The following is a 144,179-nucleotide window of genomic DNA, read 5'->3' on the forward strand; positions in this document are numbered from 1 at the left end:
GTGTGTGCACACACAAACACCACACACACACACACACACACACACACACACACACACACTCTGACACAGATTAAGAGTCTCAGAGTGCAACAGAAAGGTCAGTAACCTAAGCAAGTAATTATAATACACTCAGACAAATGATACACTAGTGTTTCACATGGAAATGATGTCCACATTATTTCTTAAAAGGTAAATAAATGCATAGTAGCTTCCAGCAAGAACAAGGAGTTTAGACAAGTTGTGGAGCTGGATGAGGCTGGGTGCAAACCTAGTCCTTACGCCACATGAACTGTTATAAGATGCAGGCCTTGTTGCAACTCAGAGCCTCAGCTCCTTCATCTAGGACATGGGGATGATGCATGTCCCATCCTGTTCTAATATCAGAAATCAACGGAAAGAAGTCATGGAAAACGGCTCAGGAGAGCACCTGCCACCCAAAATAATAGAGGGCTGGTGGGTCATGATGGGCAGTAACGGCTGTTGACGCTTCTCTGTGTCAATGTGTGCAATGTTAACCCTGAGGAATCTGCAGAGGGGCTATATCCACAATGGTAAGGATTAGACAAGTAATACTTAAAAAAAATATGCACTGGATCAGGAAGTAGGAGGAGAAAGATGGAAAAGACATGGTCTATGCTTTAGCAGAACTGTTATTGGAGGAGATACCTGGGAGGAGAGATCAACAAAGACTCTACAGTTACTCAAGTTAAAATAGCATTGAACTCCAAAACACGTGTCAAACACACAAGTGCCTTCAGAATGTATTTATGGTAAAGCTGTCCACCTCTAAACGGTGCCCTGAGACCTGAGCAATAAACTAGCCACCTGACAGAACCATAAGGTCTGTCACTTCATTTTGCTCAGCCCTCAAAACACTCCTGGACACACTATCTCCACCTCGCACGTAAGCCTCCGTCTCTGTGCTTCTGAACATTCCCCTTTGCGAGTTAAAAATAGCCTGAATTATTCACAGTCTCCTTTTTGCTGCTGTTGTTTTGACATGTCTTAAAATGCAGCTGCATGCAACAAACAGTTTAATTGTAAGTTTAAAAAACTCTGTGGAAACTGCATTTTGGGTTACTCACATGCAAGATGAAAAAAATGGCCATTAATTTTTGCTTTTATAAGTAGCAAAATGGGCTTTACATTGATTTTGATGTGGGTAACTGAGCTAGCCAATGTCTTCTGATAATGGTGGGGTAGGGAGGGCTAACCTCTTGCTATGGACAACTAGAAAAGGCAGACAAAATATTAAACAACAACAACAACAACAACAACAACAACAACAACAACAACAACAACACATGCTTTAAGTCACCTGGGAGGTCGGATAATGAAGAATTATCAGGTCAAGATGGAAAGTGGGGTGTCGATGATTCAATTTTTAAACTCCCCTAGGAGACTCTACTGGTTTCTGAGGAAACTGTTGGGAGAAAAGCAGTACTTCTGCCAGCCTCATGGTGCTAGGAGGCCAGGCCCAGGCCCAGGGAGATGCCAAGTCAACTTCCCTACTTTAGGCTAAGACTCTAAAGGGTGAGCCATGGGAATGCCACTGAACCAGAAGACAGGCTTTGTAAAGACAGCAAGACAACCTTACTGAATATGAACCCCTGGTAGGGTTATCTATCACCAGCAATAGGCTGTAACACAGCTATTCTTACTATATCCAATGAAATAAAAAGTAGCATTAAAAATGTTGACAGAAGCTGGTGTTGTGGTGCACGCTTTTAATCCCAGCACTCAGGAGGCAGAGGCAGGTGGATCTCTGTGAGTTTGAAGTCGCCTGGTCTACAAAGCAAGTTCCAGAACAGCTAGGGCTGTTACATAGAGAAACCTGTCTCAGGGGGAAAAAAAAAAACCACGTTGACAGGAATCTGGGGACTTTTTAAAGTGATAAATTGTACAAATGACAAATGCTGCAAAATTGCACACAGTTGCAGGCACAGCAAAGGCTCCCTGAATCCTGAAGGAAGATGGAAGGGCGTATTAAAATGGGACAGGCAGGAGTGTAAGAGCTACAGAACGATGGCTGCTAAGAGACCGGGAGACAGGAACACCCAACATGAAGGCACCTGGAACTCTAGGGGGAAATAAAGAAAACCTGGCAGAGAAGGTTCCAAAGTGATTCAAGACACCACAGCACAGATTCAAGTCACCGCTGGATTCCCAGTACCATAGACAAGATGAATCCAGAGTAGTAAACAGATCCTGCCATTCAAGGACAGTAAGTACGCCAATAAACTCAACAGGTGAAGCTGGAATGGACACAACTGATAACCTAAATACATAATTTCCTATCCATTAACAAAGTCAGAAAGACCTTGTTTTTAAAAAAATCCCATAGGGTATGGGTAGGGGAGATCTATTAACCCAAACAGGTTCAAAAGCTTAAAAAAAAAAAATGAAGATACAATGTCAATCTTACACAAGTTGAGAAAATACAGGCAAGAACACATTTAAAAGGACAGTGTGAAAACAAGTGAAACACTTGAAAAAGACATTTTAAAGGGGGGAACTATTTTTTTCTCTTGATCAGCAAATACAAAATCTCTTGACAAAACGTTAACAAATCAAATCCAACAGCATATAAAAGGGGTGATGATCAAACATCTACTTCTAGAAATGTACATTTAATAAACTAAAATAAAGAGAAAAACCACATCAGATTGATATATAGAGGGGAAAAAAAGCCACTGACAAAATTCAACTCCATATCAGTATTAAAACTTTGCAAATGGGGACTGAGAGCACTCTCCTCATGTGATAAAGGGCACTATGGAAGCCCTGCAGGTTATAACCTTAGAGGGAAATACGGGCTTTCCCCTAGTGATGAGACCAAAGCATGGGAGCTTTGGGCCCTTACCACCCTCACTCAGCGATGCACCGAAAGTTCCAGCTAGGGTAACAGGAACAGATGACATGCAGATCAGAAAGAGAGTACAGAAACTGCTCACAGGTGACTGAAGATCTGCTCATTCGGGGCAGGGTTCTTGAGACTGTGTGCCTGTCTTAGGAAGCAGTCTCGTTATGTAGCCTTGGTACGTCCTTAACGAACCAGGCTTGATGCAGACTCTGGATTCCCCTGTTTCAGCCTCTGGAGGCTGAGGATTACAGGTGGGCATGTGCCATCATGCTCAGCTCCTAGAGATGTGCAACTGAGCAGCTTTGGCTACACCAGTGGCCGGGAGCACACAAGGCACACGAGAGCCGCAGAAATAAAGGCTACTCAATGATCAGGCTATGCTGCCTCTCATGTCTTGTCTGTTATCTGCCTACCCAATTCTCAGTTTATATAGAAAAGCAAACGACCAAGACCACCGAACACAATTTTCCCAGGAAAACAGGGGAAGCAGGCTGCATTCTGGTTATCAATCCTTATTTCAGCCTGTAAAACAAAAACAAAAACAACAACAACAACAACAAAACACTGATACTATTATGAGGATGTGAGCTCTAAATACCCAAGTATTTGTCTATCTGCGTTTTCAGTACTACTGTCTACACACAATAATCAGTTATAACCTAGATGAAAACGGCTTCTAGAAGTGAACACAGGATAATCATTCTAATCTTGGCATAGGAAATTCTTAAACAGAACACACACAATGATAAAATGAACTTCCTTAAAATGAGCAACTTTTCCCCAATGGGCACCATTTAAAAAAAAGAGTGGCTGGAATATAGAATAAATAGATGAATGTGGGGGTGGGGAGAGGAAGAGAGGGGAGGGGGAGAGAGAGATCACAAAGGAAGATGATATAGATAGCAGCCACATACAAATATGCTGAGTGTTATCAGAAATCAGAGGAAGTAAAATTAATTAAAACTGCAAGGGCACACTGCCACGTATCTACTCAAATGAATAAAATGAAATATATAATCCCCAAGGCCAAGCAAGGGTGTGAAGACACAGAATTAAGACTGCTCGTAGATTACACATTTATCAGCTGTGTTGGGAAAGAGTTTGGCATTATCTTGTAAGACTAAGGGGTTGAGTGTCCCATGACTCAGTCCCAGACACGAAGTAATCATCAACAGTAGAACAGATAAACTGTGACACTTATGTCACCGCCTATCATAAAACAGACACTTAAAAACACATAAATCTCACAAAATTTAATCATATCTGTGTAATTAAACAAAAGGTTCAGGCCGGGGCGGGGTGGTGGTGGTGGTGGTGGTGGTGGTGGTGGTGCATGCCTTTAATCCCAGCACTCAGGAGGCAGAGACAGGTGGATCTCTGTGAGTTCGAGGTCAGCCTGGTCTACAGAACGAGATCCAGGACAGACACCAAAACTACACAGAGAAACCCCATCTGGGGGCGGGGGAGGTTTATTTATTTATGCATACCCCCAAATTTAGGCAAAATTATATACAACAAAAATTAGATTAAATCTTCCCATTGGGGAAAAGTTACTCATTTCCTTATGCTAAGGTTAGGATGATTGTCCTCCTTGGAGATTAAGGATAACCCTGAAGGTCACTGACCTCCATTTGTTAACAGTTGCATGCCAGCTAAGCCTTTTCATTTTCAAAATCCTCTTCAAGCTGGTGTAGTACCTACCTTTTCAGGAGTGGCTCTGTGCACCATTAGTTCTGCTCCTTGTGAGCTGCCTGTTTTTTTCTTTATGGTTCTTAGTTGTTCTTTTGCAGAGCTGCCTGATTAAGTCATGCTGGGATCAAGAAAAATGGGCCTTGACGATTCGTGTTTCTGGAGTTGTGTCCATGCCAGTGGATGTCCACACACTCAAGAAGAGAATTTGACATTGCTGCTGCCGTTGTTGCTGTTATAGCAGAGGTGGCCACCACTGCTACTGTTTCTGGGATTACCATGTCATAATTGCTTACTACAGTTAACACAGTGGAGACCCTGGCAGCAAAAGTAGCTACCACAGTTAGTTCATCTTTCATTCTATTGGGCATGACAAATTTAATTCTATAGTTATATACATTTCAATTGGCTTTGAAAATTATAAATTTATAAATTCAAGTTCCATTTGTTTTTGGGATACCATCTTATAAGGACTCCAATTTGCAGTAAGGTTCGTTAAGGAAGGGAATGGATCAGTTGCCTTTAGCCTACTGGCTATGGGTGGGTTAGGACTTCTGTTGGTCTTTTCTGTATCGAACACACAGATTGCAAGCCCAGCACCACTTTGAGATCTTAGGCAGCAGTTAACTCTGCAGCTCACACACGATTGAGCCTGTATGATAATGAGTATTCAGAGACAGGTAATGCCTGGGGAGTGCTCACCAACCTAAGACAGGGTACCTGTGTGGCCTGGGCAGGTGTCTCCATGACGGGTAAGGTGACCTGCTGACGTCCCATGCAACCTAAGTCAGAAGCCCATTTATGAGTAAAAGGGGGACCTGTAGGGCCCTGGCCCTTGTTTTGGATAACTGTTGCCTTGCTTGGACCTTGACCTTGATATCCTCCCTATGCTAATTCCCTCCTGGGTTTCACCCTCCTGAATGCTTAAGGGAAGTTCCTTGTCTATGTATCCTGTATAATGGGCATTAACAGCTTAGATGCAAGATTGTAAAACATCTGTAGCAAACTTCTGCCCTCCAGGGTTCTCCCATTGTGCTGTAAGCCTGTATTTAAGACCTCCTCCCTCCTTCAATAAACAGCATTTGGCATTAAAAATGAAAGAAAGAAAGAAAGAAAGAAAGAAAGAAAGAAAGAAAGAAAGAAAGAAAGAAAGAAAGAAAGAAAGAAAGAAAGAAAGAAAGAAAGAAAAAGAAAGAGAGAAAAAGAGAAAGAAAGAGAGAAAGAAAGAAAAGAAAGAAAGAAGAGAAAGAAAGAAAAGAAAGGAGAGAAAGAAAGAAAGAGAAAAAGAGAAAGAAAGAAAGAGAGAAAGAAAGAAAAGAAAGAAAGAAAGAAGAGAAAGAAAGAAAGAAAGAAAGAAGAGAAAGAAAGAAAGGAAGGAAGGAAGGAAGGAAGGAAGGAAGGAAGGAAGGAAGGAAGGAAAAAAGAAAGAATGATTTTCCTATGTTGACTACTAGAGACTGAGGTTTCCATCTTTGACATCCCAATTGTAATCTGAACCTGTGGTTGGAGTTTGGGAAAAAATGGCATTGGGGCATCTGAGAGCCGTCTTTGGAGTAATGACAGCATTCTACTCTGTGATCTGAAAGGGGGACAGCCGACAGATTATGGAGCTGAAAATGTTATATATTTTTCTATATACATTTCTCACAATAAAAATATTTCAGAATGAAAGCCTGGTATCTGGTTAGTCAGCCCTTCACTCAGCACTGTAATGCTAACCAGTTTACAGAGAATTACCCACATTCTCTGTAATGCTAACTAGTTTACAGAGAATTACCCACACTCTCTGCTTTTCTGAAAAGCCTTGCTAACGGTAAAAAGTCTACTGTCAAAGAACTGTGGAAAATCAACCAATCCAATAATTAAAACTTTGGTCTCACCTCAATATGCTCTAAAAGGTAAAATTAATAGGATCACACATAAGTTCTTATCTGACCCCAGGACCATGTCTACAAGAGAAAATGGATTCCTGCTGGCAGATTCAACTGGGCAGACAAGATGGCTCAGACATGGAGGAGGCCGACATCAAATCCTAAAGGGCTTCCCTCTGCTCTTTCTTTGTTCTGAATTACATCACCATCATGACAGTGTCGTCTCTGACAGCACACTCAGAAGGAAGACTTCTGGACTGCAAAGATGACCATGTGAAGGGCAGCTACATCTGTAAATCTGGAAAGAAGAAAAATTCTGCAGGTGAGACAGGAAACGAGGGTCCACATCCGAACCTAAGAGAAGGGAGTCAGGGTGATGCAGATCCTGGGGAGGAACCAAGTCTTACAATGAGAGGGTGATTGACTTGCATGAGCCGACAGCTCAGAAGAGCCTGTGAATGCACTTAATAAAAAGAGGAAATCCAAACAGCAGTGTAGCGAATTGTGGGAAAGCTTCAACATGGAAATATAATCATGGAATTAGGTCAGGCTGCTGGAAAACAAAACCAACAACCAAACCAACTCCTATACAGACTGCACACCGAAGTTCAGGGTCACCAACCTCAACAACTGCTTACTGATGATGGCTCTACAAAGCTCTCACTCCGCTCACCCCCAACCTTAATGAATCCCCTGATCTACCTGAAACTCCAAATAGCACCACACATCCCTCCAAACCTGCTTCTCCCTGGATATTCCCTTATAGCCTGGACACTAGAAGTCATCTTGACTCTCTCCTCTCCAATAACCCAGTGGTTCTCAACCTGTGGGGCGTGAACCCCTTTGAGGGTTTAACAGACCTTTCACAGGGGTCACACCACAGATATCCTGCACATCAGAGAGTTACATTACGATTCATAACTAGCAAAATTACAGTTGTGAAGTAGCAATGAAAATAATTTCATTGTTAGGGGTCACCACAACATGAGGAAGGGTCGCAGTGTTAGGAAGGTTTGAACCATTGAAGTATCCCTAGCTCTCCTGCCAACAGCCCACTGTCTGTCACCTATGCTAACTATGACTGGTTCTAATCACCTGCATACACGCTGCTAATTCATTCCCATCTGCAGTCACCAATTAGGTTTTAAAATTATATTCTCATGTTGCCTCTCTCCAGTTTCACTGCCCATGGAGTGAAATGCAAACTCTTTCGAGAAGTCTTTTTGAAGATGTGCTCATGTTTCATTCCTCCCTACTCTACTTCTGGCCATTGCATCCCATGCGCAATGTGCTCCAAACTTTTCTTGCCTTTCATAAAAACTTGTAACTTTTTTAGAAAAAAATATTTATTATGTATTCAGTGTTCTGCCTGCATGTGTGCCTGCACACCAGAAGAGGGCACCAGATCTCATTATAGATGGCTGTGAACCACCATGGTTGCTGGGAATTGAACTCAAGACCTCTGGAAGAGCAGCCAGTGCTCTTAACCTCTGAGCCATCTCTCCAGCACCTGTCCTGACTTAAGTTTGGTCTCTCTGGTGGTCTGAATGAGAATGGCTCCATAGGCTCATAGATTTGAATACAAAGTCCTCAGTTGGTGGAACTGTTTGGGAAGAATCTCAAAGCCTGGTCTTGTTGGAGGAAGTGTATCACTGATGAGGGCTTTGAGATTTTAAAAGCCTATGCCATTCCCAGCTAGTGCTCTGATTCATGTTGTGGATCCAGATGTGAGCTCTCAGTTACTGCTCCAGCAGTCATGCCTGCCTGCCTCCTGCGATGTCCCCCACCATGATGACCACGGACTCTAACCCTCTGGAACCATGAGCCCATAATTAAATGCTTTCATAAGTTGCTGTGCTGGATGGTTTTGTCAACTTGACACAAGCTAAAGTTATCCAAGTGGACGGAACCTTGATTAAAAAATAAGATCCGGCTGTAGGACATTTCCCCAAATAGTGATCAATGGGGGAGGGCCCAGCCCACTGTGGGTGGTGCCATCCCTGGTTGGCGGTCCAGGGTTCTATAAGAAAGCAGGCTGAGCAAGCCAGGGGAAGCAAGCCAGTCAGCAGCTCCCCTCCATGGCCTCTGCATCAGTTCTTTCCTCCAGGTTCCTGCCCTGTCTTCCTTGGATGATGAACAGTGATGTGGAAGTGGAAGCCAAATAAACCCTTTCCTCCTCAACTTGCTTTTTGCTCGTGGTGTTTGGTTGCAGTAACAGAAACTCTAAGCCAGTTGCCTTCATCATGTTTTGTCGCAGCAACAGAAAAGTAGTGAAGCTATTGCTGTAATGGGCCCGGCCATGTGGCTTTTTAGAAGGTTGTGGGAGACTTTGGGACTTCGTTCTAGGAAAGGGGTTGCATGCTGTAAGCAGAGCTTAAAGTGCCATCCTAGTGAAAGGTTTCTGTACCCCAATATTAAGTCTTTCCGCTGACACAGTAAGTCAAATCGACCTGAATTAATAAAGTAAAGGACCAGGTTTAATCTGAGCAAAGCATCCCTGGGTGACTGAGGAAAGGGAGCAGGAGAGAAATCACATGGCCATTCTAAGGTGGTTTAAATACCCTGTAGTGGCGTGGGGTGACGACGTTCCCAAAGTGGGTTCCTGCTATGGTAAGCTTTTGGTTGTGGTCTTGGGCAGCCTTGGAACTGGGCTTTGTGGGGGAAGCGTTTTTCTGAGAGGGCAGGTTTGGGGTGGCAGGCATGGGGCGTTCTCAGCTGGGGTGAGCTGTCCAGGTGAACACTTAGTAGAAGCTTGGGAGAAAGCAGTGCTAAGATCAATGTGGACTATGGAGGCCCAGCTAAGAGGTTTCAGAGGGGAACAGTACAACTGGGCTACAGACCATTCTTGTGATATTCTGGCAAAGAATGTGGCTGCCTTTTGCCTTTTCCCTAAGAATTTACTCAAGGCTAAACTTTAGAAGAGTTTTGAACTAATTTTGCTGGTAGAAGAGATTTCATGATACCAAATATTGACTCTGTCACTTGATTATTAGTAATGATCCCCAGGCAGGTGACAAAGAGCAAGCAGGGCAACAAAGAAACACAAAATGTAAAGTTTGAGAAAAAGAACACCAGGGACTTGAATGTTGAGCCAAGGTTTGTGCTGAAAGACAAAAGGAGAAATGGAAGTTGGAAACTTGTAAAAAAGAAAGCTTATGCGACAAAGTAAAGAAAGCAAATCGAAGTTTATGCAAATGGAACGCAAGGAGGGAGGGGCAGTGTCCACCCCAAGCCAGCAGCCAAATTTGGCATGTGCCACGTGGTTCTGCCTTTAGACTCATGGTGCAGAGGCAAAGGGGTAATGAACTCTTCCTTTCCGTTGTTAAAGAAAGACTCTGAGGCCAGGCATGTGGCAAGGGAGTCCCTGAGAGGCCGCTGCATAAATCTGAGAGAGTGAATCTCTTGGTGGGAGATTCCAAGATGCTGAAGATGCCAGAGCTGTGGGGGCAGCTGCCAAGAAGAGCCACAGATGGGGTGGAAGCAGCCTGAGGGAGAGATGTGTGTGGCAGTCAGCAAAACCGGAAGGGTGCAACCACCCATACCCTCTGACGTCAGACCCAGAGCCACAGATGGGGTGGAAGCAGCCTGAGGGAGAGATGTGTGTGGCAGTCAGCAAAACTAGAAGGGTGCAACCACCCATACCCTCTGACATCAGACCCAGCTACAGGATCTGGGGTTCGTCCTGCTGGACTTGGGTCTTGCTTTGAAAATCCAGGATTTCCTCACTATGTCCTATTTCCTTCTTTTGGAATGGTAATGTATATCCTGTGCCACACTGGACGTTGGAAGTATGTGATCTGCTTTATTTTACAGGGGGTTATAATTAAGAGACCGCCTTGAGTCTCAGAAGAGACTGGATTTTTAAACTATATTGAGACTGTGAACGTCTATGGGAACTTTTGAAGTTGGACAAAGTGCATTTTGTGTTATTTGGCTACAGGCCTGTAAGTGGCCAAGGAGTGGAATGTGGTGGTTTGAATGAGAATGGCGTCCACAGGCTCATATGTCTGAATACTCAAGTCCTCCCTTGATGAAACTGTTTGGGAAGGATCAGGTGTGGCCTCATTGGAGGAGGTGTGTCGCTGGGGTGGGCTTTGAGGTTTCCAAAGTGCACAGTATTCCCAGTCTTGCTCTCTCTCTCTCTGCCTCATGCTTATATATCAGGATTCAAGCTCCAGCTACTGCCCCAGCACCATGCTTTGCCTTCCAGCGGACACACTCACTGCCAATGGTCATGGTCTCACCCTCTGAGACAGAAGCCCCCAATACACTCTTCTCTAAGTTGGTCATGGTGTTTTGTCACAGCGATTGAAAAGTGACTAACAGTCTCTGTACTGTAAGCTTCCCTAATAGAATGTTCACTGTGCTTTGTGAACTTATCTGTATGCTCAGAAAGGAAGGCTCTGTCTATTCACTGTTGCGGCCCTGGTACCCAGGCATCAACCCCAAAGGCATAAAAATAGAAGTCACTCAATAAATAGAAATAGAATAAAAATAAATAGAAAAATAAAATAAAAACATCTCTCACAGGAAAATGTGCTCCTTTTAGAGTGGTCTAAGTATTTCCTATGTCTTTTCATTCAAGCTAGAAGTATACTTCATGTCCTTCATGAATACTAATAAAATATACACTAAGGAACACTGGAAGATGTTAAAATAGAAAACATACTGTGACTGAGTAAGTCTTGTGTCCTTTCTGTTGTTTCAGGTCAGAGAGGTAGATGGGGAATTTTATTAGTCTTGAAATTATCTGTGTTCCATATCAAAGACAGTATTACAAAAGTTAGCCTAGAGGCAGGATGGATAAATAAGAAAATTATCAGAAAGTCTTTTGAGTATAACACACACACACAGAAGCCCCTAAGGATACACATGCACACACAATAAAATCTTCAAAATCATTGCAGGTTTACAAATAAGAGAGCATACATACCCCCCAAAAACTTCAACACATGCTCAGTTGTGTGTGTGTGTGTGTGTGTGTGTGTGTGTTGTGTGTTTCCCCTTAAAGTAGAAAAAGCCAGAGCAGCTGGCCTTACAATAATGAGAAAAAGGTATTGATAACTAGCCTTTAAAAAAAGTGTATCAAATGCCCATTCAAGGCTGTATTCATTCTTCACTCAGAGCCTGGCTGTCAGGCTTGAAAGGGGGCAGCAATTACTTGCATTCTACAGTCCGGTCATGGAGAACATAAATAAATGTGTTCTTCATACAGCAGTGAATAAATGGGGGTGCATTATATGTATTACAAGGGCCTATGCATTCTGCTTGGTTTCAGTAAGCTGCCTTTAATTAACTACAATTATTTATATCCAACTAAGAAATTCCCTAATTTGCATTTTATTAGTTCAACACAGAAACACTATCTTTCAATCCTGATTTGCACAATGAGTTTCTTTCTTTCTTTCTTTCTTTTTTTTTTTTTTTTTTTTTAAAAACCTGGTATATATGCAGCTCTTATCAAGTGAATTTAACAGAGATGATGGACTAAAAAGTGAATTTCTTTAACTATTTAGAAGCTTGAAATAATTTATCTTATAGTAACTTCACTTTAGGAAGGTTTTTAAAACAGCTGGTATCAAGAGAAAAATGTAGTGGAGGTTGGAGAGATGGCTTAGTAGTTTTAGTTGGAGAGCTAGCACTTGAAGCTCTTACAGAAGATCCAGGTTCAGTTCCCAGCACCCACAGACCAGCTCACAACTGTAACTCTAGTTCCAGGGGATCCAATGACCTCTTCTGGCCTCTGTGGGCACCATGCACACACGCAGTGTACATACAGAGCTACAGGCCAAACACCCATAGACATAAAAGAAAAAAAGGACTGAAAGAAAAAAAAAAGCACCAGTGCCATGTTTACTGAGGGCAAAGTTAAAGTTCCACTTTGAAAGTAACTCATGAGAATTCCCATTAAAACACAATTTTTGCTTTCTACACTAAGGGAAAAAAAAAAGACTTCAGAAATATTAATGGTTGTCAGCTTTTGGCTAGAAGCCACTCCTACACTTTCCATTTACTGGAGTACACACAGAGACACACACAGGCACACACACAAATTGATAGTATCAAGACTAGTTTCCTATCAACTCTTACTGAGATTAACAGAGAAAGAAATTTTCACAGGAGGGAGTATTTTAAGAGTCCTAGGAGACAGAACAAAAAAGAAGGCATTTCTGAAATTGCTTCTAACAATACTTTTGGAGTTGCCTATTAGTGCCCAGCTGTCTTGTGAGTATTTATTTGGCAAGTTCAAAAAGGTAGTAACTGTGATGTGAAGTGGGGTGAGTATTTGTTGAGGAAAGCCTAAAATGAAAGAACCAGAGAAATTAGAAGAGGGATATAGTTTCAGTTGTGGTGTCCAGAGAGACTTCATGAAAATATGATGTGAGATGGATGTGCAAGCAAGGGTAGGACTTTCCAAAAATAAGACCACAGGAGGCACTTTGTAATTCATGCAGCACAACCCAAATCAACATTGTTTTGTCTCTGGGATTCAGCTCATCTGCTCACGTTATTATGAGCTAGGGAGGACCAGGTTGGCAGCTAAACATGCCTTTAAGCCTGAAGCTAGGAACAGCTAGAGAGAAATACTCCTTCCCTCTCAAGGCAGCGGCTGCAATTCATGCCAGCACTACTGCTACACGGGAGCATTTCTTCCCTCCTCTGACTCACCATTCCTGGGAAGAAGAGGAAGGAGAGCTCACAGATGCCAACGGGGAGCTGAAAGTTTCAAGCAGGTTAACCAAAAACTGCTGGCTGGATCTGGTGACACGGCGGAGAATGGGTGCCCACAGCATACACTCATCTCTGTTTGTGGGTAGCCCTGCTGGATACGGAGAACAGTTCAGCCGTAAGAGGGTGGTCATCAGCCAGCAGCTTTCATTCTTCTTATGGAAAGAGAGCTGACCTCAGATAACCTGTTTAAAAGAACTCTCTAGCAAAGTGAGCTGAATACCCTACACTAAAAGGGTATTTTGGCTCTACAATGGAAGCTGTATCTGGCTTCTTCAGTCACGGTATCTCCCAGAAATATTTTCAAAAACAAAAAGAGGCTCTATAAACTATAATAATATATACCTCTAGGCTTTACTGATAAGCACATCTACTTTATTACTAAAATAAATAAATAAATTTTCTTTTGTATTTCCCTTAACTGTTCAAACTCCGCACCATTATGTTTTGGTTATTTAGCGATAGTTAATCTTTTTTTTTTAAAAATAATTTATTTATTCTTATTTTATGTGCATTGATGGTTTGCTGCATGTATATAGACTGTGTGAGGGTGTCAGATCTTGGAGTTACAGACATTTGTGAGCTGCCATGTGGTTGCTGGGACTTGAACCCAGGTCCTCTGGAAGAGCAGTCAGTGCTCTTAACCACTGAGCCATCTCTCCAGCCGGCAATAGTTAATCTTCAGGCAGCGAACCTGGTGCATGGCAAGCAGCAAGAGCCCATCTCCTAAACAAGGTGAAAGATGACTATTGATACCCCAAGTCACTTTTGGCCTCCACATGTATACCGTCACGTGTGCCCCACTCCATATGCATACACACATGTGCAAACACATGTGTAGATGTAACCAACCGTTTTATTAAATAAGAAACACAGAAACAATGTAAAAGAGAAAGCCAAGAGGTCAGAACTCAGAGCTAAAATCTCACCCTTCCTTCTGCTGTCCCAGCTTCCCGAAAGAGAGCTATATCCTGTCTGTACGTATTTTTTATAGTATTATTGTTCTGCCTTCTCATTGGTTGTAAACCCAAACACGTGACTACCTCATCACTGTCTGAATGTACAGCCCCCTAGGTCTTAAAGGCATATGTCTCCAATGCTGGCTATATCCCTGAACACACAGAGATCTATGGGATTAAAGGCGTGTGCCACCACCGCCACACTCTTGCTATGGCTCTAATAGCTCTGACCCCCGGGCAACTTTATTTATTAACATACAATCAAAATCACATTTCAGTACAATTAGAATACCACCACACACATGCAAAGATTTTTTTAAAAAAAACCTCAAGTTGTAACTTTTTAATTATGATCACACTTAAGACAGACTTTAAACTGCCATATTCTAAGTTTTAATTTGATACTGTATTTTCCTAAGGCTGGAAAGGCACCTTGAATGGCTTAAACTCGTTTTAAACTGTGGGTCGCAACCCCTTTAAGGGGAGTGGTCAAACAACCCTCTCACAAGGGTCGCATATCAGATATTCAAATTTTAAATTATGATTCATAACAGTAGCGGTGAAAATACTTTTATGGCTGGAAGGTCACCACAACATGAGGAACTGTATTAAAGGGTCTCAGCACTAGGAAGGTTGAGAACCACTGTTCTAAACTAAGCTATTTAAAAGACTGAATCAAATCTTTTATTTAAACCATTAGGAATTTTTTTATTCACAAATCAAATTGCTACAGCTGAACTTAGTTCATCATTCTATTTTACAAAAATCATAGGTCACTGGTTAGTTGCTTAAATACCTCCCATATTATCATGATAGCAAGTGACTATGAATCAACCACCTATTTCCCCAATAATGCTTCATGAAATAACTCACCTCAAAACTCAGATGCAGGACAATGAGCACTCACCTTTTGTTCACGAGCTCCTGTGTCTGGTCAGGTTTGTCTGCCTGTTTACAACGTGCCTGGAAGCAAGTGAACCTGGGCTGGGCTGCTTTAGCAGCGTCTTTCCCTGTCGTCATTCTCTACACAGGTTCTGATCTGTATGACAGCCCGGAGACCAGGGAGGGGGAGGGGACAGGCATCAGGGAGGAGGCCTAGGTGTGGAACTGGTGTACTTCACATCAGCCACATGCACCTTGTCTGCAAGTCTCGGAGACCCAGAGTCAAGGAATACAAGGCACCTCTTGATGAAGAACTGGAAAGCGGACTGCAAGATGTGCACACAAGCCAGGCTCAAGAGTGAGGCTACCTAAAATAACAACAACGGAACTGACCTGCCCTAATTCCGTTCAGTTTAGCTTGTTTCTTCTGAGCCCAGACCTTCCCACGCAGCCCAGGCTGACCTCAGACTCTTACCCATGTCAGTTCCAAGTGCTGGACTGCACCACAGGCAAGCACGGTCACAGATGCTTCTCTTAGCATCCTTAATGCAAGTAAAGATGTTAACGTGCCTCCTTATCACCTCCAACTGACACAAATAAAAATAACTCATCCCTACACAACCTGTGGGCCTGGTGATAAATTGACAATAAGGCATGCAGAGGGCAAGGAGCAAGGAGGAATGTTAAGTAACAAGGAGCTGAAATGTAATTGTGCAACTTCAGAAAAGCATGGCATAAACATTCCCTTACATAAGAGACAATTTGTATTTTAAAAAACTCAGAGGACTTCCACAGCTGAAGTTGTTGCACTACCTATGCATTCAGAAGCTACCTTATCCACAGATGCATTCAAAGAGCGACACCGGGAACCTTTCAAATGAATCATTTATTACATCAGATTGTTATTCTCACATTATGTAAGTTACACATATGCTTATTCTGAGTATTTCACATGGAAAAAATTTAAACTTCTATAGGCAAGCAAAACTGTACCACACAATATATAAGTGGGAGAGGGGTTCTGCTAAACGTTCAAATAAGGCAAGTATTTAAAACAATAAAATGATAACAAAGAAATTAACCATTCCTTAAGAGAATTCAACACTACGAGCTAAATGTTCTTTCCGAGTGTTTTCATATAATCGAGGCAGTGTTTCTTCATTGAAAACATCAAAAAATGGAATAAGGCTCATTAACAGACACAGCTGCCTTCAAGAGTTCATCCTCAGTTGCTTTCTTTAAATTTAAAAAAAAAAAATCACAAAGTGCACAATTAAGGTATACCAAAAACTGAAGCTGCTACTCTAACAACGGCTGCCCATGCTTAATACTTAGTGGTTTATTGGACCAAATTAGATTTTTCCAGGGGGGAAAAAGATAAGCCACTGTAAAATATTTAGTTTGAAATATATGCTAATACTTTCCATAGAAATCAAAAATTATGGAGGAAAAGGGTTATTCATTATGAGGAATAGGAAGCAAAACACTAGAATGACCAAACATTTTCAAGGAACAAGCGCCACAAAGGACATGTGCATTCAGTCTTGCAATACAGAGCAATGCAACTCCCTTACTCCAGCCAGTCCACTTCATCGAACTCCGAGTCATCTTCCGAATCACTGTACTCCACAGCAATGCGGCGGGACAGGATGGTGGCGACATCGTTTTCAATCCGCTCATGCTTCGCTTCCTGTTCACGCTGCTCTTCTACCTTTCGTAGCTGAATACCTGACAGAGCGAAGCCAAACCAACCATTTAAGATCAGAATGCAAAAACCAGACACAATCCTCATGGATTAAAACTAAAGGCGCATGAGAAATACTAATGGGAAAATAAAAAGCAAGCTCCACTAAAAGAGAATTTGAAGGAACTGTATTTGAGTTTTGAGTCTTTTGCTACATAATCACCTATAAATTAGATCCTGAACCCCCAGCTATTCCTGGGGATATCTGTATTTATCCATCACGCTCTGCTGCACCTCATGCTCATCTGTAACCAGATGACACACTTCTACCACCTCTAGGGACAAATAAGCTGCTGAATGTATCTTCTGTGGCCTTGTTGTCCCTGTCCTTGAAGGAAAGGTACTACCATTCTCTATATTCTTACTTCCGCTTAGGAAATGCTGAAATAAGAAATGAATAAACACATCTTTCTTGTTTCTAAGCGAAGAACTTTAATCCTTTAGAGGCATCTGGAAAAACAAATGTCAATTACACCCCAAATAAACAGCTTCTGCACTAAAAATACTATTTTAAGGAGGTTAAAAATATAGAGGGAGAATTTTTATTAAATCTTCTGTATCACAGAAGTCTAACACTTTAAGTTTCTGCTTTTCTTTTTCAGACAGTCTCATGTAGCCCAGGCTGGCATGGGACTAACCACAGCCAAGAATCACCTAGAACTTCTGATGCCCCTCCTCATGGCTCTATTACAAGTGTAGGCCGCTAGGTTCCGGTATATGTGGCACCTGGAATCAAGCCCAGGGCTCTGTGAACGCTGGGCAAGCACTCTATCAGCTGAACTCCATTCCCAACACCAATGCTTTCGATTTCTCCTTCACTTTAAGAAACCCCACTAAGTATGAAAATAGAATGGTTAAATGTCATATTTTTTCCTGAAAGTCATTTAAAATAGATGTCCTACATAGCTCTGTTCCTTAAATACCATTTGTACAAAACCACAGTCACCTAAAAGTTTATAAGTGAGGAACACAGCATTGCCCTAAGTATTTAGAAGGTTTCCAATGCTTTCCACGGCTCTGAGACAATTACCTTTTCGTATTGCTTCCAGTAGTACACTCCTTGCGTCACTGATGACAGGTAGGGTGGATGGATGACGCTTTGGCTCAGAAGCAGGTATAACTTGTGATGGAGGAGATGGGGGCATTAATGGAACATGGGGACCTGGGGCAGTAGATGGAGCTGGATGGAGCCCAGAGGGAGGGTGAGCAAGAGCTGCAACTGTGACAGGTGATGATGGCCGGATGCCAGGTGGAGGCAGAGGAGGCGGTGGTGGGGGTGGAGGCAGCCCCTGCACTTCCCCTTGTGGGAGTGGATGAACTGGTACAGTCTCACAAACTGGGGCAGCTCTAGCTACTGGTGGAGAAGGCTGGACTAGAGGAGGGGCAATCGGAGGAGGAGCTGGGTGAAGAACACCAGGGGCAATCTGAAGAGGAGCTGGAGGAGGTGGTACTGCGGGAGCCTGCAAGGCAGTGGCTGGAGGCGGAGGTGGGGGAGGTACTGGGGGGGGAGGAGTCGAAGTCATCGAGGCTCTTAATGAAGAAGTTGACAAGGCAGATGGAAGAGGTGGGGGAGGAGGTGGGGGGGTGGGGCTCACAAACACAGGTGTTCTGCCTGCAGCTGGCGACTGGGGGCGATTTTCTATCAAACCTGTAGCAGAGCTGAAATGATAAAGAGAACCTACAAGTTACTGAACGGGAAACCAAGAAGAAAGTGACTGGAGAAACTATCAATAACTACTGGGAGCTACATCAGTAGGCCCATCAACATGTTCCTATAGACATTTTATGTAACAGTATTTCAAAAGAATAAGAACTAAAAGTGTACAAGAAATGAACGGGTGGTGCTTTGGTTTGTAATTATCTCTGGAACTTCAGTCAGTGCTCTGAACCACGGGGCCATCACTCCCCGCGGTGTGTAATAATCTAACAACTTTCTGAACAGTCTGACTTTGTACACAACTTCCACATCCACTTGGGCATTTTCTGCCTACTTAAGTCCATAGTGTTCAATCCTGCATTATGATAGGAATCTGCAGTGAGGCACACTTACCACACCGCAGTCCTGTGCTCACACTCACAGCAGTATCTGGCTCATGTGATGATGGTGCATTCACACTTACCACACCACGGTGGCTGCAGTCACGCTCACAGCAGTATTTGGCTAATGTGATGATGGTGCATTCACACTTACCACACCGCAGTCCTGTGCTCACACTCACAGCAGTATCTGGCTCATGTGATGATGGTGCATTCACACTTACCACACCGCAGTCCTGTGCTCACACTCACAGCAGTATTTGGCTAATGTGATGATGGTGCATTCACACTTACCACACCGCAGTCCTGTGCTCACACTCACAGCAGTATTTGGCTAATGTGATGACGGTGCATTCATACAGAGGCTGTTAAGGCTCATTGTGTCATTTCAGTGAAGCCAATGCCAGCTCATTAAAAACCACAAAAGGAAATTTACAGCCCTTTTTTTCTTCCTAAGTTAGTGATCCGAGGTTTTTGTGGTTTGTTCTATTTTAAACTAAAAATGGTAAAGCTGGGCTGTATTTCTCTGTTAGAAAACCTCTTTAATATGCCTATGTTAAAAATGTCTAATGACCACATTAACATTCAAAATAACTTCACTAAAATATTGCTACAAGAAACTTTCTATTCTCTTTGAAGTTACTAAAATATTTTTCTTAATATCAAACTAATATATTTGGCCTTCATATTTCAGACCCTTACCACACTGTAAAAATTCATTTTTTCTTAATAAACTGTGTAAGATAATGCTAGTTAACAAAGCTGTAATTACATGAAAACACAAATCTTTAAAGCAGTTATCTAAAGGTCTCCAGGAGAATGTGCCTGCTCCAATCAGAGGAAAGCAAACACATTTTATAGGCCAAAGGCTCCTTGCTTCGTGAACCAAGTTTTGTTTTGAACAGTTACTTATGGACACTCTCCGTCTGCTTCCACACAACGAAGGCAGACTAAAGCCCCAGTGAAACTATTTGTCCAGAAAGCCCAAAATGTTTCTATTGATCCTTTAACGAAAAAGGCCACTGGTCCCTAAGATAAAGCGTTATGAGGCTGTCCCCGCATACCTGATACACGTGGGTATGGGCTTTGCATCTCCTGCTCCATGCATTGGTGGAGGTGGAGGTGGCTCGTGAGGTCTGACTAAGACCCTTTCCTCAGCTCTGGTCAGAAGTTCACTCATCTGACTGAAGGGCAAGGCAGAAAGCGAGTAAGAGCCATCCATATGATCCACATATGTCTGTGGCCTTCAAGAAATAGACAAAGAATAGTGTGTCTATTAGAGAAATGAAATGTTACATAAGTGGTTATTCTTTTGAGTGCCAGTAGTTTATTTCTGTGTGAATTATTTTTAACCAATAATTGACAAGTAAAATGTAAAAACTTGAATTTATTACCACTTGGACATTTGTTTTCTTAAACTAATGGCTTCCAAAAGTTTTCTTTTTCTTTTCTTTTCTTCTTTTTTCTCCTAGAGCTGAGGACTGAACCCAGGGCCTTGAGCTTGCTAGGCAAGCGCTCTACCACTGAGCTAAATCCCCAACCCCTTCCAAAAGTTTTCTAACAATAGAAAACTTTCTCTAGTTCTAGGGCCACAGAAAAGAAAAGAAAACTGAGAACAGAGCTAAGTAACATAGCAACGTGAGAGTTAGATAAAATTTTAGCTGAGCATGGGGAGATTAGTATTTACCAACTGCAGTGCACTCTGGGAACAAAGCTGGATTAACAGATGTGCAGAGCATGTCACAAATTACTGTGCTTACACTGGTAAACAGGCCAGACAAACACCTATGTTTAACTGTAACAGAGGCACACAGCTACAGATTTTAGTTTGTTTAATTTCCATTCTTTCAGTTCCTTTAGTTATATAGCTACGCAGAATCTCTCAGATATACATTTCTCTCAAACTGGGCCTCAAAGTTTCAGTTACACCTCCAAAACTTTCTATGTGTTATTCAAAAGAAGACGTGAAGCTTGTTTCCAATAACATGAGTATGATAATACATACATGACTTTTCCCACAGAAACTTGAAAACATGTGTCTGTTATGACAGCATGTTACTCAGCCAGGACCCCTGGCCACTGAGAAAGGAACAGGACCTAGCACACATCTGTAAAAGAAGGTAGGTAATTCTGTCTGAAATTCCCGATGTATCTGAATTTGGGGACAGGGAAAGAACAGAACTGAACCTCTTCTTAGCTCCAGTTTCATGAGATAAATCAATACTTCAAAAATATTCCAGACACACTCTACTATGGCATTCATCACAGTCTACCTGAAATATTGGAGGCAGTTAAATCTTCAGATAAAAGCTGAAACAAATCATTAACATTTCTTTGTACAAACGGCAACACAAAGTCCAAATGTGGAAGTGGCCTGCTGGAGGAGGTTGGATTTTGCAGGTTCAGTGGTCAGAGCTAAAATCTTTTCTATTACAACAGAGCCTTCCAACTCCAGTTTGGGAGCCAAGACTTAGAAGGACAGAGAGACAGTGTACATAAATTCAGTGTTCAGCATTCATTCCAAACAAAATAAAAGAAACCTTGTTTCAAAATGAGAGGCCGGGCCATTGGCAACTTCAATATGCTTGTGTAAGAGGTCAGCATCGTCTTCCGCCAGCTCCGGACCCTGGGCCAGCTTCTGCCATTCTCGCCGCCTGTCATGAGGTGCTCTTGGCACTTTTTCGGGTTCATGAGGACGATCTAGATTTTTCTGCTATAACAGAAGCAGTGACACAAGCCAAGTGGTGACATGCTAAATACTTAAAAAGAGGCTACAATAATCCAAATACAATTCTAAGGTCAATGTTTAAAAAGGCAATGTCATCATGATATAGCCAAACACAGGACCATTTTACAGGGACACTAAAAGTTAAAACTGACCGGGGTTTGCTGTAATCCCAGTTTCTCACCACGGTTCTACAACTCCATTTCAAACCAAGAGAATAGATGCAAAATGGTGTGCCTAGATTTTAGGCAGAAACCCTCTGAATGCAGGAAAGTCACTAATTCTTACTCCCATACCTACTATTATTAGTAAGTCTCAAGGTTTTACCATGGACGGAACTATCTACCCCTGGTCGGTAACCAAGCCACTGAACTGTCTGTATGGGACACGGCCAGAAAGCACAGTCAGGGGAGAGCCTGAAAGGCCTGGAGAAGGTACAACCACGTCCAAAGGGACAAGGCAGGCCACATACATGAACGAAGTCTGTCAGGTGTAAGATGGGCGCGCTGTGAATTGGACAGGCATGGCCAGCGAAGGAATTCTATTCAAACAAAGTTTAAAAAGCCCTGTGCTTGGCAAACAAAACCTGTGTTCAGGAGCACTCGGGCTTGCCAGTCACCAGTCTGCAAACCCCAGCTACAACACCAGGGCACTGTCCAGCACGTAAGAATGTAACAGGAGGGTGTTATGGGGACTGAGGAAAGTAGAGACAGACAAGGGCATGATGAAGACAGCCTGTGCCTCTCCTGTGCCAAAAAACTTGTTCCTTCCTTCTGCATACTTTAAAAATCAGTATGAAATAGAGCAGATTCAGGAAAACTTTACCAGAAAGTGGAAATGGCAGCACAACAGACTGGTAACGGGAACTTGGTGAGGACACAACAACCTGTCGACAAGAGCTGGGACACACGGTGGGGCTCAACTGCGGCCTCCACTCACATCTACACAACACTCCTTTGTGATCTGTGCAGTCAAGGACTTCAATGCATGGACCCCATGAGACGAGACCGTCAGAGTGTAGGTTAATAGTCTCCCGTGTGCAGCAACACATGAATACAGAACTCCAGGCTCTTAAACCTCTTTAATACCTTCTGCTTTCGCTTTTCCTTCCGCTTATCCTCTGTATCTTGCAACATCTTTTCTTTCCACAGATCAAAGAAATACGAAGGATTGGTATAAAACTTCAGCCCTTCCTTCCCATCGTCCCTGAAATACAGTATGCCAACGCCATGTATTAGGTAAGACAGGAACAATCAGAGAAACTTGTCACCCAAATGTGCTTCCCCTCATATCACAGTCCATTACACAGCACTGTGACACATAGCGTGTGTTACAGTATTGTCTCCCAGCCATGATGCATGTCAGTGATCTTGGCACTCAAGGGAAGAGGGTCACGAGTTCAAGCCTATTCTGGACTGCATAAGGAGATCATGTCTCAAAATGAATCAATATTGCCAAAATAAGGCATTGTAGCAATACATTTTTTTTTTAAAAAAAATATAAATCAGAAATGAAACTATGGAAAATGAAAAAGCAGGGCTTTTCAGAGTTGATACTAATAGTGTAAAGCACTTCTGTTCAACATAAAAGCCCACTTTTGCTGAATATGGAATTTTCTAAGTCCTTTGAGGAAAGTCGATAATTTGAAAGAGTTCTGACGAAAACCCAAGTCTGGAAAGCAGGAGTGTCACTTAGAAGAGAGAAGAACCTCTACCATTTCCAGCAGTGTTCTAACGAAGTTAGTATTCTACTAAGTCCAAAAGGTGTCTCTTAATTTTCAGTTCAATGTTAGCATTCACTTACATCTGTCAACCTGCCTACTGAACTACAACTTCAAATAACAATTTCAGTATCATTTTTTTCAGGATATGTGTTGTACATCTCAAATTGCCTATTTAACAAATCCCGTGAAAGAATTCCCAAGAAACACTAATTCGAGACTTCACTGGAGTGAGTGGTGGAAAGTATTAAAAAAACTTCATTTTCATTATTCAGAAAGTGAAGATGCACATATCAAGATCAGATAGCATGCAACAATGATGTCTGTCAGTGTTGTGGAACTGTTAGCTTCATTTCCCTATGACTAAAAATTAAATTAAAAAGACAATGACAACTTTACTGACCCAATTCCATGGTAATCAATCACTTTGCTAGTGGCTCTTCATAATAATTACTTGAACAGGTCTTGTCTTTTGTATGTCAGAGCCTGTGAAGCTCGTCTACTGAATAAATAAAGGTTTTCTGAAAGCAACAGGTAGAGAGGCCATTCTGTGGGCTAGAACCAAGTGAGATTCAAACTGTGTGACTCAAGCATGAGAGAGACAGCAGGGTTTTTAATGTACTACTCTACTGACCTGTAAGGAGTGAGTATATTGAGTGGTGGAGGTTGCTCACACACATCATATGTCTCCTGCAATGGGATAGGCAAAGTCTTGCGGTCGAAAAGCTGCTGATCTTGAATTGTAGAACTTCGGAAAGCTTTTCTCATTGTTATATCTTGCAAAGATACTAAAACAAAAATCACAACTTCATTTTATTTTCCTAAGACAACTCAGCTGAATGACATATCGATACTGCACATTATTTCAAAGCTCGTATGCCACAACAGATTGTGTGCCTTTAGTGACTTCATTAACCAGGAGTCATCCTAAACAGTCTATCATTACATTATCCTGATCATCCTCTGCCTGATCCTCTAGGTGAGTTCTGAACACAGCTTTCGGTTTCTCAAGCCCAAAGGGTCCTAATGGCACATTTCCAGTATTTCTTTTTTCTTTGCTGGCTCTTCCTGCCCACCCCCACCTAACTTAAACTCTTCCCCTTTTTTCTGTCATCTTTTTCCATCTACTTCTATTCCTTATCAGCTGAAGGAACTAAGAATATCTAATGGCATTCTAGGTTAAACAGTGTTGACTTCTTGCTATGTATACTATAAATACGATATGTGGGTGATCTATATTAGTTTTAACTTTACTCCTTTTATCTACCTCACCATAAATTTTTAAAGACTTAGACTTTCTTGTACATTAGTAACCCCAGTTATTGGTACAGCACAATGGCATACATGATGACTTAAGGCTAATTTCATTTACTTTTGTAGTGTCCAGCATATTAAAATAAGAAATGCATTAAAACACTGTAGTTTTGACATCTAGAGTGATTTCTTCACATTAAAAAGCTGGGTAAAGCTGATATGAGGGCTCCCAGCACTTGGGAGGTGAAGGCAGGAAATTTGCCACAAGTTCCAAGACGTAATAGTTTATAGAGGGAGATTCTATCACAAAACAAAACTAGAAACAGAAGAAGAAGGTATCTTACATACTGAGTATGCATGACTTTAAGCATACAAATGCTGTATACCACAGCAATGCCAGTAAGCAATCACAATTTTCCACCATTTCCCCTAAAATACAGGGTCATTTCTTCCAAGTAGAGTTTGTGAACAACTGGATCTGTGTGGCCCAGGCAGAGCAATGGGCCTGGTCTACACCTGGTCACAGTGTAACTGCATCTTCCACACGTCCACAACCCCACCTTGTGATGTAGTTGTAAACATGAGAATACAATTCAGGGGTAGGAAAAGAAAAGGCTTTCCTGCTGTCATCAGAGAGTGGTCAGCAGGTACTTAATGAGTAAACACTGTGTGTGATGCAGGCTTTCACCCTTTTCATTTTTCAGTGAGACCAGAACTGCTTTCCCATCTTTAAATACAAACAGCCAAAGCTAGAAAACACACAACAGGCTCAGCAAACGAGGCAAAGCAGCCCAGCAGAACAGAACCAGATCTGGTCTGGAGGCTGATTCTCCCCACAATCCGCACACTGTCTTCAGGGCAGAACAGAAACAGATCTGGTCTGGAGGCTGATTCTTCCCACAATCCGCACACTGTTTTCAGTATGCGGAGCAACGAACACGGTCAGTTGCTGCTGCTCCCTCACTCAACCCAGCAACTTACCCAGCAACCAAACCAGAGCTGCCCACAGATGCCCAGAGCATCTGGTAAAGGACACCAAAAGCATGCAAACTAGTCAGTCCTTCTGTCTTCACCTCTTCTCTGCACAGCCTACTGAGAAACACCCCACTGCGACAATGACAATGCCCTTCCACTTGACAAGATCTTGTATTACCTCAATAGTATCAGACACACAGTAAGTATGTCAGCTCTATATGCTCATAAACAAAATTGAATTAAATATAATTGTATACATTTTTATAACATTTTTACACACTTTCTTAATTAGTTGGCAGTTTCATGGCTGCTACCACTTAAAGATAATTGAAAATACTTTTATCGTACTCTGTAGTTTAATTATATGTTCACAATGTTATTTTCTTTGAATTCCCACTGAATTTCAAAGCCCAGATTGAATCACAAATCTCCACAAACAATCCCAATTATTCACATTCAAAACAGTTAAGTGTTCAGCTTTTAGATTGAGAATTCTTCTCCATGCTTCACATGTTTTGAAGGAGCTACAGAAAAAATAATTCTGATATACTCACACCTTTAGTCATTTACTGGTATCAGTACTTTTACTTGGTGATGGTATTAAGACATTTATTAGCATTTAACAGTATGAATAACCAGAATGCAGTGTGTACATGCATCACACTGTCAAGGAAGAAAACCAGTAAATGCTGTATTTAAAAAGTAACAGCATTTTGAATTAAATGTTAATTTTTGTTATACATGAAAATGGAATTTATATAGGAATTCTTACATGGCATACATTTGTAACTATTTAAAAAGAAAATGTTGATATAAATTATATTTGAAAGTATATATGGTTATAAGGTATTTCTCAACATTAACAATTAGATATATTTCAAGAATTTCATGAAATGTAATTAATGTACACAACTATATTTCAAAGGAAAGCTCTAAGAAAGACAACCTACATGTAAAACATACACATGACAGAGGATTTGGACCTAGAATCTAGAAACACTCTTACAACTTCACAATAAAAAGATAATTCGATTTTAAAATGAGGTATAGAAGGAAGAACATCTAGGAACAAAGAACTGAATGGATATTTCTCCAAGGAAATATACACAGGGCTCTACGCTCAATACCATTAGTCACCAGAGAAACACACACAGATATTAAAAACAAAGTGGAGGACACTGGTCATGAGACCACTGACTGTCGTTCACTCAAATGACATGTCAGATTAGGAAAGCACACTGATAAGTGGATTAGGATAAGACACAGGCAGGGTGGGAGAAGGAATCTGGAGTGGCCCTTTTGATGGAGTGCTAAAAATATTCTAAAACTGACTGCAGTTATAAAACTGGTTATACGATAAAAAGACCTTGCTGAACTGTATCTCAATTTTAATGAATGATGAATGTTAAGAGTAATAAATCCTTATTACATTATGCCAAAAGGAGTTGTTCAATTAAGATATTCATCCTAACATTCTTTGCTTTAAAAATATTAATGTTTTCATTGTTTAAATTTGGATCTATAACTTGAATTTATACTAAAAGTGTTACTCAGCAAAAAATCTTGATGAGTACAATATCATGAAAAATTCACATGAAACAATTCTCTATAGTATATAAATGAAATTTACATTCTGTTTTATTTCTTTTTATGAATAAAAAAAAAGCAAACAATCCAGCCAATCCCAGCACTCAAGAGGCAGTTATAGGTGCTGCTCCGAGTTCAAGGCCAGCCTTATCTACAGAGCAGATCCAGATAGCCAGGTCTATCTACAGAGAAACCTCTTCTCAAAAACCAAAAAAAAAACCAAAACAAAACAAAACAAAAAAACCCACCTAATAACAAAACGCAAAAGAATTATCAGTGTTTCAAGGCATTAAAAAAGTTAATATGCAAGATATCTATAGAAGCTGGGCGGTTCTACCATTAATAAATAGCAATGTGGTTTTTTAATAAAACCTTGTATCTCCATTTTATTCTTGGCATAGAACAATCTGGGGAACGGTCATTTAGAGCAGACAGTAGCAGCAGTCAATTAAATATCAAAGACATAGGTTAGCAATACATCCACAAAGGCACAGTTAAAGGAGTGACATGAAACCTGAAGATTTCAGACACTTTTCAAATAATTTTAGTTTCTCAGACAAAAAGCACACAAAAAGTAAGGGAGAAAGAACTGAAGAAAGTCTGAAGTCAAGAAATAAATAGTATTCCCCAAAAGGCTTGTTTTTAAAGTAGCAATGGAAGCCAAGCTGACTTGGTATTATCTTAGATAATACACTGATTTATTTTTGCATGGACACAAAAGGCCAAGGGGCGACTGTAATCAATCCACACTTAAAACTGCTCACAAACACACTCATCTCCTGTTTTAATACAACATAAAGAAAATACAGAGTCAACTTACGTTCTTCTTCTTTAGGGTCAAGCTGTGTGACGCTAACAGACAAACGATCCACACGTTCTTGTAACGAGTTAACTCTGAAGGAAAAACTATGTGCTTCATTGAATAATTCTCCAAATATGTCTTCAGCATACTTACCTAAGCAAAAATGAAACACACCACAGTGTAATGCAGCTGTGATCACCCATTCACAAGAAGCAGGTTAACCCTGTCACTTAGGGCACTCATCTGGAACTGCATTCATAAGAAACAGGTCAACTCCTCTTACACAGGGCATTCATTTGGAACTGCCTTACACTTGAAACCCATCCTAATGTTACCCAGAAATATGAGGGTGGTGGAGGCAGGGGTGTGTGTGTGTGTGTGTGTGTGTGTGTGTGTGTGTGTGTGTGTGTGTGTGTGTGTGTGAAAACTGACTAAACCCTACCCTACCACATTCTGCTTGGTGACTTGTGTCTAAAATGGGAAGACTTTAAATGTTTTATACTTAACTTCCAGATGCGGGTCAGGGAAGACTATTATGTAAAAATACATACAAAAAATTTTTTTCACTCTGTAATCAGTGTTTGTACCCAGACTCGGCTAGAGCTGGATTTCAAGCCAGAGAGCAGAATACAAGACTAGTTACTGTCTCAGGAAACAGAACCAACACTTTTGAGAGACATTTGACCTCTTATTATAATTTCTTTTAAAAATCATCAAAAAGCTAAATTCTTCAACTTTTCTAGTCATGTATATCCTTATTACCAAAAATCATACTGTGACACAACCAAGTGGACCCTCACCAGAGGCTGAGCAGAAGGCTGCTCAAACTTAACTTTCAACTTTAAAATGTGTGACCTAAATATCTTTTCTTTGCAGGTATCCAGGTTCAAGTATTTTGTTATAGCAACAGAAAATGGAATAATACACGGTCTGTCAAATTATTTACACGTGAGAGCAAAAACTAGACTTTATTAGTTCAACCTGGCAGTGTAAGCTGACTGTTCACAAGGGAAAAACCACAGGAAGGGCGAGAGCAGAAGATACCTTTGAGGTAATCAGAGCCGCAATGGTTAAGAGAAAACAAAACAGAAGAAATTTATGAAGTGAATTTTAAATTTTCATTAGTTCTCTAGTACAAAGATAGTAGTTATTAATTACTTTCTAACAGGAAAACATAAAATCTTGAAGCCGGGGGGGGGGATGTCCCTAACCACACGAAGCACCGTAGGTTACGTTCACTGCTGTGTTTACAGGCAGTGTTTGCACTACGGGGTAAGACGGAGAACTCAGCCTTGTCAGGAGCTGTTTCACTTGGTTTCTGTTTGTTGCCTGGTGGAAGCCGAGGTCTCTTGCCGTTTCACATCACGGCGTGTTTTAGACTCGGGTCACATATTCTGGCGTCCCTTACACAAGTCACATCACTAGCCTACTGTTATCACTGTCCTCGCTCTCTATACCTTTCATTATATGAAGATATTTCCTTATATTAATACAATATATTTAAAAGGAGATCCTAAAGTCCCAAAATAGGAACGGTCGAACTCTCCAGAAATAGTAAGAAGAAGTAACAACCAAGCAAAGTCCTATCCTGGCTCTATCTTCTGAGATCGAATCACATTTTCCCATCAATCTCAATAATTCTAATCTCCATGTGATACTGATTTGAGAGATTCTGTTAACAGGAATTACCATTCAAACTCACTGATTTTATATAAAGTGACTAAAATTCTCATGGTTAACATTAAAATCTTTCTATGAAACATCCCTCCTAAATCACAAGTACATTTTCTTAACACTCTAAGTCCAAAGCAAATTCTGGTTTTCAATGTTTCAACTGATATAAATGCTTACTTAGGCTACTCAGTTGTCTAATTATATTTGCCAGGGAAATGTTGGTTACACATTCCAGTTCATTCTTAATGCCCCTGGGCAGCGCTGTGTGGCACAAGTGCCTCGGATCAATGTTTCTTTTCACTAGTGGCATCTTGAGATCAACAGCTGTACCAGCTCACCTGTGAGAAACAGAAAGAGAAACCTGTATTATAGCTGTAACACACAATGGCACAAATAAGACTGACGTTATACACTGTATGAAGACAAAATAGAGCCACCTCATCCAAAGCCAAACTTATTTGTTAATTATTTCTTTGCAATTACTAGTACACGTGTACACACACACACACACACACACACACACACACACACACACACACAGCATTCTTGTAAATTTTCAGTATCAACTGCCCCATGGGAATTCATAGCACTGTTATTAGCGCGGGTAGATTTGTACTATGTGACTGGTGTAAGAGATCCTCGCTAAGGAAGTCTAAAAAGCTGAGATGTAGCATCCAGTTTATATCCTACATGCACCAGCTGTGCTCAGCAGATCACCACCTGAAATCTCATCAAATCTACCAAATCTTTAATTATCAAAAAGTCCTGCTTCTTTGAACTGCAGTCTGTCCTCACTTGAAGGATCCCCACGTGCACAAATTCAGCAAGCAAGGGTGAAACAACAAGTCTCCCAACACCGTGGTTCAAATTTCACTGACCAGAAAATATCAACTATGAATGTATAAACTCAAGCATCATTATGCGCAGTGTGGGCTACAAATCAGTCACCATGAGATGCCCCGTGATCAGGGTGACCAACCAAAGTCAGTTTGTTGCACTGTGTGTGTGCTATGCACTCACAGACAGCAAAGCTTTTCACTGTGATGCCTTCTTGCCTGTCATTCTAACCCCCCCCACACACACACTTGTACACAACGGAGATGGCTGGAAAGGGGAGTCGACAGAGACGAAAGAGCAGCCAACACCAACAAAAGACGGTAATGCGAAAACGAAATTCAAATACAATCTAAGTGCACTAAAAGACCAAACAGCCGGCTAGAAATGCCACTAGTGCCAGTGCTGGAAAGACTCGAGCTGTGCAACTGGAAAGACTCAGTAAAGGTCACCTTAGGGCCACAGATGAGAAATGTGCTGGTGACAAAGGGAGTGTGTGCCGCAGACAGTGAACGCTGGAAGAAGAATTTCGCACGCCAGGAAGCCTTGGCGGCGGCGCAGCCGCAGTGCACAGAGGGACCGGAGACTGCATCGGAGGCTGATTCAAATGCAGCAGAGAGAAGCTGAGAGTTTGCCAAGGCACAGGCAGAGACCTCACTCTGCTAACTGCGCTTCTGTATGCTGCACAAGGCAAATGCTGTTCAAAACGCTCTTGGCAAGTTCTTTAGTAAGAAAGAAATTCCTAAGGAATTCTAATGGTTTAAGTTACATTTTACTTATATCCAGTCAATTTTACTTCTTAAAAAAAAGTCCTTGTACATTTTTAAAAGCAAAGGAGTTTTAAGGTTTTCTGGTGGTTTTTAACTATGTGTATGATGTGTATGGGTGCAGACATGCACATGTGGACAGCAGAGAACTTCTTGGCATCTGTTCTCTCCTTCAGGCAAGGGCAATGGGGATCAAACCCCTGTCTTCAGGCTTGTGGCAAAGCACTTCTACCTGCTGAGTCCTCTGGCCCTCAAGACACTGCTTTGGAGAATAAAACAAAAACCAGGGAACATTAAAACATCATAAAGAGAGCCGGGTGTGGTGGCGCACGCCTTTAATCCCAGCACTCGGGAGACAGAGCCAGGCGGATCTCTGTGAGTTCGAGGCCAGCCTGGGCTACCAAGTGAGCTCCAGGAAAGGCGCAAAGCTACACAGAGAAACCCTGTCTCGAAAAAAAACAAAAACAAAAACAAAAACAAACAAACAAAAAAAAACATCATAAAGAAAGAGTATAATTTCTCCCATGGATTAAGATCATTTCCTGTAGTCTCAATGGTGTGTGTGTGTGTGTGTGTGTGTGTGTGTGTGTGTGTGTGTGTGTGTGTGTGTGTATAAGCCAGAGGTCAATGTTGAGTATCTTCCTCAATCACTCTCCACCTTGTTTTTTGAGACAGGGTCTCTCCCTAAACCTAGAGCTTAAAGAATCAAGGCAACCAGGTAGTCTGGCCCCGGGACTCTGGTGTGTGGCTCCCAGCACCGGAACCGCTGGTGTGCACGGCTACACTAATGTTCTACACAGGTGACAGACAGGATGGTGGACATGGGTCCTTGTGCTCACCCAGCAAGAACTTTACTACTGAAACATCTCTCCAGCCCCGTGGTTTATTTTTCAAAATATGAGGGAGGGGGGGAGAGGGAGAGAGGGAGAGAGGGGGGGGAGAGGGGGAGAGAGAGAGAGAGAGAACACGTGTGTTCAGACTCTCCTGCTCCTGGATTCCTCCCCCTCCCTGACTCTGACAGTCCTGTCCTCACACGCTGCTCTGCCTAGAACGCCTCTCCTTTTCTCCTCCTCCCAGGGAACACTAACTGTTGAGACTGTACTAAGCACCTCTCCTCTGAAATCTCACTGAACTCCCCAGGAAGATGTAACTACAACTCTTGGTGTCCTCAACTTTGACCCATATTTACATTTAACAGAATTCTACCAAGTATATGCTACTGTATTGGACTGGGTTATATATTTAGACTTTAGTGAAAAATTTGAGAGAACCAAAATCTTGCCTTATTCAACTTATATTTCTAATATCTAAATAGGTGATGATCAGATGATCAAGAGTTGATCAATATACAAGTGGAAGAAAAAGCAGAGTCACGGCATAGAAGTGCAAGAACACCGAGACTCTCTAGGTCACTGAGAACGCAGACAAGCACACACACCTTTCTAAAGCAACTATTTCATTATCATTTCAAAAGTTGAGAGGTTTTTTTTATTTGCACAAAAAAGGATATATTGAGAAAAATCATGTCCTACAGTTGCACCACGGAATCAACGTTTGCCCGTTTTGTACAGGGATAAAAGAGGGATAGGACTTATTTTTCGGGCACCTGTAGACTCCAGCTCAAAGGCTAAAGGACAGCAAACACATACCTTCTGGTGGAAAAATGTAGAAAGGCTTATGAAGTAGTTTCAAACATTACTGTGATGATAAAAGGAAAATGGCCTTCAGTGTGTTTACAACAGTGTCTTTCCATACAACGAAAAGGTCCCTGAAATAAAGTCTGCCCCTGACCCTCCCTTTACTTCAGTTCACTCCAGACTCATTTCTCATTTCCCTGTCTAAACTGCAATGACCAACTATCTAATCCAGCTACCAAATCTTAGCGATAAAACGTAAACGAAAGCTATGAAAATGTCAGATTCCTAGTTTTAGAGATCCCTTCACCACTTTTAACACTGTACCTTCTGCCAGATTAAAGAGAAAACCAAAATATACAATAAAACATAAATTAATTACCAAGCGAATATAAAATCAAATTTATTTCATTGTTTTTAATATACTAAAAATGACATTTTATTTAAAAGCAATACAAAACTGCACAGTATGAGCCAATTACATATAACTTAACATCTTTTAAACTATCAATGTTTAACTTGATTAAAGGGAAACTTTAATCTAACAAGAAGGCCAAAATATATTGGGCTATAACATAAAACAACTCGTTTCTGAAATTGTTGCTCTGTTCCCCTAGGTCACAGCTGAAGAAGACACTACCATAGCAACCCCTCACTTCCTAACTATTATATAACCCACATGGTTCTAAAAATAATCAGCTGTTGAAGATATAAAAACCTAAAGCAATTCTCAGGTTTTTCAAATGTATATTTTCAATGTTCTTAGCAAATAAATTATCAATTACTGATGCAAACTTAATCACGTGTCACCTAAACAGACCAATTCTTAAATTCTTAAAAATAATTTTTTTTTTCGAGACAGGGTTTCTCTGTGTAGCTTTGCGCCCTTCCTGGAACTCAGTTGGTAGCCCAGGCTGGCCTCAAACTCACAGAGATCCGCCTGCCTCTGCCTCCCGAGTGCTGGGATTAAAGGCATGGGCTACCACTGCCTGGCAAAATAATTTTTAAGATAAAAATTTTAGCAAAAATCTAAGTAATGTTTTTAATTAGGAAAACATACCTTTTATGGGCATATTTCTAAATCCTGAAGCAGGCTGTGATTTAAATTTTTAAATTAGCTGCAATAATGCTGAGGATGACAGGTTTACTAAAGTAATAGACTGCATGGTCCCTTTGAGAGCCAAGAAAACGCACTCAAGCAATTCAACCTCAGCAATCTGACAGCATCTGAAACTGAAGCTGCACTTTGGCGACCACATTAATCATTTTCTAAGTTCTTTTAAGCCTGTTTTCTGCTGATTTTTAATGAGGCACGCCGATGTATAAAAGCATGAAGCAATATGTAAGTGTCAAGATATCCTAAGATCGGATACCATAATGATGCTGAAAGTTTAGAGAGCACAAAAACAAGTTATACAAATTCTCATTTTCAGAACTCAAAAAACTAACCTATGGGGAAGCCAGCCACAGGCCTGCTCCACACAGGGCTGGGCACCACTACGATGAACAGGTATATAGTGGAGAAATGGGAGGAGAAGCCCAGTGGTTTGTGCGCTGTGGAAAGCGGAACTGAAGACACAGGGTGGTGAGGAACAGGCTGCTATGGGTGGGCCGTGTAATGTCCCGGCCTGTGCTGCAGTCAAAGGCCATGTCTGGGTCTGTGGCCCTAATGAAGCCCAGGTCTGTGTTGATATTCATGACCCATGATACCACTGAGAGCTATGAGGATGCCCATAGTCTGGATGCCACCTGAGGCCATGTTTATGTCTGAGGGCCATACTGATCTGAGTGGCCTGAGCTGCTGCTACCTGAGGTCATGCTGACATCCAAGCCTAAGCTGCAGCCGAGAGCCATATGTGGATCCATGGCCCTGCTGCAGCCCGGGTCTGTGTTGAGATCTGTGGTCCCTGTTATTACCAGGGGCCAGAGGAGAGCTGGCCCAGGTGGTCTGGGCACCAGAGAACTGGTATGCCCCTCGCCAGCTGTCTCGGCTGGAGAGCTGGCCCCGCTCTGGGGAGAAATGGCCCCAAGGGCATCAGCATGGGAGAGCTGGCCCTGACCTTGCCTGAGGGGCTGTCCTAGCAGAGGCCTGGGCTGACCAACTCCGCTACCACCCAGGCCCACATCTAGCCCAGGGCTTTGAGTTGGCCCACCCCAACATCTATCTACCCCATCTATGAGCTGCTGCTGCTGGAGTGTGTGAAGGTACCAGTCCTGTGGAACTATAGCTACAGGATCTCCATGACTCAGGGCATGTGTGCCAGACCAATAACTCATTGCAAAAGGGTGTACTGCGGTCATACTGCAGACCCCAAGGCCACTATGACAAATGATTATGTGATGAAGAGGTGGGAAGGATGGAGGAGCTAAGTGTTTCGTTTTGTTAATTTCCTTTTTTGGAGGGAGGCTCCAAGGGTGGAGGGCGGACACAGAAGGACTAGGATATGAGTGGGATTGGGACACAAGATGTGAAATTCACAAAGAATCAATTCAAAAAATTACGAAAAAGGGGGGGGGGGAACTAGCCTATAAAATTACTTCAACTGTTTAAAGGAGCATATGCAAACAATGCAAAAAAAAATCACTGCTTAAAAACTATAATAATTATAACCAATAGCTATTTTTTAGTTTAAATGCAAAATGTTCTTCGCATACTCATATATTTAAAGGGACCCCCCGCTGGTGACAGCTGGAGCCTACAGAACATTCCAGAAGGCCCTGCTGGAGGAGGTGGGTCTAGTAAGTGTGGGATTTGGAGGGTTAGCCTGCCTTATCCCTGCCCTCTCTGCTTCTTAGTCCAGCTGCCATGTGAAGATCTCCACCACATGTTCCTGCAGCCACAGAATTGCTGTCATCCCCAGCAGCCAAAACCAAAACCCAAACAACACATAAAACAACCTTCTGGACGTTACTTCTGTCAATCCTCTGTTAGCGCAACAAGAAAAGTAACTAATACAACCTGCTAAAGCAATTACACATGGAGCATAAGAATTTCTAGTATTTTCCTATGAGATCAGCAGTAAGTCCTAAGTCTTAGGACCCATGTCAGTCTAACAGCCAATGATCATTTCAAGTGGCTTCTTAGTTAAAACAACAACAACAACAAAAATTAGTATTATTTTTTTTTTAAAAAAGACTTCATTCACTTTATTTTTCTTGTGTAAAAACCCTTAGGTGGTGGGCACAGCTGGAGCCTGGGTCCCTGAACAGAGACTCTGGTGTGGGTTTTCATAAGATGGTCAGTGAATTTCTGATAAGGAGACTTGGTGAACAATCTCTTTCCAGAGGTTGGGATCAGGTAGCTGCTGTAAGTCTTGGAGGTGGCATCAAAGGTGGCCTTGGCAAAGTTGCCGGGGTGGCAGTGCGGCCCCTGGGTGAGGTGTAGCAGTCATCAACAGCAGACACTAGCCATCAGCAGCAGCTCCGCAGGCACAGGGGCAGAGATGAAGCCAGAGCCTCTGGGGGCAGGGATGAGACACACCAACACAGCCACAGCGGCCTGCAGGACAGCATGGGGCTTGCCAATCTTGTTCCCCCAGTAGCCTCTGCACAGGGACAATGGACGGCTTGGCCAAGACGATGGCCCCTCGGATGGCAGTGGCTACCTCCTTGGAGCACTTAACACCAAGACCAACACGATCATTGTAGTCCCTGATAGCGACAAAAGCCTTGAACCTGGTCTGCTGGCCAGCCCCGTTTCTGCAGTGGCGTGATCTTCAGAACCTCATCCTTTAGGGATGCGCCCGGGGAACAGTCAATGTTCTCGGATTCCTTAACGGGCAAGGAGAACAGGTAGATCTGCTCCAGGGACTTGATCTTCATGTCCTTGACCAGGTGGCCCAGCTTGGTGATGGGGATCCACTCATCTTCACCTCCACGAGCCTGCTGGCCTCGACCACGGCCATGGCCTTGACCTCGACTGTGGTCTAAGGACTAAGACGATGCCGAATCCTCCGAGGAAGCTGCTGCAGCCTCCTAATCCCGGGCCCCTAGTTCCTCCAGACCCTCCTGCTGTACAGCATCATCCATCAATTGATGTTTTCTCGAAGAAGGAGTACTGAAAATTTTACATCACAGAAACTATTTTCAATTTCCCTAAGACTACTGGATATTTAGTTACTGAATCTAAAGATCTATTATGTGATCAATGGGGACAGACCAGCACGAAAATAATTATTCAAATAAAAGGTTCCCATAGTTTAAATATTTTAAGAAATTTTGACAGAGAAATTTGTGTGTGTGTGTGTGTGTGTGTGTGTGTGTGTGTGTGTGTGTGTGTGTGTGTGTGTAGTATGTATGTTTGTGTACAGGTGAACTGGCCCGTGTGTGTGCACAGATGTCAAGTTTGGGTATATCTCTATATGCTCTTCACCTTACTATTACTATTAGTGATGTTATTTTCTTGTGACAGGGTGGCACACTGAACCTGGAGCTTGCCGGTGCAGCTGGAAGGCTGGCTCATGATCCCCGGTTTCCGCCTGTCTCTGCTCTCAGTGTCTCGGGGCTGAGGTTACAGGTGAGCAGCATCACATCCAGCTCTCTGTCTGCATCTGAACTCACATCCTCACACCTACGCTGCCACCACTTTATCCCGAGCTAAGGATACACTGTTAACAGAAATGTCCTATTCCCTTGAGATTAGAATTGATGTAATTACATGTAATAAACTAATTACATAATTTCAGCATGGGGATGTTTAGAGAAATTCTTCTCGGAAAATTTTCTCTTAAAATACTATACAAGTAACAAGATGCTTCACAGTTTTGAAAGGCAAAACTGATTAAGGTAATATAAAAGTTTTGAAAAAGAATTCATAAGAATTACACTAAAACAAAATATATAAATCTAATTTTGAAACACAAATTCAATCATGTAACATCACAGACCTCTAAACAACGAATTATTATAAACATACTGTTTAAAAGAGTAACAGTACAGGGCTTCATAACTCGCTTCCCATTAAACCTCCAGTGTTCAGACCCCAGACTTTCATTACTGTAAATGTTCATTATTGTGAGTGAAAATCTGAAGGAAACAAACAGAGCTTAGCAGTGTAATAAAAGAAGCTCGTACGAAACCACCTCAGGATTATACACAAATAACACGCTTCCTCTTTGTTGTGAACATTCAACTACTCCCTGTTACTGAATCTGCAGTCAAGATAACAAAATCAATTTATGAGCCTAAAGAACTATGAATCAAACCATGAACCACACTGGAAGACTCCAGGTACTGGGCTGCTTTCAGATGCTCTGGCCTCTGCTTGAAGAATTTATCCTGAGAGCAAGGCTACCTTTACAAAAAATCAGGTAATTATATTTTGTGCTCCATGTGACAATACTAAAATGCTACATTTTGGTAGTCTGAGACTGAAAAGGACAAATCATTAGATGAAATAAAGAAAAAGCAAATGAAATAAGCTACACAGCAATCATAACGCTGACATTATCGGCCATTTCAAGAGTGGAAGGAGACTCTGCACACAAGCAGTAATTAGATCACCAGACCCAAGGTTACTATGTGATTCCATGTTACTCTTCAAGAAAGCATGTATTTCTTAGGTTAATAAACCAGTACCGAAACTTTACAAATCTGTATTATTACAGCGATGTTCTTTTCAGTAGTTACAGAGATGTTACTCTGAAATTTGAGATGTCTACACCACAAATTCAGATTAAGTCACCTGAAAAACAAGATCAAGCACTCTATGCTAAAAAGTGCATCTTTAGGCATTTGAGGCACCTCACATTGTGCCCCTGCACTAAAAAGGGTAAAGCAGGCAGACTATTGTGAGTTCAAGGCCAACCCGAGTGAGAGTGAGTTCTTTGAGGTTCGCCTGGGCCACAGAGTAATGAGCCCTATGTGAAAATCAGTATTTACCTATGGAGTAGTTATGGTGCCGACACAAGGCTATATAACAACTCACAGTTTATTAAACACCAATGAATCTACTACTGTACGGCATGCTGAAGGGGGCAAGAAAAACAGGTTGTCTTTGGATTGCCTAGGATCTAGTGTCTAACTATGTAAGATCTATTTTTTTTAAAAAAGATTTATTTATTCATAATGTATACAGTGCTCTGTTTGCATGCATGCCTGCAAGCCAGAAGAGGGCACCAGATCTCATTACAGATGGTTGTGAGTCACCATGTGGTTGCTGGGAATTAAACTCGGGACCTCTGGAAGAACAGCTAGTGCTCTAACCGCTGAGCCATCTCTCCAGCCAAAGATCGAATTTCTTTAAGAGATGCTTAAATAGAGATCAAAGGGATTATCAAGAGTTAGCAAGTTGAGAGAGCTGAGTTTAGATTTTCACTTGAACTTAAATACCTGAGTTCAAAGACCTCAGACACCTCATATGCAAACAAGTCCCAGAACTGGGAAAGACCAGCATGGGTAGAATGTAAATAAAGAAGACGGGGCAACGAGTAGAAGACTGGATTAAATAGGACCCCGAACACCGTCTGAAGATGTTTGACACTACCCTAACAGAAGCCTCTGAACAAACTGCAAACCAAGATGGGGCTGACTATTCTAATCTCCGTTGATCATCTTTCTTTCTATAAAGACTTGAGCAGAAGGAAACAGCAAAGTGGAGGTGGACCAGCTGGAAGATGAAGGAAGAAGTCTAGGTGATACAGATGGCAGTCACCAGCACTTGGTGACATTCTGGCGTCAATTTAGGGTATATCCTAGAGGTAGAATAAATGAAGGATGATTAGGAGTAAGATCCCAATTTTGGGTGTAAGAAAATTTCTACAGTTAGTTCATACCAAAATTATTTCTGAAGTATAGCAATTATATCAACCTATTATTCTGATCCATAAAATCTGTGTACCATGAAGGGATTTATCAACAACTGGGAAAATAACCTTATGTAGAAAGTAATTAAATGATGTTTGGAGAAGGAACCAATGTAAAAGTGCTAAGTTTTAAGGTGGAAGTCAATTAGGAAGATGAGATATTTAGTGGTTTCATTCATCTTCCATTAGTATTTTTCCTGTGTTTTATTATTCTCCTGTATGACATACACATTTTACCTATTCCAGGCCAAAGGAGAAAGCTTAGATCCATATAACCACTCTGTTCTCCTACATCATTCCCATACTCTACACCTGAAACCTGTGTCTTCCAGACTTGTGGACCACACGGCCAAGGCAAACAATATTCCCAGCACTCCAGCCTGCACTGCTAGCCAACCCACGCACACATGCAGTGATGTCTTCTTTTGCAGAGGACGGCGTGGCAGAAGAGAGGATCTGCATGATGAACGATTCGTTCACTTCTTGACTGTCCTGACCATACTCTCCATATGTCTGAGCAAACTGAATGAATGGTGACCATGTCAACGGCATCATCTGTGCTGTAGTCTGTGAAACTAAACATCCACAATGAGATAAATTTTTTATTTTCCTTTCTAAATGGACTATTCAAAATGGACAGTTCATAGGACTTCAACAATTGCAAGGCTAACTAACAGTACAGTGATGCTGTGGGGTGGTCTGTATGTGTTGTTCTGATTGGTCAATAAATAAAACACTGATTGGCCAGTGGCCAGGCAGGAAGTATAGGTGGGACTAACAGAGAGGAGAATTGAGAGAACAGAAAGGCGGAGGGAGACACTGCCTGCAGTGGCCACCAGGACAAGGAAGATGTAAAGTACCGGTAAGCCACGAGCCACGTGGCAAAGTACAGATTAATAGAAATGGGCTAAATGTAAGAGTAAGAGCTAGACAATGATAGGCCTGAGCTAATGGCCAAGCAGTTTAAATAATGTAAGAGTCTGTGTGTTTATTTTATAAGTGGGCTCTAGGACTGGCAGGACTTGGCGGGAGCTGGAGATAAATTCTCCAGCTACACAGCGACATACAGGATTGGGCATTTTTAAAAACTTAAAAAGCATTTACTGTTATTGTGTGGGCTTTGCAGTGCATGCCACAGGGCATTTGTAGAAGTCAAAGGACAACCCTCTTTCACCTTTATGTGGGTTCTGGGGATCAAACTCTGGTCACCAAGCTTGTGCCCAGGACACAGCATTAATTTTTCCATTTATTAATTTTCAGTGTCACATATGGAGGTCAGAGGACAACTTGGGGACCTCTCTCCTCCTACAAGATGAACTCTGTAATTGAACTCAGGTTGTCAGGTTTGGCAGCAAGTTTCTTTACCCACTGAGCATCTCATCAGCCCCAGGAAAGGAAAGATTTTGTTTACATAACTAAAAAATTGGGTGATGCATTATCACCTTTTGAAGAGGAAAAACACCTTTCAGACTTCGGATACTAACATTTTATGTCACTTAGATATACACAAATATCAAATCCTTGTAACTCTCCTACAACCATGCAGACCACAGATAAAACTACAAAGCCCACAAATCCTAAGTACTATTCAGTATGAGGAGATTCTGGAGCTCACGGTACTGCCTGCTGTAGGAACCGTGTACGAACTGCTTCAGAGTTAGGCTTTACTTTGTTGAGGTTGTACGCTCACAGCCATTTCTCTGAAGAAACTTGACTTTTACAATACCCAGTTGACACTAGTTAGTCTTACAGTGTGAAAACATTTATACAGAAAGCTTGCCTCTATATGAGCATCATTAAAGTGAAAGGTTCAAGTTAGACCATTGACCTTCAAACAATGTTAATATAACCAGAAAGAAACACACTGAAGTTAGCCGACATGCAGCCGTCTAAAAGATCCAGAGTATGCGTTCATCACTCCTTCCCAAGTAAACACTAAAACAAAACAATAAATAAGATAGAAACTCTTGAGCATCTACAAAGATGTCCTGGGTAAGAATCACTGTAGGCCAAGTTGAGCACACATGCTCGAAGGGGGGCACCGACCCTGAGGATGAGGGGCTGGGGGCACAATCTGCTTCTCTGTGCTCTTCTGGCCACGCTCTAGTTCCTCTTTAATAGTAAGATGACTCACACAGTGTGCACTTTACAAAAACGTTTGCATAATTCTTCACTCAGAGAATAAGTAAAATTTCACTAAGGAGAAGCAGCACAATTATTCTCTTTCCCAACCCAAATGGAAGAAGGTGTAATTTTAAGAAGCAGCAAAGTACATCCTTGATATCACAGAACAGGGCAAAGATGGCTTCCAAGCACACGTGTGAGCCGTACATGGGGCATCCTTAGCACTCTCACATAAGAGGGCCTAGATAACATGAATTTCTATTACGGCAAGAAGATGGAAGGTTAAAATTTAGAGAAAAGGCTGAAAATACACGTTAGGGATGTTTGCTGGTCACAGAGGCAGAAAATTCTCAAGAACATAGTAGAGGGGTTTTGGAAGGCTGGGGAAATCGGTCAAATAAGAAGTGCTAAAGGAGGGAGCATTCATGAGTACAAAGATAAAAACAAAGGCTTGTTCTGCTGGCTGACTCAGATAAACAGTAAGATGAGTCACAAAAGAATTATTTCTGGATCTTTTCAAAGCTAAGGGATACTCATGTTTATGTTAGGTCTAAAGGTACAAGTTACAGCACACAGAAACAAACAGCCTTCCTTTCTCACTTTACTGCATATAAACAACATTTAACGACTGGCATAACGGGTAGTGCTCTCTGTCCCAAATTCCAATTCTCTGTTTATTCATTTCATTATAATCATGTGGACTCTCTCCTAGTTCTTATTCCTGGATTTGCTAATTACTAGGAACACATACTCACTTAAATATGGCTTTATTATTCCTTAGTTTTAGTCAGTGCTACAAAGAAACTCCTTTGCTATTTTCCAGCCTATTTTATGTTCCTGACATAATTTTTCATCTTGGCATTTCACTACACAGAACAGTATTTTCTCATACCAAACCTGGGCATTTCAACATGTACTTTCTCTTCCTTGACACTTCCAAAGTACAGAAGAAAAGTACTACCAACTATCATCCTCATTGTTAATAGTTTCAGTTCAGAAAAGCCTGTCTCTTTCAAGACAGGAAGAAACATTAAAAGCTAGGCTAGATTATTATGTCTCATTTCTGGAGACACCTAGACTTACCTGGAAAAGTTAAGAAAACTGTCGAAGTTCATAAAAGGCATAGCAAAGCTGAGATCAGATCTTAGGTTTGCACACTCTGCATATCATCCTACTTATTCTGTTCTTAACTGTTACTGTTTCAGATCCACTCTGTATTTCTGACAAGGCAGCCTCCCAACTCTCACAAAATCCTGAAAGATTCCAGTGGGATTTTGAGGCTGCAAATAATGCTTCCCAATTCTCAGATGACTACTACTTTCAAGAAACAGCTGCAGATTATACAGAAGGATTAACACATAGTGAAGATGCAAAATAATTAAAATGACTTCCCCACCCAGAAGCTTGCACAACAGGAACAAGGATATAAAGACTTCAAGGACAGTCAGTCACAACTAACATTGGCTAGTGCCTAAAGCAGGCCAGACCAAAGCAGTAAAGAAAATGACATCACAGTAAGCAAGAGTCAAGGAAAAGATTGATATACACCAGTGCTATTCAAAATACTAACTTTTAGCCTCATGTGACAAAATTAAGATTTAAAATAAGTTAAAAATCCACTCCACAGTCACACTAATCATGCCAAAAGTGCTTCCGTGGCCACACGTGGCTCTGGCTGCTCCTCGTACTGGGGACTTAGAGAACTGTAGGAAGCTCCATGAGACAGCACTGATGTTTCATGATCGATAAAACGGCAGAGGGGAGGATACTTTAAATCAAGTATAAGAAATGTAAAACACAGAAACTTGTTTGAAAGGAACACAGAAGCAGAAGAAAAAGAAAAGACAAAAATGTACTGAAACTATACACTGTGAACCTTGGTTTTCAATGGAGAACTAATTATAAGAAGAGTAAGGTGACAGACATTTGATTTAAAGAGTGTGCCTTGGGGAATGAACGCAGAATGAGGAGCGACTCACTGAATCACAGGGTCTGTACACACATGCATATGCACACACAGCTTTAGTAAAAACTGCCAGTTTCCCAACGTGCTGGAGGCAGTTTATACCCTACCAGCACCCCAGCAAGAGTCCACGGACACCCCTGCTACCACCTGATGGGCGTTAACAGTCTGACCAGCCAAGCAAGGCCAGCTACACCTTATTACCAAGTTTTACCTAGTCTGTCAAAACCTTTCATTTCAGGCTAGGGAGATGGCTCAGTGACTAAGCAAGTGAGGGAACTGGAACCACCCAAGCATGGGAACTAGTGTTTGGATCCCCAGAACAACCGTAAATACTGAGTGAGCACAGCTACCCACTTGTAATTCCAGCTTCAGAAGGAAGAGACAGGATCTGCTTAGCAAGCACTAGCCATGAGTGAGGTCTCAGTTTGGTTGGTAAGGTAGAAGAGCAATCAAGGTGGCCTGCCTGGGGTGGGGTGGGGTGCGCAGCACAACAGACAGACAGACAGACACATGCATACAGAGTGAATGAGTATGACTGAGTAAGGACGACAGACTAGGCTCCATGTAATCCTGTCTCAGAACTTGGCAGAGCTGCATGATGAAGATGAGAACCACTGGTACTAGGAGAGAGCCCCAGGCACTGCCAGATCCCAAGGAAGGCCTGCATCAGTAAAGTGCAGTCACGTGACAAGATTCTTCCCACGTCTCCGTTCCTTTAGGACTTGATAAGGGTCTTCAAACACTGACTCCTACTGACACCAGATGGTACTGAGTAGAGCCTAGTACTGGGCCGTGGCCAGCAGAGTGAGTAAATATCACGAACAAATAAGAAATAAAAGGCACAGGGTATGGCAGGGAGGAGAAACGGTCTTAAATGGGGTACAGGGAGATTCGAGGGGAGGAGGAGGGATGGGAAGAGTTAACTCGTCCTAACTTAAACCTTCCCATCTCCAATATTTATTTCCTTCCCTATATCACATGTGTTCCATCACCTCCCCCCATTTAAGGCTGCTTTCCCTCCCTGCCATACCCAGTGCCTTTTATTTCTTTCTTTTTTTTTTTTTTTTTGGTTTCTCGAGACAGGGTTTCTCTGTGTAGCTTTGCGCCTTTCCTGGAACTCACTTGGTAGCCCAGGCTGGCCTCGAACTCACAGAGATCTGCCTGCCTCTGCCTCCCAAGTGCTGGGATTAAAGGCGTGCGCCACCACCGCCCGGCTTTATTTCTTATTTATAGCTTTTGTTCATGATATACCAACACAGCTAAATAGTATATTACAGTTTCTATCAACTAACCTCGTTTTACTTACTAATGCCATCTTATAAAACAGGAAAACAAAACAATGAAGTAAGAAAATCCTAAAAGAAAGGTAGTGGTTGTAGCCGAGCAAACCCAGAACCCTACCCATGGTTAGACTGATTTGGCAGCCTGTCTTCCCTTAGATTTTTTTCTTGTCCAGATATTTTTCATAATCAAAATATGTGAGATCATATTCATCTAGACCTATTTTCCTGAAGAGCCTCGACAGCATATTATTGTCTTTTTAAAATTGTCTTTAACTTCCCATTTTGTCAAGAAAGATTAAGGGGAAAAAAGAAGCGGAACAAAGGAGTGGGTTCAGTGTGCAAAGTGCTCGTTGGAAGGCACAAGGCCCCCAGCTTGTGTCTCTAGCATCCACACAAAAAAAACGGTATAATGGCATGTGCCTGTAGCCCAGCGGGGGGGGGGGGGGGCAAAGATAGATGGCTCACTAGTTAACCCCTCTAGCCAAAAAAGCAAGTTTCAGATTCAGTGAGAGAGCCTATCTCAAAAAATAAGGTGGAAAAGCTACAAATTCTTAGCAAACCTTAAAAAATAAGTTTTCACGTGTATTTATTGTACATTAAGCATATTCTGCCCCCATACCCTCTCTCTCAGTCAGTGTTCCACCACTGTGAAGGGACACCATGACCACGGCAACTCTTCCGAAAGAAAGCATTTAATTGGGGCTGGCTTACAGTTCAGAGGTTATTCCATTATCATCATGGTGGGGAGCATGGCAGCGTGCAAGAGTTCTGCATCAGGATCTGCAGATGGCAGCAAAGACACTGGGCCTGGCTTGGACTTTGAAAACCTCAAAGTCCACCCCAGTGACACACTTCCTCCAAGATCACACCTCCTAATTGGTCTGAAGTAGTTCACTCCCCAATGTCTAAGCATCCAAATGGGTAAGCCTGGAAGGGCTGTTCTTACTGAAACCACAGCCGACTCCCACCTCTTCTTACCACCCGTCTCCTCCCAGCAGACTCGCTCTTTGGTTCCTCCAGACAGTTTTGCATCGACGTTCATGTCATGTTTGCATACACGGCTTTGCATATCTTTATAAAATCTAAGAACCACAAACGAGAGAAAATATACAATATTTGTTTTTCTAAGACTAGCTTAATTCATTTGTGATTGTCTCCAAGTGTGCACATTTCCCTACAAATAACATGACTTCATTCTTTATGAATAAAAAAAGTCCAGGCCAGTTTGGGCTTTATGAGGTCTCCTTTTAACAAATATAATGGCAAGTAACAAATACAGCGTTCTAAAACTTCTATTCTTCTAATATTTAATAGTATCCAGTATGGCCCCTGACTTTACTAGTTCTTATTGTTATGCTAAAAAACAGCACCAAAATTAATAGTGTAGAATAACAACTGATTTTATGGGTCAACGATTTAGGCGGAGATCACTTGCGTTTATGGCCAACTGCCAAGTAGTTGGTAACTGGCTCATCTAAAGTGGCCTAGGCAGGATAGCCTCCATCCATTCTCCATGACTGCACATCATCTACTTGGCAAAGACCTGAAACATGTAGAAACATGTAAAGCCCAATCTCAGTCAGAAAACATGAGTTCCACTGAATCTGCTGGCCAAAGCCTATGACAAGGAGGACCAAAACTTACAAGAATGGAGGAGCAGAGTCATCAAGCTGCTTACTATGGTTTACAATCTGTCACAGACTTCTATATCAAGTACTGTGTTAATATGCTAGGAAAATAAAATTCTTATTATAATCCTAGCCAGTCTGCTAAGTATTGTACTATATACATACAGCTGTGTAATCTTATGGATTTAATTATTATATCACATTTAATTGTTACACAAAGCCCTCAGGAAACAAAGACTATTCCTACTTTACATGTAGGGCAATGGAAGTTTCTTTTTCTTTTTTCTTTTTGAGACAGTTTCTCTGTGTAAGAGCCCTGGCTGTCCTGGAACTCTCAGAGATCTGCCTGCCTCTTTCTCTTGAGTGCTAGGATTAAAGATGTGACCCAACCCACCAGGCTAGAAATGGAAGTTTCTAAAGCTAGTAACTAACCCCAAAATAACATTATACACATCAGAGTCAAAACCGAAAATTGTATTTTCGAGGTCTTAGGTCAGTATTTTTCCATGATATCAATTTATTACTGCAAGATCCTGGCAGTCATATACCTTACCTCTGCAATTCAATTCTTTGTAGTAATTCCATAAAGTAGCTTCTCAATGTTAATTTAGGATGTAAGTTTAAACCAATTTGCTTGATTACTTTGGTGTAGCCTACTTGTCTTATAAACCACCCATGGTCAACTTAAATGAGAAGCTGTTTATATGCCACAGGAATCATCTTGCCTAAGTTTGATTATGGAAAATGTACTTTTCTTTCAGTGAGTACAATTCGTTCAACAAATCTTCACTGAATGTCTCTTGTGTTAGTCACTGTGCTACATGCTAAAGATGCAACAAGATAATATTGTCTCATGAAAAATTTTTTCACACAAGATCTCCTCCTTAAATCATAAGGAAATATTAACAAGATAATTACTTCCAGAACAATTTCTGGAATCTAATATTTGAGTTGAAGTATTTTACTTGTGCATTTAAAATCTGTAAATGCGAATAACAATAGCAATTTTAAAACTGATTATTTACTTTTATTTTATAAATGTCTTACCTACATGTATGTTTATGCACCACATTATGTGGTGCCTGTGGAGGCCAGAGAGGGTGCCAGATCCCTGGATACAGAGTTACAGATTAATGTGAGCCACCGGTGGGTGCTGGAAACCAAACCCAGGACCTCTGCAAGCATAGTAAGTGCTCTGAACTTACTGAGCCATAAGAACAGCAATTTTAAAAGATTCAATCATCTGTATATATTAACATCCATTCACAAATGCCAGGATGGACCCTTCCTTCTGCTCATTATGCACATTTCTGATACCATTAGGTTGACTGTATCTTCAAAATAAGTATGAAATTCATCTGGTACTTTCACATCCCCACAACTACCCCAGATCAGGCCACGACAGTTTCTTGCTCAGACTAGAACTGGTGCCCATTTGGTCTACCTGACTCCACTCTTGCCTTCTTAGAGTGGCTAATTCTTTTTTTTTTTTTTTTTTTTTTTTGGTTTTTCGAGACAGGGTTTCTCTGTGTAGCTTTGCGCCTTTCCTGGAGCTCACTTGGTAGCCTAGGCTGGCCTCGAACTCACAGAGATCCACCTGGCTCTGCCTCCCGAGTGCTGGGATTAAAGGCGTGCGCCACCAACGCCCGGCCTAGAGTGGCTAATTCTTAACATGCTAGTTTGATCATGTTGTTTTCCCTTTTGTCCTGGATGGTTTTATGTCAATGGGGCACAAGCCAAAGTCATCTGTGAGGAGGGAAACAAGTGAAAAAAAAAAAAAAAAGCCTACATGAGATCAGGTGCAAGCAAGCAGGTAGAGCATTAATTAATTAGTTAGTGATTGAAGGGGGAGCGCCCAGCTCATTGTGGGTAAAGACACCCTGCTGGAGCCCACTAGGTTTCCTAGTGGCTGTACCCTGCAGGACTGCATAAGAGGTTGACAGGACCACGGGCCTGGGTATCAGGTGACTAGCAAGGGGGAGGTCTTTTGCTCCACCCCTTGGCATTGCTATAAATAGACCTTTGGAATAAAGTTCGGGCCTGTTTGGATAAGGACCCAGTCCCACCCAAGGCAATCCTGTGTTTTCTGTTTCTCTCCCCACTCCTCAGTCTCTTACCCCTCATTCCTCAAAAGTCCTGGGGTAAATAAGCGTGGGGGCTGGTCCCCCACAACACCCCTCAGCTGGTGGTGCTGGACACTATAAGAAAGCAAGTTGCACAAGCAATGGTGAGCCAGCCAGTAAGCAACACCCGTCCATGGCCTTTGCATCAGCTCCTGGCTTCCCTCCATAGACTGTGATTTGGGGTACATAAGGCACAGACAAACCCTCTCCTCCCCAAGCTGCTTTCGGACATGATGTTCCATCACAGCACCAGTAACCCTGAGACCTGTGATTACGGCAGCTTTTGGCGGCATGGTAACACGGACGCAATCCTTTGTAGTTGCTACGTCTTTGCTCTTCTAGCTTCCTCATTAAAGCACAAGTTCTCCCTGGGTAGAAACCATGTTTCCTTCATTACTACCCCAACAGTCCAGCACAGTCTGATTGTATGTGTGTCTCTGTGTGTGTACAACCGATAGTTGTAAAGATAATTCACATCTTTTTTTTTTTTTTGAAGCATCACACAGTTTGTTCTCTAAGAACAGCACACAGAGAAAGAAGAGAAAACTAAATTTACCGCAGGAAGTGCGAAGGAAAGATTCCGGGTCAAATTCCAACCATGAAAATATTCATTACCCAAAAACAAGTACCGGCGACTGTGAGTCTGCGCAGCGGTTTGTTCCTGAGAAGCAAAGGGCTGGCTCCCCATCCCCACCAGGGACTGTTCTCACTCTGCACTTCCCCACAAGACATCAGTGTGTCCCAATACTTAGAAATGCGGTTGATGCGTTCATTTCAAGACACAGAAAGTGAAGGTGCAGAGACACAATTACAGCCTATTTCCAGCACAAAAGCAGTAACTACACTAAAACAAACATTTTAGTAATGGTTGTTTCCAGGCAGTGAAAAGAGAGAATTTCTGAGGTCTATGAAAGAATAGCAAGTCCTTATGACATGAAACTAGTGTAATAAACCAAAATAGCTAATTTTAAAAATTTAACAAAAAGTAGCCAGCACAAAATGAGGCATTTCCCTAACTCCATTCAGAAGCATGCATCTTTTAATCTTTTGATATATTGATTGCTGCTGATTATATATGAATTTTCTTACAAAATAAGGCATTTTCCTAACTTCATTCAGAAGTATGCATCTTTTAATCTTTTGATATATTGTTTGCTGCTGATTATATATGTATTTTCTTTTTTGGAAAATACGTATTTACTTGTAACAAAAGTAAAAATCATCTCATTTTAAGCAACTCAGATTAACAGCTTACATTTTATCCAACAAGTAAGTGTTCTAGCTTGGCTATATGACTATTTAGATATACGTATTTCATAGGAATCTTGGGGTTGTTTTGGAATATTTTAAACTTTGGTAATTTCATACTGGTATATAATAAATATATCTTGATCATAGCCACCCCAAACTTCAACCTCTCACCAATCCCCCACCTCCCCAACACATCCTATAGATATTTCTTTTGTTTTTGTTTTCTTTTGAAGGTATGGTCTCATGTTGCCCGAAACGGCCTAGAGCTCCCCAATTAGATCAGGCTGGGCTTGAAATGCTCCTCCTGCACCCACACCCTCAGACAGACATCCGCTACCACTCCAGGCCAGACAGTGTTAGAGTCCAACTCTCTGGACCCACTCTACACCTGCTGCCAGACCCAGCATCTTGTCCTGGCCAGTCACCCTGCATAGAATGAATCCGACCCCCTTCTGCTTACCCTTAGGACTGTGGGTCATTAGAAGCTAGTCAACCGCTTCACTGTCAGATTTCTGTAGTATGGTGATATTTTATTTGTGCTGAAATGTGATTTTATTTGTATGTTAACAAAGTTGCCTGGAGATCAGAGGTCATAGCCATTAAGTAGAAGTCTGGCAGTGGTAGCACATGCCCTTAATGGAGGTCTAGACAGGCAGTGACGAGGAAGTCATGTGGTTGGGTTTAGAGCCAATGAGCAGGCAGAACACAAAGGCAATAAAGACAGTCACACAGCCTTCTCTGAGGGAAGCGATGGCGGCGAGGTGGTCAGATAAGGTAGTAGTGGCTCTTGCTCTGATCTCTTGACTTTAACTCTGTATTTGGCTGTGTTTCTTATTTAATAAGACCGTTTAGAATTTCATCTACACTGTAGGCATTTACTAAAGCACATTCAAAGCCTAGCATATTCGATGATACATAAAATGGAGTCAAGTCATTGGTTTCTGTTTGCCTGTGTTAGTTAGCATAAGGAGACATCAAAGCATATGTCCAAAAATGTCTGTACAGGAACGCCAAAAGCAAGACATTTTTAAAGTTAAAACCTGCAAATAATCCTAAAAGCCCGTAAGCAAGTAAATGAATAACAGTGGTATCATTCATTATTACATAATGGAAGAGGATTCAGCAATCAATTTAAAGAACTAATGACAGATGTAAGAACATCATTCTTCCAGTCATTACGTTAACTGAAAGAAGCCGAATACAAAATGCATGTATACTATGCATTCCTCTTACATAGAGCTTTTAAAAATGCAAACTAACCTGCAGCAGCAGAAAACAGATGACTATCGCTTAGGGCAGGAGCGGGACTGGTGTGAAGAGCAGAGAGAACACAGACTGCAAAATTTGGACGGGGCCGTAGCCTGTTAGCAGGATGGATTCCTATATGAATCTCTAAGTTAAAATGCAGCCAATTGTACAATTTATGATGTCAATTACATTTCAGTGGAGCGCTCAGAAATCCGTTAATCAAATACAATCATCCCAACTAAAGAAAACATTCGTGTTATGAAACACTACTTTCTATGACCTACAAACAAACAAAAATAAGTGATCTAAGTTTAGTACTACTAAATGTCAAGTTGACAGTGTGTAAGTAGGCACAACAGTTAAAAAAAAAAAAACTTTCTAGAAATATGCAAGCAGAACATCTTGGCCACAGACAGACAAAAGCAGATTCCAACAAGCACAAGCCAGCCGAAGAGCTCTGCTCTCTCCCTTCTGTTAACATATTACAGTCTTAGCCTGACTTGAGCACAAACGTGGCTGCGCAATGGAAACTGGTATAGTGACAGTCAAGTCTACGGCATCGTTACTAAAGATAATCGACATGTGAAACAGTACAAAGTTGCTGGTCTTTCACAATACACTTATTTCAAATGTAAAAAGATTTCTTGTGGTGGCTAAATTTCAGGACAGTTCCCCAAAGGTACCTAAGCAGTAGGGATTAATTACTTTTCCCTCTGCACCGTTTTCCCTTTAGTGAATCACTGCCCTCAGCAGAATGCAAAGTGATAATTTCATCCATCTCGAAAAAGGAAAGTTCTTCTGGTCTCACACTTGTCCCTCTAACCTCCCCTCCCCTCTGTTCTCCTTTCTGGCCAATTCCTTAACAAGTCCTCACTAAATCTGTCCATCCACACCATGATTCCTAGTACTGTACCGAATCACATCACCAGGTCCATTACAACTGAGCTGATTTAGGATTTGAACAGGTGCTCACCTCCTTCAGAACAGGTAATCTGACTTTCAGGACAGTTCAAGTTCATGCTTCCCTCCCACCCCAAGCTCAAGGCTCCACCCCTCACACAGGATCTAGGTAGTTTAGCTCTAGCTGTATCTACGTCACTAGTTTTCTCACAATTACAAACACTTCAACCTGACATTAAAAACCTTCAAGCTTCCCCCCAATCCCCAAATACCAGTTAAATGTAATTTTACTAGTATTTGTAAGTTAGTTGAAAATGAGAATCAGATAACAATAGAAACAGAAAAATCAAAATAAGTGTCTTAATTTTCAATACTATTACCAGCTTTCTTTAAAGTTTTACAAGACTAGTACAGTGCCACGTGAACTTAAAAGACCACAGCTAAGCTAATGAAAAGTAAAGCAAATACTCTTTATTGGATATTTCATAAAAAATATAAATCATAGTCTTGTCTTTGGTCCTAAAAATATAGCAATAATACCTACTATATAATATACTTATCTCAAAAGCCTTTCTGTAATTCTTCCTTTACCCCCAAAGAATTCTAAGGATAGTAAATACTTTTTAAACCAAGTTTCTGGACCTAACAGTCTCTCACAGGCTTCTCATTGCTTCTGTTATTTTCAAACAGCGCCCTCTCACACTGTAGCCCAAGCCGGCGATGGACGTGAGGTGGGATGCCTGACTGAGCCTCCTCAGGGCTGGGATTACATGCAATCACAGGTATGAGACAGCATGCCCAGCCTTCAGCAGGCTTTCGGGGAGTGAATTTAATGAGTGGGCACAGTGGCCCACACTGGCACCTCCTCAGGAGGCTGAGGGAAGAGGAGTGGAGTCCAGTCCAGTGCTAGTCTGGCAGTACAGCAAGGCTGTCTCAAAGTAAATCGGAAGCCTGGGAAGATGGCTCTGTGGGCAAAGTGCGTGGACTGACGGCTCCCCAGGGTCCACATAAAAGCCAAGCATGGCGCTGTGTGTCTGTGACCTAGAACTTCAGGAGGTGATGGTACTAACTAGCCAGGCAGTCTTGCTGAAGTGGCTGGTTCCGGGTTCAATGAGGGACTCTACATCCCCCCCCCCAAGGTTGAGAATGAGAGAGGAAAATGACCAATGGCAACATCTGGTCTCCACAGGAGCACACAAGGGCAAGCAACACCGCCGCATGAGCGCGCGCGCGCGCGCGCGCGCACACACACACACACACACACACACACACACACACGTGCACAGACATATACACACGTGTACATGTACACACACACATGCACGCGCACATGCGTGCGCACACACACATGAACATACGCGCGCGCAGACATACACACACGTACACACACACGCACAGCACACGCACACACACAGACATACACGCACGCACGCACACACACAGACACACACGCGCGCACACACACACACGAGAATTCATAAATCCATCTCTACTATATGAAATATATACTAAATCTCATGTTAAATTTATGAGAGATCGTTAATATCATTTTTCCGTACTTAACAACAAAAACTTCTGTAAAGTATGTGATGTGTAGGAATATGTGCACATGAGCGCAGGCGCCCACAGAGGCTAAAAGGTTTTGGATCCCACTGGATCCATGGATGCTGGGAACTGAACTCATGAACTCAGGTCCTGTACGGAGTCATTTTTCCAGCTTGTACATTTTCTTTTCAATGCTAAGAATGAAACTAAAGTCTTTGTGTAGAAATCTATTAAGAGACACACTATGCTTCATTTCCTTCTGTGACAATAAAATGGTGACTTTTATGGTATTTGATTACTGTATATGAAGCACAGGATGGTTAACTATCATAACCAAAGTCGTATTTTTACAAGCGAAGAGAACATATTTCTAACAGAGCAATCAGTAGTGAGTCATGATGCATGGTGCTTTTCATCCCGCCATGATTCTCATCCTTCAACATGGCTTGTATTATTTGCTGAGCAGAGCACATGTTTGAAGCATGCAGACTAGAACAAGGTTTTTAGACGTGTAACCCTTCTCTCCAGGGCTCTATTACCATTACTTTAGGTTCTAAAGACAGAAGAGTACCTTTCCTTCTAATAAGCATGCCAAGTTCCTGTGTACACTCTGGAACAATTTTACTCCCAAGGTTTCCATGTTAGAACTGGCCCTTTCTTACCTAAAAATTCTACTGTGGTGATGTATGTGTACCCTGACACAGTCTGCCTGAAGATCAGAGACAGAACCAGCCACTAGATTAAACACAGAGGCCGGCAGTGGTGGCACACGGCTTTAATCCCAGTACTTGGGAAGCACACACGCCTTTAATGGCTGGGTGGAGGAAGGTCTATAAGGCTGAGGAGACAGGAACTAAAGCCTGTTGGGCTGAGGAAGCTCTTTCGGCCGAGGCGTTGGTGAGGGAAGAGGTGGCGGCTGGGGCTGCTCTGCTTCTTTGATCTTTCAGCTTTCACCCCAATATCAGGCTCCAGGGTTTTTTTTGTTTTGTTTTTGATTTTATTAAAAGACCATTTTAGAATTCGTGTTACATTCTACACGATCCCTTTGTTTCCTCATCCCTAAACACCTGGCTTTCCTGTTCTCCTTTCTTTCTGTTTTCAAAAACAACAGCACAGAGTTTACTTTGCCTCTCTTCCTATTCACTACTTTTGGGTTTCTCTTCAAAGACAGACTTGACGGCCTTCGCCTGTGTTTATGTGAGTGCAGTCAGATCACAATGTGACACATCATAGCCTCTCCAATCTCTTCAAGATCTTCGCTTCCCACTCTAAACGAACGTCAAGAGGTAAATTTTATTACATGCCAGGTCTTTAAACTCGTCCCTTCTCTCCGTGAACCCATCTACTACCAGATCTTGACTATCAACCCTACATTTGTAGAAACTCAAACATGGAAAAAAGACATGTCACTAATCCAAATCGAACAGATCCCAAATCAAATTCACCATCCATGACTTTCCACTCTCTCCCCCAAAGGAAACTTACTCATGGTTTGGAACTAACTCTTTCTAGTAACAATACCATATCATTTAGGCTTTGATTATCTTTAAACTAAAGCAACTTCAAATTAAGGCAAGTATTAGATTCTCCTAATAATCAATACACTCAAGCTTTCTGTATATGAGGTGTATGTGAGAGAGACAGCACTAATATGTGTGTACAACACATGTGACGATCAGAAAACAACTTTTGGGAGTGGGTTCTCTCCTTCCAGTGGAGTCCATGAATCAAACTCAGGTTGTCAGGCTGCTCACAAGGCAAGTACTTTCGCCTCCTGAACTATCACACAGGCTGTCAGTCAACTCCCAACTGTGTATAAACCACTGGTAAAATGGCTGCCGACTGTTACTGTAAAGATACTTCCTCTGACTGTGACGGGATTATTGCCATCACGAATCAGAGATGCTGAAGATCTACAGAACATCTGGGCCCACGGTCAGGTCAACAAAATAAGGAGAACAACAGAGTGATGGTCCAAGTGTGCTAGGCTACAGTAAAGGGGCTGTTAACATCATCTTGGGTGGGGATGGGGGTGGGATGAGGGAGAAGTTTAGGAGACCCTCACCTGAGAGAGGCCAGTCACCAATTCTTCCTGCCCTAGCTGCAACTGGTCTTGGGGGTGCTAGAGTGTATGAGCAGTGAAAGGCCGACTGGGGGTTGGGACAGTGGTTCAGCTTTTCTGGGTTGCCACCCATTCTCCAGTAAGTAACCCTAGCAGTCACAGAGGGGGAATTTAAGAGGAATCCTTTCTTCGGTCTGTTAGGGTTCTCCCTGGGATGAATAAATGTTTACATTTCTCCAGGAGACGTCATGTGACAGTCTCATTCAAATCTTTAATGGTAAACTGTAGATGTAACCAATCGTCTTTTTAAAATAAGAAACACAGAGCCAATGTAAAAGAGAAAGCCGAGAGGTCAGAGCTCAGAGATAAAATCTTACCTCCTGCAGTGCTCCTAGCTTCCCCGAGAGAGCTACTTCCTGTTTGTCTGTGTTTAAATAGTCTTTCTGTTCTGCCTTCTCATTGGTTGTAAACCCAACCACATGACTGCCTCATCACTGCCTGTAAGTACCGCCCTCCAGGTCTTAAAGGCGTATGTCTCCAATACTGGCTGTATCCCTGAACACACAGAAATCTACCTAGCTCTTCTAACCATCACGCTCTTGCTATGGCTCTAATAGCTCTGACCCCAGGGCAACTTTATTTATTAACATAAAATTAAAATCACATTTCAGTACAAATAAAATATCACCATAGTAAACTGATCTGGTATGCTACATATAACCTGAACTCTAGAACTAATTCCTAACAACCACCTCCAATATTGCAAGTGAGTATGGGAGTTAAAATAATTCTGTTTTCTTCTCTATGTTGACAGAAAGCCTGAGTCAGAACTAGACATAAGGCATTGATGTTTGGCTATCATTATGAAACTTCTGTCATGGTCTATATTCAAAATGTAGTTCTTGCTTTGAAAGGTAAGAACTGTATCTTTTCACAAAGTTGTTTTGAGGAGTACATCAACTGTGTAAGATATGCAGCACATATCAAATCCGAAGTTTTCTAAAACCAGCGACAGAAACCAAACGTTACCCATGAAGAACAGCGGGTAGCAGAAGGTCCACACCCCAGCAGACGGTACTTGACTGCAGAAGACAACGGTAGAACCAGGGTACAGCTCAGTGCTACTGAACTGACCTATCATGGACCCCTAGCATGAGTTCATTAAGTCAAAATCTGAAAGGCATGGGAAAACTCCTGAAGAGGAAAAACTATCCGAATTATAGATGGGCAGGTAACATTTACACTGGACTTGTCTCATTATTAGCCATTAAAGCAAGAGGTAGAATGACATACTTCAAATTTTGAAAGGACAAGGATACCAACTTAAAACTGTCTTCAGTCATTCCACAGTGAACAAATTATTTTCTCAGACAAATAAAAACCAAGGGAATTTGTCACCAGTGAATATGCCTGTCAAGAAATGACAAAGTGGTTGGGCGGTGGTGGCACAGGCCTTTAATTCCAGAACTTGGAAGGCAGAGACAGGTGAATCTCCGTGAGTTTGAGGCCAGCCTGGTCTACAGAGTGAGATCTATACAAAGAAACCCTGTCTCAAAAAACCAAAAGGAAAAAAAAAAAAGGAAATGACAAAGAACTTCTGCAGAGGGAAAGAAAATATTAAAACATAGTCCAGATCTACATAAGGATATGAAGAGTGTAAGAGAATAAATAAAGGAAGGTAAAACAAAATCTTTATAAAAATAGTTATTTATTCAAAATAATACATCAAGGTATTGTGTGATATAATTAGGGAAAATGAATGGCACCTATAAAAGATAGAGAGGAATTGGGAACACTGTTAAAAGGTCTCTAAATTATCTGTTAAGTAGAATAAGCGTATTCATATGGAGACTTAGATTACCTATAAATGGATCCAAAAAACCTGGGCAAACATTAAAAGAAAGTTTAAAAAGATCTAGCAGCTTTGTTAAGAATGGAGAGAAAAATGGAGCCATATTAAAATGTTCAATTAATGTCTAGGAAGATTTTTAAAAAGCAAAGTATAAGAACAATGACTATGTGTTAAAAATATGATAGCCATTAATCCAACTGTCATTAATAACTTTAAGTTAATGTCAATGGTTCAAATACACCAATTAAGAGAGAGATTCGCTGAATAAAAAGATCCAACTACAAACTCTCTACAAGAAATGTATTTTAGATAGAAAGACACAGATTAAGAATAAAAGGATGGAGAAAGTCTTGGAAGAAAAACAAACTTACCAACCTAAAATTCTGTATTCAGTTATTCAAAAGTGAACAAGATTTTTCAGACAAACAGAAACCAGTGGACTCTGTCACCTGTGTACAATGTCAAGAAGGGACAGAACAAGCTCTTCAAGGGAAAACACCAGAGCATGGCCTGGAGCCACATGAGGAAACGCTAACTATGGCAAAAGCAAGCTTGACGTGGCAGGATTTGACAGAGGAAACCTTGGAGTGAGGGGAAGTATCCAGAATTAAAAATATGCTATAGTAAGATAAAGAGGTACCTTTTCTAAAACAATACGCCAATCTTTTTAACATGCATGTCCTTCAGAACAGAACACCAAACTCCATGCAGCAACACTGACAGAATGGCAAGGAGAAATGGCTGGATGTACAGCACAGCATTCCGGAGACTTCAGCATTCCCCTATTAGCAATTAACAGATCAGATCCAACAGGCGGGAAAATAAGTCACGATAACGTTAAACTAAATAACAACATCCACCAACCGATCTAAATGTCGTGTACAAAGTACTTTGATTTCCCAAACAGAATATACATTCTTCTCTAGCTCACATGGTCCATTCACTGAGACAGATGTTTTAGGTCATAAATACACTTGCGAAAACTTAAAATAGAAACTATACAATGTATGCTCTCAGAGGACAACCAGATTAAATTAGAGAGCATAAAGATAAATAGAAAATACCAAAATATTTGGAGATTGAACATCATGGTTCAAGTCTCAGATGAATTCTTCAAATATTCAGAACTAAAGGAAAATACGTTCTCAAAATCTTTGAGAAATCCCAAAACAAAGGTAACCAGGAAATAAAAGAGTCTGCCTTGGGGGCCTCTATCTATAATCCTAACACCTTGGAAGTGGAGACAGAGGCTTGGGAGGTCAGGGTCATCCTTGGCTACAAAAGTAAAGACTGAGGCCATCCTGAAGTACAAGAGTCTATCTCAAAAACCGGGAGACGGAGAGGTGGGAAAAGAGGATCTCAAACTTCCAACCAGGAAACTAAGAGTAAACCGGCCCCGAGTGCAGGGAAAGACACCAGTAAAAGACAGAAGTCAGTACAATCAAAACCGGAAACAAGCGAGAAAGAAATCAGTGAGCTCACAGAAGCAGTCTCTAGAAATACCAACAGACCTTGTAGATTTCTAAGTCTCTCAGAAAGCCTTTATTTTGGTTCCAGGAAATTGTTAGTCTGTTTCTCTACCAGGAAGCAAGTTCTTCACTTCTTGACTTTCTCTGCTCAAATTTTCTGGCATGACCTCTAGTATAAGTATATTATAAAAATTACCCCAAATGGAGAAATATAATAAATGGACAGGAGACATTTCTATTAAGGATTAGAAAACAAAACTGCTTACTTTTGTAGAAAACTCTGAAAACGAACAAGCAAAAAACCCAAGAGCCTTCTTAATCTTTGACAGAGGAACCAAACAAGCTAATCTACATTCTGACACAAAAGCTTTTTCTTTTAAGTTGATTTAATCAATGCAGAAACATTAGCCACTCAAGAAAAAGGACAGCAAGAAGCCAGGCGACTATCTGATACAGTCAGAGCTCTGCTGCCTTCATTATTCACATTCAAGAGAGAGGCATCTGGATCTACTCTGCAGAGTTCCTCTGAGATCCTTAGCCTTAAGAACTGATACTCCTGGCAATCAAGAGCAGCAGGAAAAGAGGAACTGGCAATCACACTGTGGTGAAATCCACCTCCATTTTTATTACTCATGTGACCTTGAACAAACTACCTCATCTAAGACAGAATGCTCTAGGGTAGCTGGCAGCTGTCTAAAATACATGCCCAACCAATTCATGCAACAATAAAGACCTATTACAAAGACATGGAACAGAAATGGCATCTTTGGTGAACTCAATTTCAAGACCGTGGACAAAGACACTTCGTCCTACAGTCAGGAAACTAGCTGCTCCCTGTAAAGCCCTTCTGAGCAGCCATGTATTTACCTAGTCTACATGGCAAGGAAACAATCATCAGAGGTCTCAGAGTTTGTATTTTATAGCCTAGACAACTGGAGAGAAAACAAAGTTGCTCACCCTTTGGGCACTTGGGACCCAGGAAAAAGGTTCTAACTTGGTTCAGTATCTAGAACTGTAACAAACTCAACAGAATTGACTGGTCTTCCTGGGGTCTCCTTCCCAACAGTCAGGTCTGATTTAAACCTTTCCTGGGCTTCCCCACCAGACTTGAAGTCCATTACTTTGTAGAACCAGGCTCTTGCAGACTAGCTCCTATCAAGCAACAATCCTGCCTACTAAGCCTTGGGCTTAGCACTCTGTCGGCCCTTGTTTTATATAAAGGATGAATAACTGGTTTAGCAGAAGGTTGACAGCCACTACCAGACAGGCAGAGCAGCGGTCTAACTGACGTTATTGGGAAACACATTGGGGAGAAGGCAGTTCCCAGACAACCTGGGATTCAGCTTACTTCATTCTTCCCTAAAATCCTCATGAGTGCCAATTTGGTACAATAAATGTAAGAGACTCAATGAAGTGACCTGCACATAAAGCAAGCATGCAATAGGACTTCTTTTCCTCTTCGAAGAACGTGCTATACATTATCTTTGAATATCACTAGTTTCCAAATAGGTTAATTAAAAACCTACAAAATACTTCAACTGAAGTGACAGACAGCTGTTTTCTTTCCACTCTCAAAGCAGAATGACTCGCCTGCTATTCTGTAGCAATGGCATCCACTCAAAATCCACTTAGCTTAAACTACAAAACAGGCACCAGGAACATAAAAATGAAGCGGGGGTGGGGGAGTGGGGACGGACAAACAACAAAAATGTGTCTCTCCTTGACGCATTTATAATTCACTGTTTTTCAGTCTGCCTCCAACCCTCCCATACTGTTATTAAAGCATGCCATGCCATTATAATTCCATTTCATTGTACTGAGAGCTTATTTTAAAAACTGTCAAAATCAGTAACAACGTAAGAACTATTCCTTGCTTCCAGAAGGAGGCATATGAAGAAAAGTTGGGAACTATGTTCTTTCCAGAAGTAGGTCTAGAAGGAAAAAGCCCCTGACAAGGTTATAGGCGGAAATATTAGAAAGGAAAAGCGTCTCACAAGAAAACGGGGTTCCACAGAGACCAGCAGGCGCCCCCGAGAAGTAAAATCACAAGACCCTACACCTCTCCAATTTCTCACACGCCCCAACTTCTTTCCCCATATAAGGTACAGCATTATGAAAATCAAGAAATATCTTCCTTTTCCAGTTCACTGGATGAAAGAAGACAAGTTCCTAAGAATGCTGTCATTGTTAACAAGACGAAAGAATTGTTATTTGGTATTATAAATACTTTAAATACATTATTATTATATTAGTTGTTAGCATGTCTATAATTTTCCAGAAATTTATTAACTACTAGCATAATCCTCTAAGTCCAGTATATTATGTGTTAAATAGGTTGTGTCTGTCTAATCACTGAGCATACTGTTTCTGAGAAACCTAAGTTCTCAGTCTGTGGTGACTAATCCTCCTTGGAAACTTTACTGGATGCAGAATCACCCAGGAAACAAACCTCAGGAGGGTTCCAGAGACGGATAACTGACACCCACCCTCAATGTTGGGGACTCCACTCCATGCACTCAGATCCTGGCTGAACAAAACACAAGAACTAAGTGGAGACCAGCACTCCTCTCCCCCTCATTGCCATGGTCAGCTGCCTCAGTCTGGCCTGCATGCCACCATGCCGCCCCACGCCACCACCTTGAGGGACAGACAGGATCCCTTCAAACTCTAAGCCAAATAAACCCTGGCTCTTTTAAGCTATTTCTGTTAATTTTTTAAATTCTATCACAGCAATGAGAAGAGGGACTACTACAAAGTCCTACAGCATGGTATAATTTTAAAATGTAATAAAAATAAAAAGTTAAGACTACCAACTCACAAAAATTCAAGATTCAAAATTAAGAGCAGGAAGTATACAGCTCAGTAGCTGGGTGCCTGGCACACATGAGACCCTGGATTTTATCCCTAGCACTGAGAAAAAAAGAAAATGAAAAAGGGGAGAAGAGAGAAAATTTAAAAATTATAATCTGCATGGAATAAATAAAAACATATAATCCTTAATTTTATGAAGTCCCATCTTGAGGCCATTTATTTTTAAAACATGTTACATAAACAAGCACTAGACTTCATTTATATGTATCTTTTTTAAATTGAAATTTCACTGGAAAACTGACGTCACAAAGAATGATAATTTCAGAAACAAAAGTGTTAATGTCCATTTTCAGGAAGTGCACTGCAAGAAGACATTAATATCTTTTCATGTAGGATGCCAACATCTACATCATTCACTCTAGTGCTAGCTCAACAGTATGCGGTAAAAGGACTATAAAGGGGGTTACGAAAAACCTCCAAATGTATCTTTCTCTTTACAGATAAAACTGCTTTATTAAATAAAATACTGGCTACATCTTGTATTTGGTGGCCACTCCTGCTTGTTGAACACAGATGAACCCGTGGCTGTATGTTCAACGCGAGGCCACCACCTTTGATTTGTGGCAGTAAGCCCCAGATTATCTTCATCTTCAGAGCTTAAAAAAAACACTCTCTTAAAAAAAAAAAAGCTAAATTTTAGTTCTTTATATTTAAGAAAACATGACAAAATGTAATCAAGTTAATGTAATCAGCTATTCCGTGAATTGTAAACACACTTGCAGAGACTTTTCATCTATATGACTTCCTCCCACAAAGTAACCAAAAGTCTACATTTGAGTAAAGGCTATAAGGCTTTTTTTTTTTTCAACAGTAGTTTTTGCTGTTAAAATGAAGGAGTTAATCTCTCAATAAGGAAACCAAACATACTCTCTACTGTTAAAATGAAGATCAAGCCTTTGGAAAAGATAAATAATTCTTAAAATTAAGCAAAAACTAGAGTATTATACCATAGTAATGTGCTGTCTCTCGATATGTGGACATTTATGAACCCTAGTGATAAAGCTGCCCTACAGTGTACCTTACAAGTGATCACAATTATGAATTGTTAGCCCAAATTTTTAAATTAAAAGACCTTCGACGTTTTCTAGACTCTTCACAAATTTAATTCAATTCTACCAGTTACCAATTAATGTCATCAGTTTATCTATAATTATTATACATAGGCATGAAGTCTAAAATTAAAAACCACTGAGAAATAAGGAATTCTTCAAGTTAAAGCCATCTTGCCAAAGCAAAATCAAATGTAAACCAGCCATTATCAGGTGCCATGGAAAAACACACTGAGGCATTTCCATGATTCAGCAATTAAAATACTTAAAATTAGTGTAAAAGTACTATGAAAATATCTTCTCTGAATTAATGCATAATAATATCCTGTGGAATAAAAAGAGCATTGTTTCCATTTACATGTAAGGAAACCAAGGCAAAAAGATGTCCGTTTTGTAAACTGCAAGGTCTTTTCCAGCCAAGTCAATGATTCTAGACCATCAACTTCTGTATGTCACTCACAAGTGCCATTAATCAATTACTGCGCCTTCCAACTCTTGCGTTGTGGGTAAGCCTGTTTTTATCAAAAGGGTTAACAAAACAAGCTGAAACACAGAAAGATGGGAAGGTGGACAAAAAGGAAAAAAACACGTTTCTGATAGTTAACAATTTGTTTTTAAATAACACCATTTAAATGTAAGTAACTAATGTTTGTTTCATACGTTTTCAAAGACATATTTCATCCTTAAGGTAGACTATGCAAAATGATCTACTCATCCATGACAAAAGTTAGAAAAAAAATAAGGAAAAAATTTTATAACTAGGAATAAAATATACTGTAAAAATAGCTAAGTGTAAAGTAAATACAAGTAAGTTAGGGAGTTAAGATCCCCCTTTTAAATATTAAATCCTTCCTTTCATTCAAATGAAGGCTATGATTAGTAATCAAATATTCTACAAATATGAAATACAAAAACTTTATTATTCAAAACAGAAAATTTTGCAGTAAATACTTTATTAAAAATATTCAAAATAAATAAAAATGCTTTCTAACAGAAACTTGGATCATCAAAAATAAACTGTTCTTCCGAGTTCCAACTGGGATTGCATTTGTAATTGTGTTACGACGCTATCAGCAATCAGAAAAATGAAAGTTTGCCAAATTAAATTTACAAACATCACTGGACTGAACAACTAATAAAAACCAATCACACCGATTACTGAACAGAAACAATACTTCGCTAATATGTGAACATCAAGAAAAAAATGTAAATAGACTCAGGCACATTTTGTATAGTCAATGATAAGGTTAGTTATTCAAGTACTTATTCTAGCTAGGTATTAATCAATTAGTCGGTCACCGGGCAGGTCGTGAATGTTCGGATCGGATGAGCTTTCTTTTCACCATTATTCTAGTTCATCATCCGCAAGTGCAAGAGAAGGTGTCAGAGTACGGAAGCTAGGGGGCATGCTGTAGCTAGGGGAAAAGAAAAATGGGAAAGGTGCAATGGATGCTGCATAGTTGAATAATTATCTGGGTGGCACAATGGGCGAGTCCTGCCGACATCAGAGCCCGGCGAGCGTCTCCCTAACTCTGCCCGAGGAACCTCCCGATTCCCAGGCATCCTTACAAGAGCCGGCAACCGCTTTGCCTCCTCTTCCAAACGGGAAAATAAAGGGATGCCCGCACTCGCTTTACCGTGGTCGTGCACAGGGAGCCGAGGCGCAAAGACGCGCAGCCAAAGCTCGCTTTTCAGAGCGGCTGGCACGCAGGGCGAGCCGGGGCTCCGCGGTGGGCTGCAGCCCTCGCCAGCGCCGAGGCACGAGGGCGGAGCGGCGGGGTCGGAGCCGCGAGCCCCGCACCGCAGGTGAGAGCCGCCGCCGCCGCCGCTGCCCCCGCTGCAGCCCCGGGCTGGTCCCCGCACCGGAGATCCCGCGCCTCGTCCTCCACGCGCAGCCCGGGCAGCTAGCTGGGCGGCGGGCGCGGGGGAGCCCGGGATGGGGGCGGGGGCGGCGCGCCCATCACCGCCACCGCCGCCGCCGCCGCCGCTGCAGACCCGGGCTCCTCCACACGCCCCTCTCGGCCCCGGCCGGTGGAGAACAGTTCCCTTGCCAGGACCCGGGGCAGACAAAAAAAAAAAAAAAAGGACAAAATCCGGACAGACTCGTGCTCACCGTGAAACCGTGGGGGGCTCGCGCCTTACCCCTTCTTCATGCTTCGGCGGCGGCCGCCGGGTCCCGCTCCGCGCTGGGGCTCCACCGAGAGCCCCTCGGGAGCGCCGGGCTGCTGCGGGGTGGAAGCGGCGCCGGGCAGTGGCTGGGGCGCCGGGCCGCCGGGAATGCCACCGGGGGCGCCCACTGCTCGCCCGAGCCGCCGCGGTGCGCGCGACGCGCGAGCGAACAACGCCGCGAGCCGCCGCGGCCCTGCGCCGCCCCCCTCCCCGCGCGACGCTCCACAACCGGGCGCGGGGACCCGCGCCTGCAGCGGGGGGAGCCGCGGGGCGCTCTCCGCCTGGCCTCACAGCCTCTCCCCGGAGCTGCGGCAGGCGGGCCCCGGGGCTCCGAACTTCAGATGGACACTTTCCCCCCCTGGAGCCCGGCACGGCGTGGGGCGGCGCGGCGGGCAGATGCAGCCGCCGCTCACGTACTCGTCCGTGGGCAAGAGGACGGAGCTTCCCCCTGTCCTGGGGCTCCGTGGTATTGCCCAATCCGCACTTTGGGGGAGGGGGCCGGAGAGAACGGTGCTGGGCTCGGGAATGAGGGAAGATGAGATCCAATTGAATGAACCATCCTTTCGGGGGCGGGGTCGAAGGCCGACCCCCCTCTTCATCCCGGCTCCGCCTCCTCTCCCCAAACTACATTTCCCATGGTGCATTCGCGCTCGTCCCGCCGCGCTGCACGCCGGGAGTGGAGGACCTCGCGGCTTCAAAGGTAGCTCAGAACTGGGTCCTTTAATCAGCGAGGTCCTGAAAGTTATAAGCAGTTGTAATTTCCTTGTGCTTTTCTAGACAAATGTTTGCGGATCTCAGGTTCTGGTACAGTTATAGCGATAATTATTACGTCTTTTTTCAATAAGTTTATAAATGATTTTTTTTATCCAAAAAGGTAAATAGCGGGTTCTACGGCAATCTGTCAGGACCTGGGAGTCGCTGCTTCTTCCGCCCTGGCCTGAGCACAGCAGAGGGGATCTGTTGCAGTCATGTCCGCTGCGATTGCAGCTCTCGCTGCCTCGTATGGTTCGGGTTCGGGGTCCGAATCGGACTCGGACAGTGAGGGCAGTCGGTGTCCGCTGCCAGCCGCCGACTCTCTCATGCACTTGACCAAATCGCCTTCAGCCAAGCCCTCTCTGACAGTGGCGGTGGACTCGGCTCCGGAGGTGGCAGTTAAGGTAAGTGTTTTGACCACTGATGGGTGCGGGAATTGGTTTCAGCTCCCAAACCGCCCGTCTCCGGTGGGGTGCTGGTTTAGCTTGGCGCTGAGAAGTAAGTTACTAGCGTTTACACGTCTTCCCGCATCTCCCTCCACTACCCCCCTGCCTCTTGTGCCTCCGTCACATAAAAGTGGTCCAAGAGGGGAAGAAAGTTTGAATTTTAGGCTAGGACGTATCCTTGTTAGAGCAGATGTAAGTTCAGAACATAGCTAAAAGTGGATCAGGACTTCCTAGCTAGGATGTGTGCCCTCACTAGAAGTGAGCTGTGGCCAGGCACTGTTTTGTTTTTGAGAAACTAGTTTCTAATCCTGGCTTCACCACTTGCAAATTACACAACTTCTTTTCTTGTACAATGGAGATAGTTATTTAAAAACTTACTATATTGGGAGGTTATTGTAAAGATTAAGTGAAATTATATGGGCACAGAGCCCAATAATCTAGTGAAAGGGCAACGCATGCTAGCTATTGTGATTATATATGTTAAAACAATGAGTGGGAAATGTGGTGATATTTTGTTGTACTCTAATAAAATTTGCCTGAAGATCAGAGACCAGAACAAGCCACTAGATTAAACATAGAGGCCAGGCAGTGATGGCACACACGTTTAATCCTAGCACTCGGGAGGCAGGGATACGTCTGGATCTCTGTGAGTTCAAAGCCACCCTGGATTACATGAGATTCTGTCTAAGAGAGAAAACAGAGCCAGGCAGTGGTGGCACACACCTTTAATCCCAGTACTTGGGAATCACATGCCTTTAATCCCAGCACTAAGAAGAAAGTAATATGGCTGGACAGAGAAAGGAGAAGGTATGTAAGGCGTGAGGAGAAAGGAACTAAGCCCTTGCTTTTGCGTCTGAAGCCCTTGTGGGCTGGACCCCTTTCTGCTGAGGATTCAGAGACATTCAGTCAGAGAATTAGTGAAGTTGGTAGCTGTGGCTTGTTCCTTTGTCTCTCTGATCTTTAAGCATTTACCCCAATATCTGGCTCTGGGTTTTTTATCAGGGAAAAGGACACACTTGAGGATGTAGCATACATGAACCCAATGAAGGAAGGTGATAAAGAGAAAAACCCAGTTATGTCGTTCTTCATTGAGCATGTATTATTTTCCAGAAACAGCAGGACTGAAAGCCACAAAGGCCAACAAAACAGTACGTCCTGGGATCATGAGTGCATACTGGAATCGTTCTAGTGGGTGCAGCAGCCAATTAAATGTGGACAAATAAAGTACTTATAGATTGGATTGGACACTGGGAGGGGAAAACACATGATAAAGAATAAGGCAGAAGTATGACTTTTTGTGGAATGCTCAGACAAGTCCTCTCTGAGGAGGGGGGGAAAAGGTCACTTCAAAGAAAGAGAAGCCAAGAAGCTAAAGCAAGAGTTTCCAAGCTTAGTTTGCAAACCTGGGAAGGCAGAGACTTGGTGTATATGAGGCTGTGTGGCTTCAACCCAGTGAGAGCGTCCATCAATCAGTAGTAAGCTCCATGTGGATGTTCAAAGTGTAGAAAGGGAAACTACAAAAAGTCCTTCATAAGACGCCCCTAGGTCTTGTTTGTGCCTTAAGTCTTTTACAAGTTTTGATGAGCCATTTATGAAACTTTATTTATTTTTTTTTTAAATAAGGACATCTGGCATGAAAGAATGCTGGGAATTCTATCTTTAGAACAAAACAAAGCTCTCCCAACTGAGAACTTTTCATCAGCCTCCTCAGTCTGTTCCTTAGAAAACTCAACTTTGGGTACTGTGCATCCTTCCCATCTTTGTCATAGCTTCCCCACCCCCACACCACCACCACCCCCAAGCTCAGTGTAGTCTAGCCTTAGCGTCTTGATTAACTGCTTGATGGGAATGATGTCCTAGGCCTTCTTCCATTCATCAGGTCTTGTCATCTGCCTTGAATCTCTGCATCAGATAATTCCTGTTATAATTCCTCTGACTTGATTCATTTTCCTCCTGTGGCTTCCACTGAGCTTTCCTCTGCCTTTAGCTTCCCTGTTCTTCTGCCAACCCCTTCAGCTTCAGTGCTTACTAAGTCTGTGCCCTTAGGTCAAGTTTCATCCCACATATTCTCTCATATTTTTCTTACGGTAATATGCGCTCCCAGTGGCTCATAGGTGACCATTGTGAGGAGGTTAACACAGGCGTGAGATGAATCAAGATTCCAGTATTCATATCTTCCTCCAGCACTTACCCACATGGTGACTTGGATACGTTACTTAAGAACTCTGAGCAAGCAAGGTGGTGGTGGCAGTAGTGGCGCACGCCTTTAATCCCAGCACTTCGGAGACAGAGGCTGGCGGATCTCTGTGAGTTCGAGGCCAGCCTGGTCTACTAAGCGAGATCCAGGACAGGCACCAAAACAACACAGAGAAACCCTGTCTCAGGAAGAAAACAAAAGCACAAAAAACTCTGAGCTATTTCCTACTCACTCATCTGTCAAGTAACTTTAGCTACCAATTTTCAAAAATGTGAAGCAATTTTAACTGTACCAAATACATGCTGATTAAATGCCAATTATCCTGGTAAACAGTCCTAAACTCCTTGCCAGCTTAAGCCCTAATTTAAAAAAAAAAAAAAAAAAAAAAATCCTATCCCAGATGGTTCTCAGGCCCCGTTTGCATGGTGTGCTCAAAACTCCAGTGTCTTTCTCTCAAAGTCCACTTTTGTATTCCCATTTTGTCTGATCCACAGCTCACCCAGTGGCCTAAGCCACCACACAGAAGTCCGTCATTTTCCTTTCCTCAGCCGCCGAAGCCAGTTAGGTGTTCAGCTGGTACTTCTGTTCATTAGGTTTTGGGTTTGTTTTGTTTTTCAAATGGGTTTCTTCCTCTCTATTTCCCTTAGCACAGTCTTCATAGCACCCTATTTCTCCTAGGAATTATTCTTGACTTTTTCAGCCTTTGCTTTTCCCGCCTTAACTGAGTGATGTTTATCAAATTTCTCTTTCTGCTGCTGCTGCCACTGTTTAATTCTGATTCTCATTTCTTCTAAACCAAGAATCACTTTCTGTGTGCTTCTTTCTTTTTGTCCTCTAGCTCCATACCCCCTTCTTTCTTCTGCGGTACATGTAGAATGTTCATTCTAACTTCAGATTTCATCATGTCACATCTCTGTCCAAAAGTATCATGTTGTCTGTTAGATAAATACTGGATTCTTTATACAGCTTGTAAAACCTGCCATCCTCCCATTCTGAATTCTCTGTGAAGCCCCGCAAGTCTAATGTTCTTTTCCAGATTCCCTGACCTCTCTCATATATCCAAAATTGTGGTCCCCCTGCCTCAGTGTACATGTTTCTTCATCTATCTGTCTGTCTATCTATCTGTCTATCTATCTATCTATCTATCTATCTATCTATCTATCTATCTATCTATCTATCTATCTCTATATATCAATATATCCCAGTGACATCACTTACCACATTTCTAAGTTTGTTTCTGGGGCCCAGGGAGTGCTATATCTCCAATGCCTTATACACAAGATTAAGGGAAATTCGATAAGAGACTGGAAAAACTGAAGGAAAAAGTCTTGACGAAGTATGGACATTGAGAATCAGATTTGAAGTTGAGCAGGCGGTGGCAGGGAGGAAGTTGTCTTGAGAGCTTGCTTAGTTCAGTCTCTAAGGAATTGGTTCAGTAAATAAAAGCCAAGTGGAATCAGCCTCAGAGGCACCAGAGGTTCAGTCCGAGCTGGGGTGGATCCCCGGCTCTCTGGGTTCTGATAAGAGATGAGCTTTGTGCACCAGTGCTCATTCGTATGCAGGGAAAAGAGAAGATCCCGTGTAGTAATGTAATTGCAAATGATTAGAAGATGGTCAAGGAAGCAGCTGTGAAGCATGCAAATACATATGTCTGTATTGGACTCGTTTTTCTGGTGGCAGAGAGTATTTGGCCAAAAATAAATGGATGCGCTGTTGTTGTTGTTGTTGTTGTTGTTTTCTCTTTTGGGGGGGCCTGCCACCCAGCTCCCAAATAAGTCACACACAGAGGCTTATTCTTAATTATGAATGCCCAGCCTTCGCCAGCTTTTCTTAAATTATCCTGTCTACCTTTTGCCTCTGGGTTTTTCTTTTTCTATTTCCTATATACCTTTCTTTGTTTCTTACTCCGTGGCTTGCTGCGTAGATGGGTGACTGGCCCCTGGGTCCTCCTCTTTCTCTGGCTATTTCTTCTTTCCCTTCCAGATTTATCCTTCTATATATTCTTTCTGCCTGCCAGCCCCGCCTATCCTTTTTCCTGCCTCACTATTGGCTGTTCAGTTCTTTATTAGACCATTAGGTGTTCTAGACAGGCACAGTAACACAGCTTCACAGAGTTAAACAAATGCAGCATAAACAGAAGTAACACACATTAAAAAATATTTTGCAACACTTGTGTTACCTTTTGGGGGGAGGGGTGAGGAGGGGTATCACCGAACCCGTACAGAGGTCAGAGGACAGTTTGTTCCCTGGCTCCCTAACTCACCAGTGTAGCTGAATGAGTAAGCTCTGGGTTCAACGAGAATCAAGTGAAGCACGATGGAGGAAGACGCTTGACATCAACCTCTGGCTTCCACAGGCACACATGTTCACCTGCAGTGTGTACAAATGTGTACACATGCTTGCCAGCCCCTGTGCTGGACCACACAGCAGTGCTCAGTGACATAGGTCACGTGACACAACAGTCCCTACCCTTATGCATCTTTTAATGCATCTACATTAAAAACTAGGCACAAAGATAAAATTTCCATGTAACTGTGAACTTGCCCTTGAGCCAAAGAAAAACCCTTATAACAAGATATTTGGGGTTGTTTATTTGTAGACAGGACCTCTGGTATCCCAGGCTGACCTTAGACTCACTATGAAGCCAAGGATGACCTTGAACTTCTGATCCCAAGTGCTGAGGTTATAGACTTTGCCACTATTCTGTCCACACTACAATACACACACACACACACACACACACACACACACACACACACACACACTCTAAACTAAAAAATAAAGGTATAAAACCAGAGAGGTGCAGGCATCTCACTTTTTTAAAAGTGTACTTTAGACACAGAAGACTGTAAATGCACTGCTTAGAGAGAGTAGAAGAAAGGCAGAAAGCATGCCAGGCATCCTGGGTGCTTTTTAGTCATTGTGTTCTTTGTCTGGTGTCATTTATAGATCGTGCACCCAGGTTCTATGAAGTGGTTACCCTAGGAACTCCGTGTCTGAGTTACTCAGAGCCTTCGCCTTCTAAGCAGTGGCGCACCTTCAGTTTTACTCACATCCCCTTAATATCCTGTTGGTTGGCATGTGTGCACACACATACACCACGAGACAGCCCGAATGACAGTGATTCTGGCGTCCTGTCAGCAGAGATCCCTGCTTTCTGTCTTCTTTAGACTGTCAATATAATGGCTGGTGGTGGCAAGTGAGTTCATTGTAGTTTGTCTTTACAGTGTTTGTGTTTAATGTTCTTTCTTGGGGGATATTTTACTAGGTTTACTTTACTTAGCTGAGAATTTCTCTCAGTTCACTCACTTAAGGTATTTTATCTTACTCCATTGTTATTGATAACAGACCAAACTGCCTTTTTCTAATGAATCTAGTTTTCTTTGAAAGTGGTTTTCATACTGATTTTTTCTTTTCTTTTAACAGCATATAGAACTCGCCCACCCCCTTTTATCTTATTTAAAGTGTGGTTTCATTTGTTTTCCCTATGGAATAAATTTGTGAATTTCTTTTCATTCTTTTTTCCACTTATAATTCTGTTGAGTCTCTTTAGCAGAAGCTAGATTCCTTTGGACTGTGGATCTTTTAGTATTTTTGGGTAGTTCATGTTATACCCGGATCGTGGGACTCCCCAAAAGACCACCACCCGGAATCCCTTATGTAAAAGCAAAGAGCCTTTATTTCAAGCTCAAGCAGCTGTTTTTTATTAAGCCTGTCATGGCAGCAGTGTGGCCAAGCTGTTCTGGGCCCTACATGTCATGGCAACAGGGTAGCCAAGCTGTTCTGGGCCACCCCACAGTTCCCAGTTCTCTTGGCTACATATTACTTTACCCCTGCCTGTCTGGAAGTCCATCTATGCACATTTGTGTTCTCTACTATACAGTAATGATTGAGTTGGTTGTTTGATTCAGTTAGACTTTTCTTTTAATACAACATTGTCTTATTTGCATGTTAGAAATCACTCCTTTATACATGGGCTACACTGGGATAGGTATGGTGTCACACATCTGTAATTCCCACACCTGATGCCGAGGTAGGAGAATCATGAGTTCAGGGTTATCCTGGACTTCACAGACAGACCAAAAAACAAAACAAAAAGTGTGGTAAGCCTCATTGTCTTGCAAGAATTATTGTGTTGGCACACTCGGGAGGCAGAGGCAGGTCTCAAAAAACAACAGCAAAATTATTAACTTACTTTATAGTAAAAAAAACATTTAAAAGCAGGCGTTTCAGACAATGACTGTTATTTTCCCCAAATGAGTTCCTTGTTTAGCATAGCCAACTTGAGAAAAATGCAAATTCTGCCTCTTAAATCTGTAGCATAACTTTAATTTCTTTTTGGGTGGGATTTCTTATATTCATGAACTTCAATTAAATTACTTTCCCTCTATATCTGTTAAAGGCCAAGCTCAGAAAATCTGTATATCCAAATTTGTAATTTTTTGTTTTGTTTTTTCGAGATAGGGTTTCTCTGTGTAGTTTTGGTGCCTGTCCTGGATCTTGCTCTGTAGACCAGGCTGGCCTCAAATTCACAAAGATCCACCTGCCTCTGCCTCCCGAGTGCTGGGATCAAAGGCATGCACCACCACCTCCCGGCTTAAATTTGTATTCTTTTACTTCATCCATCCAAACTCTTCATTTTGGGAAATTTAGTCATTTCTAATTCCTGATAGGAAAATATGTCATAAATTGATAAGAGCTCCATAATAATGACTAAAATTTCTGATCTATTTTCAGTTTACATAGTATTTTCATGTCTGATTTCTTACGTATATACTGGAAGAAATGTGAAAAGAACCTATCAATGGTAACTTTTTTTATCTGAAATTTAAGTCAACAATGATAAACTGTTTAAATTTATTTGACCCATAGTGTGCCCTTCAGTTACTGACTTTTAAATTTTTGTGGCTAATTGAAACTGAATAGAAGTCCTTTGTAATTCTATGGTAATTCTAATTGCATGCCTAATTGGTGTTGGACTCCTTCTGAGATTTAAATCAGGTTGAGGTGCTGTCCGCACTTTCTAATTAAATTTAAAGAAACCACCCTTTTCCTAGAAGGCTGTTCAGTCCATTCTGTAATTTTAGCCATAATGAAAGCTTCTGATCTTTCTTGTGATGTTTATTGGTTACCATTGTTGTTATTATAAAAGGTTAATTTTTAAAATTGCACTTTATATTTAAAAGTTGATGTCTCTCCATACTGTGTTCAAACTAATTCAAGTTTAGACTCTTCTATTAATTGGGAAATCAGGCAATCCATATATTATAAGTGGTCCTAACAACTGTATCATATAAATAAAGTTCAGGAAGGAGACAGGACGTGGCTGAAGCCGCTTGTTCTTTTAGATAGTTCTGGGAGTCTGCTGGAGTCCAGCTCTGACCTGCTCCCCCGAGCTAGAGTTACCAGAGAAGAGGGAGCCTCACTTGAGAAAATGCCTCTGATGACTCTAGCACGTGTCAAGTTGACACAAACTAGCCAGCACGGTATTAAATGTTATACCTTTAATTTTCCAGCCCTCAGCTCCCTCCCGTAAGAGTCTTGCTGTAAAGAGCATCCCCACTCACACCCACCTTCAGAAAGAGAAACTCTAGTTCCTCGTGTGCCCAGCGCCCTTTCTGGTCAGCACTCGGATTTTGGCTTAGCCAGGGGCACCCACCAACCTTCTGATCATTTAATGTTTTTTCTTTTTTAAAAAAGCAATATGTGAGGGCAGTCTGGCTGCAACATTGTTGCTCTGTGGGTTGCCCGGGTTGACTCTGCTGATCTGGCTGGCTAGGTAGCTGTCCTTCTCAACGCTGCACATTGGGAGGGACCTTTCCCGGATACAATAGTGGAGGCCTGGTCAAGGCCGAAGAGTAGCTGGGCTCCCTTCTAGAACCTCCAGACAAGCTCTCAAGGTCCACCTGAACTGACAAGCTCTCAAGGTCCACCTGAACTGCCCAGCTGGAAACTCATCCACAACAGATGGAGGACTGAGGCTGTTGGGTGGCGGCGGTGGCCAGTGCTTAGTTTCTGTGACCAGCATCCCATGGCAGCAACAGCATCCCATGGCAGCAACAGCATCCCATGGCAGCAACAGCATCCCATGGCAGCAACAGCGGTTTCGTAGTGGTGTTCAGTCACAGGAAGTTGTTGTGCGCACTGGATTGGTCCTGTGGTGTGATGGGCTTTGTATTGTGATTCCATCTGCCCGCTTCTCAAAGCTGAATCCCTAACCTTCTAGAAACTCCAAAAGAAACTCTAAGGATTCAGTACTGTTTCTCCAGTCTGAGATTTCTGTTGCTTGCACAGGGCTGGGGAAGGAGAGACAGGGGGCCCCTGGGGCTCACTGGCTGGCCAGCCTAGCCTGCTGGCAAGTTTCCGGCCAGTGAGAGACCCTTTCTCAAAACAACAGAAAGGTGAGCAGTACCTAAGAAGTGAAACTGGGCATTACATTCTGCCCCCCCAAAGGTTATATAAATAATGTATCGACCCATTAGTAACGCCTTTGTATTGTTAAATTCCATTTTTCATGGTATTTATCTTCTTTTTTTTGTTTTGTTTTGTTTTGTTTTTTTCTTTTTTTTTCTTTTTTTTTTTTTTCGAGACAGGGTTTCTTTGTGTAGCTTTGCGCCTTTCCTGGAACTCACTTGGTAGACCAGGCTGGCCTCGAACTCACAGAGATCCGCCTGCCTCTGCCTCCCGAGTGCTGGGATTAAAGGCGTGCGCCACCACCGCCCCGCGGCTCGGTATTTATCTTCTTATAGCAAGCTATGTATTTGTTTATTGTTTGGTTATTGTCTTTCTTACCCACTAGACCAAAACTCCATGAAGTCAGGCAGCTTTGTAAAACTATAAAGACAGGCAGTTTTGTCTATTTCCTTAGGCCTAGACAGTGTCTGGTGCATACAGGCACACGGTCAGTGTCTGCTGACTGTACATCTATAGTTGCTGTGCGTCTTACCACCTTAACTACACAGAGAAATTAAAAAGACCATTTTTGATTGCCAGCATCTCCCGGTGTCTCCTCCATAACCTGATCTTTGTTATCTCCCAGGTAACAAAGATGCTAATGCTTCCAGCTGTATCCTGGATTCCGTCGTCGCCTCTTACCGGTTCTCAGATAACCATACCACTGATTATCCCTTCATTCTTTTTTCCTTTTGTTTTTCTGTGTGGTAAGGTTGCCTGAACTCCTAATCCTACCACCCAAACTCCCTGGTGGTGGGATTCCAGGAATGCCACACCACCTCCTACCCACTTGTCCTGTGTATCTCCTGGCCTCCTCCTCCCTGCCACCATCCCTTGCGGTCCTGTGTATCTCCTGGCCTCCTCCTCCCTGCCACCATCCCTTGCAGTCCTGTGTATCTCCTGGCCTCCTCCTCCCTCCCACCATCCCTTGTGGTCCTGTGTATCTCCCGGCCTCCTCCTTCCCTCTAGCTCTGTGACTGTCTTTGACTTAGTTCTTCTTAAAGGAGGGGGAAAACATTATATCTCTTCTGGTATTTGTGGGTGTTTGCTTGTCTGGGCTTTTGTTGTTTTTAAACTAAAGAGTGAGCAGCATCACCATGTTGCTCTGCACATCCTCACCCCAGCAGTGCTCTCTGCATTGGCATCTGCTGTCCATCTCTGTACCAGAATCACTCTGGCTGAGATCGGGCCAAAGCCAGTGACAGTTACTCAGCCTTATCTACATAATTTCTCTGTGGATTTACATTTTCTTTCATCATTTAAACTTAACAAATATTTAGTGATGTGTGCTACCTGCCCTGCATTTTACAAGACAGTAAGGGTATAAAATGTAAGTAAAAGCCAATTGCAATACATAATGCATTACAAATACTGTGAAAAATAAAGCATTCCATAAGACTACAGGCAAAAAAAAAGATAGTTTTCCTTCCTGCAGCAGGAGGAGGGAAATGAGAAGGTGACTTATTAGCACACAACAGAGGCAATGCCTGTGATACCAGATGGTCACAGTGCAGGTGACAGAGGAAACATCCAAGTACTTGCTGTGTTTTAAAACACCATCCATAAATGAAGTACAGCAGAGGGGGTATGTGTGTAGTAAGAGGTGTTGGAATAGGCAAGGTAAGAATGAGGACAGTGGGCTGTGGGCAGGGACGGCTGGAGAAGTGTCTGCTGGTAGACTGAGTAACTCTAGGTGCCTGATTTGTTAGTGAAGATGGAGCCAGGGGGAATCGTCTTTAGCATAGCACTTAATGCACTGACTCTGTACTTAATGAAAATCTCTAGGCACTTAGGTAGCATGTGAAGGCCAGGAATGGGGGCTGGACCAGGGGGACAATGGAGAGGAGGGAGCTGCAAGTCATGAGAATGGTAAGGTAAGGAAGTGGACTCTCAAACTAAAGAAGAGGGGAGTTTAAGAAAGCCATCCCTATCTCTACCTTTAGGAAGTAGAAAGAGTAGCATATCTGATAAGCTGGGGAGAGGCATGAGTAAGACACTTTGTGGTGGTAAGATTTTAGATCATTAGCTTATGGCTGTGGCATTTCTTAAAAATCAATCTTCTCATCCTCAGTCACCTGCCTTCCTACCTAGGTCTTCACTTGTAGTGTTGTTTCTTCTACAGTATCACTGTTAGTTTCAGGAAACCCTTCCTGTTTCCAAAATTTATGCTGTGACTTTGTGCTGCCTGTGTATCTTGTGAATGAACATATCCTACCCTCATCAAGAGGTCAACTGAACAAAAAGGATGATATTAACATAGTCTTAGGGTTGGTTGTACAATTGTATGTACAAAGTCACCTTTGAAGCTTATATTTCAGTTGGGGGGTGGCAATAAAGTTTATAGCAGGTGTAATGGGTGGGGGATGAAGCAATGGAAAGAAAAAAGAAAAGATTGAACAAAGATGTAAAAGGAGAGAGACCAGCCTTGTGGGTATCTAGGGTAGAAACACTCTGAGGAGAAATTGAGAGCCTCACACATGCCAGGCAAGGCTCTACTGTTATACCCAGATTGCAGAGACCCCCAAAAGACTACCACAGACCAAATCCCATATGTAAAAGCAAAGAGCCTTTATTTTGTGCTCGAGCTTGGTCTCTCTGTCCAACACAACCGCAAGAGCAGGAAACCCGATCCCAGGCAGGGTGGGGTCTTTATCATAGCAGAGGTTGGGATGACAGGATTTCCAGGGTTCAGGACCCTGATTGGCTGACATTTGTCTAGGGGTATCTGTAAAAGGGAAACAGATATGTGCCAGGCTCAGGGACATCTGGCAGTCTTATCTAATCTTACCTGATGATTGGAATGTTTGGGATGTCAAGTTCTTCCCCTTAGATGATGGCCCATCCCTGGGTGGTGTCAGCTTATAGCTTTTCCTAGATCCAGTTGTTGCCTGCCAGTAAGCCTGTCATGGCAGCTGTGTGGTCAAGCTGTTTTGGGCCCCCCACATCTATCACTGAGCTACATCCCCAGCCTCCCTCATAAGCTTTTACTAGACTTTCACTAAGAGCAGAGGCTGCTGGAGTGTAGGCTAACGTAATCTGACCATGTTTTGAAGGAATTGCTTGTGACTTCTGTATGGAGACTGTAAGTGGCAAGAGCAGGAGACAGACTGTTAAACCATTCAGGTCATCAGATGAAGGGTGTTGTGTGGACTGAGGGGGTAAAGGTGTTAATTCTGGATGTATGTGGAGGGAAGTTTATTGATGGGCTGGACAGAGTGTGAAGAAAAGTTAATGAAGGTAACTCTGGAGAATTTCACATGAGCAGCTGAAGGAGAGGCCTGGAAGGATTCACTGTGAAAGGGGAGCCAGGAGTTACAGGAGATGTCTGTTAAGACACTTGAGGAGAAAAAGATGCCCAATCCAGGGTTGGGTATATGAGACTCTAGATCTCAGTGGAGAGGCCCAGCTAGAGACAGCGGTTTGAGAACTGATCGTTTGTACATGGAGGAGTTACAAAAGAGGCACTGCTGGTGGTCCTCATTGACCTGGAAGTTCACTCCAGAAGGTGGAAATGCCAGTTGGATTATAACAGTTTACAGCAGGAAGATCCAAGCACAGCCACGTTGTCTCCTCTGCTTGCACATCCAATAGGGTTGCTGAATTCCACAGGTGTGTCTCTTTTGAATTTGGAGCTAGACAATCAAGAAGAGCTAGAATTTTTTTTCTATTTTTGGAAAATATTTTTTATACAATATATTGATTACAGTTTTTCCTCCTGCCTTGCACCTCCTCCTAGATCCTCCCCACCCACTCAAATCCACACCCTTTTTTCCCCCTCTCTCTCCCATTAGAAAACAAACAGGCATCTATGCTATGGAATAATCTTTTTTACACTGTGAATATGTCTGACTGGTTTAATAAAAAGCTGAACAGCCAATAGCTAGGCAGGATTCTGGGGGCAGAGAGGATGCTAGGAAGAAGAAAGGAGTTCCCAGCAGGATGCAGAGGAAGCAAGGCATGCCGGATGAGAGGTAAGAGCCACGAGCTATGTGGCACATGTAGATGAATAGAAATAGGTTAATTTAAGTTACAAGAGCTTATTAGAAACAAGCCTAAACTATCGGCCAAGCTTTCATAATTAATAATAAGTCTCCATGTTGTGATTTGGGAGCTGGCTGGTGGGACAGAGAAAGACTTGCTACTCATCTAAAATAATAATAATAAGATTAGATAAAATAAAAGCAAACCAAAATAGAATGAAACAAGGGGGGGGGCAATAAATAAATAAAAGCACAAGAAACATACAGACCCAGAGACACACATTCACACACACAGAAATCCCATGAAAACAAGATCAGAAACTATAATATATAAGCAAAAGACCTGTAGGGTTTGGTTTTGTTGTTGTTTGTTTGTTTTTTTAAGCCAAGACAAAGAGCCCTTAAAAATGCCATTGAATTAATTTTGTGTTGGTCAACTACTGCTGGACATGGGCCTGCCTTTAAGAGTGGCGTGTATACCTAGTGAGATTCCATTGGAGAAACCTACTTTTTGTGAGTGGTTATCAATTGGAGCTAGCTTCTGGTTAGGGATGGGGCTTGTCTCATCCTTGTCATGATATCCAAGTCATGGCTTAACTCCATGTCTCTTCTCAGCACTGGGACCCCTCTAGCTTGGACCTGTGCAGGCCCTGTACATACTGCCACATTCTCTTTGAGTTCATAGTGCATCAGTCTATTGTGTCTAAACGAACTTAACTCCTTGATGTCTTCCATCCCCATTGGCTCTTACTGTCTTTCCACCTCCTCTTCCTCAGAATTCCCTGAGTCCTGAAGGGAGAGATTTGATGGAGACATCCCATTTAAGACTGAGTGTTTCTCACTCTCTGTACCTTGTCCAGCTGTGGGTCTCCATATTTCTTCCCATTTACTCCAAAAGGAAGCTTCTCTGATGACTGAGCAAGACGTTGATCTAGGAGTATAGCAGAATGCCATTACATTCCTTTAGCAGAATGGTAGTATTTAGGTTTCTCTTAGGTCCATGGCCTGTCAAGTCTCAGGTTCTTGAACACAAGAACATAGGTGCCATCTCATAGAGTAGGCCTTAATACCAAAGAGATAGTGGTTGGTTGGTTGGTTGGTTGGTTGGTTGGTTGGTTGGTTGGTTGGTTGGTTGGTTGGTTGGATGGTTGGTTGGTTGGTTGGTTGGATGGTTGGTTGGTTGGCTGGCTGGTTGGTTGGTTACTCCCACAGCTTCTGTTCTACTGTTACACAAGTGTGTCCTGTAGGTGGGTCACTATTGTAGATTGAAGGATTTGCAGCTAGATTGGTGTGTACCTTTCTCCTCTGGTAGCATACAGAGTACCTGTTAGTACTGTGAACACTACTCAGTAAGGGTGAAGGCTCTAGGTAGGCACCAGCCCAACTTCTCCCTGTTCAGTGAGTTAAGTTGGTGATGTCTTCAGCAATAGGGCCTTACCATCAGTTTGTGGGGAGCAACCAATAGCGTTGGCAATAACCTGGGTTGTTCGGGGGTTTCCATGAAGTTCCTTTCACCAATAACTTGATTAGATGTAACCCATTTCTGGCACTGGAGGTTTCTTTTGGTAGCTAGAGATGTCTAAATTTTTTTCTAGCTGCATCCATTTACCTGTGAATTTCATGATCTGGTTCTCTTTTTATAGCGGAGTGACATTCCGTTGTATAAATGTCCTGCATTTCCTTTATCCATTTACCCGATGTCAATCATCTAGTCTGTCTCCAGGTTCTGGCTATTATGAATAGAGCAGCAGTGAACGCGGTTCAGCAAGGCGCTCTGTTGTAGATTCCTTTGAGTATATGTCCAAGAGAAGGATAGCTGGATCTTGAGGGAGATAAGATGCCCAGTTTCCTTGAGGAACCGCCATACCAATTTCTATAGTGTCTCCACAAGTTTGCATGCTCACCAGCAATGGATGAGTGTTCCCCTTCACATCCTCACCAGCCAGAGCTGTCACTTGTTTTATTGATCTTGGCAATTCTGACTGCTATAAGATGAAATCTCAAAGTACTTTTAATTTGCATTTCCCTAATGACTAAGTGTGCTGAACATTTCTTTAAGTGCGTCTTGGCCATTTGTTTTTATTTGTGTTTCCTGTTTTAAGAATACTCTCTTGAGGTCTATACCCCATTTTTTTTAATTGGGTTGTTTTCTTAATGTTTAATTTTTTGAGTTCTTTATATATTTTAAATATTAGCCCTCTATCAGATGTGTAGTTGGTAAGAATCTTTTCCCATGTTGTGAGCTGTTGCTCTGTCCTAATGATGGTGCCTGTTGCCATGCAGGAGCTTTTTGGTTTTATGAGGTCCCATTTAAAATTGTTGTTCTTAGTGCCTGGGCTACTGGTGTTCTGTTCAGAAAGTCTTTTCCTGTACCAATGAGTTCAAAACTATTCCCCACTTTCTCTTCTATCAGATTCAATGTATCTGGCCTTTCATTGAGGTCTTTGATCCATTTGGAGTTGAGTTTTGTGCAGGATGGTAAGTATGGATCTGTTTGCATTCTTTTTGTCTTTTTGTTTTGTTTTGTTTTTTCGAGACAGGGTTTCTTTGTGTAGCTTTGCGCCTTTCCTCTTTTTGCATTCTTGAACATGCAGCTCTTCACTTTGAACAGCACCAATTGTTGAAGAATCTGTCTTTTTCCCCAGTGTGTATTTCTGGCTTCTTTAATCAGGTGCAACTCACTCTGTAGACCAGGCTGGACTTGAATTTGCAGAGATCCCCCTGCCTCTGCCTCCTGAGTGCCGGGAATAAAGGCGTGAGCCGCCACTGGGCAAGGTGGCCATTCTTCTATGTTAATCCTACCACCCCGTGAGCATGGGAGATCTTTTCATCCTCTGATATCTTCTTCAATTTCTTGCTTTAATGTCTTAAAATTTTTATCGCACAGGTTTTTATCACTAGTTTGGTTGGAATTACCCCCAAGATATTTTTATTGAAGCTATTGTGAAAACTTGTTTCCCTAATTTCTTTCTCACTCCGTCACTGGTATCTAGGAAGGCCAACTGATTTTTATGTATTAATTTTGTGCCCTTCTACTTGGCTGAAAGTGTTGATCAGCTGTAGAAGTCTCCTCTTGGAGTTTTTAGAGTCACTTATGTATACAGTCGTATTATCTGCAAATAGACACTTTGACTCCTTCCCTTCCTGTTTGTGTCTGCCCCTTCATCTCCATCAGCTGGAGCGGCAAGTGCTGTATTGAGCAGATACGGAGAGAGTGGACAGCCTTGTCTTGTTCCTGATTTTAGTGGAGTTGCTTTGAGTTTCTCTCCATTTAGGTTGATGCTGGCTGTCGGCTTTCTGTAAATTACTTTTATTATGTTGGGGTGTGTCCCTTGCATCCCTAGTCTCTCCAGGACTTTTATCATGAAGAAGTGTGGGATTCGGTCAAAGGTCTTTTCTGCATCTAATGAGATGATTATGTGATTTTTGTCTTCCAGTCTGTTTATGTTGTGGATTACATTTATTGATTTTTGTATGTTAAACCGTCTCTGCATCTCTGGTATGAAGCCTACTTGATCATGGTAGATGATCTTTTTAATGTGTTCTTGTATTTGGTTTGCAGGTATTTTATTGAGAATTTTCGCATCTGTGTTCATAAGGGAAATTCATTTGTAATTCTCTTTGTTGGATTTTTATGTGGTTTGGGCATCAGGGTAATTATGACCTCTTAAAAAGACTATGTTTAGTGTTTTGATTATTACGTGTAGTAAGGAGTTTCTTTTCTGATCCAGTCTGTTTGGTGTTCTGCATGCTTTGTGTACCTCGATAGGTACCTCCTTCTGTATATTAAGGAAATTTTCTTTTATGGTTTTCTGAAAATATTGTCTGGGCCTTTGACCTGGGTTTCTTCTCCTTCCTCGATTCCTATTATTCATAGATCTGGTCTCTTCATTAGTGTCCCAGATTTCCTAGATGGTTTATGCTTGCATTTTTTTTTAATTTATTTAACATTTTCTCTGACTGAGGTGTCCCTTTCTTTTATCTTGTCTTCAGTATCTGGGAGTCTCTCCTCCGTCTCCTGTATTCTGTGGGTGTACTTACCCCTGAGGTTTTGTTTGACTTCCTAAGTTTTTCATTTCCAGTTTTGCCTCAATTTGGGTTTTCTTTAGAGCTTCTGTTTCTACCTTCATATCTTCAGCTGTTTTCTTCATTTCATTCACTGTTTGTTTGTATGTCCAATATGTTTTATTAATTGATTTATTCGTATCCTCTTTCAGGACCTCTAACATATTCGTAACAGCTATTTTAAAGTTCTTGTCTCGTGCTTCAGCTGTATTGCATTTCTTAGGGTCTACAGTTGTAGGGTGGCTGAGGTCTATTGGAGACATAGTGTCCTGGCCGTTTTTTATTGTGTTTTTACTCTGAAATGATCGTGATTCTGGTTGTTGATGTCAGTACATAATCAAAATACCAAATGTACAGAACAAAGGAAGAATATTGAAAGCTGAAAGGGGAAAAGATTGTGTAACATAAAAGCAGACCTATTAGAATTACACTTGACTTCTCAGTGGAGCCTGGGTGGGTGTCCCATTCCTGGTTTTCTGGATTTTAGGAGAGTGTGCTGGCTGTGGGTTGCTTGGTAGGGAGTGCTTCTGAGTCCTTTCTAGTGGCCACTGGGAGTCCTGGGTAGAAGGTGTTTCTAGATATTGGGGGCTAATGAGAAGGAATGAGCCGGGCGGTGGTGGCGCACACCTTTAATCCCAGCACTCGGGAGGCAGAGCCAGGCGGATCTCTGTGAGTTCGAGGCCAGCCTTGACTACAGAGTGAGTTCCAGGAAAGGCACCAAAACTACACAGAGAAACCCTGTCTCGAAAAACCAAAAAAAAAAAAAAGAAGGAAGGAATGAGGCTGGGCTAGAAGTGGGGGCTAAAAGGGTCCACTGTGAGGAAAGCTGGGTCTGCTGCTAATTTAGCAGAGTCCCCAGGGAGGAGAGGCAGAGAGGACAGGCTCCGCTGCAGGTGGTCTGCCGCCAGGCTGGAGGTGAGACTAGGGATTAGAAATGGAGGACAGGGAAGAGTGGGCAGATAGTCTACCTGACTCCCAGGCTGCAGATGCCAGGGAGTTCCCACATAGAGAGTGCCTCCAAGTACTGACTTCTTAATGTAAGTGTTCGGGCAGTGTTAACTGATTTAGTTTAGAATGTTGGAAAATAAACTTGTATTTTTATGTCTAAAACTACATATATGTTTCATTACTCCCTGATTGATATAATTATTGATGCTGTGGTACTAAAGTAATAGTCATGTAGTCGGTGTTCAGGTGTTTACCGTGCTGATGTGACTTCGCGGTGGTCCCTAAAGTGTACACTCCCTTATCGAGTTTGTAACGTGCGTCTGACTTTCTTTTAGGAAGACTTGGAGACTGGAGTTCACCTTGACCCCGCTGTCAAGGAAGTGCAGTATAATCCTACCTACGAGACCATGTTTGCTCCCGAGGTAAGAACACACACCAGGACTCTCCCTTATGTTGAGTATTTAAATTAATACAGAGGTAGAGAAATGGGTGTTGAGTTTTTAAAACATTTTCTCATTCAACTATGCTACTATAAGTTTTGGGAAATATATCCTCCTGGTATTCAAAAAACAAAATAGTTTTTACGAAATTCTTTTAAAAATCCACTGACTGCATGCAAAAGGCTGGTCATACGGAACTGCCTTTTGAAAGAGGGAATCTGAAAATATTTAATGCTTCACCGTGCACTGCATATCCTTCTCTCAGCATTGATAAGGGGCTGTTCTAATGAACTACAAAGAAAATTGGGTTTATTAACATTATCCATAGTGTCTTTTTTTTTTTTTTGGTTTTTCGAGACAGGGTTTCTCTGTGTAGCTTTGTGCCTTTCCTGGAACTCACTTGGTAGTCCAGGCTGGCCTCGAACTCACAGAGATCCGCCTGGCTCTGCCTCCCGAGTGCTGGGATTAAAGGCGTGCGCCACCACCACCCAGCGTGTCCATAGTGTCTTATGGAAATTGCAAATGCCTCTCCAGCGTCACACTCGCATACTGCTGGGAACGGTCATCCTCCGAGGGAAGCACTGTGCTCTGTGGAGTTCTTCCTCCTCCCCTTGGTAATAAATAGTAACAGGAACATGGGGAAGAACCAAGGAAAAAATCATCATGTCCATTTAAAGTCTTTGAACACTGCCCACTAACGAAAGCTTATTTAAAAAATTAACATCCTTAGACATTAAAATGGAAACGGCACTTGACTGACAAAAGAAAACAGAAAATAGTCCTACCCTCCACCCCTGCTAACAAAAAGACGTGAGTGGTAGGATCTCTAGGAAGCATCTTAAAGGTAGACATGGGGAGCCGTAGCTTGTCGTTCTTGGTAGAAGATGATGTGTTTTCAATAGTTTTCTTGAATAGCTGCAGACACATGAGTGTGCCAGAGCTCTGTCATACTTCACCTGCCTGGGTTCCCATGGCATCTGAACAATTGCCATAGAGACGCGTAGCACAGCCAGTGCCGTGTGTTGGCATCTGACGGTGCCCGGCTGTTCTGTCGAAGCTCAGTACACAGACGCGGAGCCTTCGCGTTCGACCCCTCATGCTGTCGCCTCAGTGCTGCCCCCGAGCTCTGTAGGCTGCCTCCTCTCCTGAGTAACATCGCAGCTGGCCCACTGAAGGCCGTTCATGGACGCTTCGTGGTTTTTACAAATGAAAAGGACGTCAGTAAAATAGCGCTTATTTGCATTCAGAGGATGGGAACATTTGAAAGCAGCGTGACGTATAACATTTTGGTATCAGTTGGTTTTCTATGCGATCTGCTTTTTTTCTAAATTTTGAGTTATTATTGACTGTAATATTGCTATATAATTATATTTTTCAAAACTTTCAATCAGAAGACTAAATGTGAATTAATTAATTTTGTGATGATCTTGGCAAGTCAATCATCCACTTATTATTTCCATCCATCCTTCCTTCCCCATGTGAAGGAAACTCGTTCATGTTAAGAATACCACATATGTTAAAGTTTAAAAGGGAGTAATACTTGGAAGCAAATTTAGAATCTTTAATAATTACCAAGGAAGCAGGCATCTGTGATACAACAGATTGTGAACTTTGTGTTTTATAACTAGAATCCGAATTACTTGGCCAAGCCTAGAAAGGTGTCAGCAGGGACTTTGTTAGATTCAGTTCAAGTCCATACATGTTGAGGATCTACCGTTAGAAACAGTACATAATCCCTCCCCTCCACCTAGTGCTTGACAGATGGTGTACTGTGTTTCCTTAACCAGACGAATACTAGGATGTTCCCTGGACCTCTAAAGCGGCTCTCCTCATGAGTTAGAGGAGGGACAGAGATTTCTCTATGAAAGTCCTATTGGAAGTGGACAACAGACAGTACAGTCTAGGTTTGAAATTTGGAATGAGACTATCTATGTGTTAGCTTTAGTAAGACCCTAGATGTTCTTAGTTTTCTCATAGTTAAAATAAATGTGATTTCTGCTTTATTGCGTTATAAGAATACATGAGTTAATGCATGGTGTGAAAATTGAATTTTTAGGACGAGATGTTGGTTAGGGCTTGAATGATAACAGAGCAGAAGGAGACTAATGGGTTTGATAAAACTGGCGTTTATTTTTACCATCTACAGATAGACAGGTGGTGAGATATTTTTGTTCCTTTTGTACTTACCAAACCTGTTTTGTAGGACAGAAACCAAGTCCGATTACTGCCATCAGGTGATGACTGTAGGGCTCAAGTCCAGAGCTCTGCTGTCCGTCAGTAGAGCAGTAGAGCAGCGTTTGAAGGCCACTGGGTAATCTGCATGGTACATCCTATGACTCTGCTAATTCTGAAAATTAACCAAGTTGCTTATTTTGTAAATATCATTCCTCCATTGCAACCAACCACTTTCCTAGATGGTCTGCCTGTTAATACAGAGTCGTTTGTTCGAATTACAGACTGAAGAGGAAATGTAATAGATGGTGTTTTATACCAGCAGCTTTCTCCCTTGAACTAGATCCTTCTTAGCTTCTTAAAGATACATTATTTATTAGTTTCTTTAAAATCATATTAAATTCACCGGACTCAGGAAGAATTCCAGACCCCTTAAACTAGCAATGCTTTTAGGGGAAAATATATACATCTAAATTCAGAGACCAAATGCTAGTCGCTATTAAAAATGTAACCATAAGAGCTGCTTAAATATTAATGCTTTAGAAATGTTGTAGTTTCCCACTCGTATGAGGAGACTGAGCCCAAGGTTGTCAACAGCAACACCAGTGAAGAGTTGTCTTTAGTAATAGTCAGACTTCACTTACATCTTACAAAATGACTCTGCCAACAGAACTGTCCTGACCTTCTCCTGATTTGTAGAAAGTAATTCAGTTAATAATTCTTCTTACTTTAAAATATGTTTATAAATTTTATACATTAATGATGCCAGGAATATTAATGAAAAATTTAGCAATAACTACGATATTAGTCCAGTAATGTAGGTATTCCTTCTATGTAAACTTATAGTTGTGATTTCATGTAATCTGTTTTTACCAGTATACATTTTCTTAATTCCAATGATTGAGTCTCCTGAAGACTTCTGAGAACCTCTTCTTTTTCTGTCCTGAAACTCACTCTGTAGCTCAACTCAGAAATCTGTCTGCCTCTGCCTCCCGAGTGCTGGGATTAAAGGCGTGCGCCACCACCGCCCAGCTGGAGAACCTGTTGTAATAAGCAGATGTCTGAGACTTATATACCAGCATCTTCACATATGAAAAACGTTACTTCCCACTCTATGTAAATCACCACTCACACAGTTGAAGATGTCAGAATGCTTCTCTTAGAAGCCATTGTCATTCAGAAAGCTCCACAGGGCTCTTGAGTTCAAGCCTTGCCTCTGACCCAAGTCACCCACGTATACACCTGAGCCCCTTGGTACTTCCTGTTCTGCTTCCTGCTCTCATTGTCCATTCTTGATTGTCAACTTGACTACATCGGAATTAACTAAAACCCAAGCAACTGTCAGGGATTTTTTTTTTCTTAATTTAATTATTTGAAGTGGGAAGATCCACCTTTAATCCAGGCCACACCTTCTAGTGGCAGCCTGCATAAAGGACATGGAAGAGGGAAGCTTTAACTCTTTGCCTGCTTGTTCTCACTCTTGCTGGCAAGTCCACTCCTTCACTGGCATTAGAACCTACTTTAGGATTCTGATGAATACCGATGACCAGCCAAGACATCCAGCCTCGTGGACTAAACTATTTCATTCTTGGACCTTCCATTGGTAGACAGCCTGTAAGCCGTACTAATAAATATCTATATCCATTCATTCTGTAAGTTCTGTTCCTCTAGAGAACCCTGACTAATACAATGTGCAACTCTTTTCAGTTCCACAAATTAGTGAGATCATACAGTGTTGATTTTTCTGGTTCAGGCTTATCTTATTTAACATAGTATTCTCCAAGTTTATCTGTGTTGTCACAGGGACATTCTGTTTTTAAGGTTGGATTGTCTTCTGCTCTTTATATATGCATTTTCTTCTTTTGTTTCGTTTGGGGGATGGTTAGATGGGGGTTCCACTGTAGCTCTGACTGCCCTGGAACATACCACATAGAAGAGAGTGGTCCCCATCTTATAATTCTTCTGCCTCTGCCTCCTGACTGCCCGGCTTACGACCTTTTCTTTTCCCACTGCCTAGCTGAGAGACACTTAAGTTGATTCCATGTTTTAGCTGTTGTACATGACCCTGTAGTGGACATGGGAGTACATATTTCACTGGTTTCGTTTGAGTGCATACCCAGTAGTAGTTCTGCTAGATGGCACGATGGTTAGTTTTCCTCTTGAGGACCCTCGGTGTTGTTGCATACGCTCGGGGCTGATGTACACTCCCTTCAACCGTGTGCATGAGTTCCTCTCTCCCATCTGTGCCAACACACATTGACTTCCGCCTTCTTGATAAGCAAATAGCTGTTCTGACAGAGGTGATGTGTTCTTCATTGAGATTTTAATTTATATGTCTCTGATTACTGATGATGAACATTTTTTACTCTAACTATTGATCATGTCTTTTCTAAAATGGCTGTTATGGTCCTTTGTTTTTGTTTGGTTGGTTGGTTTGGTGTGATTTGGTTTGGTTTGGTTTTTTCAAGACAGGGTTTCTCTGTGTAGCTTTGGAGCCTGTCCTGGAACTTGCTCTGTAGACCAGGCTGGCCTCGAACTCATAGAGATCCACCTGCCTCTGCCTTGTAAGTGCTGGGATTAAAGGTGCATGCTACCACCGCCCAGCATTCTTTGTTTGAAATCTCTATATATTTGGGATATTAACCCCTTATCAGTATATGGTTTGGAGTTATGAATAGTTTCTTGCTTACACTTATAAATGTTATATAGGGAGATTACAATTGTAGCTAACTATAGTGCCCTCTAATAATTTTAACTGAAAACTTAACTCTCAAAGGTAATTAACTTGATATGTGAGTATATTATATTTTCATGTACAGATGCTTGTTGTACATTCACTAGTATATATTTGCAGGCAGATCTCTGAGTTTGAGGCTAGCCTGCTCTACAGAGTGAGTTCCAGGACAGCCAGGACTACACAGTGAAACCCTGTCTCGAAAAGCTGGGGGGAAAAATAAAAACGAATGTGGCACATGATTGTTATTCACTTAACAGCTAGTATCCACTTATGAGTGAGTACATACCATGTTTGTCTTTCTGGTCTGGGTTACCTCACTCAGAATGATTTTTTTCTAGTTCCATCCATTTGCCTGCAAATTTCATGATGTCATGGGAGTTTTATTGTTTGTTCTGTTGTTTTAACTGTTCAGTAATACTCCATTGTGTACATGTACCGCATTTTCTTTATCCATTCTTTGGTTGAGGGGCATTAGGTTGCTTTCAGTTTCTGGCTATTATGAGCAGAGCCACTATGAACATAGTTGAGCAGTGTCCTTGTGGTAGGATGGAGCGTCCTTTGGGTATGTGCCCAGTTTTCTAAGGAACCACCATATTGACTCCCATAGTGGCTGTACAGGTTTGCACTCCCACCAGCAGTGGAGGAGTGTTAGTTATTCTTTCTCCATATCCTTGCCAACATGAGCTGTCACTTGGAACATAATAACTCTTAAACCCAGTGTATTAGTTTGCTTTTCATCCCTGTGACCGAAATTTCTGATACAAACAGCTTAAGTGAGGGAGAGGTTTATTCTCTGTTTTTAACTTATGGGTGTTGGCCTGCCTGTCTGTCAGTGTAGCACTTATGTGTCTGGTACCAGTGGAGGTCAGAAGAAAGCACTGGATTCCCCAGAACTGGAGTTACAGATGTTTGTGAGCCACCATGTGAGTGCTGGGAATCGAACCCAGATCCTCTGAAAGAATACGCGGTGCTCTTAACCAGTGAGTCATCTCTCCAACCCTCAGTTTTTTTTTATTTTTAACTCATGGTTTAACTCGTTCCTTGGCTGCGTGGCCCTGTGAACTTGGACAAGAACATTTGGCCTCAGGTCGTGTAGCAGAGAAGCTTCTCCATCTCATTAGGGAGGGAAGAGGTGGGGGACCAAGCAGGGGGCCACGGGCAAATGCCCCCCTCTGGAACAGTGGTCCCCAGCCTGTGGGTCGAGTCCCCTTTGAGGGTCCAACAACCCTTTTACAGGGGTCTCATGTCAGATATTTATGATTCAGAACAGTAGCAAAATTACAGTCATGAAGTAGCAATGAAATACTTTTATGATTGGGGAGTTACCACAACATGAGGAACTGTATTAGAGGGTTACAGCATTAGGAAGGTTGAGAACCTTCCTAGAACCTAGAATCTGCCTGTGCCCGGTGACATTCTGCAGCTAGGTCTCACCAGATAAGTTTCCAGAGCCCCCTTGGACTGCCAGCTGGGTGCTAAGGCCCCACACATGAGTTGGGTTTTTTTTTTTTGTTTTTTTTTTTTTGGTGGGGGAGTGGTACCTCATATCCAAACCTTAACACTTAGCTACTAAAACTTGAAAAGAAATACTTGAAATTGCTTTCTACACACACACATGCGCGCGCGCGTACACACTTTTAAAAGGCTACTCAAGACTAAAAGAGTTACATACTCATAGAGACCAGACATCTGGGAAGCATTTCAGTAATGGTTAGAACACAGCCCTGCGGAACAGCATTCTCTGCCCCCTGTTATTTTCTGTCTTTAAGGTAAGCTTCAATAGTTGCTAGTAACCTGGCAGTTAGGGAGGTCTGAAGTGGATGGACCCTCCCCTACCACAGCTTCCTATTATTACTAGAAGATTCTTTGTTGTTGTCCCACCTCATATATATATCAGGTATTTAGAATTTTAAGATTGCTGTGGACATAGCACCATATATGAAATACACTTAGCTTTAGTACATGTGTTTCTGTGTAGAAATCCCTGTTCCTCAATACCTAGGATGGATAGTCTGTAAACAGTGGAGTGAGTGTGATGTGTACAGCCTACTGCACTGTTGACGTCTTCTAGAGTAGTGCTCCTTTTCTAAAGGGAACACCTGTAAGCACTGGGTACTTCATCACACATGCTCAGAGGACCCGGGCAGTGGGGATTTTGGAGTTTTAGATTCCCTCTTCCCTCCAGACGCTGCCATGAGGTGTGTCTGAGTGCATCATAGGAGCACGTAAACATTTTATTATCTCTAATTTGTGGCTGTTTCTGTTCATTGTAATAATTTCATGAATAAATGGCATTGTCAGCAACTTCCAGCAGTCTCTATTGTCTTCCCTGTGGGTCTTCCTGTAGTGATGTATTGTGTACCCTAATAAAATTTACCTGAAGATCAGAGGACAGAACAAGCCACTAGATTAAACATAGAGGCCAGGCAGTGGTGGCACACGGCTTTAATCCCAGCACTAGGAAGGAAGTGAAATGGCTGGGCAGAGAAAGGTAAGGTGTTTTAAGAAGAAATGCAAGTTTTCAGTCTACAGCAATCTTGTAGTGGTTCATTTTTCTCTAATGCAAAGTGTGTGTGTGTGTGTGTGTGTGTGTGTGTGTGTGTGTGTGTGTGTGTAATCTGACAGCTAAATTCATTGTTTTTCATGCATGGTGTAATGATATCTAGAGAAGAAACAGTGCTGGTTAAGGAGGAACAGGAATTGACATTTGTAGCTTTGAAAATGTATCATAGCAAAGATTATTCTAAAGACGGTAACTTGAGATGTTCTAATGTCAAAATATTTCATCAGGAACAATGAGTTTTTCACTGATCAAATAAATACCTCTATGTGCCAGGAGTGATGGAGTGTGCTGGTAGTGCCATCACCCAGGAGGTGAAGGCAGGAAGATAGCTAATGTAAGGCCAGTGTGGGCTCCATGCAGGTTCTAAGCCAGCCTGGGCTGTATTGTGAAACAAAACAAAACAATAATAAAGTCAGAGAAATATTCAATTCGTTCTTCCCTAGGTGTGAACACTCATTTGACGCTTCATAAATACAAGCAAAAATCAAGAACTTTAGAAAGATTGGCAGGAGTTCAAGGGCAGCTTGGGCTACAGAGTGAAACCCTGTATGGATTAAAGGCATGCACCACCACCACCCAGCTCATTATAGACTTCTTTATGTAGGTTGGATTCTCCTGAGGTTTTTTTTTTTTTTTTATAATAGGATTATTTAATAAGGGTTAACACAGAATATCATGGTCCTTCTTCACTGTGGTGATATTTTGTTTGTGCTCTAACAAATAAAGCTTGCCTGGAGATCAGAGTGTGTATTTTCTGTTTGCCAGGCACTGTGTGAATATAGAGGATTCCGAGTCTCTGCCCTTGAAGAACTCATAATTAGTAGAGGGAAAAAAACATGGCTTTTAGAGCAAAAGCTGTATTTCAGTGCTATCATGACAAAAGATCACCCCAAACTCCCAGTTACAATTTAGAAAAATCTACAGTAATTCTCAGTTACCCAGAGAAATGCCTTCAGATTAGACTCCCTGCAGTACGAACATGTAGCTCTTGAGATAAATATCCACACATGGACTTACGTGAGCTGCACTCGTCTCCTATCCCAGGGACTGACAGACAGTGCTAATCAACCATCGCCTAGTTACACTGAACATGTGCGGCTGGTGTGATCCCAGATAGAGAGATCAGTCAGCCCCCATTGTTTAGAGTTGAAAATACGTCATGCAGTAATTTCTGTAACCTTCTTTTCCCTCTCAACACACTGCAGTTTGGACCAGAAAATCCCTTTCGAACACAGCAAATGGCTGCTCCCAGAAATATGCTTTCTGGCTATGCGGAGCCAGCGCACATCAACGACTTCATGTTCGAACAGCAAAGAAGAACGTTTGCCACGTACGGTAAGGTGCTGGTGCATCTTCAGCAGTTGTAAGTTTGGCCTCACTAGAAGCATGAGTACTGTATGCCAATCTCTCATTTTGTTTCTGGCTTTTTCAGTTTAGTCATCTCGAGTTCACCAGAGAGGCAGTGTACCTTCTTACACACACCTCTGCGTACTGAGTGGGAAGTGGCTTTGAATACTGAGCGTTTATTTTAAATCCTCTAAGTTTTTCAGTCCTGAAAATAGTCTGTGGTCCAAAACCAGGATGTTCCTTGTTATTGTTCTTAGTAATGAACATTTGTTATTAATGTCTGTCACATGGAGATTATTATTAAGTTGGTAAATGAAAATATAGTATGAAAAAATATATTCATTATCTTATATATTTATTAACTTTATTCTGTTTCTCAAATCTTATTTCTTATTTTCTCTTAGTTACTAAAGGATGTTAACCAATAGAATAGTAACAGATCCATAGTATAAAATAACTACATTCTCTCAGTGATGGAATTTTTTGAAGTTAACTAGTATTAAAAGTGGTCGTGAAAAGGGTTTGTCCTGTATTATTAGGTCATGTATCACCATGTCAAGGATACAGTCACAGTGAGTACTGTACACCAGCTGGGAATGTAGCTCGGCAATAGGCCACTGCTGAGCATAGAGGCCCTGGGTTTGTCACCTGCAGCGTAACTCAGGCAGTGTTGTTTGTTTTTTACTCTTTTTGGGGGGACCCGCCACCCAGCTCCCAAATAAATTCACACATGGGGGCTTATTATTACTAATGAATTATCCTGTCTACCTTTTGCCTCTGGGCTTTTCCCATTCTTACTTCCATAAATCTTCCTCTTATCTGGGGCTTGCTGCTTGTGTAGCTGGGTGCCTCAACCCTGATGTCCTCCCCTTCTCTGGCTCCTTCTAGATCTCCCTTTCCAGATTTCTCCTTCTATATATTCTCTCTGCCTGCCTGCCCCGCCTATCCTCTCTCCTGCCTTGCTATTGGCCAGTTCTTTATTAGACCATCAGGTGTTTCAGACAGGGACAGTAACACAGCTTCACAGAGTTAAACAAATGCAGCACAAACAAAAGTAACACACCTTAAAGTATTCTACTACAAAGGAGTATGGTGATGTATGCCTGTAATCTTAGTATTTCAAGAAGGACAGGGCCTGGGGATCTGCAGTTCAAGGTCATCCTTGTGTACATCCTGAGTTTAGGTCAACCTGGGCCACATGAGATCCTGTCTCAAAAACAAACAACAATAACAACAAAAAAAAAGACTACATACTACTATAATCACCCTAAAAGATTTCATTCTAGTCCAGTAAAAGGATTACAAATTCACTTGGTACCCTTTGCTTCTATAAGGAGTACATTGTAAGCCTACAGTAATAGGAGATACATTAAAAACAAGTCAGGAGAGATGGGAATATGACTCAGTGAAGAGCACTGGCTGTTCTTCTAGAGGACCTGGGTTCAGTTTCCAGCACCCACATGGTGGCTCACAGTTGTCTGTAATTCTGGTCCCAGGAGATCCAAAGCTCTCTTCTGCCTCTTTAGCACCAGGTACTCACATGGTGTGTAGACATACATGCAGGCAAAACACCCACACACATAAAAAACAAAAACTTAATTTATGAATTTATATATTCTAGCATATACTAAGTCAGACTTAAAGTTTTTGTTTTCATAGATTTTAGAAGGGGGCTATTTTAATAATTTAGATAGCTTAAGTCTCCTTAAAACAAAGCAGGATTAAAAAATAACAATAAATTATGTTTTTATTGACATCTACTTTTCAAGGTTCTTTTTTTTTTCCCGAGACAGGGTTTCTCTGTGTAGCTTTGCGCCTTTCCTGGGACTCACTTGGTAGCCCAGGCTGGCCTCGAACTCACAGAGATCCGCCTGCCTCTGCCTCCCAAGTGCTGGGATTAAAGGCGTGCGCCACCACCGCCCGGCTTCAAGGTTCTTTATAGGAAGAATAAGCATGTACAGCCATTAAGTTTGCTTAGTTTGGAAGGTTTGAACTGGTTTGAAAATAAAGCCATTGTGGTGGCGTACGCCTTAATCCCAGCACTTGGGAGGCAGAGGCAGGTGGATCTCTGTTAGTTCAAGGATAACCTGGTCTGTAGAGCTAGTTCCAGGATAACCAGAGCTATAGAAAGAGACCCTGTCTCGAAGGGGTGGGGGTGGGGGCTTTAAGTTTTGCTTCTCCCTGGAGAAGGCAGTGGGTTAGGTCCAGGGCTGTGCTAGCTAGTTAGAGTGTTTAAGACATAAAAAGTAAACGTGCAGCCTGGAAACCAAGAGAACTGGTAGGTCTGAACCTGACTCTAGGCAGTAACTCCCAGGCTGTGTGCCTCGTCACTTGACCTTTCACTCCTACACAAAGAATAACATAAGGTTTTACATTGCTGCCCCCCATTTGGAAGGTCCTAGAGAAGGGCCTTGCTTACGCCCTGTGCTACTGTTACCTGTGTGAGAACTGAGGAGAAGGCGCATAAATCCAGGTTTACCTGAGTATCCTGTCCTGCTATGAGAGGCCACTGCTGGAGATAGAACAATACCACTCCCGCCATCTCAGTAATGACTTGGTCGGTTTATACTCCATGGTGTGTTTGTTTATGCTTGAGCTAACCTGTGAGAGTCCTTATCAGGGAAACTAGTCATTTACTGTAGCGACTCATTTCCTTACTTTACAGTTCAGCTTTTAGCTCCTAGTGCTGCTATTTCTCCTGGTGCTCTCGTCCCTGGGGTGTGTGTGTGTGTGTGTGTGTGTGTGTGTGTGTGTGTGTGTGTGTGTGTGTGTGTGTGTGAATTCTTTTTTCCTGTTCCGTTTTTTCTCTTGAGTGCCTGGCCTATTTTATTGATGCTCTTATCTTAGGTGGGCGGTCTCCAGGAGGGCTCCTCCCATTGTTTGACTTCTACCCAGAATTTTCTCTTCATCAGTCTTTAGAATGGGAAAGTAGAATTTTAAGTAAATGCCATTAGTTTCATCATAGTCATTATTATCATGCATTTCACTTCAATATTAGTAGCAATTAACATTTTTTAAAATTTAAGTCTGCTAGACTAACTTCTGTAAGAAATCCTTGACGTATTAGATTTCATGTTAGTTCCAGTTTTTAATATTAAAGATGCCTTTTATAGTGCAGTAGTGAATATTCTTACGCTTAAACCTTATACTTCTTTATTATTGTTTTCTTAAATATATTTCCAAAGTAGGTCAAAGACTGTGTTTTTAAACCCGTAGTACATTATCAAATTGCTTTCTGAGAGAATTTCCCCAGCTTATTCTACCATGTGATACATGGAAGGACATGTATGAAAGATTTGCTTTTACCCAGGACCCATGTGATTGATTTTTCTTTTGTTATATGGTAATCAAAATAGTATGTCTCTATTTCAATTTGATTTTTCTGGACTACTAATGAGATTGGAGGGTTTTTTTATATATTTGCAAGTAATCCTTTGTAAATTGTTTATGATATTTTTTGATTAACTTATAATATTTTTATAACCATGAAAGTGTAATAATAAACTTAGTGTTACAACCATTTCAAGTATGACTACCAAAAGGAAAAAAAAAGTAAATGTTAATTTCATTGAAAAGGCAAAATGGAATATAAGCTTCAGAAAGATACATGAGCATACTTTAAAAATCTGCAGTGAAGGTCTATTACTTTTTGAGGTGGATAATAGAAAACTAGTTGAACTGAGATCCTATAGTGTTAGATTCAGATCTTGTCTTGTCACTGGAGACTTCTGGAAGTATGTGTCCCTACATGTTTTAATTTCTCATTTGTGAAAGGGAGATAATGCGACACATTCATCACCTGGGGTGAAAGGAGGCAGCGGGGATGGTAGAAGTAAGATGAAAGATTCTAACACAGAACCTCAGTTCCTTTCCTTGGGACTGGTGAGGTGAGCCGGGGCCGGTGAGGTGAGCTGGGGGCCGGTGAGGTGAGCCGGGGGCCGGTGAGGTGAGCCGGGGACCGGTGAGGTGAGCCGGGGGCGGTGAGGTGAGCCGGGGGCGGTGAGGTGAGCCGGGGAGAGCAGAACAAGGATGACCAGGAACACCCACCCTCTTCCCTGTTCCACCCCTGCAACACCATGCAATGCCATTCATGTAAACATAAATCTCATTTCAGTTACACTTTTGATAAATGTTTACGCTTGAAGTGGACATTTATAAACTTAGACTATTGGTCTGGATTCTGTATGAGACTTATGAAAGTCTCATTAGAAAATTCAGGTACAGGGCTGGAGAATTGGCTCAGTTAAAGGTGAAGGCACAATATTCTGCATATCAAAGGTTACCAACGGCAAGATGTGCTGCATGTAACTGTGGTCTTCAGTGGTCCAACAGAACCCAGGGAAAGAAAGTCTTCCCAAATGCACTCACGTTAGTTTTTCCCAAGACCACTACTAAAATAAATGTTTGGTATCATAAGTCTTCATAATAGTACAGCTTATTCACAGGAGAAAGCCAGATCATCAGTTAGTCTATGGTTCACAATCCTTTTGTGTATCAAAGATTACAAAAGAAGTCTTCTATTATCCCATAATTCAAATAAATTAATATACAAACATTGTGGGTAAGTATTCTCATGGATCTTGAAGCTTCTTTTCCATTGTGAGTTTTCAGTGGAGTTTACTTTTTTCCTATCGGTAGTCATTCTTGAAATGATTGTAACACTAATTTTATCATTATACTCTTAAACCTGAATGAAGCAGCTCATGGCGTTTGAGCCTGTGGTTTCCAAGACTCCAAGCCACTCTTCTGACATCAAGCACTCTCCTGGCTAAGAACATACTTTAATGATGGAAAAGGAAAACTCACTGTGCAGTTGAGCTAATAGCCAGATGGTTGGTTCTATTCTGGTATACTGTAAGGATGATTTGAACTCCTACATCCTTGGCCTGCTTTAAAGTTATACTTCATAACAGATCTTTTTTATGTTTCCCCAAAGAAATTCAGTCTTCAACTGCAAAAATAAAAATAAATGTTAAATCCATCCACTGGTATGTGCCCTTTAGAAAGTGCAGTGGTGCTTTTCGTGGTTGTGGACATGGTTGTAGGCCATAGCATGATCTGGTCGACTCTCTGAATATGCTAGATTACTATGAAGACTAACTTTATCAAACATTTATTGTAATAGCACATCCACTCAAGAAAAATCTAATTTGATTGTGCATGTTCTTTGTTTTCCTTGGTTCCCTTTGACCAGTGAAAACCACAGATACGTGCAGCTGTGTGCCGTGTGTGCACCTGTGTGCCGTGTGTGCCCCTGTGTGCCCTGTGTGCACCTGTGTGCCCTGTGTGCACCTGTGTGCCATGTGTGCACCTGTGTGCCCTGTGTGCTGTGTGTGCACCTGTGTGCCCTGTGTGCTGTGTGTGCACCTGTGTGCCATGTGTGCACCTGTGTGCACCTGTGTGCCATGTGTGCAACTGTGTGCCGTGTATGCACCTGTGTGCAGCTGTGTGCCGTGTGACTGGTTGAAGGATCGTATTCATACACCAGCAGATCGCCTTACGTCTCTTACCACAGAAACGTCAGGAACTGCTTTTAAGAATCACATTTTAAGATTGGAGACTGCCCTTACTTAAGAAGGATATTTTCTAAATAATAGCTGTATCTTCTATATAACTTCTTGTCCTGTCTCTTTTCAGTTTAATAATTAATATTCTAACTGTAATATCCATTATCAAGAAGGAAAGGAAAATACCTTCTGACTTTCTGAACACAGAACGCACCTCCATTTGAAGCTCTGGGAGAATTTGAAACTGCACTTTGAATTCACAGCTAGAAAGGCTCTTGGTACTTCAATGTTTATTAGGTCATCCTCTGAAATAGTGCTTCCTCCAGTCTTGATCCAGCCTGACATGGGGGTCAAGTGTTGTAAATGGAAATGGAACGCAGAGAGGAAGGCCTAATCCTTGGGGACACTCTTTTGTTATCTGGAAAGGAGAATATGAAATAAGTGTTTGCAGACAGTAATAAACGAGTTGTGAAAGGGGAGGTGGTCATTTATACCCCTTTGCTTTCAGGCTATGCACTGGACCCTTCCTTAGATAATCATCAAGTGTCTGCTAAATATATCGGCTCTGTGGAAGAAGCTGAAAAGAATCAAGGTACTGTATTTGGAGCTGGTGATTATAATGGGCGTCTCGCAGTCGTCAGACAGTAGGGAGAACTAGTGTTTTGTGTAGTGCCCGACACCACGTCACCCACTGCAATCATTCTGTTAGTTACTGCCGAGGTAAATGTGGCGATCGGCCTCTGACTGCCAAGCTACACTTATCAGAAAAATTCCATGCTAGGTGTCTGTTGAAATAATTCTTGGCAAAATTACTGTGATCACAGATTTTTAATGTTGTTAAAATATATTTATGTTCCTACTCACTTAGTAGGTATGACAAACATCATAACCTAAACGCCACCCTACTACAAAGCTCATCAGAATATTGGAATCTTAGTTGTAAAATGTGTTCGTTGCATTAGGATAACCCTGTATTACGAAGCTGCCTTCTCTTTGTTTTTTGTTTTTTAGTTTTATTTTAAGATGGGGTTTCTCTGTGTAGTTTTGGTGCCTGTCTTGGAACTCACTCTGTAGACCAGGCTGGCCTCGAACTCAGAGAGATCCAACTGGCTCTGCCTCCCAAGTGCTGGCATTAAAGGCGTGCGCCACCACTGCCTGGCTGTGAAACTGCCTTCTTAGTATGGGCTAATTAGTATTGAAATAGAATTTTAATTTGCTTTGTTGTAACACAGAGCCCAATAGAAACTGCTTTGAGTTCATATAGATGGGCTTTTTTCCCCCAGTTACACCCCTTCACACACACACACACACACACACACACACACACACACACACACACACACAATTAGATTCTTAGCTTGTGACCATGACACTCCAACGTTTCAGATTAGTGGGTGCAAACAGTATGCAGCATTCACCTACTGATGAAATCAAAAACAATCTTTTTAAGGTTGACATTAGAGACCAAGTTGACATCATATGGAATAAATACCAGATTCTGTGAAGCACTGTTCAATTTGTATTGTTGTGTGCACATGAAATAAGAATGAATTATTAAGCATTTACTGTAGTTTAATTCCAGTTTTAAATGATAAATTACAGTTTATTTTGGTTTTCAGAATTGCTGGTATCTTGCTGGGCATGATAGTACATATCTATAATCTCAGTTAAGGCTATCCTGGGCTGTATGAGACCTTGTCTCTGAAAACAAAACAAAAAGTCCATCAATACCTTACCCCAGATCTATCATGAGTCTTTAAAAGCCCAAGACCAACAACCTGGTGGTCCCCGACTGCCTGGGACCTCTCCTGCCAACAGGGGCTGTCCTCCACGCTTCTAAAGCCAGTGGTAATGAACCTCTCTCTAAAACTAAAAACACAAAACCAAAAGAGTCTGTATACCATTGGAAGGTTACATGTCTTTTAAAACCTGTTCCAACTGGAAAAACATCTCAACATCTTTTCCTAGAATGCCGAATTTCTTCTTGTCAGCAAGAGTGGATCTGTATGGCAGATTCAGATAGATTTTGGTTTGGGTTGCTTATTATTACGTTAGCCAAATAAAATCATGATGTTGATATTTCTAAAGAAAGTAGGCTTGCTTACTTACTGTTTATGTTTGTTGTTAATGTAGGTTTAACTGTTTTTGAAACTGGTCAGAAGAAAACAGAAAAGAGGAAAAAGTTCAAAGAAAATGATGCATCTAATATTGATGGTTTCTTGGGACCGTGGGCAAAATATGTGGATGAAAAAGATGTAGCCAAACCTTCAGAAGTAAGCTTTGATGTTTTTCACCGTCAGTTCCAGTGTGTGTTGTCATGTCTGTGTTGATAAATGTGAGATTTCCCTAGAGGACCCGTGACTCATCAAAATTGCTCAGCCTTAGCTGGCTGAGAAAATATAAATTTCTTTGCTTTTCATTGCAGTGTTTGTATTTGCCTTTTTTTTTTTCTGCTGTATTTTGTCCTGTGCTGTTTTGACAAACATAGAAGATGGAACCATTTTTTAATAAAATTCCCTTTAATAATGCTCATAGGTTGCCTGCTTGCTGCCTTCCCATACCTGACAGATTGTTACTACAGAGTCAGCCTTGCTTCATTCTGGAATTGGTGGGGGCTGTACTTACTAATTTATTTTTCAATCTTAAGTTTTATCTACGTTATTTTTAAAAGACTCCTGGGAAGTTTATAAAGTAAAACTACAGAATTCTTCCCCACCTCTCACCTCTTCCCCACTGTCTCCGAGAGCTGGGCTCTGTTCTAGGTTGTGGAACACAGTGATGGGCCAAATCAAGACACTGTTGTCCTTAGGAAGCTTGTACTCCGGCTGGCTGCTTACATCTGTGTGACTTAATGCATGTGCATGCTAGCCTCTGACTTTAGATGTCAGGTCTTGACTTGTTTATTGTAGATATGGATTGGCTATTTCCCTTTCTTCCTCTTCCCAGCTCTCCCCAAAAAGGTTGATCTTAAATCTGTGGTTGTTGCTTAGGTCCTCGTGACGACACGAAAGCAATTCACTGAAAACAGTGCTGGTTTCGAAAACTCCGTATCCGCTTTGATACCGGATTTCCGATGGCTTGGCTCCTCATTTGCATAATTATCGTAACACATGAAACGTATTTCTAGGTGTTCCAGGAGTGTGAACTACACACACACACACACACACACACACACACACACACACACACATACATACACAAACATAATCAGCTTAAAAAAAATGCCGGGCATGTGTTTAATGTCGTCATCTTGTGATCTGTATAGGAGATAATCCATCTCTGGTTGTGAAGAGTTGTCATTGCTGTCCTAGGAGACCTATTTGTAAGCCTCATTTTAGAGAGTATGTGACCCAGCAGTGGGCATGATGAGATTTCCAGACATTCATTTTAAAGTTCACATCTTTGTTTCCTTAGGAAGAGCAAAAGGAGTTGGATGAAATCACAGCAAAGAGGCAGAAAAAAGGCAAACAGGAAGAGGAGAGACCTGGGGAGGAGAAGACAATCTTACATGGTAACACAGTTTTCACATCTTTACTGTTAAGAAAATCTATGGTGTTCATTTCCGTTCCATATAATACCAGTTGTTCTTACTGTCGGCTGATATTATGTGACCATTATATCAAGGACAATTTGCATGCTACAGAAATCACCATAGACTTTTTATGCTACTAAAAGGGGAAATGCAGTATGATTAAAAGTAAGCACAGATAATTTCTGTATAAGTATCAGTGGCTATTTTAAAAAAGAGTAAAAAGAAGCTTGAATGGTCCATAAGTTCTTTCCTTACGTGTATCAATCATTTAATTTCATTTTTAACCCAAGCCAAATAAATGTTCATGGATCATGTATCACATTTCGCTCTCACAGAATAAACTGTTTTCCATAGGAGTAGATTTGAGATTACTAGACTTTTAAATTACTATAATGTACCGTTCATTAAGAATTAGTTACAGTGAGGGAATCCGTCGTGGTGACCAGCTCAGAGAATGATTCAGCCCTGGTCATGCTGCTTTGTCACATGGAGTACTTAGGTTTCAGGAGGCCACATTTAGCCTCTGTCTAAGGAGTCTGGCGGTGCTGTGGGCTTATGCCATGAGCACCATAAGCAGTAGCCGGCAGTGTTACCCAATACCTAACCTGTACCAGGCAAGCTGCCACGTTCTGTAGGTACTCTGTTATTTCAGTCGGCTGCTTAGATTTTTTTCTACCTGAGAAATACCTCTGTGACCCTTGCTGTACCTAGTAGATGTGTAAAACTAGCATACAAATTAAACAGTTACCTGATAATGAATTAAAGGAATTTTTTAATTTTGGTATATAAATTTTACTATTCTTTCAAGATGAAAACAAGTTTTCATACTAATGAAATCAATGTTCTCATTTATTTTTACATAAATAAATCTTGGTTGAATATTTGATACTGCAGGAGGTTGAGGGCATTTTAATTTTAATTTTTCAGACTTGGTCAATATTTTGACTTTATAGTCATCAATGCTGAGAACACCGCTTCACATGAATACATAGTATAAGATGGCAGATGAATATTTAGGGCCATTTCAGAAATGGTTGGAAATTCTGTCCTAATTCTAAGCCAGAAGTCATTTAGTAATTTTCAATGAAGCTCAAACCAACCACTCAAATAGCAGCGTTTTAAACCAAACAAACGTGGTCCAAAGGTATACTAGTTGGATACATACATGCTAAGGATGATGATAGGAAAATTGAATGTCTCTGTTTTCCAAGTTGAAGCATTATGTGTCTGGAATGGCACAGAGCTCTGTACAGTAAAAACACCACAGTTTAGAGCATCCGTCGTCTTAGAGCTGAGCGGAGAGTTCTGTAAGCAGCGCTGACATTACAGGAGTGACAGCGTGCACAGTTCAGAGTGCACGTGGTGAATGTTCAAGACTTCCGGGAACTGCTGGGCCTGCACAGTGCAGCTCCGAGAAGCTCTGCTGGAAACCCCGTAGATTCCTTATGCATTTGATTAGAAATTCACGTTGGGCTGAGGCCATGCAAGCTGTGGTCTAAGCCGCCCCTGTACCTTTTCTTGTAAAGTTTGCAGTGAAAATGGAGAAAGGCAGATGTAATGGAAGCAGAAAGGTAAAGTGGGAAGACGGGAAAAGGAGAGCTAATACTTGTTGTTTGTTAACTTCTGTCTTGGCCTGTTCCGCCTCCAGCTCTTTAACAGTGACGCGAAAGACCTAACTATTATCTTTTCATCCCTCATTGTATTGTGTTGTTGTGGAGCCTTTATTTATTACTGACGTGTAGCTGAGTGAGAGAACTGTAGGTCCTATTAGAGGTCTCATACCTCTTGGGTGTTTCAGAATTCTAAAATACTACCTGTCATTGTAATGATAGCAAGGTCCCAGGAGCTTCATTTTAGCCAACCCATGATCTTAGCATTTAGCATCATCGACATGTTATTACCTCAGTCTCAGGATGGACACTAGACCTATGCATTTGTTACTGCTTTAAGAATGTGATTTCAACATCTCTGGCTTGTGTTTATTGATGGCTTTCTTTTGACTTTTTGTTTTCAGTTAAAGAAATGTATGACTATCAAGGCAGGTCCTATCTTCACATACCTCAGGATGTTGGTGTTAATCTACGGTCGTCTGTGCCACCTGAAAAATGCTATCTTCCTAAAAAACAAATTCATGTGTGGTCTGGACACACAAAGGTAAGGCAAGCCGGTGTGAAACCTCAGCTGTTAATACAGGCCCGTCGAGACAGAAGAGGAGCATCAAATTCAGGGCAAATGCGAGACAGGCTTTGGAGCGTCCCACATGGAGCGGTCACTCAGCGGTCTTCAAGGCTGTCCGGGTTGCTCATGACTTAAGCTTTGTGGGTCAGTGTCCATCCTCCAGACTGTTGCTTGTTCCTCCCCCACAAGTACCTGCTGCCATCTGCTTTTGCTTGGCACCACACGGAGGTAGTGGGCAGATGGCACCGAGTCTCTGCTCAGCCTCAGGAATGCGGCTTTGCTCCTGGGCCTGTTACACACCAGAGGGGAATGCTCCTTGCTCTCTAATCCAAGACAGTGTTTTGTACTTTAAATGATCTTATTTACATGATTTTAAAATAATGCAAAGGGAGATATTTGCAGACTTCGGAGGCTGGTGTTCTTTGTCTTCTGCAGTGTCCAGCTGTTGGTTTCCAGATCTTTGCCAACAACAGGGAAGCACAGAGAAGAAGGGCAAGAAGTGGGGCATGTAGCAGGTTGCCTGGCTCAGCATAAGGAAGTGAAAGTTTAAAGTTTAAAATAAAAGGCCTCTGAGAGCTTAGTGTCGCGATACGGCCTCTTGGAGCACCGATAAAGGCTATTCCAGAACACGATGCTTTGAATCAAGAAAAATAGCAAATTGGGTCGCTTGCAACATACTGTCTTTTTTAATGCTTCGGGCAATAATGAGGTGCCTTTTTCCAGGGTGTCAGTGCGGTCAGGCTGTTCCCTCTTTCTGGACATTTGTTGCTGTCTTGTTCCATGGACTGTAAAATTAAGGTGAGTTCAGGAACCCAGGGAGTGCTGCAGAGCCAGGGTTTGGTTAAGGCTGTTGGAATAATCATAAATAAATTTGGGGTTGTTAGGCAATTAGAGACTAATTGTTTTCTGTTAAGCCCTACGTATGTAGCTGTTTATGGACTGTGTCCAGACTCGTAGATTCACATATGGCTCTGTGGTCCAATTGGCTGGACTCTTTTTAAAGCTCAGACGACTGATTAGGATGTAATCCAATCACTTTGGCATTGGGCACATAAATATTGAATCAGGAATAATGCATTTTTTATCGAGGTTATGGATATGTAACTGAGTTTGTTTGTTCCTCAGACTGACTGAGGAAGGAGAGATATGTGATGGACCCCATGTCCAGAGAGCAGACAGTGTAATTTATCCTTTTCTGGTGGACACTTGGACACCACCTGGCAGCAGTGCCCTCCTCAGCCCTCTCCCACTCGGTGTTCTCAGGAAGGTCCATCTTAACCCTCTTCCCAGCTCCAGAGGGTAGCAGGAAAAGCGAGCTGTCAACTCTTGTCTACACGAATATGAAGAAAATTTGTTTGAAACCCTAAGCTTTAAAGAATAGCTGATACCTTTGTGTCTCTTTTGTGTCCAGATCATTATGGTGGTTCAGTAAATACAACTGTGTAGCAGTCCTGTGGCTCAGAGAGTCAAACTGTTAAGAATCTGTCCTTCTCAAATAGTGATAAGTATTCTCAGTATATAAAGCCACTGTGTTTGATGGGAGCGGCCCTTTAGGCATTTGTCTGTAATGGAAACACTTGGTCTCTGATTAAAACAGTTTCTCAGAATACCCCTAATTTTCTTTAACTTCCATTGAGATTGCGCTCTTCCCTTGGATCAAGAAACAAAACATAAAATTGAATCTAGCTGCCGCCTGTAGACTTTTAGTAGTTACAGCCATGCCCCAGGCCGGCACAGGCCTGTGTTCCAGCTTCAGTGGAAGCATACCTGAGCAGGAAGGCCAGGGGAGGGGAGGGGCTTGGGAGAGTGGAGTGGGCTTGGGAGGGTGAACAGAGCAAAGCAGCGTGATGAGTGCTGGAGCCCGCAGCAGCGCTGTGGTTGCCAGAGCATGAAATATACGAGGAAAAAGAAATCATTGCAGTCCCAGGCAAAGGGAGCAGGTCCCGGAAGTCCTTGTCTGGCGTGTACAGGACCTGGGGCTTCCGTCTGCTTGGCATTAGGTGGCCAGAAAACGCTTTCTGTCTTAGAGCACCAGCAACATTGGGGAATCTGAGGTAGACAAGAGTGATGCTAGTTTTGAAGGCTTTGTGTTTATCTGTTTTGAATATGATGAGAATTAGGAGCCACAGATGATAATTTCATGTAGATTCTATGTGTTACTTCAGAAAAGTATTTTTAAAACACTTTTCCATACTAAAATGGTACATAACAGCAGTCCTAAAAGCACTTAATTCCTTTAAAATTAGTTTATAATGTTACAAAAGTGAAAACTATTTCTCATAGAAAAATACACAATATATAGAAAAAACAGTAAGAACATAAAAATTCCCAGATAAACTCCATATATAGGTAAATCCTCTTGATACTTTGATGTGAAAACCTCTTCAAGTATAAAGAATATGTGTGTATATATCTGTGTCCCAAAAGTGTAACACAAAGTGGCAAACTAGTCAATATTTAGTAATTAAATCCATGGTGCCTACAAAGATATGTATATATATACACATAGCTAGCGAAAGACTGTTGCTATTGATAAAGACTTGCATTAAGGTTGATATCCCCAGGGCTAGGAACAGAGCACATGATTAGTGTACATGAGGTCCTAGGTTCAGTTTCTAACACCATAAAGAAAAAAATTAATATTTTCATGTGTTTTTATTTTCTCCAGCTATGGGAAGTTTATGGAGACCGGCGCTGTCTGAGAACTTTTATTGGTAATATTTCTTTTTCTCCCTGACTATAAATCTGTTTAGGAAAGCTTTTGCAAGAATGATAACATCAGCAGCAGTAACTTGACTACCCTGATGTGCAGGAAAGTTCTCAGGTCCACTGAGCCGAGTCATGCAGGAGTGCATCTCTAGGTAGCAGAGAGGGCTAGGGAGTGAGGGTGCCCGAAGCCCAGCTGGTCTGAGAAAGTGCCGCACCGGGACCACGGGGAATAGCCACACCAGGGAGTAGGAGAGGGACAGTGTGGATAAAAGTGGAGGGGGGGCAGGGAATGGAGAACCAGGCATGCCACTGTGATGGAGACTGTATCCTAATGGCAGGGAAGAGCCATTTAACAGCCCTGTCTAGAAAGCAATGTGATTGGAAGTCTACAGAGATCACATGGCAGTCTGGAAGTATACCTTGGTAGGCAGGCCTGGAAGTAAGGAAATCAAGTGTACAGTTATTTTATTAGTCTCTATTCAGAATGGTGAGTTTGAGCTGAAGCACAGAGACAGAGGAAAGACTGATGAGATTCAGTAACAGGGTATGAGTGGCCCATGGCAGGGACCTTAGATGACTCCCAGGTTGCCAGGTGAATGGTCGTGGTGTTCAGCAGGGAGGGAGCAGAAGGTTCTGGACTGCGGGGTCTGAGCAGCTGGAGGATCCGGTGAGCAGTAGGTGGGGCTTCAAAGGGGGTTGGCAGCGAGCGGCTGCGGCACAGGGGCAGTGGGGTTGAGAAAACCCACCCCGTGGAGCTAAGGAGCGGACCCCAGGGAGGACAGGCTGTGCCAGGACGGCCTGACAAGCGTCTCTGTCCCTGTCCTGTTACTCTTTCCAGATTTAACTGTACCACACTGAAATGTTGTGGATCACGGTGGCTCTGGTTTTAGATTCAAGTGGGAGTCTGTTCTCCCATGCTATGCTAACGATGAGGGTACTCTATGCAAGTAGATACTGAGATACCACACCAGCACACAAGACCTCTAGGGGAACCGTCACCTGTGTCCAGGGGAATAAAATGTCCCTCGGGTACAGCGGGCTTGATCTCTGCCTCACTGATCCTGCTAGAATTCTCAGGGGAAACTGGAATTCTCACAGACAGCCACTCCTGGGGGGGGGGGGGGTGCTGCACATCGCCATGCTCTCACTTGCTTGTTGCTATGGCGCTTCCGCCTGCGCCCGCCTGACTGGAGTTCTGTGGTTCCAGGATGCAGCCCATGGTTGACAGTTTGAGCCACGGACATTTTGTGAAATTATTTGTGTCTTGGTCATAGTGAAAAATGGGCATGTTCCTGCTTTTGTTTAACTATATTTTATTTGTCTCAAAAACTTTGAAAAGATTCATTGGTCTGGCAAGGTTGACATCCAGGTAAAGCATAATTGGGGCCCTGAGATTAATTTAGTGTCAGAATAACATCTTTTAAAAAATAGAACTAACATCATGGTTTTGGATCAGTTTTTATGGAATTAAATAATGTGATCCCAGAAATAGGCAATTACTGAATAAGGGCTACAATTTCCTGTACTTGAGGTTTGGAACACTTTGTTTTCACTTCTAACATGGTGAGCAGTCTGGAAGTGAACCCCAAAATCTCAGCTTCATTTCTTTCGCTGACAGTAATTAGAACTTTAGATCTCAATAAATTCTTGGCTGGTTAGTCATCATTAGGCCTTTTCCCTTGGTTCTTACCAAACTGTAATGTATCGGAACCCCTGCAGAGCATCTTGAAGGAAGTCACCCCCAGAGCCTGTGCCCACAGATTGTTGGTAAAGCAGGAGATGGGTGGCGGGGAGAGTGCCGACTGGCAGCGTCCTTGAGACCACAGTTTAGTTCTTCTCTTGGGCAAGGCGCTTATTCAGGGCAGCACCTGATCTCACTGTAGCCTCTGCTGGCTCTGCGTCTAGGTCACAGTAAAGCCGTGAGAGACATCTGCTTCAACACTGCAGGCACACAGTTCCTCAGTGCGGCCTACGACAGGTACCTGAAACTCTGGGACACTGAGACGGGTAAGTGCGGCTTCCTCTCCAGAGTTAACACTGGGTGGCCTCTGGTGAAATGATGCCTTCTCCAACTGCCGCTCCTCATTACTGAAAATCAGCTGATAGCATGAGTGTGTGCACAGACTGAAGCTAGGCTGTGTAACCGGTGCTTTCCCTGGGAAGCGCTATCCTTACCCGTATAGTTTACACAGCCCACGTATTGATGGACAAACCAGCGCAAACTGGTCTGTCCACTGTCTGATTGATCCTCTTACCCCCCACATCTCCTAGTGTAGTCATTGCCAGACCAAAAGCAGATTTAATCAAACTGAGGTGAGGTCTCAGTTCTGACTACACATTGCCATCATCTGGAGAGCAGCAAGTCACTCCTGCCTGGACTCCGCCCTCCTGTCAGTGTGTGGACTGGGCTAGTGTCCCCAAGGCTAGAAGGCAGCCGTCCTACAGCTCTTAAAAGCTAAGATACACGTAAAGTATAAAGGGCACAGGTGTTGAGTGATCGCTTTGAATAGTAGACTACAGCTTTGTTTTAAACACTGCCAAGATGAAGACAGAGCATTCCAGCATACAGTAGAGTTCTCGTGCCCTTCCCTCATCTGCACCCACTCCGGCAACCCCAGAGCTGCTCCGTCACCACAGATCCTTTGCCTGTTCTTAAACTTGTAGATAGAATCACGCCATAACTTCTCTTCATTTCTGACTCATCGCTCAGCTTGACATCTGATATTCGCTCTCGTGGCTCACGCCAGCAATGTTTTTCTGTTGCTCAAAATATTCCATGCATTAATGTAATTAGAATTTGTCTCTAAAACTGGTGGTACATGACTTTTGGGAAAACTGTGTATGTGAGTGTGTGTGTGTGTGTGTGTGTGTGTGTGTGTGTGTGTGTGTGTGTCTGCGTGTGTCCCCACCTTACTGCCTTGAGGTAGGGTATCTCAGTTGAACCGGAAGCTTACCGGCTTTGCTGGACTGGCTGGCCAGCAAGCTCCCAGGATCCATGTGTCTTTGCCCCCCAGTGCTGGCTTCACAGACATGCACAGCCATGCCTGGCTGTTGACCTGATGTGGTGATTCAAACCCAAGTGCTTACACTTGCACAGAAATGGTTCCTACCAACCGGTCCATCTCCCCAACTCCTGAAAAACAATGCCATCATTCAAAATCTAGGAAAGTAGCGGTGTAGTGGCTGGAGAGCAAGCAAGCTGCCCTTCCTCAGAATTCATTAAGGAATGACTACTCGGTCGATCTTTATGCCATTGTCATCCTTTAGGAGTGGAACTTATTTTTCTTGTTTAATTTGACTCTTTGGTTTAGGACAGTGTATATCAAGATTTACAAACCGAAAAGTACCCTATTGTGTCAAGTTCAATCCCGATGAAGACAAGCAAAATCTCTTTGTGGCTGGGATGTCTGACAAAAAGATCGTGCAGGTACGCCTTTTTTCAGTGTCTGTCTCCGTTAGGACTGGTGAAGAGAACAGAACATCCCCTTCATCGATGTGTGCTGTTTTGAGGGCCCTCGTGTATTCTCAGAAGGGAGTGGTCCGTCCATGAGCATGGGAACCAGGAGTCTCTTCAGGTTCCCAGTAGAGCTGCTGGTTGTTGTGTGTCCTCACCTCTGTCCTCCCTTCTCTCCTGTGGCCGCACAGTGGGACATCCGCAGTGGGGAGATTGTTCAGGAGTATGATCGGCATCTGGGAGCTGTCAATACCATTGTTTTTGTGGATGAGAATCGGAGATTTGTGAGCACGTCGGATGATAAGAGCCTAAGAGTTTGGGAATGGTGAGTTTTCATCAGTAAAACATCTGACTTTATAAAGCGAACAAGTAAATACATAAAAAATGAAATTATAGCCAAAGTCAAAGCCTGATAATATGCAGCTATTTGCATTTTTTTCCAGCCAAAGTGTTTTAATTATTTAAGTACTAACAGTTTGGAAATTGAATTCTAAACATACTAACCTTCACAGTCTTTGGAGAATCCTCCAAAGTACGCAGATTTGAACTGCTGGTTTTGTGGTCATGGTAACTGTCATATTGTGGTATCACAATTCTTGTTTTTATTATTTTTGCACACGTATGTGTGTGCGAGAGCGTTGGCTTGTGTTTCACTGCGGACATGCGGAGGACAAGGGCAGCTCTGAGGAGTCCATACTCCTTCGTTGGAGGGCCTGAGATCGAACTCGGGTCTGCACAGCAGCACTTTCACCCGCCTAGCATCGTGCCAGCCCGTCGCGCCCTTTATAGATATCTTATTCATCTTGCAAATCGACAGGCAAGGTGTAGGATGTTTGACTACATTTTGTTATGTGGGGGTCACACATAAAGATCCTGGCCTCAGAACAAATCCAAAGAAAATACCAATGTAGTTAGCTGCTTCATAATCATCCACGCTATAAGTTGCCCCATATCATCAGCTTTAAACAAGCATTTTGCTTCTTGAATATAATCAGAATATATTGAATACTTTTTCCTTTTATCAAAAGAAGTGTTTTTCTCAAGTCAAAACATACTTAAGCTGGTTTCATTAAGTGGCATGATTGTTTTATGATTCAGTTGCAAATAAATGGTAATCTTTCTTCACAAAATCAGTCCTTGGGTGGAACCCAGCTTGTTTTTATAGTCACAAAGCACAGCTCAGTGGAGGCCACAGCCTTGCAAGGACTCAAAAGTACACCTTCCCACCCACCCCTAGATGTTGCAATTCAAGAGAAAGCAAGCACCTTGAACCTCAGCCAGGGTTTCCTCCTCAGACTGGCTGCCATGCAGAGCTGGGTGGGCTGACTAGGCCCTTGGTATTGTTAAGACAGTTGAGGGAATTTCAGATTTAATGCAACTTGTACACTAACACTGTGACCTTCAAGATCATCCCCAAGGACACTGGCTGTATGTACTTTGTGTCTAATCTTAACATTTAGCTTCATTTAGCTTCATCCTTATGGGTCTGTCGTCAGAAATGGTGCTTCTGAAGACATTTAGCTCAGTGGGAGAGTGCGGGCCTAGCAAGGCCCACAGTGAGAGAAAGGAGGAGGGAGGGAGGGAAAAGGGAGGCTGTTTCCCACAGAAAATCTGGTGTGAACACTGGTGGTTTTGTCTGGATGGTTTAGCTTGGTGTGCGGTGTATGCACATGGTGTGTGCACACTTGTGAGGATGCACACATCCCATCTGCATGTGTACAGAAGCCGGACAAGGACAAGGTCAGGTGGACAAGGACAAGGTCAGGTGTCTTCCTCTATCTCCAGTCACGCCTGGCTACACACAGGTGCTGGGGATTTGAAGGCAGGTCCTCACCCTTGTACAGTTGTCTTACACTCTTAGCCACCGAACCAACTCCCCAGCCTGACGCCAAGTCCGTGTGTGTGTGTGTGTGTGTGTGTGTGTGTGTGTGTGTGTGTGTGTGTGTGTGTAATGTCAGTGGTGTGATTTTACTTAAGCATGCACATGTTTGTATCTTGAGTTGCTGTTCCACTGAAGGAGAGTGGTGTGAGAAGGTGGATAGTATTGAGATGCTGTACCAGTTAGAGGGCTTTGGACATTCGTATTTTCTCAGGATGCTTTGATTAACTTAAGGTGGCAAGGTTAGCATCCTGGTTTCCCTCTGGGATCCTAAGAAACACTCCTAAAAGGCACACTGCTCTTTTGTTACAAATGATGGCACACTGCAGATTTCTGTTTCCTGTCACCTGTTACCAGCGGGTCTGTCATAACTGGCAGTACAGGTGTGGAGCTGTATGTCAGTCACTAGGATAAGCAGTTTATGTAAACTCTTTGATTTCATGTGCAAAGCAGTCTCATGAGATAGGTATGTTTATGTGGGTGGGGGTCTTTGTTTCTCTCTGTCTTTTCTGTACAAGGAAACTAAGATAGTGTAAGTGATCTGCCTAAGGGTATACAGGACATGAAAAGATCAAACTTCAGGTCAGACTGATTCCAGAACTTGGGTTTGTGGCTCTGTGACTGGGTGAATGATGGGGAGACCTGTAGGGAGAGAAGGTAACTTGCATCTACTTATGGAGAGCAGACAGCTCGGGACCCCTCGGGTTCTCTTGCAGCCTCTGCTGAGAGTAGTGGCTGGTGATCTGACGCCAGCACAGGAGAAGGGGCCTAAACGCACAGCAGGACTGAGCCCGGGCGAGGAAGTTCCCAGCACTGGGGCTCCTGTGCAAGAGGTGTTTTCCCAAACTTGTATGTCCTCTACCTCATTGTAGCATAGCACCGTAATAGAGGGAAAGAACCAGATGATTCGGTGGTTAAGAGCACCGGCTGCTCTTCCAGAGAACCCGGATTCAATTCCCACCACCCACATGGCAGCTCAGAACAGTCTATATAACTCCAGTTCAAGGGGACCGGATGCTCTCGTCTGTCTTCCACAGGGACCAAGCACACATGTGGTACACAGACATACATGTAGACAAGATACCCGTACACATAAAAATAAATATTAAAACAACCAAAGGAAGCTGGGCTTTTTTTAACAGTGCTATACCAACAAAGACTGTATGTAACGTAACTGGAGGTTATAGTAGATACCAGCAACCATGGCCTGCCAGTCAGCTGAAAGCATGTCAGTAGGCATGGTGGTTTTGGTTTTGTCTTTTAACCAAAGGTATTTATTTTGGTAAAATGTTTTTTAAAGGAAATTTTACAGAATTTAATAAACATTGCTGTTTATCTTTTATTTTTAAAATGCCACAGATTTGTTAGCTTTTTGATGAGTTCATTTTCAAACCAGGTGATCTGAAATCAGTTCTACCCTTATAATTGAATCACAGTGTCCAAGTAGAAAAATGGTGCTGTACTTAGGATGTTTAACTATGCCTAGCAGGCATGATTGCCAGAAATAATGAAGTTCCCAGGGTAGTCCAGAATCAGTTGTTCTTCTAGATCATGGTTCCCACCCTTCCTGATGCTGCGACCCTTTAATACAGCTCCTCGTGTTGTGCTGACCCCAACCATAAAATTATGTCATTGCTACTTCATAACTGCAATTTTGCTACTGTTATGAATTCTAATGCAAATATCTGATGTGCAGGATGTCTGCTATGCGACCCCTGTGAAAGGGTCTTTCGATACTCTAGACCCACAGATTGAGAACCATTGTTAGAGAGTTTATTTTACCAAGGCTCAGAAATAGGGCACTGGAACTTTTGCTGTGTCAACTAAAAATGTGAGCCTAAAATGTGGTTGATTAATTTAGAAAGTGCTCTTTAGTCTGTGTTATAAAATTCACTACCTACTAGTGATGAATACAAAGAGGGGTACATGAATCTTTTTTAACAACTTGGATCATTCTGAAAGGCGCCTCTCACTGCACTTAGAAACGTGAGCTCTGGGAGCTGACAAACGTCACTTCCCTGGTTACAGAAGTCTTTTCCTCTAGTTATCTGTTCCTTCTGGGTGTTGGGTAAATGACAGAGAAATCCGCATATGAAGTGAAGCATAATTATTTTCCAATTAAGCAAACCGTACCTTACGACTTAATTTCTCTTCACCCCATGTTGTCACCGGATTACATTTCCCACATGTTACTCCACACAAACACTGTTAGTCCCAGAGGAAGCAGCAATACCAACCCCCCTTTCAGAATTCCAAGTAATTTTTATAATAAAAAATAATGAAAATGGAAAGTTACTTAGTACATTTCGTTCTCAATTTAAGTGAATACTTTTGAATTTTATTTCACATTAGGCATTTTTATCACACAAGGGTTTTGCTGCTCTGTATTTTGCTTTTTGTCCTGTTCTGTACACTTTGGGAATGCTTTCCATGTAAACTGGAAGAGGCTTGGTAGCCAGCACTTCATCCCTGTGGCCTGGGCCATTATTTCTGGACAGATGGAACTAGCACGTGGGTCCCCGCAGCTCGGCCTGTCACCCACGCCCCCCTCACTGCTCAGGAGGTGATGAGCGGAGGTTGGCTGCAGGCAAATAACGTTCCTCACAGGCTTCCCCAGACGGCCTCTTCTGCCTCCCATGATACCTTTGAAGACAAGTTCATCATTGAAGGATATTTAGGGCCAAAGTTTACGTCTCATAACTAGAAACTAGAACTGCTGACACCATTATAATTTTCATGGAAAGTCATTTGTAAAATAAAAGCTTTTTAATAATAAACTCCATCCTGAAAGTTTAATGAAAAGCAAGTTGCTTTTATTTGGGTACATTTGGGTAATTCTTCTAAATGTGCTTTTGTGAATTACTCGTTCTAATCTCATGCTGTCTTCAATCTTCAGGGATATCCCTGTGGACTTTAAGTACATAGCAGAGCCCAGTATGCACTCGATGCCTGCGGTGACTTTGTCTCCAAACGGTGAGTTGGAGCACAGGCTGTGCTCTAGACCGGGCTTCTAAGGCAGAGGAACTGCTGGGGTCGTGAGAACTGCAGCCCCGGGTGGGCAGCCAGGCTGTTGCCATCCTTGTGTAAGGAAACCTTTTCGGTCGTAGGAGTCATTGCGGGCGTTCATATGTGAATCACCTCACCCACTCTCTTGTTTTGAAAAAGTAAAAGAATCCGTGATTGACAGTTAATGTTAAGGATTTCTGACAGTTGCTTTTTTTGTTTCTTAGTTTTTAATATCCTTCCAACACAAATCAGGTTCAATAAATCATTTAATAAGCACTTTTCTTTCAAGGGAATAGGAAATTTTGGTCTGATTCTTCAAAATAGGAACATTTTAGCAATTTACTTATAAAAGGTTTTTTAAAGCAGTTGTACAGCCCTGACACTCAAGGTTAGTTCCTAGGCACATTTTCCTTAGAGTTGGACTGTGGTGGCAGGAACGGGGCCCCACAGGGGAGAGCTTGTCTGGTTACACTTGGTAGACAAACATGCCCAGATGTGATGGGGAACTTCATTCCTCTGGCCTAGACGACTTTGTTGAGCTGGTGTGGGTGCTCACATCCGGAGTCCTTTCTCCTTGTCAAGTTTCTGTCTTTTTCTGAGTGTCCCAGGGTTACACTCCATGCAGCCCACTCACTGCATGGATGCGCTTGGGAGGGTTAATGGTGTCTTCTTTTTTTTATGTGCATTAGTGGTTTGCCTGCATGTATGTCTGTGTGAGGGTGTCTGTCAGATCCCCTGGAACTGACAGGTAACTACAGACAGGTATGAGCTGCCATGTGGGTGCTGGGAAATGAACCCAAGTCCTTAACCACTTAACCACTGAATCATCTCTCCAGCCCTAATGGTGTATTCTTGTTGATGGCAGAGGCCCTCCTCTCCACCCCTCTTTGTGGGGGGCATTTTGCAGGACCCACATTAAAAAGAAAGGGTACAGGGGATTGTAGGAGGGAAAGCTGCATCTCCAAAAGATTTTCTTCAGCGAAACAAAACAAAAAGTCAATAGTTTCCTATTCCATAATCCATTGTCTTTTAAGTATCAGATAATTGTGCTACAGGCATACTGATACCATCAAGTTCTCGTGAGGGGGTGAAGTGAGTGTGTTTTCAGAGCCATTGTGGAGGTAGACAGAGGACAGGGAGAATGTGCCCCTCCATCCGCCTTACTGTGGCAGCTCAGTGACGGTTGGCAAGAACCCTGTCATCTAGAAAAACAGCCATGTCCATGCCACTTTGACAGTACACACACACACATATCCTTTGTTGTCAGGATTTAAAACTCCATGTACTGGTTTTTTAAGTTAAATTAATTCCACTTAGCGTGTTTTATTAATAACTTAGTTCTTTTGACACAAAGCTTGGAATTTGTTTCCTTATTTTTAAAAAGTCAAAGCTTTGATGTGAAGAGTACTAAATGACAGTGGGATTCCAGGAGTGGAATCCATTTCTTTGATAAAAACCCCTCTTACCATGGCTGATGTATACACTTCACAGGGGCCGTAGGAACTTGCTTCTCTAGCATTGGAAAGTAGTTGAGCACAAAAGTAATGAAAACTAATATATGTAAAATAAAACTTGAAAACATGTTAACCCTTCCTCTAAAATGTGCCACTCACTGCATTTTACAGGGAAATGGCTAGCATGCCAGTCGATGGATAACCAAATTTTGATTTTTGGAGCACAGAACAGGTTCAGATTAAACAAGAAGAAAATTTTTAAGGGCCATATGGTAGCAGGCTACGCTTGTCAGGTGGATTTCTCCCCAGACATGAGGTGAGTTAAGTCTTCATACTCAGGTATGATGGGATGGTATAGTGTTGTTAATAACAGTACTTCACAAATCACTGTGACTTGTGTAGTTGCATGAGAACTGAGTCATCTCTCCAAAGGACAGATAGGACAGTTATAAAGGCATGAACAGGCTCTGAAATTAAGTCTGGCTTTTCTGTAGGGTCTTCAGTCTGTTTTCTGATCCACTTAGGCCTGTGCCTTTTAACCACCGAATGCATTCCTGTCTCCATCGCCATGACTTTCTCTCTGTTTTTCTATGTGCTATGGTTGAATGGATACAAGGAGAATTCCTCATCACAGTGTTGGACAGACTGCAAATCTTGTGTACAGATTTGTCCACACTGAAAACAGAAATGCAGCTTTTAGATATTTCTAGGTCACAAGAGTGAAATTTCTGCATTCATTTTCCTCCTCTTAGTTAAGAATATATAGGTAGAAGGAATTCAGCTATCTGCTGGCTTTGTATGTTTAGTGTGGGAATTAGGCCTCAGCTTCCTATCTCTGATTCAGTCTTTGACATATTCAAAGAGTATTGAAGCTGAAAATGTTTGAAAGTCCACTGGCCACGTGAGAAACAGGTTCCTCTGTGCAGTCTTCCTGTCTAGAGGCTATCTATAACTCTCTAACTCTTAGCCTGGCAGCTTACCGGAGGGGAGGGGCTAGAGACGTTGAACTGCAGACTGCTTCCTAGGCTTATTCTTCCGAGAACAGTACATTCACGTAAGCTCTGTCTCTTCATTCATCTCACCAGTTTAAGGTGTGTGAGTAATTGGGATTTGTTTTCATTCCATTGCAGCTATGTGATTTCAGGAGATGGAAATGGAAAATTAAACATTTGGGACTGGAAGACCACCAAACTCTACAGTCGGTTTAAAGCCCACGACAAAGTGTGCATAGGTGCAGTGTGGCACCCACATGAGACATCCAAGGTCATCACGTGTGGTTGGGATGGCCTCATTAAATTGTGGGATTAATGGGATTAGTCCTTTCACAATCTGGGATCATTTTTGATCCAGTGTCATATTTAACTATTTAATTATTAAAATGTGTTGGATGACAATTTGATTTCTAGGTAATCTTTTCATCTATGGCCTTATGAAGTTGACCCATGGTTTTTGTTAAGAGCGTTGTAAATGTGCCTCATGGAAGTTCATGGCAACTTCATTTTGCTCTATATAGATGTTATTTATATGAAGAACAACAACTAACTATATTTGACAAAGAGTTATTGTTGGCAGGCAGTTTCCATTTATCCCCGAGATGTCGCTGAAAGGATCGTTTTTGGGGGTCAAGAAAAAATGCCTGTTGGCTGTGGGATCCTAGAGGAAATGATGTAACGAGTGCCTCAGAAAGGTACCAGATGCTTACCAATCCAAGCAGCGTGGAAGGAAGGAATGATACAGTTGGGGGTACTGAAGGAAGCCTGAAGACACTCGGAGTTACTGCTCCTCCCCACTCACTGAATCAAGCTCTAGTCTTGTGGTTTCACGAGTCCCATTATTTTGGTGGCCTCTGATGTATATTTTTACTTGTAAATGAGTGGCCTTTCTTGGCTACAGCATTTCTCTAATTATTAAGCAATTTAAAATTCAAAGCAGCCCACAGTTCCTCCCTTGACTCTCTTCCTGATCAGGATAGACAGGACTGTATAGCCCAAAGCAGAAGTGAGGTGTCTCTGAAGATGAACTCCAGGGAGCGAGCCAAGGCTTTGAATTTTACTTGTAATCACTGTCAGCAAGGACCTGGCTGCACCCTCAGAAATCGGGGCCTCTAGGGCTCTGCTTCACTACTGCTACTAATGAATTCCCTCTGGCCAGAGTATGAAGGCAGAGTCCAAATACTACCTTGTAATTTCTTTGAAGTCACATTTTGTTTTTTATATTACTCTGGTTTTGCTTGTGAATACAAACAGTAAAACTTTTGAACATTAGGAAAGATTATACTTCTTTCAGATCTTTGAAAAAACATTGACACTATAAGAAAATACCTAGAGTCCCCAGTTTGAGAGGCAGTAACCATGTTTTTTTTAAAAAAAAAAAAAAAATCACATACTGAACTTTCACTGCCAAGCCATCGCCATGGTGTGTCTTCAGGAGGGTGGCGTACAGGAGGAAAGGATTCATACGAAACCTTTCTGTCGTCCCAACCACTGTCTTAACAACTGTGAATTACTGAAGTGTGGTAAGACAAAGACTTCGGCAGCAGGATTGCATGTTGTGAATCATAATTTCGGAATCTCAATTTCTCTTATTGTGTTTTTGACTGTTTCTAAACTGAGTAACTGTACATAAAAGTTTTCTCTTTTTTGAAAAGATCCTATTTTTGAATAAAGCCTTCTTTTTGTAGAAAGTGCCATTGTGTCCTTTTTAGTCGTAAGTCTGTGGAGACACGAGATCAAATCATCCTCAGCCTTCAGAGGAACATTAGAGGTGGACGTGGTGTGTTTGGTGTGTTAATGACTTATTCTGATCACATGATCAAACACAACTCAGCACCCTTGAAGCATTTAGGGCATATAGACATGCAGGATTAGGGTATACAGACAGGTGGGTTCTTTCCCAGCATAGAAAACCTAAAAGCATACTCTTGCACATTGTGAGACCTTCTGCCTCATTGCTGTAAGATTTTCGTCACACCCAGGACAGTTCTTCCTTGAAAGTTAGAATTGTTGACTGCTGTAAAAGATTCAACTGAATTAATATTTAAACACTGAAGCAGAACCTGGACTGTTTTGCCATAAGTAAACAACCAGTTTTAAGATAAGGAGCAGGAAGTTCAGTCAAACAAGCTCTTTCTAAGTAGAAACATTTTATTTGTATGTGTGTGTGTGTTTTGAGACAGAGGTCTCATGGACCTCAGCCTGATCAACTCACTATGGATATCACAAGGATGTCTTTGAATTAATTTGCCTGCCTCTGTCTCCCAAATGCTGGGATCACAGGCATGTGACTCTTGAGAATCACATTATGGGGCTAGCCACTAACCTTAAAATGTTTATAAAGTGCCTAAGAGAATATTGGCAGTGAAATGTCAACCTTTGAGTGACAGCCATGGAGATTCTAATAACAGCTACATTTGCAGATGCTCCTTGAAGATCAACTGACTTTTTGATTGTGTTGTTTGCCATGATAGAAAATAGTGGATAGTTGAGGGGGCCATGGTAAGTTCACGTGCCAGAAAGGAATGTAAAATGCCACCCAGATCTGCCAGCAGTCTTAAATGTGGATCTCAGTGTGAGAGCAGGGGAATACAGCTGCCATGTTTCTTTTTTTTTTTTTCTTTTTCCCGAGACAGGGTTTCTCTGTGTAGCTTTGCGCCTTTCCTGGAACTCACTTGGTAGCCCAGGCTGGCCTCGAACTCAGAGATCCGCCTACCTCTGCCTCCCCCTGCCTCTGCCTCCCAAGTGCTGGGATTAAAGGCGTGCGCCACCATCACCCGGCCGCCATGTTTCATCAGATACATAATGTTCACACTTTAATGTCTCAGGCTAAGGCTGTAGTTTAAAGCAATGATGTACCATCATTTTACTGGCAGCATCCGGGAGCAGTGAGTCATAAAGTAGTTGATGTAGTATAGAGTAGACAAGGCAAGTACAGAGGAGCCAGATGGAGGAAGGTGTCTGTCACACACATTGGAACAAAATTCATGTCATGAAACTCATGATCAATGGGTAAATAAACAGAATGAACTAACAGAAGATTCAGTTAAATTGAAAAATACAGACACACATAAAATCCCTGGAACCTTTCCTTAAAATGGAGAATTCTTGTTTCTAACTCAGACTAAAACTTTTGGTAAGCTCTCCAAATGATCTTCCAGCGAGATTGTACTAATGAAGTTAGGGTCACAAATGTATCTTGGACATTTAAAAATCTAGGCTGATTGGATAGCCAAAAGAACACGTGGCTGCCTGAATGCATGTGTATGCACATATATCACATGCTTGTATCACATCTTTTATGTGCACAACTACTTCAGTAATTGTGGAAGGAAGCAACTTTCTCAGCCTGTTTTACCCGGAACTTAAGGCTTGAACCAACAGTCTTTGAAATGGCTTTGTTCTCTGCATCAGTGCGTGAGAGAACATTGATTCCACCGGATCACCGTCCTCAGGTACTTTCTGTTGCTCTGATAAACACCGCAGCCAAAAGCAACTCGCGAGCAAAAGGCCTTTTCTTCTTCCAGGTTACAGCCTGTGGTCAACGGAAGCCAGCCGAGGCCCAAGCCTGCAGCAGACACTACGGCTGCTTACTGACTTGTTCCCTGTGCCTTGCTCAGCTACTTCCCTTATTCTTATACCCCCAGGCCCACCTGTCCCAGGGATGGCAGCCCACAGTGGGCTTGGCCCTCCAGCCTGGATTAGCAATCAAGAAAATGCTCCTCAGACATGCCTACAGGCCAAGCTGATAGAGGCAATTCCCAGGTTGAGAATCTCTGTCCCGGGTACGTCTAGGTCTGTGTCACCCTCGTGAAGCCTAACCAGCACACCTGGATTGGCTGCCTTTGAATGAGTGTTTCAGCTCCCTGCTCTCCAACTTCCAGCATTTCAGATCTCAGGGGGTGAACTCAAATCTCATTTTTCTGTTTGTGTTGTAGACCAGGCTGGCCTTGAACTCACAAGAGAACCGCCTGCCTCTGCCTCCCAAGTGCTGGGGTTAAGGGTGTGTGCCACCATGCCCAGATTAAACACTTTAGAATTTATGCTTTTTTAAAAAATATTTTTCACTTTTGAGATGATTATATCATTTATCCCTTTTCATTCTTCCCTCCAGGCCCTTCCATGTACCCCTCCTTGCTCTCTTTCAAGTTCATTGCTTCCTTTTTCAGCAATTTGTGTGTGTGTGTGTGTGTGTGTGTGTGTGTGTGTGTGTGTGTGTGTGTGTGTTCCTAAATGCAGAAGTACAACCTGTTCAGTCTGTGTAGTGTTACTTGTCTGTATGTTCTCAGGGCTGAGCATTTGGAATTGGATAACCAGCTGGTCTGCTCTTCCCTGGGGAGACTATTTCTCCTGCTCTTGGCATTCCTTTGTGGCCTGTAGCTCTTTGTCTAGGGCTGAGGTCTCTTGGGCTTTCTCCCTTCCACATTAGCATGTCTGTTAGTGACATCCTTGTTCAACTAGTGTTGAGGCGGTCACGTTGGTGAAATTCTGACATTCCTAGGAGACACAATCTCACAGCACATTCTGCCCCCCTTCCACATAGATCGCTGAGTCTTAGGTGTACCTGTACAGAGCACTGTACAAAGAAATTTTATTATAATAATATTTATATATACATATGTTATTATATTCCAATAGAAATATATGAGTCTTACGTTAGTTTTAACTTTTTTAATCACCAGGTTAAAGTGGGCAATTAATCTTATATTTTATTTAACATGTCTAAATTTTTATTTCAACATGTATTCAACTTTGAAAATTAGTTTTTTATTTTGTATCCCAAGACCTTGAAATATTGTATTATACACTGCTAACATATTTCAATTCAAACAACTAAATTTCCATTTAAAAAAATACTTCAAACAAAGTAAATTTACCTACCAAGTTGTTGCAAGCATTCTTTAAATTTTTCCAATTACTGAATCAAATGTAAATTGTATAGTTTTTAATTATGAAAATAAGTATGACTTAAAAGTCAGTTCTTGGACTAAAAGCGAGCTCAGTGGAAGAGTATGTACTTAGTGTACACGAGGCACTGAGTTTGACCCCAGCACCTTGCACAAAAACACTTTTTAAAAGATTTATTTGTGTGCGTGCATGCGTGCGTGCGTGCGTGTGTGTGTGTGTGTGTGTGTGTGTGCGCGCGCGTGCGCGCGCGCGCGTGCACGCACAGATAGATGCTAGAAGAGGATAGCAGACCTCCTAGAACTGAAGTTACAATCAGTTGAAAACAACCCCCCATGAATACTGAGACCCAAACTCCGGTCCTTGCTAAGAGCAGTACGCACTTACTCTTAAGCACTGAGCCATCTCTCCAGGGTCTAAACATGGTTTTTAGTAAAAAGAAATTCAGTTGTTTTGAATTCCTCAGCCATTTTTAATATATTTTTTTCTTTGAGCATTTCAAATATTTTTAATCCTGTTCTCTCCCCCACTCCTTCCCCTAACTCCTTCCAGATCCACCCCTTACCTCCCCTTCCCAGATTCATGTCATTTTGTTTAAAAAGCTCTGAGTCAAATTTGTGCAGCCCATATACTCATGAGTATAGGGCCACCCACTAGAGTGTTGTTGACCTACTAGGAGTCACACCCTCTTTGAAAACAGGACCTTCCTCCCCGCAGAAGCCATAACTGTCAATAGCTTCCAGGGGTGGGAGCTCCATGCTGGAGTGTTGATTGGCTTGATTTTGTGCGGGTCTTGTGCAGGGAACTACCGGTGCTATGAACTCATGATTACGGTGATCTTGGTCCTCCTAACCTCTAGTTTAGATCTTCCCACCTTTTCCTCCACAGTAGCCCCGGAGCCTTCCGGGGTGGGTGGGACACAGATGCCTTGATTGTGGGTGAGCACTCCCCCGACACTGCGCTTTGACCGCTTGTGAGTTTCTGCATTAATCGCCTTTTATTGCACAAAGAAACTTCTCTGACGAGGCCTGAGAGCTGCACTGGTCTATGGGTGCAGGGATACAAATTTAGAGGGCAGCTTGATAGTTATTGTCCACTTAGCAAAATACTAGCAGTAGGCTCACTCCTGGGACCTATGAATTCTCCAACCATGAGTTCTTGGCAAGATTTCCAGTACCACGCATTTCCTTTTCTCCTGTGGAGCAGGCCTTAAATCCAGTCAGGAATTGGGTGGTTACCCTACAACGCTAATGCCACTATTGTACCCACGGGTGTATCTTTCCACATTGGTCATTATTGTTAGTTCACAGAGGTTACAACTGAGGCTGTTAGTGACTCCCCCACCCCCAGAAGCCTGCATAGCACTTTCCAGTACTATGTAATGATCAGCAGGGATAAAGTTTCCCTGTCAGTACCATCTCCATGTGACTAAAATGTGTGGTGTTTTCAGCAATAGGGTCTTACTACCAAGCTCTGTTGGGCAAGCAAGAACAATGACTGACAGTAATCTGTATTGGTTTTGGAGGCTCCAGGACACCCCAGCCAACAAATCAAGGAAAGGTGTATTAGCCAGGTTTCTCTAGAGCACTGGTTCTCAACCTTCCTAAAATGCTGTGACCCTTTAATACAACTTCTCATGTTGTGATGACCCCCAAGCATAAAATTATTCCCATTGCTACTTCATAACTATAATTTTGCTACTGTTATGACTCATAATGTAAATATGTTTCCTGATGGTCTTAGGTGACCCCTGTGAAATGGTCATTCGACCCCCAAAGGGGTCACAACCCACAGGTTGAGGACCACTGCTCTAGAGGCACAGAAGCAAAAGAATGAGTATACATATTAAACGATTTTATTAAGTTGCTTACTTTGAAATCATAACAACAGCTGAATCACACCCAGGAGACTGAGAACGCTGTAGCTGCTTGGCTTTTGAGGCTGGGCGGCTCAGCAGTCCAAATCTCACCAAAGCCTAAAGAGTTTCTGGAGTGCGATTGGTCCTCAGTCACCCATAGAAGCCTGGCAACAATGGTTTTGATCCCAGCAAAAGAGTCGTCATAGCACAGGATAAACTCACTCAGCAGTAAGAGGCAAGACTCAGCCACCAGCAGATGAGCTGTCTTCCCTCTGCCGACCCCTCTGCGTCCGGGCTGCTACTAGAAGGTGCTGCCCACATTTGTGGCGGGCCTTCCCACGTGCATTAAGACAAATTCTCAACCCCTCAGGTTCCCTTCACAGGCGATTCTAATTTTTCAAGCATCCTTACTGTTAAGTGTCCCTTTATCCATCCTCTCCTCTGCCCTACCTGCTCATCTGCCTCCACACTTAGGCCTCCCTCTGCATCATTTCCTCTTTTCGTTGCCTGTGTCTACAATCTCTCGCCTCTAAGGTCTCTTCTTCTCACCAATAGTTCCTTTCTAGTTGTCTGGATTCTACAGTTATCCCAAGTTCCTAAACACACAGATTTGAAAAGGACCGATGTGATATTTATTCTTCTGGGTCTGGGTTATTTCACTCAGCGTGGTTTCCAATTCCATCTATTTACCTGCAAATTTTGTGATTTTGTTTTTTCTTCAAAGCTGAATAAAATTCTATTGTATATAGGAAGCACATTTTCATTTATCAGTTGGGCTGGGCATTTAGGCCGTTTGCATGTCCTAGCATTTATGACCAGAACAACAATGAACATGGATGAGCATGTGTCTCAATCAACCACTTTGTAAGTGCTCACTGGCACCATGTGCCCGCGGGCCACCATCCTGCACAAGTATGGCCCTAGAACCATTTCTTTACATAGAGTTCAGATATCCACCGTTACTACCTCATCTTCTAAAAGATGTTCTAAGGTCCAAATTTCTCATGATAGAATTCATATAAGGACTTTTGGTGTTCATACTGTCCTGTATTACATTTTGGGTATTTCCTCCGATCTATCTCCAGGTAACTTTAAATTCTCTTTGGTTATGTCTAATCTTTTGAATACATTAAATTTCTCGCTTCAGCCATTTTCCTTTTCTGAGAGGTCTATTTGCACCTGTTTGTATGCCTGCATTTTTTCCCTCCATAGTCTCTTGTTTTCTTAAGGTTTATATCGTCTTCTATGTTTCCAATCATGAACGGTTTATTTTATAGTCTTTTTTAAAGGTTTGTTTTTATTTATGTATCTGGGTGCATATGTGTGTGTACATGGGCCACATGTGTACAGATAGCTGTGATCTACCCTATGTGAGTGCTCTGAGCTGAACTCAGGTCCCCTGGAAGAGCAGCATATACTCTTAACTGCTGTGCCATCTCTCCAGCTGGTAGTCTACATGTTTAAAAATGTTACAGAAGGATCAGAATTCATGGTCATCCTCAGCTACAGTCTAAGGCCAGCCTGGGATGGATGAGAACTTGTCCCATCCCTCTGTACTGCCCCCTCTGAAAAGGAGTGCCATTCATTTATCTCAGTGTTTTGTTGTCTGTTCTCTGCTTCATAGTGCACCATTCATTTCCTTACTGGATGTAACTTTTTAATTATGAATGGTCTCATTCACTGAGGAAATTCTTAGTAGCCTGGGTTGGTGAAGAGTCCCTTCAGAGCATTTTGCATCTACCTTTACCATGACCCCCTGTGGGGGTCACCGCTAGAACCAAGTAGTTATTGTAATTCCTCAGCTTATAGGTTTGCTCACCTGTGATTAAGATAAATTCCACTATTGCACTCCTTGCACAAGCTTGGTGTCTAGTTCTCGTGGGGAGCTTCTGTTTGCACTCAGCCACAGCACAAGGTAAGCTTCCTGGTGCTCGTGGGGGTGAAGTCATGCCTTCCAAGAATCTGGTCCTCCTGGAACTTCACAGATAACTGAAGTCCTAAGATATGACTAGTGTGGGGTCCTACTCTGCCTCTCACTCTAGGCTCTCTGGGCTTCATATGTCTGAAGATTTCGTTCTTGGGCATCCAGCCACACCTGCCCCATACTCACACCTCCTACAAAAATATACATACACATACATGCTTGTGTGCATATGAAAGAGTCATTGGGCTATTCATAGTTCTGTTTAGCATACTGCCATGTTATTGAGACAGTCTGAAAACAGAAGTAATAAATTAGTAGCACCTATAAAGCCTGAGTTCCGATCTTAGAACCCTGAGTTTATGTGGCCCTGAAAAACACTTCCCTCGGGGCACTTCTGCTTCCCTCTTATCTGGGCTTCTTTTTTAATGCATAAGCGTATTATATCCTATAACTTCCTTTCCTGGCAAATGCCTCAGTCCGCTCAGTCCAGTCAAGCTTCTGGAACAAAATGCATTAGGCTGAATAATTCATAAACAACAGGTTTATTGCTCACCGTGTTAGAAGCTAAGATGCTCAAGAACAAGCGTGAGTGTCCGATGTGGGATTGTTCTTGGCCACAGACACAGCACCTTCTTGCTGCATCCTCATGGTGGAAAGGGGCAGGCATTTCCCCGCCCCCCAGGCCTCTTTTGCAAGTACCCTAATTCCAATAAGCTCTAACCTCACAACCTGCTCACCTCCCAAATGTCTTGACTTCACTGCCAAAGCACTGGGTATTAGCTTTCAGGGTAAGTTTGGAAGGACATTCAGATCCAGCAGGCACACACAGTCAAGATGCTATCATTGCCAACACTTGGCCTAATCACAGGATTCAAAATAATGAGATGTTCCAGCAAGAAGAAACTTTTAGAAATGCAACAATCTAACCTAAAAGAAGGAAACAGACCAAGAAAGGTGGTGATTTGTTAGAAAAGATGAAGCTAGCCAACAACAATGTCTGGGTCTTCTTATTCCTGTGGCCCTACTGTCCTGCCCCCTCCACACAGCCATTTAAATGTAAATCTTAGAGCTGAGCTTTACGTCATAATCTTTGTGCTTCACCAGGACATTTCTGCTCAGTGGGTAAGGGCATGTAGAGCCAAGCCTGAGGACCAGTATTTGATCCTGTGTTGAATCCAACGCATGATGGGAGGAGAGAACTGACTCCTGAAAGTTGTCCTCTGACCTCTATATGCACCCTGTGACACATGTCTGCACACACGTGCTAAATAAAAAAAAAAAAAAAAATGTATGATTTTTTTTCTTCCTTTAGTGAGACAGAACCTGTTCCTAAAGACTTTCTCAGAGCTCCTTACATTAGAGAAGGCCTCCACCACTTCCTTTGCCCACAGAGAAATTTTCTTGGCTCTTACTTCAACCTTGAAAATATATACGCCTTTTCCTACCCCAATTTTTACTCTAACTGCTGCCTTTATTATTTATGTTATCTTAGAAAAGCAGCGTATCTTTACTCATTAAAGCTATATACATATGAAATTACTAAGAGGGCAGATTTTAATTATTCTCATCTGAAACAACACTGAGGTAAGAATGTGAGGTGATGGCAGCAGTTCATTTTAGTCATTCACAATGCTTACATATACCAAAGTATCTTGTACACAGTAAATGCATATGATTTTGTTTATTACTTTTAAAGCGGCACATTTTGGACATATTTAAAATATGCCTTCCTAAAGAGCTAGCATGGCCAGTAATGTGGTCCTTAGTTCCAAGGGATTTTCTTCTAGTATAGAATACCTCAACTTCCTCATTATGGAGCAATGACAGGTTTGATGCATAAATCTAATTAATCCTATCAATAAAAACCAAGAGTCAGATATCAAGGTAAAAACCTGAAAGATCAGGGAAGCAGAGGAGCAACTGCTTTCTACCTCTTCCATTCCTCCATCCAAAAAGACCCTAGATCCTCTCTCTGCCCCTCCTTATCACTTCCTGTGTCCTCTCTGTATAGACCTCCAGACCTCTATGGTTACTAGTGACTAGCTCTGCCCTCTGACTCCAAGCAAGCTTTATTTGTAAGAATACAAACAAAATATCACATGACATTTCTCCCTTTTTGTCTAAATAAAAAGTAAAGGTTTTAACTAACATAGAAAAACTATATACAATAAGTACAATAACTATATACAATATATACAGACAATAATTATATTAACAGTGTCTAGTCCATAACATTTGACAAATTCAGAGAAAATATTCCATTATCTATCCTATCTTGATGAGTCCAAAGTGCTGTACCTAATTCAATTTCTATCCTAACTTGTATTACTAACCCAAAACTATCTTTTATGTCTCTCAACCTTATACACGTTACACCTCTTTTGTGAGTTTCTTTTCTGAGTCTGGTAACAAGAAAAACTATAACTATCTAGTCTTAAATACCATCAGAGACCCGAGAAGGATATAGTATTACCTGACTAAACAGGAAGTACAGAGCAAACAACTTCCAAAATTAAGAAATGACAGAAGCAACTAGCTGCCTGGATAGTCACCCAAGGTTCCTCTGTAATGTTGGGGCATCTGTCTTCAGCCTGCAGGTCTAGAATATCTGACAGACTTTTCTATAAAGCAGGATTTTTGAAGGGCTATCCTACCTTGTCTTGGCAAAGTTCTGCAGTCACTTTCTTTTGTGTCCTGCTTGTCCAATTTGGATGGTATACTGTCAGTAGTCAGTAGAGGCAAGGGCAATTTCTTGCCCAATGACTAACTTTTGCCATGAAGAAAGTAAACTCTATATGGAGTTTCTTTGATGCCCCTCATCTTCTCTGAAGTAGATTGGTGCTGCCGGAAGCAGACATGTCTTATGGTCATAAAAAAAAAGAACCTTATGTTAGTAAAACATCTTAAATGCCATATTCTGTAAATCTCTGAAGTATTTGAAGACCACCTATCTACCTAAAATATATCTGTTTGATCTTGAAAGCATACCTAGCATGACTCCAAGTTTGATTGTAATAGGTGACTAACTACTAACCTGCATTTCTTTATTATCCTAAGTAATTTGTAATAATAACTTTCAAGGATTAGGAATTTACATTACATTGTTAAATGAGCTGTATAGGTACAGTACCTTAAGCAAGAATAGAAACATATGTACAGTATGTTCTAACAGAAATAACCTTAAATTTGTATCAATGTATAAAAATATCTTAAACAAGAGTAGAAACACATATACAGTATAACAAAAACAACCTCAAATTTCTATCAATATACAAAAATCCATAACAATGTAAAATATTTAAGACTAGTAGTTACTTTTTTGGTTTAAAAGCAGATTCAATAATCGACCCTTTTATCCTATTTCTATATGCCCCCTTTTTCTTTGTAGAATGAGATCCCTGAATCTAATCTCCTTTGTCTATTTTTTTCTGACCATTACCATAATGACTTATAACCAATCCCCCTAAATGATGACAAATATCCACAACCCACTGAACAACCAAAAACTGCCCACCCTATCTCTTGCAAATATGAGCGTTGTGTTCTTAAAAATTACTTTCTGCTGTCTTGGGGTGATGGCATTTTTAGGGGACCCTGAAAAAAAAATTTGGGTTAATGGTCAAGTCCTGGGAGAGCCAGGTGTATTATTTGCTGTCCAGTTTCTGTGTAATGGGAAAGTACAGCGCTTATGTCAAATCCTGGCTACAGTAGTCCATAAGGCTGGACCATCTGAGCCAGCCATCTTGAAATTGTCCTGAGCAGTTTGTAGTCCAAAGCCGATCTTTGGGTTGTGTTTGTCAGCTTAGTGGCATTACCACAATCCAGATGTAATCAGCATTGTAGGGCCCCATCATTCTTTTGAAGACTTCAAAGGTTGCTGTTAGGCATGGTCATGGTTCACTGCAGAAAACTTAAACATTTTAAATGTCATAAGCAGCAGATCTCAAAGAGGTTAAAGGACTATAATTTGTTATGTACATCCACAGTATAATAAACTTAATTCCTAGTTACCTGATAGAGACTCAAACCAAAAATCATGTACAGAAAGCTAAATGAAGCCTTTTACTGGAATTAGTACTCTATATGACCATTAATATCATGACAAAAGTTTAATATGTATATATTAATTTTATAAATTTTGAGATAATATTTATACCTTAAGAAAAGCTTTAAAGAGTCAAAATAAAACCAAAGGATTATGAGATTAGTGGCAATAGACTAGTCCCTTAATTTTAGTTTTTCTTCTGTCCCATATTAGGTGGCTCTTCTGACATGAGACACAGATTTTGAATTTTCCTTTTAATAAGCATGCTTGAATTTAGAGGAGAGAGCCATGCTCCAACTTCAAATCCAGACTTAATTTTTAATTGAACTGGGACTACAAAATGAACATTTGCATTATGTGTCTGTAGAGAACAGCAGAAACAAACATTTGAGAAGATATATGAAATTTTATCCTGTTGGAAATGTGATATACCAATAGGCCAATTTGCTCTTTTTCTTGGGACATTTTCTCCAGATGTCTCATTTGTCCAGTGTTCTTCAGATACCTTAGCTGGATGCCTTCATTCTCCTGGAAAGACAAAAACAAAACCCTGCCCCAACTCTAACTTTGGGGGAGTTTCCCTTTTGACAAGTTATACCTGATCAAATGAAAAGCATTTGTTATTCTGTTAGTTTATATTGAATGGCCACACTGGTTGATGAACTATCATTTCTTCTGATCAAGAGGTCTCTCTTGTTCAAATCTAACCCTTATCAATTTTGATGGTATCCATAGCTTTTCTTCTCTTGTAGAAACAAAAGCAAAACCTCTTCCCCAATGTATGGCATATCCCGGTTTCCATTCTGAGGTCATCACATCCTTAAAATATACAGGCTGATATAATTCTGTAGTTTTTTCTATTATTCAATATCTCTCTGCAGCTGTTGTTCCTTTCTCATTAGCATTGAGAAAATTCAAAGTTAATAAAGCATTATGCAATCTATCTTTGGGGCATTTTTGTTATCCCTTTCTGTTTATTAAGCATGTCTTTAAGAGTTTGATTAGATCTTTCTCTAACTGCTTGCCCTGTAGGATTGTGTGGTATACCTGTAATATGCTTTATGTTGTAATGTGCAAAAAAAACCTTTTATTTTACTAGAGACATGTACTGAAACATTGTCAGTCTTAATTTGTACAGGTATCCCCATGATGGCCATAACTTCTAATAGATGTGTGATTACAGAATCAGCCTTTTCAGAATTCAAAGCAGTTGCCCATTGAAATCCTAAATATGCATCTATGGTGTGGTGTACATATTTTAATTTTCTAACCTCTGAAAAATTAAACACATCCATTTGTCAAATTTCATTTCTTTGAGTATCCTTTGGGTTGCTTCCTGAAGGTAGTGGAATTTGGTTATACAAGAAACAAATAGGATATTTTCTTGGTTTGTTGCCAAGTGATAGAAAAATCTTTGTTCAAACCTTTGATATTGGCATGGTGGTTTTTATGAAATTCTGAGGCTTCTAGCATATTTCTTACCAATAGTTGATCAATTTCATCATTACCTTGTGCTAGAGGGCCTGATAGAACTGTATGAGATCTAATACGTTTTATATATAAGGGATGATTCTATTTCTGATTATTTCTTGTACCTGAATAAATAACAAAGTCAATTCTGTATCATCTGTAATAAATTTAGCAGTTTCATTATGTAAAACAACTCTTTCTGAATACCAAGAGTCTATAATCATATTATGAGGTCCTGGAAAATCTAATACTATGAGAATAGCGTATAATTCTGACTTTTAAACAGAATCATAAGGGCTTTAAGCTACTTTACTCAAATTTCCTAATTTATAACCTGCCTTTCCTGATCTGTTTGCATCAGTATAGAATGTAGGGGTTCCAGAAATTGGTGTTCCCCCTACAATGTGAGGAAGGATCCAATTAGTTCTCTTTATAAACTGAATCTCTTGTTTTTGGGATATTTGTTGTTAATTACTCCAAATAAAATCATTGCAAGCTCTTTGCCAGTGTTCATTTTCTGCCCATAAAGGGGAAATTTCAGCACTAGTAAAAGGTACTATAATTTCTGCTAGGTCTATTCCTGCTAATTGATGAAGTTTTAATTTTCCTTTTAGAATCAACTCAAAAACCTTTTCTACATAGGTCTTTAATTTTTTACTCTGTTTGTGTGGCAAAAATATCCATTATAAGGCATTATCTTGCCCCTGTAGGGGAATGCAAAGAAAGTAAAATAACCAGACGGCAATCAAGTTCTGGATCCAAATGATCCACATGTGCATCCTGTAATTTCTTTTCCACCAAAGCCAGTTCTCTCTCAGTATCAGCTGATAATTTTCTTGGACTATTTAAGTCCTTGTCACCTTTTAAGGTTTTAAATAAATTACTCATTTCTTGAGTTGTTAATCCAATTGTGGGTCATAGAGAGTTAATGTCTCTCAGAAATTTTTGAAAGTCATTAAGAGTCAGCAATTGATCTCTCCTGATTTGTACCTTTTAAGGCTGAATTTTTTGTAGATATATTTTATATCCTAGGTAATTAATAAAATCTCCTCTTTGTATTTGTTCAGGAACAATTTGTAATCCCCAACAATGCAAAATTTTCTTTACTTCTTCAAACATTTTCTCTAAAGTATCTACATTTGAATCAGCTAGTAAGATATCATCCATCTAATGGGAAATTATATATTGAGGAAACTGTACACGAATTATTCCTAACAGCTGTCTTACAAAATGTTGGCACAGGGTAGGGATGTTTAACATGCTTTCTGGGAGAATTTTCCACTGATATCACTTAACAGGCTGCGAATTATTATAAGTCAGCACTGTGAAGGCAAATTTTTCCTTATCCTGTTCTTGCAAAGGTAAGTAAAGAAACAGTCTTTTGAATCAATCAATAATATATCAATTAAATAAAAGACCATTCTTTAGGTAATAGAGAAGGCCAGGGAATTCCAGGCTGTAAAGAGCCCATTGGCTGAATCACCTTATTAACAGTTCTTAGATCTGTTACCATTCTCCATTTTCCAGATTTCTTTTTAATAACAACACAGGAGAATTCCAAAGACTGACTGATTCTACAATATGCTGAGCATTTAGCTGCTCCTGTACCAATTGTTCTAAGGCCTGTAATTTTTCTGATGTCAAAGGCCATTGTTCCACCCAGACAGATTTGTCAATCAGACATTTTAAAGATAGGGCTGTTGGTACCTTTGAAAGATCAGCAGCTGTTGTGTGCTGTTTGTGTTGGGCACCAGATGATGCATAAATCAAATTAATCTTATCAATAAAAAAAATCGGGAGTCAAATATTGGGGTAAGAACCTAAAGATTAGAGAACTGGGAGCAGCCACCAGCTGCTTCCTACCTCTACTATCCCTCCATCCAAAAGGGCAGAGGTCCTCTCTCTACCCACCTTATCACTTCCTGTCTACTCTCTATACAGACTTCCAGACCTCTATGGTTAACTAGTGGCTGGCTCCACCCTCTGACTCCAAGCAAGCTTTATTTGTCAGAACACAAACAGAATATGACACAACACAGGTTCCTGCACAGCTATGACAGGCAGCCTCCAGGACCCGCCTCAGCACTGTGGCTAGCTTCCCTTCCATTTGTCTTCTGCCTTACTTGTGACTGGGTACTGGGCACATTGAGAGCCAGTCCTGGGCGGGCATATGCAAGAAGTGAAAGTCCAAGTGTGTTCTGCAGCCCCAGTGAGAAACCATGGTTCTGTAGCAATTGAAATGCTATTAAGTGTATAAGAAACTATTTCTAAAGGATTGAGGTGAAATCAAGGACACCCCCTCCCCCCCCCCCATTCCAGGTAAGGCCTCTGGCTTTGTGCCTGCCCCCATTGCTACGCTGCCTTTACTCTGTGTCTTATTACCTGCTGTTAATGTCTGTCTCTCCCAGAAGACTATGCTCCATGAGAGTAAGGGCCAATCCGCACCCTGGAGCCCCACCTTGGAGCCTACTAGGAACCTGCTCAATAAGGATTCATCGGGTGTAAGTTTCAAATGTTCTTACAAACAGAATTTTCCAGTAAAAATACTTCATCATTTCTTATGAAGTTTTCTGTCATTAGAAATATTTTCAATACTTTTGGAAATTAGATGAGTTAGTATTTTTTTTTTTGTCTTGTTACTTTGTATTTAGACACAGTCGTTCTTTTGTTGTTTATTATACTGAATTTGTAGTTCTCATTCTTGATGAAAAGATCCTTGCCTGGAGAGTTTCTTAGCCTTGACCTTGGGAAACTGAGAGCTAGTTGATGCATTGGATAAATATGGCAATAATGGAGGTTCTGTTATTAGAAGATGGATCTAAGCATTGGGTAGCAACACAGCCTTCCCCTACCCTCACTGTCCTTTGTACTAGCTCCGAAACCAATCATTTCTGAGTCAGCATGTAAACTACAGTGTACTACACACAATCCATAGTTGTGCAGGGAGTAGTTTTTATCTCGTGAGAGACGGAAAGTTAGATGATGTAAAGTCATGTCTATCAAGGATAGGAACTGGTGTGTGTGTGTGTGTGTGTGTGTGTGTGTGTGTGTGTGTGTGTGTACATGTATACATTCTTTTTTATCAAGGATAGGGACATACATACGTACATATTTGTGTATACATGTGTATAGCAGATCTCTTCTACTGGCTCACAGTGATGGGCTATCCTCCTGTGAACACTAGGGCTTCTGTATAGTCTATCTGAATTTAAATTTAGCCGAGTATAATCCCTTAATCTTACAAACCAGCCACCAAGAAACTTTACATGAGATGAATATGAAGCTTCTTGTTTTTTAAAAAATACATATCTTTAAGATTTTACTTGTTTGTTTGCTTTTTGAGATAGGGTTTCTCTGTGTGTAGCCCTGGCTGTCCTAGGATTTCCTCTGTAGACCAGGCTGGCTTCAGATTCACAGAGATCCACCTGCCTCTGCCTCCCAAGTACTGGGGTTAAAGGCATGCACCACCACTGCCTGGCTAAGATTTATTTTTATCTTTTTATTTATGTTTTGTGTGTGGCTATATGTGTGAGAATGCAGAGGCCAATGTAGGCATGTGCTTTTAACATCACTCCAGCTCCAGGCATATTTTTTCAATTCATTGATAATGTCACATTTTGTTATATTGCTCTAAATATAAAATATGGCATTAGGCCTGCTTGGTTTATTTTTCTTAAGAACACAAATATAATAAAAGTATTCCAATGTTTAGACTAACCTCTAAATCTAGACAGTTTTAAGGATTTCCTGACTCTTTGGGTGATGGCTTCATGAAGTTCCCGTACCTCTCCCAGTGGAAGTGAATGGAAGCTATTTATCATAAAGGAAGGGCCAGCAGTTGGCTAGTAAAAAATAATTATTGCCAATCTCAAAAACAATTTGGGGAGGAAAAGGTTTTATCTCAGTTTACAGCTCTTAGGTCATACTCCGTCTCTGAGAAAAGTCAGGGCAGGAACCTGGAGGCAGCAACTGAGGCAGAGGCCATGAAGGAGTGACAATTGCTGGCTTGCTCCTCGTGGCTTGCTCAACCTGCTTTCTTACAGAACCCAGGACCACCAGCCCAGGGATGGCACCATGCACCATGCACCATGCACCATGCACCATGCTGGCCCTCCCCCATCAATCATCTACCAAGAAAATGCACTGCAGACTTGCCCATGGGCTGACCTGGTGGGCCCTTTTCTCAGCTGAGGTTCCCTCTTCCCAAATGTGTCAAGTTGACAGAGCGCCAGGCCTAAAAGCAAACACGAGTTTATCAGCCGAGGACACCTGAGTGTGGAGGTGCCCTTGTTGGCTAAACTGGCAAGCTGGTTTAATCCAGCTTTGCAAAGCCCAAGCATTTAGCATTAAGGAAAGTCACGTCTTGGACCACATTTACCAAAAGGTCGTATATCCAAGGCAGAAGTGCTGGTGTGAATAACAGGCTTGGACACTGTGTAAATCCATGAAATTACTTTCCTTTTATCCCAATGTAACTATTACTGGGGTGCCAGTCAATTATCCCCTTTTCCCTGGCTCGGTTCATCCGAACATGCCAAATAGTTGGTGACTTTAGCCTATTACAACCTCATGTAAACGCTCAGGTAGAGGAGGATGTTTTGCTTCGGCTCTCACACAGCTCATGCTAAAAGGCAACTTCTGAGTCCCTTACATCCTCCTAGTTCCCTCACCTGAAAAAGTGCAGGCTCTTTGAAGTAATTTGATATTTACGGAATTCGTATTTTCTGGATCATTTATATGACAGTATGCTGGTAAGGGTTGATGAAGGGGATGCACACCGCGGATCTTCACATCTCAGCTCATTTATTTGTAGGCCAAAGACGAGCTTTAAGGCCCAGAGGAACCCACTGCCGTCATCACAGCTGGGAGGAGAGCACCATCCACTGTGACAGGCAGGAGCAAGAGTGCCACCCAGGCCTCGCAGAAGCCCCTCTGACTGCCTGACTTACACTGACAGGGAAATTACTGGGTCCCCACAGCCCCTCGGTCAGCCTCCACCTGCTAGGCTTATTTAAATGAAGTCCAAGCTAAGCAAACCCGAATGCTCAACCCAACCGCCACCAGTTTGCAGGTCTGCTTAGGTGTGTTGGCTGTTCCCCTCCTTCAGCTGACCGGGAGGGAAAAGCTATTTTCCAACGTAGCATCTAACGTTGGCTGCCCTGTGCAGGAAATGGAGCGTGCTCCCATTGGATCTGACGGGGACTGTAGATTCACATTCCATCCACTAGGTGAGTTATCAGACGAATACAGGCTATGTAACCTCTTGGTTTCTTTACACCTGGAAAATTATGCTTCCTCGTTGGATTGTTGAGAGAGAAGAGGATGGCTGATGCACACAGTGACTGGCCCATCTCTAGAGCTCCCACTAAACAATAACACTGGATTTGGCTGGTTTGCTTCTTAGATGTGTTGGGTCTGTGTGGTGTTGGTGGTAGTGGTGGCTCTTGTTTTGTCTGTTCCTCACAAGCCATTTGTGTTAATCCTCCTCTGAGAGCAAAAGCCAGGGCTGCAGTAGCCCAACCTACTTCTCAGAGCCAACATCAGTACTTCCCACTTTGGAGGCGAGGGTGGAGGCAGTAGGTTGCTCCCTGGTGGACATTTGGCACTGCAGACACATTCAGGTGTGACACCCTGGAGGGTGGGGCCGTTGCTCCTGCCTCCTAGCGGGTAGAGTCCAGAGATGCTGCCAAGCATCCCATAGTGCATGGGACAGTCTTCCCACACTTGAAGATTTATCCAGTTCCAAATGCTGAGACTCTGACCCACATTGGTACAAACCAGTTCTAGGGACAGGGGAGTCACGGCAACCATCAAAATATCCAGCGTAAACATTAAACTATCCATGAAGAAAAATAAGTATAAATAGCAGAGCCGTCACACAGGCTGCCTGCTAAGTGGGTCTGGGTGGGGTTTTCGGTTGTTTTTAGCAGTACATCCACTCTTGCTTTAATCATATAAGGCATGATGAAGCCAATACCCTACATCACCTGTCTGGAACCTTCAGTGCCTTAAATCTCCCATTCATGGACTAAAAAATCTTGCTATAGGTATGTATACATGTCGGGGCTGACAGACCAGACACTTAAAATATAGTGCACTCTATACATTGGTATATATAAGGATGTTTATTATGTATACACTTCAGTGCATAAAACTATTATAAAAAAAGTCTGTGACAAAATCCAAACAAAGTCAGACTAAAGTTACCTTTCTTCAGAGACAGCACCATACAAACTACCAGTACAGAGCATTTTAGACTATCCTTGGACCCTTCTGTATTTATGGACAGCTGAAATACACTGATGAGACTGAGCTGACATTGGTGATCACATTTATTCTTCCCAACCTGACACTTTTTTTTTTTTTGGACTGTGAGTTTAAAAATCAAAACCTCAGGGCTTTTTAAAATAATTTATTTATTTTATGTGTATTGGTGTTTTGTCCACATGTATGTGTTTGAGGGTGCCAGATCCCCTGGAAATGGAGTTACAGACAATTGTGAGCTGCCATGTGGGAGCTGGGCATTGAACCCAGGTCCTCTGGAAGAGCAGCCAATGCTCTTAACCACTGAGCCATCTTTCCAACCCCCAAATCTCAGATTTTTAAAACTCACCACAACTAATTCAGAAGTTCTGGTCTCCTTTTAGCTCATCAGGGAGATCATCCTATTCTAATATCTAATATTTTCAAAAGCCGGAAGCCAGATCAGTGATACCTGAGGTGGCAGCAGGAGGAAAGAGAAGCCCGGGGCAGGGATGAGCTGTGAGAACACTCGGAGTTCCTCTGCCTCCTACAATGTTTTGAATAATGAAAATATAGTTTTCATACTCTGTATGTAAAAATATGCCTCCAAACCCTTAACTTCGTTTATTTTTATATTGTTTAATTAGCATAAAACTTTTGAAAATCATCCACAGGACAGTCTATATCTGTAAATAAGAATTATAGATACCATTTGAACCATTGAGAACCTACCTGTTCTGCTTAATTTTTTAAAAAATAAAGTGAAACCAGGGGCTGAGGCAAGAGGATCAAAGGTCAAAACCAGCCTGAGACATCTAGTGAGTTCTGGACTACCCTGGGCTACACAGCAAGACTGAGCAAGTGAGCAAGGGAGAGACAGACAGACAGACAGACAGAGAGGGAATCAGTTGATTGACACTGGAGTCTTCCTCTATCTTTGTATAACTTATCTTTTGTTTTTTTTTTCTCAGCCAAGATCTCACGATGTAGCTCAGGCTGTCCTGGAACTCACTGTGTAAACCAGGCTGGCCTTGAACTCACAGAGATCCACCTGCTTCTGCCTCCTGGGCGCTGGGATTAAAGGTATGTGCCACCATGCCCAGCTTACAATTTATCTTTTGAGACAGGGTCTCTCACTGAGCTGGAAACTCATTGATTCAGCCAGGCTAGCCTGGCCAGTGAGCCCCAGGCTGTCTCCAGCCCACCCTCGTCCTGCACTGGGGTTACAGAGGCTGCCTGGCACCTGGCGTTTGGGTACAGGGGATGCAAACTCCGGCTCTCGGGCTTGTGTGGCAGTCACTCTCCTGACCGAGCCAGCTCCTCCACCCTAAGATAGTGTATTTCAGAGGCTTTGACAGCAGAGGCGAGCCGGTGGTACGGAAGTCAGGTTTGAAGGCTGGCAAGGGAGTAGCAAAAACACTCAGCCTCTGCTTTGGGCTTCGTCTCATAGGAAATGAAAGTGTTTAAGGCTGAGTACAAAAAGAATTTTGAACTGAAGTTCTTGACGTTCTCTGACAGAAGTTGGTGTCTCTAAGTTCCCAGGAACTGGAATCAGCAGTTCTGGGGAAACCAGAGCTTGGCCTCAGCAAAGGCTGAGAAGGACTGGCAGAAATCCACAGGCTGCAAAGCACAGCTTTGCCTGGCTGAGCAAGAGAAACCTTGAAGGAGGCAAGTGTCCCAATTTAAAATGAACAGTGCATTTTAAAATCTGATCAACCTAGTAAACGTCGAAATTAATAAAATTTCATTTTAATGTAAATGCGTGAGCTATAGACACATAATGAGTCTCAAGGAAACCGGCACCCGGCACCGGCGGGGTATTTCTACCCTCGAGTGAGAGTGAAGAGGGCACGCCCGGATCTGTCAACGGCAAAAACGCAAAGTCTCAGTCCGGGAAAGCAGAGTGTTCATCCGGGCTGCTGTCGCGTGTCCAGCTCAAGACTTCATGTACTGCAGACACAGTCCCTGCCCTGAGCAGCAACAGGCTGGTGGAAGCCGAGACCTAGCTCCACGACTGGAAGCACCGACGCCTCTATCTGCAAACGTTTCTTGTATGTACGTTCCTACTTCCATCTTGTATTCACCCAACTCAGGGTGTAACAGCTGCTGGCATTGAAAATGTCTTTCTTCAGGAAAAGCTGAGGCTTCGACAAGTCTTTGTAGGTGTGGAAGAGCCTGAAGTCCTTCCGCTCCAACTCCTTCAGGAGGCTGTACCAGAACCGCACCACGCTGCTCTCGCTGCCGCTGACCTCAAAGCCGGGCCAGTGGAGATGAATCTCAAAGATGAGCTGGCCGATCTGTTCAAGGACATCTTCCAGGATGAGATTTTCTAGAACTTTCCATTCTGCACTTTCCAGGTCTGCCTTGAGAATATCGATCTGTAACAAAGCAACAAAATGTGATTCTCAGATTTGGTCACTCACTATGCCACCTCCATATCATATCATATCATATCATATCATATCATATCATATCATATCATATCATATCATATCATATCACATCACATCATATCATATCATATCACATCATATCACATTATAACATCATACCATATCATACCATACTATATCATATCATATTATCATATCATATCATATCATCATATCATACCATACCATATCATTGCTGGCTGGGGGGCCAGCCTCCAGACAGCTCAGGGTTCAATGGGAAATCCAGAGTCAGTGTGTACAATACTATGACGTTTTTTATCTGAGGGAGTTAGGGGAAAAGACACTCACACACTCTCGATGGTTTTCTTCTTTATTCTTTCTGTTCTTTTCTCTTCTTCTACTGTATACTTTTTTTCTACAGCTTATATACCCCCAGCAAAATCTTTCAGACAGTTCAGGAGTCACAATGTATGTGGTCACATTCCATTTTTCAAGTGAGTGATTATAATGAATACAGGTAAAAACATGTTTTTCATCTCCTTTACATGATTAAAAATAGAGTCATCTCGATAACCCGCATACATTACATTTAAGTAACTCATTACAGATTAACAGAACATAAGCAAGCAAGGACCATTTTTTTTTCCTCAGCCAAATCTTTTGTTGGCAGGCTGCATATTGTGGTTACGAAGAAAGAATCAATCATTTTATTATTTAACTTGAAAAGTAATCTTATAAGGAATCTTAAAGGAAACATAAACCTAAACTTTTATACATAAAAACAGTCAGCTTTGGTCTTAGAAAATCAAGTACTGTTGGGAGAGAATGTGGGTCAGTAGGTGCTTGAATCAGTATCATTGAATTTTCAGAGTACTTTTGAAAAGGGGTAATTTCACCCTGAGGAAATTTGACGGCATCAGACACAGTGAATACTGGAATGGAAGGAAACATTCAAAGGAACAAAGACTGGAGTCCCAGGCACTTCGGCCCCCCAGGAAGCTGCTGGCCAGAGTCACTAAGATCCGGCTCTGCAGAAGTGAGGCTGTCTTTGTGGGTTATCAACATGGATGGACAACACCAAGTCCAGTCCTGCCCACGCTTTGCTGTCTGTGCCGCCTGTTTGTTAAGTTTTCTGGATGCTGTTAGCATACGAGAGGCCTTGGCGGCCTCCTTGAGTGATTTCAGAGTTGCACGCAGGAGAAGGTGCATAGACACCACATATAATCGCTCCAAGAAAGTAGGCTTTGTCTGATGTCCTGAGACCTGCAACACAGGCTTGGCACTCTTGACTGGATGTCCTGGAACCAAGAATGGAGAGACCTCAGGAAAGGCAGTGTCTGCAAACTGGCTGGGAGTCAGTGGTTTCAAAACAAACAGAAGAGGTGAGAAACAACATTTTTCTTCATGAGAGTAACTGAGTGAAGACAGGTTTCATGGGAATGTGGGCCAGGCTAAATTAATTCTCATGAAATGGACCCAAGGGAATTAACTCTCTCCTCAATTCTTCCCAGCCGCTTTGGCACATCTCTAGCTTTGTTTAATCTTGGCAGTTTTAGGCAAAATCCTCCTGGATTAAGGGTAATTAAGCTGTCAAAAGAAATATTTAATCAAAATTTCACAAAATGTCCTAATTGGTAGAGAATACACCCCAAATTCAAAGAGCAACATGTGTTGTATTGAGTCACACAGCCAAGAGTTTCTTAGGTTCCTTACAGACCTATGTCCCCCACAGACTTGGGTTTTCTGTGAGTTGGGATATGATGAATAACATAAACAAATCAAAACGTGAAAAGGACAAGGTAGGGTTGGGATGTAGCTCAGTAGAGTAGATTGCTTAGCAAACACAAGGAGGAAAACAAAACAAGACAAAAACAAACCAAAAACAAACAGGGAAGTCAGGAGTGGGGGATGGGGAGGCAGCATGAAGTTCATTAGCTTAATATCGACTTAAAAAGTCTACACAGAGGAAGATATCATATTTTCCAGGCATATTATAGAGTTGCATTTATATGTGTATGGGGTTTTGTCTGCATGTATGTATGTGCACCACATGCATGCCTGGTGCCCACAGAGGTCAGCAGAGAGATTAGAACGCCTGGAACTGGAGGTACAGATGGTTGTGAACAGGAATGCTGGGAACCAAACCTAGATCCTCTACAAGGGCAGCAAGTGCTTTTAACTGCTGAGCCATCTTGCTATTCCCCACCTCAACGTATTTTAAATAAATTATCAATCAGAATTTATAAGCAACCAGAACAGAACCAAATAAAGCTACATCATAGCAAATACATGCTTGCTTTAGAAATGCAGTTTTTATTCACTTGATGAAAATATTTTCTAAAAAGCAAACAGCATGCTAAATATGACAACACCCCCACCTTCTGCAGCCCAGTGACTGAGAGACCCTGCTCTGATGAGCGCCATACAGGCTGGTCTTTGTCACTCAGCCTTCCAGTGGTGTGGCATGGAGTCGCCCGCAAGCTCTTCCCTGCCTCCCGACCTGAGAGCACAGACTGCCACAACACAGTGAATAAAACAAAATTTTCTCTCCCATTATGCATTTCCTTTTGCTTGCCTTTCAGAATGTCCCATTACCATGAACTATTTTGCAAATGTAATTTTCATTATTACTGCATAATGCAGACAATATTATTGTTATTATAAAGCACTAAAGATTTCTGGGTAAGATATGCCACATTTAAGATTCTAATACCAGCTTGTAACAATAACAGCACCTCAAATCATGCAAATGATTATACTGGGATAATCAAGTGCCAAGCCTAATATCGTTGGCTTAAATCGTGTTCCTTGTGAAAAACAAGTAAGTGATGATGCCTAGTAAACTCTGGAATAAGTAAAGACATATTTTTGGTAGGAGGGTCTCAAAGATGGTAGAAGAAGCAATCTGTCTGGTACAGTTTCAAAGGTATTGAAGAGGTTCTGGCATCAGGTATTATCCCCTTTCCTTACACCTCAAATATCCAACTTTTCACACAACTTTCAGAAGAAATGAGAATTTTAATTTTAACTGGATTGAGATGTGACACCTTCTGGCAGCATCCTCATTAAGGGTACAAGTCTGTCGCTGGGCTGATCCAGCCAGATCTGCAGGATGATATAAAGGAGAGGAAGGGAGCTAGGCGTGCGAATGAGCTTTCTAGGCTGCTGTAGCGAAGAGCAACAGACTGAGTGACCTAAAACCCAAGGCTTGTCATCTCATCGGTACAGCATCTCAAAGTCCATGTTTCTCCCTAAAGGAGGAACTGTCCCTACCTCTCTCTAGGCTTGGCAGTTGGGGCATTCGTGGCGTCTGCATCAACTGGTCTCTGCTGGCACCTTCTCATGGTATTCTCTGTGTGTCTCTGTGTCTGTGTCCAAAATTTCCCTTTTCATAGAGGCATCAGCCATTTTGGATCAGAGCCCAGTAAGCTTTCTTATGA

At 42.1% G+C, this 144,179-nt stretch overlaps 3 protein-coding genes and 1 pseudogene across 7 annotated transcripts in view; 1 reads left to right on the plus strand and 3 right to left on the minus strand.

Annotated features, from left to right (window-relative positions):
- Positions 1-15,860: 15,860 nt before the first annotated feature.
- On the minus strand, positions 15,861-65,170 carry Wasf1 (WASP family member 1). Of its 2 annotated transcripts, none has more exons than XM_076552413.1 (9): positions 65,034-65,170; positions 29,689-29,849; positions 27,856-27,990; positions 23,854-24,007; positions 22,588-22,705; positions 21,315-21,484; positions 19,839-20,018; positions 17,768-18,396; positions 15,861-16,721 (listed from the first exon to the last, which is right to left on the minus strand). In XM_076552413.1, the coding sequence occupies exons 2-9, from the start codon at positions 29,819-29,821 to the stop codon at positions 16,564-16,566; spliced, it is 1,677 nt and encodes a 558-aa protein (XP_076408528.1). In that variant the 5' UTR covers positions 29,822-29,849; positions 65,034-65,170; the 3' UTR covers positions 15,861-16,563. The 2 variants fall into 2 exon arrangements, with proteins under 2 accessions (XP_076408528.1, XP_076408526.1); XM_076552411.1 differs by having other exon boundaries at positions 21,315-21,487.
- On the minus strand, positions 35,917-37,208 carry LOC143268992 (small ribosomal subunit protein uS5 pseudogene; annotated as a pseudogene).
- A 419-nt stretch (positions 65,171-65,589) lies between the features above and the next one.
- Cdc40 (cell division cycle 40) lies at positions 65,590-119,592 on the plus strand. 2 transcript variants are annotated; one of them, XM_076552410.1, is made up of 16 exons: positions 65,590-65,789; positions 65,964-66,246; positions 84,267-84,353; positions 93,049-93,178; positions 99,206-99,289; positions 100,831-100,970; positions 102,112-102,208; positions 104,244-104,383; positions 105,131-105,205; positions 107,076-107,121; positions 109,022-109,123; positions 110,428-110,543; positions 110,762-110,895; positions 115,346-115,422; positions 117,081-117,225; positions 118,040-119,592. In XM_076552410.1, the coding sequence occupies exons 2-16, from the start codon at positions 66,058-66,060 to the stop codon at positions 118,215-118,217; spliced, it is 1,740 nt and encodes a 579-aa protein (XP_076408525.1). In that variant the 5' UTR covers positions 65,590-65,789; positions 65,964-66,057; the 3' UTR covers positions 118,218-119,592. The 2 variants fall into 2 exon arrangements, with proteins under 2 accessions (XP_076408525.1, XP_006982846.1); XM_006982784.4 differs by having other exon boundaries at positions 65,778-66,246.
- Positions 119,593-138,215: 18,623 nt separating this feature from the next.
- Positions 138,216-144,179, minus strand: part of Mettl24 (methyltransferase like 24) — a 109,700-nt gene continuing 103,736 nt past the window's right edge. For all 3 annotated transcript variants that reach the window (XM_006982786.4, XM_042262029.2, XM_042262031.2), the window contains one exon: positions 138,216-140,724. In XM_006982786.4, the coding sequence (XP_006982848.1) occupies positions 140,410-140,724 (315 nt within the window). In that variant the 3' untranslated portion in view covers positions 138,216-140,409. The remainder of the gene's footprint in view (positions 140,725-144,179) is intronic.

This window comes from Peromyscus maniculatus, chromosome 16 (genome assembly GCF_049852395.1).
Source record: "Peromyscus maniculatus bairdii isolate BWxNUB_F1_BW_parent chromosome 16, HU_Pman_BW_mat_3.1, whole genome shotgun sequence".
Classification (NCBI taxonomy): Eukaryota; Metazoa; Chordata; class Mammalia; order Rodentia; family Cricetidae; genus Peromyscus; species Peromyscus maniculatus.

Bases quoted from the DNA above. Each gene is read 5' to 3' on its own strand.
- Wasf1 (XM_076552411.1), bottom strand. From the start codon at position 29,821: ATGCCACTAGTGAAAAGAAACATTGATCCGAGGCACTTGTGCCACACA. The intron at 20,019-21,314 runs GTTTCTTTTATT...TATTTCTTGAAG, and splicing joins GCCTCTCATTTTGAAACAAG to GCCACAGACATATGTGGATC. The intron at 18,397-19,838 runs GTATGCGGGGAC...TTATCATTTCAG, and splicing joins CCCATACCCACGTGTATCAG to CTCTGCTACAGGTTTGATAG.
- Cdc40 (XM_076552410.1), top strand. From the start codon at position 66,058: ATGTCCGCTGCGATTGCAGCTCTCGCTGCCTCGTATGGTTCGGGTTCG. The intron at 102,209-104,243 runs GTAACACAGTTT...TTTTGTTTTCAG, and splicing joins GGAGAAGACAATCTTACATG to TTAAAGAAATGTATGACTAT. The intron at 115,423-117,080 runs GTGAGTTGGAGC...TGCATTTTACAG, and splicing joins GGTGACTTTGTCTCCAAACG to GGAAATGGCTAGCATGCCAG.